The sequence below is a fragment of the Eucyclogobius newberryi genome, unplaced genomic scaffold, assembly GCF_026437365.1.
Source record: "Eucyclogobius newberryi isolate DKJ021-1_F unplaced genomic scaffold, fEucNew1.0.hap1 SCAF_18, whole genome shotgun sequence".
NCBI classification, from domain to species: domain Eukaryota; kingdom Metazoa; phylum Chordata; class Actinopteri; order Gobiiformes; family Gobiidae; genus Eucyclogobius; species Eucyclogobius newberryi.
In genome coordinates this window covers 33,546,054-33,690,232 of record NW_027315812.1, presented here as the reverse complement: position 1 = coordinate 33,690,232, position 144,179 = coordinate 33,546,054, and the positions used below count along the sequence as shown (strand labels likewise).

The window sequence follows — 144,179 nt, the reverse complement described above, 5'->3', positions numbered from 1 at the left end:
GTTCTCCCACCCTCTCACACGTTCTCCCACCCTCTCACACGTTCTCCCACCCTCTCACACGTTCTCCCACGCTCTCCCACCCTCTCACACGTTCTCCCACGCTCTCCCACCCTCTCACACGTTCTCCCACCCTCTCCCACGTTCTCCCACCCTCTCCCACGTTCTCCCAACCTCTCACACGTTCTCCCACCCTCTCACACGTTCTCCAACCCTCTCCCACGTTCTCCCACGCTCTCCCACCCTCTCACACGTTCTCCCACCCTCTCACACGTTCTCCCACGCTCTCCCACGTTCTCCCACCCTCTCACACGTTCTCCCACCCTCTCACACGTTCTCCCACCCTCTCACACGTTCTCCCACCCTCTCACACGTTCTCCCACGCTCTCCCACCCTCTCACACGTTCTCCCACTCTCTCACACGTTCTCCCACCCTCTCACTCGTTCTTCCACCCTCTCACACGTTCTCCCACCCTCTCACACGTTCTCCCACGCTCTCCCACCCTCTCACACGTTCTCCCACCCTCTCACACGTTCTCCCACCCTCTCACACGTTCTCCCACGCTCTCACACGTTCTCCCACGCTCTTACACGTTCTCCCACCCTCTCACACGTTCTCCCACCCTCTCCCACGTTCTCCCACCCTCTCACACGTTCTCCCACCCTCTCCCACGTTCTCCCACCCTCTCACACGTTCTCCCACGCTCTCCCGCCCTCTCACACGTTCTCCCGCCCTCTCACACGTTCTCCCACGCTCTCCCACGTTCTCCCACCCTCTCACACGTTCTCCCACCCTCTCACACGTTCTCCCACGCTCTCCCACCCTCTCACACGTTCTCCCAACCTCTCACACGTTCTCCCACGCTCTCCCACGTTCTCCCACCCTCTCACACGTTCTCCCACCCTCTCACACGTTCTCCCACGCTCTCCCACGTTCTCCCACCCTCTCACACGTTCTCCCACCCTCTCACACGTTCTCCCACCCTCTCACACGTTCTCCCACCCTCTCCCACGTTCTCCCACACTCTCACACGTTCTCCCACGCTCTCCCATCCTCTCACACGTTCTCCCACCCTCTCACACGTTCTCCCACCCTCTCACACGTTCTCCCACCCTCTCACACGTTTTCCCACGCTCTCCCACCACGTTCTCCCACCCTCTCACACATTCTCCCACCCTCTCCCACGTTCTCCCACCCTCTCACACGTTCTCCCACCCTCTCACACGTTCTCCCACGCTCTCCCACGTTCTCCCACCCTCTCACACGTTCTCCCACCCTCTCACACGTTCTCCCACGCTCTCCCACGTTCTCCCACCCTCTCACACGTTCTCCCACCCTCTCACACGTTCTCCCACCCTCTCACACGTTCTCCCACCCTCTCCCACGTTCTCCCACCCTCTCACACGTTCTCCCACGCTCTCCCATCCTCTCACACGTTCTCCCATCCTCTCACACGTTCTCCCACCCTCTCACACGTTCTCCCACCCTCTCACACGTTTTCCCACGCTCTCCCACCACGTTCTCCCACCCTCTCACACATTCTCCCACCCTCTCACACGTTCTCCCACCCTCTCACACGTTCTCCCACCCTCTCACACGTTCTCCCAGCCTCTCCCACGTTCTCCCAGCCTCTCCCACGTTCTCCCACCCTCTCACACGTTCTCCCACGCTCTCCCACCCTCTCACACGTTCTCCCACCCTCTCACACGTTCTCCTACGCTCTCCCACGTTCTTCCACCCTCTCACACGTTCTCCCACCCTCTCACACGTTCTCCCACGCTCTCCCACCCTCTCACACGTTCTCCCACCCTCTCACACGTTCTCCCACGCTCTCCCACGTTCTCCCACCCTCTCACACGTTCTCCCACCCTCTCACACATTCTCCCACGCTCTCCCACGTTCTCCCACCCTCTCACACGTTCTCACACCCTCTCACACGTTCTCCCACCCTCTCACACGTTCTCCCACGCTCTCCCACGTTCTCCCACCCTCTCACACGCTCTCCCACCCTCTCACACGTTCTCCCACCCTCTCACACGTTCTCCCACCCTCTCACACGTTCTCCCACCCTCTCACACGTTCTCCCACCCTCTCACACGTTCTCCCACGCTCTCCCACCCTCTCACACGTTCTCCCACGCTCTCCCACCCTCTCACACGTTCTCCCACCCTCTCACACGTTCTCCCACCCTCTCACACGTTCTCCCACCCTCTCACACGTTCTCACACGTTCTCCCACCCTCTCACACGTTCTCCCACGCTCTCCCACGTTCTCCCACCCTCTCACACGTTCTCCCACCCTCTCCCACGTTCTCCCACGTTCTCACACGTTCTCCCACCCTCTCACACGTTCTCCCACCCTCTCACACCCTCTCACACGTTCTCCCACCCTCTCACACGTTCTCCCACCCTCTCACACGTTCTCCCACGCTCTCCCACCCTCTCACACGTTCTCCCACGCTCTCCCACCCTCTCACACGTTCTCCCACCCTCTCACACGTTCTCCCACGCTCTCCCACCCTCTCACACGTTCTCCCACGCTCTCCCACCCTCTCACACGTTCTCCCACCCTCTCACACGTTCTCCCACGCTCTCCCACCCTCTCACACGTTCTCCCACCCTCTCACACGTTCTCCCACCCTCTCACACGTTCTCCCACCCTCTCACACGTTCTCCCACCCTCTCACACGTTCTCCCACCCTCTCACACGTTCTCCCACGCTCTCCCACCCTCTCACACGTTCTCCCACCCTCTCACACGTTCTCCCATGCTCTCCCACGTTCTCCCACCCTCACACGTTCTCCCACCCTCTCCCACGTTCTCCCACCCTCTCACACGTTCTCCCACGCTCTCCCACCCTCTCACACGTTCTCCCAAGCTCTCCCACCCTCTCACACGTTCTCCCACGCTCTCCCACCCTCTCACACGTTCTCCCACCCTCTCACACGTTCTCCCACGTTCTCCCACCCTCTCACACGTTCTCCCACCCTCTCCCACGTTCTCCCACCCTCTCCCACGTTCTCCCACCCTCTCACACGTTCTCCCACCCTCTCCCACGTTCTCCCACGCTCTCCCACCCTCTCACACGTTCTCCCACGCTCTCCCACCCTCTCACACGTTCTCCCACCCACTCACACGTTCTCCCACCCTCTCACACGTTCTCCCACGCTCTCCCACGTTCTCCCACCCTCTCTCACGTTCTCCCACCCTCTCACACGTTCTCCCACCCTCTCACACGTTCTCCCACCCTCTCACACGTTCTCCCACCCTCTCACACGTTCTCCCACGCTCTCCCACCCTCTCACACGTTCTCCCACCCTCTCACACGTTCTCCCACCCTCTCACACGTTCTTCCACCCTCTCACACGTTCTCCCACCCTCTCACACGTTCTCCCACGCTCTCCCACCCTCTCACACGTTCTCCCACCCTCTCACACGTTCTCCCACCCTCTCACACGTTCTCCCACGCTCTCCCACGCTCTCCCACCCTCTCACACGTTCTCCCACCCTCTCCCACGTTCTCCCACCCTCTCACACGTTCTCCCACCCTCTCCCACGTTCTCCCACCCTCTCACACGTTCTCCCACGCTCTCCCACCCTCTCAAACGTTCTCCCACCCTCTCACACGTTCTCCCACCCTCTCACACGTTCTCCCACCCTCTCACACGCTCTCCCACCCTCTCACACGTTCTCCCATGCTCTCCCACCCTCTCACACGTTCTCCCACCCTCTCACATGTTCTCCCACCCTCTCCCACGTTCTCCCACCCTCTCACACGTTCTCACACGTTCTCCCACCCTCTCACACGTTCTCCCACGCTCTCCCACCCTCTCACACGTTCTCCGACCCTCTCACACGTTCTCCCACCCTCACACGTTCTCCCACGCTCTCCCACGTTCTCCCACCCTCTCACACGTTCTCACACGTTCTCCCACCCTCTCCCACATTCTCCCACGTTCTCCCACGCTCTCCCACCCTCTCACACGCTCTCCCACCCTCTCACACGTTCTCCCACGCGCTCCCACGTTCTCCCACCCTCTCACACGTTCTCCCACCCTCTCACACGTTCTCCCACCCTCTCACACGTTCTCCCACCCTCTCACACGTTCTCCCACCCTCTCACACGTTCTCCCACGCTCTCCCACGTTCTCCCACCCTCTCACACGTTCTCCCACGCTCTCCCATCCTCTCACACGTTCTCCCACCCTCTCACACGTTCTCCCACGCTCTCCCACCCTCTCACACGTTCTCCCACGCTCTCCCACCCTCTCACACGTTCTCCCACCCTCACACGTTCTCCCACGCTCTCCCACCCTCTCACACGTTCTCCCACGCTCTCCCACCCTCTCACACGTTCTCCCACCCTCTCACACGTTCTCCCACCCTCTCACACGTTCTCCCACCCTCTCACACGTTCTCCCACGCTCTCCCACCCTCTCACACGTTCTCCCACGCTCTCCCACCCTCTCAAACGTTCTCCTACCCTCTCCCACGTTCTCCCACCCTGTCCCACGTTCTCCCACCCTCTCACACGCTCTCCCACCCTCTCCCACGTTCTCCCACCCTCTCACACGTTCTCCCACCCTCTCCCACATTCTCCCACCCTCTCACACGTTCTCCCACCCTCTCACACGTTCTCCCACCCTCTCACACGTTCTCCCACCCTCTCACACGTTCTCACACGTTCTCCCACCCTCTCACACGTTCTTCCACCCTCTCACACGTTCTCCCACGCTCTCCCACCCTCTCACACGTTCTCCCACCCTCTCACACGTTCTCCCACGCTCTCCCACCCTCTCCCACCCTCTCACACGTTCTCCCAAGCTCTCCCACCCTCTCACACGTTCTCCCACGCTCTCCCACACTCTCACACGTTCTCCCACCCTCTCACACGTTCTCACACGTTCTCCCACGCTCTCCCACCCTCTCACACGTTCTCCCACCCTCTCAAACGTTCTCCCACCCTCTCCCACCCTCTCACACGTTCTCCCACCCTCTCCCACGTTCTCCCACCATCTCACACGTTCTCCCACCCTCTCCCACGTTCTCCCACGCTCTCCCACCCTCTCACACGTTCTCCAACGCTCTCCCACCCTCTCACACGTTCTCCCACCCTCTCACACGTTCTCCCACGCTCTCCCACGTTCTCCCACCCTCTCACACGTTCTCCCACCCTCTCACACGTTCTCCAACCCTCTCACACGTTCTCCCACCCTCTCACACGTTCTCCCACCCTCTCACACGTTCTCCCACGCTCTCCCACCCTCTCACACGTTCTCCCACCCTCTCACACGTTCTCCCACCCTCTCACACGTTCTTCCACCCTCTCACACGTTCTCCCACACTCTCACACGTTCTCCCACGCTCTCCCACACTCTCACACGTTCTCCCACCCTCTCACACGTTCTCCCACCCTCTCACACGTTCTCCCACGCTCTCCCACCCTCTCACACGTTCTCCCACCCTCTCACACGTTCTCCCACCCTCTCCCACGTTCTCCCACCCTCTCACACGTTCTCACACGTTCTCCCACGCTCTCCCACCCTCTCACACGTTCTCCCACCCTCTCACACGTTCTCCCACCCTCTCACACGTTCTCCCACCCTCTCCCACCCTCTCCCACGTTTTCCCACCCTCTCCCACGTTCTCCCACCCTCTCACACGTTCTCCCACCCTCTCCCACGCTCTCCCACCCTCTCACACGTTCTCCCACGCTCTCCCACCCTCTCACACGTTCTCCCACCCTCTCACACGCTCTCCCACGTTCTCCCACCCTCTCACACGTTCTCCCACCCTCTCACACGTTCTCCCACCCTCTCACACGTTCTCCCACGCTCTCCCACCCTCTCACACATTCTCCCACGCTCTCCCACCCTCTCACACGTTCTCCCACCCTCTCACACATTCTCCCACGCTCTCCCACCCTCTCACACGTTCTCCCACCCTCTCACACGTTCTCCCACCCTCTCACACGTTCTCCCACGCTCTCCCACCCTCTCACACGTTCTCCCACGCTCTCCCACCCTCTCACACGTTCTCCCACCCTCTCCCACGTTCTCCCACCCTCTCACACGTTCTCCCACGCTCTCCCACGCTCTCCCACCCTCTCACACGTTCTCCCACGCTCTCCCACCCTCTCACACGTTCTCCCACCCTCTCCCACGTTCTCCCACCCTGTCCCACGTTCTCCCACCCTCTCACACGTTCTCCCACCCTCTCCCACGTTCTCCCACGCTCTCCCACCCTCTCACACGTTCTCCCACCCTCTCACACGTTCTCCCACGCTCTCCCACCCTCTCACACGTTCTCCCAAGCTCTCCCACGTTCTCCCACCCTCTCACACGTTCTCACACGTTCTCCCACGCTCTCCCACCCTCTCACACGTTCTCCCACCCTCTCCCACCCTCTCACACGTTCTCCCACCCTCTCCCACCCTCTCCCACGTTTTCCCACCCTCTCCCACGTTCTCCCACCCTCTCACACGTTCTCCCACCCTCTCCCACGCTCTCCCACCCTCTCACACGTTCTCCCACGCTCTCCCACCCTCTCACACGTTCTCCCACCCTCTCACACGCTCTCCCACGTTCTCCCACCCTCTCACACGTTCTCCCACCCTCTCACACGTTCTCCCACCCTCTCACACGTTCTCCCACCCTCTCACACGTTCTCCCACCCTCTCACACGTTCTCCCACCCTCTCCCACCCTCTCACACGTTCTCCCACCCTCTCCCACGTTCTCCCACCCTCTCCCACGTTCTCCCACCCTCTCCCACGTTCTCCCACCCTCTCCCACGTTCTCCCACGCTCTCCCACCCTCTCACACGTTCTCCCACGCTCTCCCACCCTCTCACACGTTCTCCCACCCTCTCACACGTACTCCCACGCTCTCACACGTTCTCCCACCCTCTCACACGTTCTCCCACCCTCTCACACGTTCTCCCACCCTCTCACACATTCTCCCACGCTCTCCCACCCTCTCACACGTTCTCCCACCCTCTCACACATTCTCCCACGCTCTCCCACCCTCTCACACGTTCTCCCACCCCCTCACACGTTCTCCCACCCTCTCACACGTTCTCCCACGCTCTCCCACCCTCTCACACGTTCTCCCACGCTCTCCCACCCTCTCACACGTTCTCCCACCCTCTCCCACGTTCTCCCACCCTCTCACACGTTCTCCCACGCTCTCCCACCCTCTCACACATTCTCCCACGCTCTCCCACCCTCTCACACGTTCTCCCACCCTCTCACACATTCTCCCAGGCTCTCCCACCCTCTCACACGTTCTCCCACCCTCTCACACGTTCTCCCACCCTCTCACACGTTCTCCCACGCTCTCCCACCCTCTCACACGTTCTCCCACGCTCTCCCACCCTCTCACACGTTCTCCCACCCTCTCCCACGTTCTCCCACCCTCTCACACGTTCTCCCACGCTCTCCCACGCTCTCCCACCCTCTCACACGTTCTCCCACGCTCTCCCACCCTCTCACACGTTCTCCCACCCTCTCACACGTTCTCCCACCCTCTCCCACGTTCTCCCACCCTGTCCCACGTTCTCCCACCCTCTCACACGTTCTCCCACCCTCTCCCACGTTCTCCCACGCTCTCCCACCCTCTCACACGTTCTCCCACCCTCTCACACGTTCTCCCACGCTCTCCCACGTTCTCCCACCCTCTCACACGTTCTCCCACCCTCTCACACGTTCTCCCACCCTCTCACACGTTCTCCCACCCTCTCACACGTTCTCCCACCCTCTCCCACGTTCTCCCACGCTCTCCCACCCTCTCATACGTTCTCCCACGCTCTCCCACCCTCTCACACCTTCTCCCACCCTCTCACACGTACTCCCACGCTCTCACACGTTCTCCCACCCTCTCACACGTTCTCCCACGTTCTCCCACCCTCTCACACATTCTCCCACGCTCTCCCACCCTCTCACACGTTCTCCCACCCTCTCACACATTCTCCCACGCTCTCCCACCCTCTCACACGTTCTCCCACCCCCTCACACGTTCTCCCACCCTCTCACACGTTCTCCCACGCTCTCCCACCCTCTCACACGTTCTCCCACGCTCTCCCACCCTCTCACACGTTCTCCCACCCTCTCCCACGTTCTCCCACCCTCTCACACGTTCTCCCACGCTCTCCCACCCTCTCACACATTCTCCCACGCTCTCCCACCCTCTCACACGTTCTCCCACCCTCTCACACATTCTCCCACGCTCTCCCACCCTCTCACACGTTCTCCCACCCTCTCACACGTTCTCCCACCCTCTCACACGTTCTCCCACGCTCTCCCACCCTCTCACACGTTCTCCCACGCTCTCCCACCCTCTCACACGTTCTCCCACCCTCTCCCACGTTCTCCCACCCTCTCACACGTTCTCCCACCCTCTCAAACGTTCTCCCACCCTCTCCCACCCTCTCACACGTTCTCCCACCCTCTCCCACGTTCTCCCACCATCTCACACGTTCTCCCACCCTCTCCCACGTTCTCCCACGCTCTCCCACCCTCTCACACGTTCTCCCACGCTCTCCCACCCTCTCACACGTTCTCCCACCCTCTCACACGTTCTCCCACGCTCTCCCACGTTCTCCCACCCTCTCACACGTTCTCCCACCCTCTCACACGTTCTCCAACCCTCTCACACGTTCTCCCACCCTCTCACACGTTCTCCCACCCTCTCACACGTTCTCCCACGCTCTCCCACCCTCTCACACGTTCTCCCACCCTCTCACACGTTCTCCCACCCTCTCACACGTTCTTCCACCCTCTCACACGTTCTCCCACACTCTCACACGTTCTCCCACGCTCTCCCACACTCTCACACGTTCTCCCACCCTCTCACACGTTCTCCCACCCTCTCACACGTTCTCCCACGCTCTCCCACCCTCTCACACGTTCTCCCACCCTCTCACACGTTCTCCCACCCTCTCCCACGTTCTCCCACCCTCTCACACGTTCTCACACGTTCTCCCACGCTCTCCCACCCTCTCACACGTTCTCCCACCCTCTCACACGTTCTCCCACCCTCTCACACGTTCTCCCACCCTCTCCCACCCTCTCCCACGTTTTCCCACCCTCTCCCACGTTCTCCCACCCTCTCACACGTTCTCCCACCCTCTCCCACGCTCTCCCACCCTCTCACACGTTCTCCCACGCTCTCCCACCCTCTCACACGTTCTCCCACCCTCTCACACGCTCTCCCACGTTCTCCCACCCTCTCACACGTTCTCCCACCCTCTCACACGTTCTCCCACCCTCTCACACGTTCTCCCACGCTCTCCCACCCTCTCACACATTCTCCCACGCTCTCCCACCCTCTCACACGTTCTCCCACCCTCTCACACATTCTCCCACGCTCTCCCACCCTCTCACACGTTCTCCCACCCTCTCACACGTTCTCCCACCCTCTCACACGTTCTCCCACGCTCTCCCACCCTCTCACACGTTCTCCCACGCTCTCCCACCCTCTCACACGTTCTCCCACCCTCTCCCACGTTCTCCCACCCTCTCACACGTTCTCCCACGCTCTCCCACGCTCTCCCACCCTCTCACACGTTCTCCCACCCTCTCCCACGTTCTCCCACCCTGTCCCACGTTCTCCCACCCTCTCACACGTTCTCCCACCCTCTCCCACGTTCTCCCACGCTCTCCCACCCTCTCACACGTTCTCCCACCCTCTCACACGTTCTCCCACGCTCTCCCACCCTCTCACACGTTCTCCCAAGCTCTCCCACGTTCTCCCACCCTCTCACACGTTCTCACACGTTCTCCCACGCTCTCCCACCCTCTCACACGTTCTCCCACCCTCTCCCACCCTCTCACACGTTCTCCCACCCTCTCCCACCCTCTCCCACGTTTTCCCACCCTCTCCCACGTTCTCCCACCCTCTCACACGTTCTCCCACCCTCTCCCACGCTCTCCCACCCTCTCACACGTTCTCCCACGCTCTCCCACCCTCTCACACGTTCTCCCACCCTCTCACACGCTCTCCCACGTTCTCCCACCCTCTCACACGTTCTCCCACCCTCTCACACGTTCTCCCACCCTCTCACACGTTCTCCCACCCTCTCACACGTTCTCCCACCCTCTCACACGTTCTCCCACCCTCTCCCACCCTCTCACACGTTCTCCCACCCTCTCCCACGTTCTCCCACCCTCTCCCACGTTCTCCCACCCTCTCCCACGTTCTCCCACGCTCTCCCACCCTCTCACACGTTCTCCCACGCTCTCCCACCCTCTCACACGTTCTCCCACCCTCTCACACGTACTCCCACGCTCTCACACGTTCTCCCACCCTCTCACACGTTCTCCCACCCTCTCACACGTTCTCCCACCCTCTCACACATTCTCCCACGCTCTCCCACCCTCTCACACGTTCTCCCACCCTCTCACACATTCTCCCACGCTCTCCCACCCTCTCACACGTTCTCCCACCCCCTCACACGTTCTCCCACCCTCTCACACGTTCTCCCACGCTCTCCCACCCTCTCACACGTTCTCCCACCCTCTCCCACGTTCTCCCACCCTCTCACACGTTCTCCCACGCTCTCCCACCCTCTCACACATTCTCCCACGCTCTCCCACCCTCTCACACGTTCTCCCACCCTCTCACACATTCTCCCAGGCTCTCCCACCCTCTCACACGTTCTCCCACCCTCTCACACGTTCTCCCACCCTCTCACACGTTCTCCCACGCTCTCCCACCCTCTCACACGTTCTCCCACGCTCTCCCACCCTCTCACACGTTCTCCCACCCTCTCCCACGTTCTCCCACCCTCTCACACGTTCTCCCACGCTCTCCCACGCTCTCCCACCCTCTCACACGTTCTCCCACGCTCTCCCACCCTCTCACACGTTCTCCCACCCTCTCACACGTTCTCCCACCCTCTCCCACGTTCTCCCACCCTGTCCCACGTTCTCCCACCCTCTCACACGTTCTCCCACCCTCTCCCACGTTCTCCCACGCTCTCCCACCCTCTCACACGTTCTCCCACCCTCTCACACGTTCTCCCACGCTCTCCCACGTTCTCCCACCCTCTCACACGTTCTCCCACCCTCTCACACGTTCTCCCACCCTCTCCCACGTTCTCCCACGCTCTCCCACCCTCTCATACGTTCTCCCACGCTCTCCCACCCTCTCACACCTTCTCCCACCCTCTCACACGTACTCCCACGCTCTCACACGTTCTCCCACCCTCTCACACGTTCTCCCACCCTCTCACACGTTCTCCCACCCTCTCACACATTCTCCCACGCTCTCCCACCCTCTCACACGTTCTCCCACCCTCTCACACATTCTCCCACGCTCTCCCACCCTCTCACACGTTCTCCCACCCCCTCACACGTTCTCCCACCCTCTCACACGTTCTCCCACGCTCTCCCACCCTCTCACACGTTCTCCCACGCTCTCCCACCCTCTCACACGTTCTCCCACCCTCTCCCACGTTCTCCCACCCTCTCACACGTTCTCCCACGCTCTCCCACCCTCTCACACATTCTCCCACGCTCTCCCACCCTCTCACACGTTCTCCCACCCTCTCACACATTCTCCCACGCTCTCCCACCCTCTCACACGTTCTCCCACCCTCTCACACGTTCTCCCACCCTCTCACACGTTCTCCCACGCTCTCCCACCCTCTCACACGTTCTCCCACGCTCTCCCACCCTCTCACACGTTCTCCCACCCTCTCCCACGTTCTCCCACCCTCTCACACGTTCTCCCACGCTCTCCCACGCTCTCCCACCCTCTCACACGTTCTCCCACGCTCTCCCACCCTCTCACACGTTCTCCCACCCTCTCACACGTTCTCCCACCCTCTCCCACGTTCTCCCACCCTGTCCCACGTTCTCCCACCCTCTCACACGTTCTCCCACCCTCTCCCACGTTCTCCCACGCTCTCCCACCCTCTCACACGTTCTCCCACCCTCTCACACGTTCTCCCACGCTCTCCCACCCTCTCACACGTTCTCCCACCCTCTCACACGTTCTCCCACCCTCTCACACGTTCTCCCACCCTCTCACACGTTCTCCCACGCTCTCCCACCCTCTCACACGTTCTCCCACCCTCTCACACGTTCTCCCACCCTCTCACACGTTCTTCCACCCTCTCACACGTTCTCCCACCCTCTCACACGTTCTCCCACCCTCTCACACGTTCTCCCACCCTCTCACACGTTCTCCCACGCTCTCCCACCCTCTCACACGTTCTCCCACGCTCTCCCACCCTCTCACACGTTCTCCCACCCTCTCACACGTTCTCCCAAGCTCTCCCACGTTCTCCCACCCTCTCACACGTTCTCACACGTTCTCCCACGCTCTCCCACCCTCTCACACGTTCTCCCACCCTCTCCCACCCTCTCACACGTTCTCCCACCCTCTCCCACCCTCTCCCACGTTCTCCTACCCTCTCACACGTTCTCCCACCCTCTCACACGTTCTCCCACCCTCTCACACGTTCTCCCACCCTCTCACACGTTCTCCCACGCTCTCCCACCCTCTCACACGTTCTCCCACCCTCTCACACGTTCTCCCACCCTCTCACACGTTCTTCCACCCTCTCACACGTTCTCCCACCCTCTCACACGTTCTCCCACCCTCTCACACGTTCTCCCACCCTCTCACACGTTCTCCCACCCTCTCACACGTTCTCCCACGCTCTCCCACCCTCTCACACGTTCTCCCACGCTCTCCCACCCTCTCACACGTTCTCCCACCCTCTCACACGTTCTCCCAAGCTCTCCCACGTTCTCCCACCCTCTCACACGTTCTCACACGTTCTCCCACGCTCTCCCACCCTCTCACACGTTCTCCCACCCTCTCCCACCCTCTCACACGTTCTCCCACCCTCTCCCACCCTCTCCCACGTTCTCCTACCCTCTCCCACGCTCTCCCACCCTCTCACACGTTCTCCCACGCTCTCCCACCCTCTCACACGTTCTCCCACCCTCTCACACGTTCTCCCACCCTCTCACACGCTCTCCCACGTTCTCCCACCCTCTCACACGTTCTCCCACCCTCTCACACGTTCTCCCACCCTCTCACACGTTCTCCCACCCTCTCCCACCCTCTCACACGTTCTCCCACCCTCTCCCACGTTCTCCCACCCTCTCCCACGTTCTCCCACCCTCTCACACGTTCTCCCACCCTCTCCCACGTTCTCCCACGCTCTCCCACCCTCTCACACGTTCTCCCACGCTCTCCCACCCTCTCACACGTTCTCCCACCCTCTCACACGTTCTCCCACGCTCTCACACGTTCTCCCACCCTCTCACACGTTCTCCCACCCTCTCACACGTTCTCCCACCCTCTCACACGTTCTCACACCCTCTCACACGTTCTCCCACCCTCTCACACATTCTCCCACGCTCTCCCACCCTCTCACACGTTCTCCCACCCTCTCACACATTCTCCCACGCTCTCCCACCCTCTCACACATTCTCCCACGCTCTCCCACCCTCTCACACGTTCTCCCACCCTCTCACACGTTCTCCCACCCTCTCACACGTTCTCCCACGCTCTCCCACCCTCTCACACGTTCTCCCACCCTCTCACACGTTCTCCCACGCTCTCCCACCCTCTCACACGTTCTCCCAAGCTCTCCCACGTTCTCCCACCCTCTCACACGTTCTCACACGTTCTCCCACGCTCTCCCACCCTCTCCCACCCTCTCCCACGTTTTCCCACCCTCTCACACGTTCTCCCACCCTCTCCCACCCTCTCCCACGTTTTCCCACCCTCTCCCACGTTCTCCCACCCTCTCACACGTTCTCCCACCCTCTCCCACGCTCTCCCACCCTCTCACACGTTCTCCCACGCTCTCCCACCCTCTCACACGTTCTCCCACCCTCTCACACGCTCTCCCACGTTCTCCCACCCTCTCCCACGTTCTCCCACCCTCTCACACGTTCTCCCACCCTCTCACACGTTCTCCCACCCTCTCACACGTTCTCCCACCCTCTCACACGTTCTCCCACCCTCTCCCACCCTCTCACACGTTCTCCCACCCTCTCCCACGTTCTCCCACCCTCTCCCACGTTCTCCCACCCTCTCCCACGTTCTCCCACCCTCTCCCACGTTCTCCCACGCTCTCCCACCCTCTCACACGTTCTCCCACGCTCTCCCACCCTCTCACACGTTCTCCCACCCTCTCACACGTTCTCCCACGCTCTCACACGTTCTCCCACCCTCTCACACGTTCTCCCACCCTCTCACACGTTCTCCCACCCTCTCACACGTTCTCCCACCCTCTCACACATTCTCCCACGCTCTCCCACCCTCTCACACGTTCTCCCACCCTCTCACACATTCTCCCACGCTCTCCCACCCTCTCACACGTTCTCCCACCCTCTCACACGTTCTCCCACCCTCTCACACGTTCTCCCACGCTCTCCCACCCTCTCACACGTTCTCCCACGCTCTCCCACCCTCTCACACGTTCTCCCACCCTCTCCCACGTTCTCCCACCCTCTCACACGTTCTCCCACGCTCTCCCACCCTCTCACACGTTCTCCCACGCTCTCCCACCCTCTCACACGTTCTCCCACCCTCTCCCACGTTCTCCCACCCTCTCACACGTTCTCCCACGCTCTCCCACCCTCTCACACGTTCTCCCACCCTCTCATACGTTCTCCAACGCTCTCCCACGTTCTCCCACCCTCTCACATGTTCTCCCACCCTCTCCCACGTTCTCCCACCCTCTCACACGTTCTCCCACGCTCTCCCACCCTCTCACACATTCTCCCACCCTCTCACACGTTCTCCCACCCTCTCACACGTTCTCCCACGCTCTCCCACCCTCTCACACGTTCTCCCACCCTCTCACACGTTCTCCCACCCTCACACGTTCTCCCACGCTCTCCCATGCTCTCCCACCCTCTCACACGTTCTCCCACCCTCTCACACGTTCTCCCACGCGCTCCCACGTTCTCCCACCCTCTCACACGTTTTCCCACCCTCTCACACGTTCTCCCACCCTCTCACACGTTCTCCCACGCTCTCCCACGTTCTCCCACCCTCTCACACGTTTTCCCACGCTCTCCCATCCTCTCACACGTTCTCCCACCCTCTCACACAATCTCCCACGCTCTCCCACCCTCTCACACGTTCTCCCACGCTCTCCCACCCTCTCACACGTTCTCCCAACCTCTCACACGTTCTCCCACCCTCTCACACGTTCTCCCACGCTCTCCCACCCTCTCACACGTTCTCCCACGCTCTCCCACCCTCTCACACGTTCTCCCACCCTCTCACACGTTCTCCCACCCTCTCCCACGTTCTCCCACCCTGTCCCACGTTCTCCCACCCTCTCACACGTTCTCCCACCCTCTCACACGTTCTCCCACCCTCTCCCACGTTCTCCCACGCTCTCCCACCCTCTCACACGTTCTCCCACCCTCTCACACGTTCTCCCACGCTCTCCCACGTTCTCCCACCCTCTCACACGTTCTCCCACCCTCTCACACGTTCTCCCACCCTCTCACACGTTCTCCCACACTCTCACACGTTCTCCCACCCTCTCACACATTCTCCCACCCTCTCCCACCCTCTCACACGTTCTCCCACCCTCTCCCACGTTCTCCCACCCTCTCCCACGTTCTCCCACCCTCTCACACGTTCTCCCACCCTCTCCCACGTTCTCCCACGCTCTCCCACCCTCTCACACGTTCTCCCACGCTCTCCCACCCTCTCACACGTTCTCCCACCCTCTCACACGTTCTCCCACGCTCTCACACGTTCTCCCACCCTCTCACACGTTCTCCCACCCTCTCACACGTTCTCCCACCCTCTCACACGTTCTCCCACCCTCTCACACGTTCTCCCACCCTCTCACACATTCTCCCACGCTCTCCCACCCTCTCACACGTTCTCCCACCCTCTCACACATTCTCCCACGCTCTCCCACCCTCTCACACATTCTCCCACGCTCTCCCACCCTCTCACACGTTCTCCCACCCTCTCACACGTTCTCCCACCCTCTCACACGTTCTCCCACGCTCTCCCACCCTCTCACACGTTCTCCCACCCTCTCACACGTTCTCCCACGCTCTCCCACCCTCTCACACGTTCTCCCAAGCTCTCCCACGTTCTCCCACCCTCTCACACGTTCTCACACGTTCTCCCACGCTCTCCCACCCTCTCACACGTTCTCCCACCCTCTCCCACCCTCTCACACGTTCTCCCACCCTCTCCCACCCTCTCCCACGTTTTCCCACCCTCTCCCACGTTCTCCCACCCTCTCACACGTTCTCCCACCCTCTCCCACGCTCTCCCACCCTCTCACACGTTCTCCCACGCTCTCCCACCCTCTCACACGTTCTCCCACCCTCTCACACGCTCTCCCACGTTCTCCCACCCTCTCACACGTTCTCCCACCCTCTCACACGTTCTCCCACCCTCTCACACGTTCTCCCACCCTCTCACACGTTCTCCCACCCTCTCACACGTTCTCCCACCCTCTCCCACCCTCTCACACGTTCTCCCACCCTCTCCCACGTTCTCCCACCCTCTCCCACGTTCTCCCACCCTCTCCCACGTTCTCCCACCCTCTCCCACGTTCTCCCACGCTCTCCCACCCTCTCACACGTTCTCCCACGCTCTCCCACCCTCTCACACGTTCTCCCACCCTCTCACACGTTCTCCCACGCTCTCACACGTTCTCCCACCCTCTCACACGTTCTCCCACCCTCTCACACGTTCTCCCACCCTCTCACACGTTCTCCCACCCTCTCACACATTCTCCCACGCTCTCCCACGTTCTCCCACCCTCTCACACATTCTCCCACGCTCTCCCACCCTCTCACACGTTCTCCCACCCTCTCACACGTTCTCCCACCCTCTCACACGTTCTCCCACGCTCTCCCACCCTCTCACACGTTCTCCCACGCTCTCCCACCCTCTCACACGTTCTCCCACCCTCTCCCACGTTCTCCCACCCTCTCACACGTTCTCCCACGCTCTCCCACCCTCTCACACGTTCTCCCACGCTCTCCCACCCTCTCACACGTTCTCCCACCCTCTCCCACGTTCTCCCACCCTCTCACACGTTCTCCCACGCTCTCCCACCCTCTCACACGTTCTCCCACCCTCTCATACGTTCTCCAACGCTCTCCCACGTTCTCCCACCCTCTCACATGTTCTCCCACCCTCTCCCACGTTCTCCCACCCTCTCACACGTTCTCCCACGCTCTCCCACCCTCTCACACGTTCTCCCACGCTCTCCCACCCTCTCACACGTTCTCCCACCCTCTCACACGTTCTCCCACCCTCTCCCACGTTCTCCCACCCTGTCCCACGTTCTCCCACCCTCTCACACGTTCTCCCACCCTCTCACACGTTCTCCCACCCTCTCCCACGTTCTCCCACGCTCTCCCACCCTCTCACACGTTCTCCCACTCTCTCACACGTTCTCCCACGCTCTCCCACGTTCTCCCACCCTCTCACACGTTCTCCCACCCTCTCACACGTTCTCCCACCCTCTCACACGTTCTCCCACCCTCTCACACGTTCTCCCACGCTCTCCCACCCTCTCACACGTTCTCCCACCCTCTCACACGTTCTCCCACCCTCTCACACGTTCTTCCACCCTCTCACACGTTCTCCCACCCTCTCACACGTTCTCCCACCCTCTCACACGTTCTCCCACCCTCTCACACGTTCTCCCACCCTCTCACACGTTCTCCCACGCTCTCCCACCCTCTCACACGTTCTCCCAAGCTCTCCCACGTTCTCCCACCCTCTCACACGTTCTCACACGTTCTCCCACGCTCTCCCACCCTCTCACACGTTCTCCCACCCTCTCCCACCCTCTCACACGTTCTCCCACCCTCTCCCACCCTCTCCCACGTTCTCCTACCCTCTCCCACGTTCTCCCACCCTCTCACACGTTCTCCCACCCTCTCCCACGCTCTCCCACCCTCTCACACGTTCTCCCACGCTCTCCCACCCTCTCACACGTTCTCCCACGCTCTCCCACCCTCTCACACGTTCTCCCACCCTCTCACACGTTCTCCCACCCTCTCACACGCTCTCCCACGTTCTCCCACCCTCTCACACGTTCTCCCACCCTCTCACACGCTCTCCCACCCTCTCACACGTTCTCCCACCCTCTCACACGCTCTCCCACGTTCTCCCACCCTCTCACACGTTCTCCCACCCTCTCACACGTTCTCCCACCCTCTCACACGTTCTCCCACCCTCTCACACGTTCTCCCACCCTCTCACACGTTCTCCCACCCTCTCCCACCCTCTCACACGTTCTCCCACCCTCTCCCACGTTCTCCCACCCTCTCCCACGTTCTCCCACCCTCTCCCACGTTCTCCCACCCTCTCCCACGTTCTCCCACGCTCTCCCACCCTCTCACACGTTCTCCCACGCTCTCCCACCCTCTCACACGTTCTCCCACCCTCTCACACGTTCTCCCACGCTCTCACACGTTCTCCCACCCTCTCACACGTTCTCCCACCCTCTCACACGTTCTCCCACCCTCTCACACGTTCTCCCACCCTCTCACACATTCTCCCACGCTCTCCCACCCTCTCACACGTTCTCCCACCCTCTCACACATTCTCCCACGCTCTCCCACCCTCTCACACGTTCTCCCACCCTCTCACACGTTCTCCCACCCTCTCACACGTTCTCCCACGCTCTCCCACCCTCTCACACGTTCTCCCACGCTCTCCCACCCTCTCACACGTTCTCCCACCCTCTCCCACGTTCTCCCACCCTCTCACACGTTCTCCCACGCTCTCCCACCCTCTCACACGTTCTCCCACGCTCTCCCACCCTCTCACACGTTCTCCCACCCTCTCCCACGTTCTCCCACCCTCTCACACGTTCTCCCACGCTCTCCCACCCTCTCACACGTTCTCCCACCCTCTCATACGTTCTCCAACGCTCTCCCACGTTCTCCCACCCTCTCACATGTTCTCCCACCCTTTCCCACGTTCTCCCACCCTCTCACACGTTCTCCCACGCTCTCCCACCCTCTCACACGTTCTCCCACCCTCTCACACGTTCTCCCACCCTCTCACACGTTCTCCCACGCTCTCCCACCCTCTCACACGTTCTCCCACCCTCTCACACGTTCTCCCACCCTCACACGTTCTCCCACGCTCTCCCATGCTCTCCCACCCTCTCACACGTTCTCCCACCCTCTCACACGTTCTCCCACGCGCTCCCACGTTCTCCCACCCTCTCACACGTTTTCCCACCCTCTCACACGTTCTCCCACCCTCTCACACGTTCTCCCACCCTCTCACACGTTCTCCCACGCTCTCCCACGTTCTCCCACCCTCTCACACGTTTTCCCACGCTCTCCCATCCTCTCACACGTTCTCCCACCCTCTCACACAATCTCCCACGCTCTCCCACCCTCTCACACGTTCTCCCACGCTCTCCCACCCTCTCACACGTTCTCCCACCCTCTCACACGTTCTCCCAACCTCTCACACGTTCTCCCACCCTCTCACACGTTCTCCCACGCTCTCCCACCCTCTCACACGTTCTCCCACGCTCTCCCACCCTCTCACACGTTCTCCCACCCTCTCACACGTTCTCCCACCCTCTCCCACGTTCTCCCACCCTGTCCCACGTTCTCCCACCCTCTCACACGTTCTACCACCCTCTCACACGTTCTCCCACCCTCTCCCACGTTCTCCCACGCTCTCCCACCCTCTCACACGTTCTCCCACCCTCTCACACGTTCTCCCACGCTCTCCCACGTTCTCCCACCCTCTCACACGTTCTCCCACCCTCTCACACGTTCTCCCACCCTCTCACACGTTCTCCCACGCTCTCCCACCCTCTCACACGTTCTCCCACCCTCTCACACGTTCTCCCACCCTCTCAAACGTTCTTCCACCCTCTCACACGTTCTCCCACCCTCTCACACGTTCTCCCACCCTCTCACACGTTCTCCCACCCTCTCACACGTTCTCCCACCCTCTCACACGTTCTCCCACGCTCTCCCACCCTCTCACACGTTCTCCCACGCTCTCCCACCCTCTCACACGTTCTCCCACCCTCTCACACGTTCTCCCAAGCTCTCCCACGTTCTCCCACCCTCTCACACGTTCTCACACGTTCTCCCACGCTCTCCCACCCTCTCACACGTTCTCCCACCCTCTCCCACCCTCTCACACGTTCTCCCACCCTCTCCCACCCTCTCCCACGTTCTCCTACCCTCTCCCACGTTCTCCCACCCTCTCACACGTTCTCCCACCCTCTCCCACGCTCTCCCACCCTCTCACACGTTCTCCCACGCTCTCCCACCCTCTCACACGTTCTCCCACCCTCTCACACGTTCTCCCACCCTCTCACACGCTCTCCCACGTTCTCCCACCCTCTCACACGTTCTCCCACCCTCTCACACGTTCTCCCACCCTCTCACACGTTCTCCCACCCTCTCACACGTTCTCCCACCCTCTCACACGTTCTCCCACCCTCTCACACGTTCTCCCACCCTCTCCCACCCTCTCACACGTTCTCCCACCCTCTCACACGTTCTCCCACCCTCTCCCACGTTCTCCCACCCTCTCCCACGTTCTCCCACGCTCTCCCACCCTCTCACACGTTCTCCCACGCTCTCCCACCCTCTCACACGTTCTCCCACCCTCTCACACGTTCTCCCACGCTCTCACACGTTCTCCCACCCTCTCACACGTTCTCCCACCCTCTCACACGTTCTCCCACCCTCTCACACGTTCTCCCACCCTCTCACACATTCTCCCACGCTCTCCCACCCTCTCACACGTTCTCCCACCCTCTCACACATTCTCCCACGCTCTCCCACCCTCTCACACATTCTCCCACGCTCTCCCACCCTCTCACACGTTCTCCCACCCTCTCACACGTTCTCCCACCCTCTCACACGTTCTCCCACGCTCTCCCACCCTCTCACACGTTCTCCCACCCTCTCACACGTTCTCCCACGCTCTCCCACCCTCTCACACGTTCTCCCAAGCTCTCCCACGTTCTCCCACCCTCTCACACGTTCTCACACGTTCTCCCACGCTCTCCCACCCTCTCACACGTTCTCCCACCCTCTCCCACCCTCTCACACGTTCTCCCACCCTCTCCCACCCTCTCCCACGTTTTCCCACCCTCTCCCACGTTCTCCCACCCTCTCACACGTTCTCCCAACCTCTCCCACGCTCTCCCACCCTCTCACACGTTCTCCCACGCTCTCCCACCCTCTCACACGTTCTCCCACCCTCTCACACGCTCTCCCACGTTCTCCCACCCTCTCACACGTTCTCCCACCCTCTCACACGTTCTCCCACCCTCTCACACGTTCTCCCACCCTCTCACACGTTCTCCCACCCTCTCCCACCCTCTCACACGTTCTCCCACCCTCTCCCACGTTCTCCCACGCTCTCCCACCCTCTCCCACCCTCTCACACGTTCTCCCACGCTCTCCCACCCTCTCACACGTTCTCCCACCCTCTCACACGTTCTCCCACGCTCTCACACGTTCTCCCACCCTCTCACACGTTCTCCCACCCTCTCACACGTTCTCCCACCCTCTCACACGTTCTCCCACCCTCTCACACGTTCTCCCACCCTCTCACACATTCTCCCACGCTCTCCCACCCTCTCACACGTTCTCCCACCCTCTCACACATTCTCCCACGCTCTCCCACCCTCTCACACGTTCTCCCACCCTCTCACACGTTCTCCCACCCTCTCACACGTTCTCCCACGCTCTCCCACCCTCTCACACGTTCTCCCACCCTCTCCCACGTTCTCCCACCCTCTCACACGTTCTCCCACGCTCTCCCACCCTCTCACACGTTCTCCCACGCTCTCCCACCCTCTCACACGTTCTCCCACCCTCTCCCACGTTCTCCCACCCTCTCACACGTTCTCCCACGCTCTCCCACCCTCTCACACGTTCTCCCACCCTCTCATACGTTCTCCAACGCTCTCCCACGTTCTCCCACCCTCTCACATGTTCTCCCACCCTCTCCCACGTTCTCCCACCCTCTCACACGTTCTCCCACGCTCTCCCAACCTCTCACACGTTCTCCCACCCTCTCACACGTTCTCCCACCCTCTCACACGTTCTCCCACGCTCTCCCACCCTCTCACACGTTCTCCCACCCTCACACGTTCTCCCACCCTCACACGTTCTCCCACGCTCTCCCATGCTCTCCCACCCTCTCACACGTTCTCCCACCCTCTCACACGTTCTCCCACGCGCTCCCACGTTCTCCCACCCTCTCACACGTTTTCCCACCCTCTCACACGTTCTCCCACCCTCTCACACGTTCTCCCACCCTCTCACACGTTCTCCCACGCTCTCCCACGTTCTCCCACCCTCTCACACGTTTTCCCACGCTCTCCCATCCTCTCACACGTTCTCCCACCCTCTCACACGCTCTCCCACGCTCTCCCACCCTCTCACACGTTCTCCCACGCTCTCCCACCCTCTCACACGTTCTCCCACCCTCTCACACGTTCTCCCAACCTCTCACACGTTCTCCCACCCTCTCACACGTTCTCCCACGCTCTCCCACCCTCTCACACGTTCTCCCACCCTCTCCCACGTTCTCCCACCCTCTCACACGTTCTCCCACGCTCTCCCACCCTCTCACACGTTCTCCCACGCTCTCCCACCCTCTCACACGTTCTCCCACCCTCTCACACGTTCTCCCACGCTCTCCCACCCTCTCACACGTTCTCCCACCCTCTCATACGTTCTCCAACGCTCTCCCACGTTCTCCCACCCTCTCACATGTTCTCCCACCCTCTCCCACGTTCTCCCACCCTCTCACACGTTCTCCCACGCTCTCCCAACCTCTCACACGTTCTCCCACCCTCTCACACGTTCTCCCACCCTCTCACACGTTCTCCCACGCTCTCCCACCCTCTCACACGTTCTCCCACCCTCTCACACGTTCTCCCACCCTCACACGTTCTCCCACGCTCTCCCATGCTCTCCCACCCTCTCACACGTTCTCCCACCCTCTCACACGTTCTCCCACGCGCTCCCACCTTCTCCCACCCTCTCACACGTTTTCCCACCCTCTCACACGTTCTCCCACCCTCTCACACGTTCTCCCACCCTCTCACACGTTCTCCCACGCTCTCCCACGTTCTCCCACCCTCTCACACGTTTTCCCACGCTCTCCCATCCTCTCACACGTTCTCCCACCCTCTCACACGTTCTCCCACGCTCTCCCACCCTCTCACACGTTCTCCCACGCTCTCCCACCCTCTCACACGTTCTCCCACCCTCTCACACGTTCTCCCAACCTCTCACACGTTCTCCCACCCTCTCACACGTTCTCCCACGCTCTCCCACCCTCTCACACGTTCTCCCACGCTCTCCCACCCTCTCACACGTTCTCCCACCCTCTCACACGTTCTCCCACCCTCTCCCACGATCTCCCACCCTCTCACACGTTCTCCCACCCTCTCCCACGTTCTCCCACGCTCTCCCACCCTCTCACACGTTCTCCCACCCTCTCACACGTTCTCCCACGCTCTCCCACGTTCTCCCACCCTCTCACACGTTCTCCCACCCTCTCACACGTTCTCCCACCCTCTCACACGTTCTCCCACCCTCTCACACGTTCTCCCACGCTCTCCCACCCTCTCACACGTTCTCCCACCCTCTCACACGTTCTCCCACCCTCTCACACGTTCTTCCACCCTCTCACACGTTCTCCCACCCTCTCACACGTTCTCCCACCCTCTCACACGTTCTCCCACCCTCTCACACGTTCTCCCACCCTCTCACACGTTCTCCCACGCTCTCCCACCCTCTCACACGTTCTCCCACCCTCTCACACGTTCTCCCAAGCTCTCCCACGTTCTCCCACCCTCTCACACGTTCTCACACGTTCTCCCACGCTCTCCCACCCTCTCACACGTTCTCCCACCCTCTCCCACCCTCTCACACGTTCTCCCACCCTTTCCCACCCTCTCCCACGTTCTCCTACCCTCTCCCACGTTCTCCCACCCTCTCACACGTTCTCCCACCCTCTCCCACGTTCTCCCACGCTCTCCAACCCTCTCACACGTTCTCCCACGCTCTCCCACCCTCTCACACGTTCTCCCACCCTCTCACACGTTCTCCCACCCTCTCACACGCTCTCCCACGTTCTCCCACCCTCTCACACGTTCTCCCACCCTCTCACACGTTCTCCCACCCTCTCACACGTTCTCCCACCCTCTCACACGTTCTCCCACGCTCTCCCACCCTCTCACACGTTCTCCCACCCTCTCACACGTTCTCCCACCCTCTCACACGTTCTTCCACCCTCTCACACGTTCTCCCACCCTCTCACACGTTCTCCCACGCTCTCCCACCCTCTCACACGTTCTCCCACCCTCTCACACGTTCTCCCACCCTCTCCCACCCTCTCCCACGCTCTCCCACCCTCTCACACGTTCTCCCACGCTCTCCCACCCTCTCACACGTTCTCCCACCCTCTCCCACGTTCTCCCACCCTCTCACACGTTCTCCCACCCTCTCCCACGTTCTCCCACCCTCTCACACGTTCTCCCACGCTCTCCCACCCTCTCACACGTTCTCCCACCCTCTCACACGTTCTCCCACCCTCTCACACGTTCTCCCACCCTCTCACACGCTCTCCCACCCTCTCACACGTTCTCCGACGCTCTCCCACCCTCTCACACGTTCTCCCACCCTCTCACACGTTCTCCAACGCTCTCCCACGTTCTCCCACCCTCTCACACGTTCTCCCACCCTCTCCCACGTTCTCCCACCCTCTCACACGTTCTCCCACGCTCTCCCACCCTCTCACACGTTCTCCCACCCTCTCACACGTTCTCCCACGCTCTCCCACGTTCTCCCACCCTCTCACACGTTCTCCCACCCTCTCACACGTTCTCCCACCCTCTCACACGTTCTCCCACCCTCTCCTACCCTCTCCCACGTTCTCCCACCCTCTCACACGTTCTCCCACCCTCTCCCACGTTCTCCCACGCTCTCCCACCCTCTCACACGTTCTCCCACGCTCTCCCACCCTCTCACACGTTCTCCCACCCTCTCACACGTTCTCCCACCCTCTCACACGCTCTCCCACGTTCTCCCACCCTCTCACACGTTCTCCCACCCTCTCACACGTTCTCCCACCCTCTCACACGTTCTCCCACCCTCTCACACGTTCTCCCACGCTCTCCCACCCTCTCACACGTTCTCCCACCCTCTCACACGTTCTCCCACCCTCTCACACGTTCTTCCACCCTCTCACACGTTCTCCCACCCTCTCACACGTTCTCCCACGCTCTCCCACCCTCTCACACGTTCTCCCACCCTCTCACACGTTCTCCCACCCTCTCACACGTTCTCCCACGCTCTCCCACCCTCTCACACGTTCTCCCACGCTCTCCCACCCTCTCACACGTTCTCCCACCCTCTCCCACGTTCTCCCACCCTCTCACACGTTCTCCCACCCTCTCCCACGTTCTCCCACCCTCTCACACGTTCTCCCACGCTCTCCCACCCTCTCACACGTTCTCCCACCCTCTCACACGTTCTCCCACCCTCTCACACGTTCTCCCACCCTCTCACACGTTCTCCCACCCTCTCACACATTCTCCCACCCTCTCACACGTTCTCCAACGCTCTCCCACGTTCTCCCACCCTCTCACACGTTCTCCCACCCTCTCCCACGTTCTCCCACCCTCTCACACGTTCTCCCACGCTCTCCCACCCTCTCACACGTTCTCCCACCCTCTCACACGTTCTCCCACGCTCTCCCACGTTCTCCCACCCTCTCACACGTTCTCCCACCCTCTCACACGTTCTCCCACCCTCTCACACGTTCTCCCACCCTCTCACACGTTCTCCCACGCTCTCCCACGTTCTCCCACCCTCACACGTTCTCCCACCCTCTCCCACGTTCTCCCACCCTCTCACACGTTCTCCCACGCTCTCCCATCCTCTCCCACCCTCTCACACGTTCTCCCAAGCTCTCCCACCCTCTCACACGTTCTCCCACGCTCTCCCACCCTCTCACACGTTCTCCCACCCTCTCACACGTTCTCACACGTTCTCCCACCCTCTCACACGTTCTCCCACCCTCTCCCACCCTCTCACACGTTCTCCCACCCACTCCCACGTTCTCCCACCCTCTCCCACGTTCTCCCACCCTCTCACACGTTCTCCCACGCTCTCCCACCCTCTCACACGTTCTCCCACCCTCTCACACGTTCTCCCACGCTCTCACACGTTCTCCCACCCTCTCACACATTCTCCCACCCTCTCACACGTTCTCCCACCCTCTCACACGTTCTCCCACCCTCTCACACGTTCTCCCACCCTCTCACACAATCTCCCACGCTCTCCCACCCTCTCACACGTTCTCCCACCCTCTCACACGTTCTTCCACCCTCTCACACGTTCTCCCACCCTCTCACACGTTCTCCCACGCTCTCCAACCCTCTCACACGTTCTCCCACCCTCTCCCACGTTCTCCCACCCTCTCACACGTTCTCCCACCCTCTCCCACGTTCTCCCACCCTCTCACACGTTCTCCCACGCTCTCCCACCCTCTCACACGTTCTCCCACCCTCTCACACGTTCTCCCACCCTCTCACACGTTCTCCCACCCTCTCACACGTTCTCCCACCCTCTCACACGTTCTCCCACGCTCTCCCACCCTCTCACACGTTCTCCCACCCTCTCACACGTTCTCCCACGCTCTCCCACATTCTCCCAACCTCTCACACGTTCTCCCACCCTCTCCCACGTTCTCCCACGTTCTCACACCCTCTCACACGTTCTCCCACCCTCTCACACGTTCTCCCACCCTCTCACACGTTCTCCCACGCTCTCCCACCCTCTCCCACCCTCTCACACGTTCTCCCACGTTCTCCCACCCTCTCACACGTTCTCCCACGCTCTCCCACCCTCTCACACGTTCTCCCACCCTCTCACACGTTCTCCCACCCTCTCACACGTTCTCCCACGCTCTCCCACCCTCTCACACGTTCTCCCACGCTCTCCCACCCTCTCACACGTTCTCCCACCTTCTCACACATTCTCCCACGCTCTCCCACCCTCTCACACGTTCTCCCACCCTCTCACACGTTCTCCCACCCTCTCACACGTTCTCCCACCCTCTCACACGTTCTCCCACCCTCTCACACGTTCTCCCACGCTCTCCCACCCTCTCACACGTTCTCCCACCCTCTCACACGTTCTCCCACGCTCTCCCACCCTCTCAAACGTTCTCCCACGCTCTCCCACCCTCTCACACGTTCTCCCACCCTCTCCCACGTTCTCCCACCCTCTCACACGTTCTCCCACGCTCTCCCACCCTCTCACACGTTCTCCCACGCTCTCCCACGTTCTCCCACCCTCTCACACGTTCTCCCACCCTCTCACACGTTCTCCCACCCTCTCACACGTTCTCCCACCCTCTCACACGTTCTCCCACGCTCTCCCACGTTCTCCCACCCTCTCCCACGTTCTCCCACCTTCTCACACATTCTCCCACGCTCTCCCACCCTCTCACACGTTCTCCCACGCTCTCCCACCCTCTCACACGTTCTCCCACCTTCTCACACATTCTCCCACGCTCTCCCACCCTCTCACACGTTCTCCCACCCTCTCACACGTTCTCCCACCCTCTCACACGTTCTCCCACGCTCTCACACGTTCTCCCACCCTCTCCCACGTTCTCCCACCCTCTCACACGTTCTCCCACGCTCTCCCACATTCTCCCAACCTCTCACACGTTCTCCCACCCTCTCCCACGTTCTCCCACGTTCTCACACCCTCTCACACGTTCTCCCACCCTCTCACACGTTCTCCCACCCTCTCACACGTTCTCCCACGCTCTCCCACCCTCTCCCACCCTCTCACACGTTCTCCCACGTTCTCCCACCCTCTCACACGTTCTCCCACGCTCTCCCACCCTCTCACACGTTCTCCCACCCTCTCACACGTTCTCCCACCCTCTCACACGTTCTCCCACGCTCTCCCACCCTCTCACACGTTCTCCCACGCTCTCCCACCCTCTCACAAGTTCTCCCACCTTCTCACACATTCTCCCACGCTCTCCCACCCTCTCACACGTTCTCCCACCCTCTCACACGTTCTCCCACCCTCTCACACGTTCTCCCACCCTCTCACACGTTCTCCCACCCTCTCACACGTTCTCCCACGCTCTCCCACCCTCTCAAACGTTCTCCCACGCTCTCCCACGTTCTCCCACCCTCTCACACGTTCTCCCACCCTCTCACACGTTCTCCCACCCTCTCACACGTTCTCCCACCCTCTCACACGTTCTCCCACGCTCTCCCACGTTCTCCCACCCTCTCCCACGTTCTCCCACCTTCTCACACATTCTCCCACGCTCTCCCACCCTCTCACACGTTCTCCCACGCTCTCCCACCCTCTCACACGTTCTCCCACCTTCTCACACATTCTCCCACGCTCTCCCACCCTCTCACACGTTCTCCCACCCTCTCACACGTTCTCCCACGCTCTCACACGTTCTCCCACCCTCTCCCACGTTCTCCCACCCTCTCACACGTTCTCCCACGCTCTCCCACCCTCTCACACGTTCTCCCACGCTCTCCCACCCTCTCACACGTTCTCCCACCCTCTCACACCCTCTCACACGCTCTCCCACGCTCTCACACGTTCTCCCACCCTCTCCCACGTTCTCCCACCCTCTCACACGCCCTCCCACCCTCTCACACGTTCTCCCACCCTCTCACACGTTCTCCCACGCTCTCCCACCCTCTCACACGTTCTCCCACGCTCTCCCACCCTCTCACACGTTCTCCCACCCTCTCCCACGTTCTCCCACCCTCTCACACGTTCTCCCACCCTCTCCCACGTTCTCCCACCCTCTCACACGTTCTCCCACGCTCTCCCACCCTCTCACACGTTCTCCCACCCTCTCACACGTTCTCCCACCCTCTCACACGTTCTCCCACCCTCTCACACGTTCTCCCACCCTCTCACACGTTCTCCAACGCTCTCCCACGTTCTCCCACCCTCTCACACGTTCTCCCACCCTCTCCCACGTTCTCCCACCCTCTCACACGTTCTCCCACGCTCTCCCACCCTCTCACACGTTCTCCCACCCTCTCACACGTTCTCCCACGCTCTCCCACGTTCTCCCACCCTCACACGTTCTCCCACCCTCTCCCACGTTCTCCCACCCTCTCACACGTTCTCCCACGCTCTCCCATCCTCTCCCACCCTCTCACACGTTCTCCCAAGCTCTCCCACCCTCTCACACGTTCTCCCACGCTCTCCCACCCTCTCACACGTTCTCCCACCCTCTCACACGTTCTCACACGTTCTCCCACCCTCTCACACGTTCTCCCACCCTCTCCCACCCTCTCACACGTTCTCCCACCCTCTCCCACGTTCTCCCACCCTCTCCCACGTTCTCCCACCCTCTCACACGTTCTCCCACGCTCTCCCACCCTCTCACACGTTCTCCCACCCTCTCACACGTTCTCCCACGCTCTCACACGTTCTCCCACCCTCTCACACATTCTCCCACCCTCTCACACGTTCTCCCACCCTCTCACACGTTCTCCCACCCTCTCACACGTTCTCCCACCCTCTCACACAATCTCCCACGCTCTCCCACCCTCTCACACGTTCTCCCACCCTCTCACACGTTCTTCCACCCTCTCACACGTTCTCCCACCCTCTCACACGTTCTCCCACGCTCTCCAACCCTCTCACACGTTCTCCCACCCTCTCCCACGTTCTCCCACCCTCTCACACGTTCTCCCACCCTCTCCCACGTTCTCCCACCCTCTCACACGTTCTCCCACGCTCTCCCACCCTCTCACACGTTCTCCCACCCTCTCACACGTTCTCCCACCCTCTCACACGTTCTCCCACCCTCTCACACGTTCTCCCACCCTCTCACACGTTCTCCCACGCTCTCCCACCCTCTCACACGTTCTCCCACCCTCTCACACGTTCTCCCACGCTCTCCCACATTCTCCCAACCTCTCACACGTTCTCCCACCCTCTCCCACGTTCTCCCACGTTCTCACACCCTCTCACACGTTCTCCCACCCTCTCACACGTTCTCCCACCCTCTCACACGTTCTCCCACGCTCTCCCACCCTCTCCCACCCTCTCACACGTTCTCCCACGTTCTCCCACCCTCTCACACGTTCTCCCACGCTCTCCCACCCTCTCACACGTTCTCCCACCCTCTCACACGTTCTCCCACCCTCTCACACGTTCTCCCACGCTCTCCCACCCTCTCACACGTTCTCCCACGCTCTCCCACCCTCTCACACGTTCTCCCACCTTCTCACACATTCTCCCACGCTCTCCCACCCTCTCACACGTTCTCCCACCCTCTCACACGTTCTCCCACCCTCTCACACGTTCTCCCACCCTCTCACACGTTCTCCCACGCTCTCCCACCCTCTCACACGTTCTCCCACCCTCTCACACGTTCTCCCACGCTCTCCCACCCTCTCAAACGTTCTCCCACGCTCTCCCACCCTCTCACACGTTCTCCCACCCTCTCCCACGTTCTCCCACCCTCTCACACGTTCTCCCACGCTCTCCCACCCTCTCACACGTTCTCCCACGCTCTCCCACGTTCTCCCACCCTCTCACACGTTCTCCCACCCTCTCACACGTTCTCCCACCCTCTCACACGTTCTCCCACCCTCTCACACGTTCTCCCACGCTCTCCCACGTTCTCCCACCCTCTCCCACGTTCTCCCACCTTCTCACACATTCTCCCACGCTCTCCCACCCTCTCACACGTTCTCCCACGCTCTCCCACCCTCTCACACGTTCTCCCACCTTCTCACACATTCTCCCACGCTCTCCCACCCTCTCACACGTTCTCCCACCCTCTCACACGTTCTCCCACCCTCTCACACGTTCTCCCACGCTCTCACACGTTCTCCCACCCTCTCCCACGTTCTCCCACCCTCTCACACGTTCTCCCACGCTCTCCCACATTCTCCCAACCTCTCACACGTTCTCCCACCCTCTCCCACGTTCTCCCACGTTCTCACACCCTCTCACACGTTCTCCCACCCTCTCACACGTTCTCCCACGCTCTCCCACCCTCTCCCACCCTCTCACACGTTCTCCCACGTTCTCCCACCCTCTCACACGTTCTCCCACGCTCTCCCACCCTCTCACACGTTCTCCCACCCTCTCACACGTTCTCCCACCCTCTCACACGTTCTCCCACGCTCTCCCACCCTCTCACACGTTCTCCCACGCTCTCCCACCCTCTCACACGTTCTCCCACCTTCTCACACATTCTCCCACGCTCTCCCACCCTCTCACACGTTCTCCCACCCTCTCACACGTTCTCCCACCCTCTCACACGTTCTCCCACCCTCTCACACGTTCTCCCACCCTCTCACACGTTCTCCCACGCTCTCCCACCCTCTCACACGTTCTCCCACCCTCTCACACGTTCTCCCACGCTCTCCCACCCTCTCAAACGTTCTCCCACGCTCTCCCACCCTCTCACACGTTCTCCCACCCTCTCCCACGTTCTCCCACCCTCTCACACGTTCTCCCACGCTCTCCCACCCTCTCAAACGTTCTCCCACGCTCTCCCACGTTCTCCCACCCTCTCACACGTTCTCCCACCCTCTCACACGTTCTCCCACGCTCTCACACGTTCTCCCACCCTCTCCCACGTTCTCCCACCCTCTCACACGCCCTCCCACCCTCTCACACGTTCTCCCACCCGTGACGCTCTGTGCACATCCCCACGCAGGACCACGCCTGGGACAGGACCACACCTGGGACAGGACCACACCTGGGACAGGACCACACCTGGGACAGGACCACGCCTGGGACAGGACCACGCCTGGGACAGGACCACACCTGGGACAGGACCACGCCTGGGACAGGACCTCGCCTGGGACAGGACCACGCCTGGGACAGGAACACGCCTGGGACCGGGCCAGCCTGCAGTGGGCTCTGAAGACCTTCCTGGTTCCCCGTCCAGAGCGTGCAGCTGATGACGTCACCATGGCTCCACAGGCCTGAAGCCTGACCGCTCAGCTCCCCCTGGTGGCAGGAGGTCGTATAACCCCCCTTCATCCCGCCTCTATGACCACTACAGCTGAAGTGACCTCAGAGTTCCACAAGCTCTTTGCCTCAGCACATCAGAGCGGATTCACCTCTATTGGACTTTATTATAAGTCGACTCTTTCGCACTTCCCTTCTCTCTGTATTTTACTAATTTATTTTCAAAATGCTTTCAAATCTCTTCAACTGCTAATGACGCTCTTCTCCAGGAGACGGCGTCTCCAGCTCCAGCTCCAGCTCCAGCTCCAGCTCCAGCTCCAGCTCCAGCTCCAGCTCCTGGACGGCCCCCGGGCCCCTGATGGCCAGACCAGGCCTTGCTCCAGCCTTTAGCAATTAGCTTCAACTGCTCATGACAAAACGCCTTCTTTTCCAAAAAAACTGCAAACTCTTTTGCTGATATCGCTTTACAGCTGCTCAGAGTGAGCGACAGAGTGAACAACAGAGTGAACAACAGAGTGAACGACAGAGTGAACGACAGAGTGAACAACAGAGTGAACAACAGAGTGAACAACAGAGTGAGCGACAGAGTGAACAACAGAGTGAGCGACAGAGTGAACAACAGAGTGAACAACAGAGTGAACAACAGAGTGAACAACAGAGTGAACGACAGAGTGAACGACAGAGTGAACGACAGAGTGAACAACAGAGTGAACGACAGAGTGAACAACAGAGTGAGCGACAGAGTGAACAACAGAGTGAACAACAGAGTGAACAACAGAGTGAGCGAAAGAGTGAACAACAGAGTGAACAACAGAGTGAACGACAGAGTGAACAACAGAGTGAACGACAGAGTGAACGACAGAGTGAACAACAGAGTGAGCGACAGAGTGAACAACAGAGTGAACAACAGAGTGAACAACAGAGTGAGCGAAAGAGTGAGCGACAGAGTGAACAACAGAGTGAGCGACAGAGTGAACAACAGAGTGAACAACAGAGTGAACAACAGAGTGAACAACAGAGTGAACGACAGAGTGAACGACAGAGTGAACGACAGAGTGAACAACAGAGTGAGCGACAGAGTGAACGACAGAGTGAACAACAGAGTGAGCGACAGAGTGAACAACAGAGTGAACAACAGAGTGAACAACAGAGTGAGCGAAAGAGTGAACAACAGAGTGAACAACAGAGTGAACAACAGAGTGAACAACAGAGTGAACAACAGAGTGAGCGACAGAGTGAACAACAGAGTGAACAACAGAGTGAACAACAGAGTGAACAACAGAGTGAGCGACAGAGTGAACAACAGAGTGAACAACAGAGTGAACAACAGAGTGAACGACAGAGTGAACGACAGAGTGAACAACAGAGTGAACAACAGAGTGAGCGACAGAGTGAACAACAGAGTGAACAACAGAGTGAACAACAGAGTGAACAACAGAGTGAACAACAGAGTGAGCGAAAGAGTGAACAACAGAGTGAACAACAGAGTGAACAACAGAGTGAACAACAGAGTGAACAACAGAGTGAACAACAGAGTGAGCGACAGAGTGAACAACAGAGTGAACAACAGAGTGAACAACAAAGTGAACAACAGAGTGAGCGACAGAGTGAACAACAGAGTGAACAACAGAGTGAACAACAGAGTGAACGACAGAGTGAACGACAGAGTGAACGACAGAGTGAACAACAGAGTGAACAACAGAGTGAGCGACAGAGTGAACGACAGAGTGAACAACAGAGTGAGCGACAGAGTGAACAACATAGTGAACAACAGAGTGAGCGAAAGAGTGAACAACAGAGTGAACAACAGAGTGAACAACAGAGTGAGCGACAGAGTGAACAACAGAGTGAACAACAGAGTGAACAACAGAGTGAACAACAGAGTGAACAACAGAGTGAACAACAGAGTGAGCGACAGAGTGAACAACAGAGTGAGCGACAGAGTGAGCGACAGAGTGAACAACAGAGTGAACAGAGTGAACAACAGAGTGAACAACAGAGTGAGCGACAGAGTGAGCGACAGAGTGAGCGACAGAGTGAGCGACAGAGTGAGCGACAGAGTGAGCGACAGAGTGAACAACAGAGTGAGCGACAGAGTGAACAGAGTGAACAACAGAGTGAACAACAGAGTGAACAACAGAGTGAGCGACAGAGTGAGCGACAGAGTGAGCGACAGAGTGAACGACAGAGTGAGCGACAGAGTGAACAACAGAGTGAGCGACAGAGTGAACGACAGAGTGAGCGACAGAGTGAACAACAGAGTGAACGACAGAGTGAACGACAGAATGAACGACAGAGTGAGCGACAGAGTGAGCGACAGAGTGAGCGACAGAGTGAACGACAGAGTGAACGACAGAGTGAACGACAGAGTGAACGACAGAGTGAACGACAGAGTGAACGACAGAGTGAACGACAGAGTGAGCGACAGAGTGAACGACAGAGTGAACGACAGAGTGAGCGACAGAGTGAACGACAGAGTGAGCGACAGAGTGAACGACAGAGTGAACGACAGAGTGAGCGACAGAGTGAACGACAGAGTGAACGACAGAGTGAGCGACAGAGTGAACGACAGAGTGAACGACAGAGTGAACGACAGAGTGAACGACAGAGTGAACGACAGAGTGAACGACAGAGTGAGCGACAGAGTGAGCGACAGAGTGAACGACAGAGTGAGCGACAGAGTGAACGACAGAGTGAGCGACAGAGTGAACGACAGAGTGAACGACAGAGTGAGCGGCAGAGTGAGCGACAGAGTGAGCGACAGAGTGAACGACAGAGTGAACGACAGAGTGAACGACAGAGTGAGCGACAGAGTGAGCGACAGAGTGAACGACAGAGTGAACGACAGAGTGAACGACAGAGTGAGCGACAGAGTGAACGACAGAGTGAGCGACAGAGTGAACGACAGAATGAACAACAGAGTGAGCGACAGAGTGAGCGACAGAGTGAGCGACAGAGTGAGCGACAGAGTGAGCGACAGAGTGAACGACAGAGTGAACGACAGAGTGAACGACAGAGTGAACGACAGAGTGAGCGACAGAGTGAACGACAGAGTGAGCGACAGAGTGAACGACAAAGTGAACGACAGAGTGAACGACAGAGTGAACGACAGAGTGAACGACAGAGTGAGCGACAGAGTGAGCGACAGAGTGAGCGACAGAGTGAGCGACAGAGTGAGCGACAGAGTGAGCGACAGAGTGAACAGAGTGAACAACAGAGTGAACAACAGAGTGAGCGACAGAGTGAGCGACAGAGTGAGCGACAGAGTGAGCGACAGAGTGAACAACAGAGTGAGCGACAGAGTGAACAGAGTGAACAACAGAGTGAACAACAGAGTGAACAACAGAGTGAGCGACAGAGTGAGCGACAGAGTGAACAACAGAGTGAGCGACAGAGTGAACAACAGAGTGAGCGACAGAGTGAACAACAGAGTGAACAACAGAGTGAACAACAGAGTGAACAACAGAGTGAGCGACAGAGTGAACAACAGAGTGAACAACAGAGTGAACAACAGAGTGAACAACAGAGTGAACGACAGAGTGAACGACAGAGTGAACGACAGAGTGAACGACAGAGTGAACGACAGAGTGAACGACAGAGTGAGCGACAGAGTGAACAACAGAGTGAACAACAGAGTGAACAACAGAGTGAACAACAGAGTGAACAACAGAGTGAGCGAAAGAGTGAACAACAGAGTGAACAACAGAGTGAACAACAGAGTGAACAACAGAGTGAACAACAGAGTGAGCGACAGAGTGAACAACAGAGTGAACAACAGAGTGAACAACAGAGTGAACAACAGAGTGAGCGACAGAGTGAACAACAGAGTGAACAACAGAGTGAACAACAGAGTGAACAACAGAGTGAACGACAGAGTGAACGACAGAGTGAACGACAGAGTGAACGACAGAGTGAACAACAGAGTGAACAACAGAGTGAGCGACAGAGTGAGCGACAGAGTGAGCGACAGAGTGAACAACAGAGTGAGCGACAGAGTGAACAGAGTGAACAACAGAGTGAACAACAGAGTGAACAACAGAGTGAGCGACAGAGTGAACAACAGAGTGAAAAACAGAGTGAACGACAGAATGAACGACAGAGTGAGCGACAGAGTGAGCGACAGAGTGAGCGACAGAGTGAGCGACAGAGTGAACGACAGAGTGAACGACAGAGTGAACGACAGAGTGAACGACAGAGTGAGCGACAGAGTGAACGACAGAGTGAACGACAGAGTGAACGACAGAGTGAGCGACAGAGTGAGCGACAGAGTGAACGACAGAGTGAACGACAGAGTGAGCGACAGAGTGAACGACAGAGTGAACGACAGAGTGAACGACAGAGTGAACGACAGAGTGAACGACAGAGTGAACGACAGAGTGAACGACAGAGTGAGCGACAGAGTGAGCGACAGAGTGAACGACAGAGTGAGCGACAGAGTGAACGACAGAGTGAGCGACAGAGTGAACGACAGAGTGAGCGACAGAGTGAGCGACAGAGTGAACGACAGAGTGAGCGACAGAGTGAACGACAGAGTGAACGACAGAGTGAACGACAGAGTGAGCGACAGAGTGAGCGACAGAGTGAACGACAGAGTGAACGACAGAGTGAACGACAGAGTGAGCGACAGAGTGAACGACAGAGTGAGCGACAGAGTGAACGACAGAGTGAACGACAGAGTGAGCGACAGAGTGAGCGACAGAGTGAGCGACAGAGTGAGCGACAGAGTGAGCGACAGAGTGAGCGACAGAGTGAGCGACAGAGTGAACGACAGAGTGAACGACAGAGTGAACGACAGAGTGAGCGACAGAGTGAACGACAGAGTGAACGACAGAGTGAGCGACAGAGTGAACGACAAAGTGAACGACAGAGTGAACGACAGAGTGAACGACAGAGTGAACAACAGAGTGAGCGACAGAGTGAGCGACAGAGTGAGCGACAGAGTGAGCGACAGAGTGAACAGAGTGAACAACAGAGTGAACAACAGAGTGAGCGACAGAGTGAGCGACAGAGTGAGCGACAGAGTGAGCGACAGAGTGAGCGACAGAGTGAACAACAGAGTGAGCGACAGAGTGAACAGAGTGAACAACAGAGTGAACAACAGAGTGAACGACAGAGTGAGCGACAGAGTGAGCGACAGAGTGAACAACATAGTGAACAACAGAGTGAGCGAAAGAGTGAACAACAGAGTGAACAACAGAGTGAACAACAGAGTGAACAACAGAGTGAGCGACAGAGTGAACAACAGAGTGAACAACAGAGTGAACAACAGAGTGAACAACAGAGTGAACAACAGAGTGAACAACAGAGTGAGCGACAGAGTGAACAACAGAGTGAGCGACAGAGTGAGCGACAGAGTGAACAACAGAGTGAACAGAGTGAACAACAGAGTGAACAACAGAGTGAGCGACAGAGTGAGCGACAGAGTGAGCGACAGAGTGAGCGACAGAGTGAGCGACAGAGTGAGCGACAGAGTGAACAACAGAGTGAGCGACAGAGTGAACAGAGTGAACAACAGAGTGAACAACAGAGTGAACAACAGAGTGAGCGACAGAGTGAGCGACAGAGTGAGCGACAGAGTGAACGACAGAGTGAGCGACAGAGTGAACAACAGAGTGAGCGACAGAGTGAACGACAGAGTGAGCGACAGAGTGAACAACAGAGTGAACGACAGAGTGAACGACAGAATGAACGACAGAGTGAGCGACAGAGTGAGCGACAGAGTGAGCGACAGAGTGAACGACAGAGTGAACGACAGAGTGAACGACAGAGTGAACGACAGAGTGAACGACAGAGTGAACGACAGAGTGAGCGACAGAGTGAACGACAGAGTGAACGACAGAGTGAGCGACAGAGTGAACGACAGAGTGAGCGACAGAGTGAACGACAGAGTGAACGACAGAGTGAGCGACAGAGTGAACGACAGAGTGAACGACAGAGTGAGCGACAGAGTGAACGACAGAGTGAACGACAGAGTGAACGACAGAGTGAACGACAGAGTGAACGACAGAGTGAACGACAGAGTGAGCGACAGAGTGAGCGACAGAGTGAACGACAGAGTGAGCGACAGAGTGAACGACAGAGTGAGCGACAGAGTGAACGACAGAGTGAACGACAGAGTGAGCGGCAGAGTGAGCGACAGAGTGAGCGACAGAGTGAACGACAGAGTGAACGACAGAGTGAACGACAGAGTGAGCGACAGAGTGAGCGACAGAGTGAACGACAGAGTGAACGACAGAGTGAACGACAGAGTGAGCGACAGAGTGAACGACAGAGTGAGCGACAGAGTGAACGACAGAATGAACAACAGAGTGAGCGACAGAGTGAGCGACAGAGTGAGCGACAGAGTGAGCGACAGAGTGAGCGACAGAGTGAACGACAGAGTGAACGACAGAGTGAACGACAGAGTGAACGACAGAGTGAGCGACAGAGTGAACGACAGAGTGAGCGACAGAGTGAACGACAAAGTGAACGACAGAGTGAACGACAGAGTGAACGACAGAGTGAACAACAGAGTGAGCGACAGAGTGAGCGACAGAGTGAGCGACAGAGTGAGCGACAGAGTGAACAGAGTGAACAACAGAGTGAACAACAGAGTGAGCGACAGAGTGAGCGACAGAGTGAGCGACAGAGTGAGCGACAGAGTGAACAACAGAGTGAGCGACAGAGTGAACAGAGTGAACAACAGAGTGAACAACAGAGTGAACAACAGAGTGAGCGACAGAGTGAGCGACAGAGTGAACAACAGAGTGAGCGACAGAGTGAACAACAGAGTGAGCGACAGAGTGAACAACAGAGTGAACAACAGAGTGAACAACAGAGTGAACAACAGAGTGAGCGACAGAGTGAACAACAGAGTGAACAACAGAGTGAACAACAGAGTGAACAACAGAGTGAACGACAGAGTGAACGACAGAGTGAACGACAGAGTGAACGACAGAGTGAACGACAGAGTGAACGACAGAGTGAGCGACAGAGTGAACAACAGAGTGAACAACAGAGTGAACAACAGAGTGAACAACAGAGTGAGCGAAAGAGTGAACAACAGAGTGAACAACAGAGTGAACAACAGAGTGAACAACAGAGTGAACGACAGAGTGAGCGACAGAGTGAACAACAGAGTGAACAACAGAGTGAACAACAGAGTGAACAACAGAGTGAGCGACAGAGTGAACAACAGAGTGAACAACAGAGTGAACAACAGAGTGAACAACAGAGTGAACGACAGAGTGAACGACAGAGTGAACGACAGAGTGAACAACAGAGTGAACAACAGAGTGAGCGACAGAGTGAGCGACAGAGTGAGCGACAGAGTGAACAACAGAGTGAGCGACAGAGTGAACAGAGTGAACAACAGAGTGAACAACAGAGTGAACAACAGAGTGAGCGACAGAGTGAACAACAGAGTGAAAAACAGAGTGAACGACAGAATGAACGACAGAGTGAGCGACAGAGTGAGCGACAGAGTGAGCGACAGAGTGAGCGACAGAGTGAACGACAGAGTGAACGACAGAGTGAACGACAGAGTGAACGACAGAGTGAGCGACAGAGTGAACGACAGAGTGAACGACAGAGTGAACGACAGAGTGAGCGACAGAGTGAACGACAGAGTGAGCGACAGAGTGAACGACAGAGTGAACGACAGAGTGAGCGACAGAGTGAACGACAGAGTGAACGACAGAGTGAACGACAGAGTGAACGACAGAGTGAACGACAGAGTGAACGACAGAGTGAACGACAGAGTGAACGACAGAGTGAACGACAGAGTGAGCGACAGAGTGAGCGACAGAGTGAACGACAGAGTGAGCGACAGAGTGAACGACAGAGTGAGCGACAGAGTGAACGACAGAGTGAGCGACAGAGTGAGCGACAGAGTGAACGACAGAGTGAGCGACAGAGTGAACGACAGAGTGAACGACAGAGTGAACGACAGAGTGAACGACAGAGTGAGCGACAGAGTGAGCGACAGAGTGAACGACAGAGTGAACGACAGAGTGAACGACAGAGTGAGCGACAGAGTGAACGACAGAGTGAGCGACAGAGTGAACGACAGAGTGAACGACAGAGTGAGCGACAGAGTGAGCGACAGAGTGAGCGACAGAGTGAGCGACAGAGTGAGCGACAGAGTGAGCGACAGAGTGAACGACAGAGTGAACGACAGAGTGAACGACAGAGTGAACGACAGAGTGAGCGACAGAGTGAACGACAGAGTGAACGACAGAGTGAGCGACAGAGTGAACGACAAAGTGAACGACAGAGTGAACGACAGAGTGAACGACAGAGTGAACAACAGAGTGAGCGACAGAGTGAGCGACAGAGTGAGCGACAGAGTGAGCGACAGAGTGAACAGAGTGAACAACAGAGTGAACAACAGAGTGAGCGACAGAGTGAGCGACAGAGTGAGCGACAGAGTGAGCGACAGAGTGAGCGACAGAGTGAACAACAGAGTGAGCGACAGAGTGAACAGAGTGAACAACAGAGTGAACAACAGAGTGAACGACAGAGTGAGCGACAGAGTGAGCGACAGAGTGAACAACATAGTGAACAACAGAGTGAGCGAAAGAGTGAACAACAGAGTGAACAACAGAGTGAACAACAGAGTGAACAACAGAGTGAACAACAGAGTGAGCGACAGAGTGAACAACAGAGTGAACAACAGAGTGAACAACAGAGTGAACAACAGAGTGAACAACAGAGTGAACAACAGAGTGAGCGACAGAGTGAACAACAGAGTGAGCGACAGAGTGAGCGACAGAGTGAACAACAGAGTGAACAGAGTGAACAACAGAGTGAACAACAGAGTGAGCGACAGAGTGAGCGACAGAGTGAGCGACAGAGTGAGCGACAGAGTGAGCGACAGAGTGAGCGACAGAGTGAACAACAGAGTGAGCGACAGAGTGAACAGAGTGAACAACAGAGTGAACAACAGAGTGAACAACAGAGTGAGCGACAGAGTGAGCGACAGAGTGAGCGACAGAGTGAACGACAGAGTGAGCGACAGAGTGAACAACAGAGTGAGCGACAGAGTGAACGACAGAGTGAGCGACAGAGTGAACGACAGAGTGAACGACAGAGTGAACGACAGAATGAACGACAGAGTGAGCGACAGAGTGAGCGACAGAGTGAGCGACAGAGTGAACGACAGAGTGAACGACAGAGTGAACGACAGAGTGAACGACAGAGTGAACGACAGAGTGAACGACAGAGTGAACGACAGAGTGAGCGACAGAGTGAACGACAGAGTGAACGACAGAGTGAGCGACAGAGTGAACGACAGAGTGAGCGACAGAGTGAACGACAGAGTGAACGACAGAGTGAGCGACAGAGTGAACGACAGAGTGAACGACAGAGTGAACGACAGAGTGAACGACAGAGTGAACGACAGAGTGAACGACAGAGTGAGCGACAGAGTGAGCGACAGAGTGAACGACAGAGTGAACGACAGAGTGAGCGACAGAGTGAACGACAGAGTGAGCGACAGAGTGAACGACAGAGTGAACGACAGAGTGAGCGGCAGAGTGAGCGACAGAGTGAGCGACAGAGTGAACGACAGAGTGAACGACAGAGTGAACGACAGAGTGAGCGACAGAGTGAGCGACAGAGTGAACGACAGAGTGAACGACAGAGTGAACGACAGAGTGAGCGACAGAGTGAACGACAGAGTGAGCGACAGAGTGAACGACAGAATGAACAACAGAGTGAGCGACAGAGTGAGCGACAGAGTGAGCGACAGAGTGAGCGACAGAGTGAGCGACAGAGTGAACGACAGAGTGAACGACAGAGTGAACGACAGAGTGAACGACAGAGTGAGCGACAGAGTGAACGACAGAGTGAGCGACAGAGTGAACGACAAAGTGAACGACAGAGTGAACGACAGAGTGAACAACAGAGTGAGCGACAGAGTGAGCGACAGAGTGAGCGACAGAGTGAGCGACAGAGTGAACAGAGTGAACAACAGAGTGAACAACAGAGTGAGCGACAGAGTGAGCGACAGAGTGAGCGACAGAGTGAGCGACAGAGTGAACAACAGAGTGAGCGACAGAGTGAACAGAGTGAACAACAGAGTGAACAACAGAGTGAACAACAGAGTGAGCGACAGAGTGAGCGACAGAGTGAACAACAGAGTGAGCGACAGAGTGAACAACAGAGTGAGCGACAGAGTGAACAACAGAGTGAACAACAGAGTGAACAACAGAGTGAACAACAGAGTGAGCGACAGAGTGAACAACAGAGTGAACAACAGAGTGAACAACAGAGTGAACAACAGAGTGAACGACAGAGTGAACGACAGAGTGAACGACAGAGTGAACGACAGAGTGAACGACAGAGTGAGCGACAGAGTGAACAACAGAGTGAACAACAGAGTGAACAACAGAGTGAACAACAGAGTGAACAACAGAGTGAGCGAAAGAGTGAACAACAGAGTGAACAACAGAGTGAACAACAGAGTGAACAACAGAGTGAACGACAGAGTGAGCGACAGAGTGAACAACAGAGTGAAAAACAGAGTGAACGACAGAATGAACGACAGAGTGAGCGACAGAGTGAGCGACAGAGTGAGCGACAGAGTGAGCGACAGAGTGAACGACAGAGTGAACGACAGAGTGAACGACAGAGTGAACGACAGAGTGAGCGACAGAGTGAACGACAGAGTGAACGACAGAGTGAACGACAGAGTGAGCGACAGAGTGAACGACAGAGTGAGCGACAGAGTGAACGACAGAGTGAACGACAGAGTGAGCGACAGAGTGAACGACAGAGTGAACGACAGAGTGAACGACAGAGTGAACGACAGAGTGAACGACAGAGTGAACGACAGAGTGAACGACAGAGTGAACGACAGAGTGAACGACAGAGTGAGCGACAGAGTGAGCGACAGAGTGAACGACAGAGTGAGCGACAGAGTGAACGACAGAGTGAGCGACAGAGTGAACGACAGAGTGAGCGACAGAGTGAGCGACAGAGTGAACGACAGAGTGAGCGACAGAGTGAACGACAGAGTGAACGACAGAGTGAACGACAGAGTGAGCGACAGAGTGAGCGACAGAGTGAACGACAGAGTGAACGACAGAGTGAACGACAGAGTGAGCGACAGAGTGAACGACAGAGTGAGCGACAGAGTGAACGACAGAGTGAACGACAGAGTGAGCGACAGAGTGAGCGACAGAGTGAGCGACAGAGTGAGCGACAGAGTGAGCGACAGAGTGAGCGACAGAGTGAACGACAGAGTGAACGACAGAGTGAACGACAGAGTGAACGACAGAGTGAGCGACAGAGTGAACGACAGAGTGAACGACAGAGTGAGCGACAGAGTGAACGACAAAGTGAACGACAGAGTGAACGACAGAGTGAACGACAGAGTGAACAACAGAGTGAGCGACAGAGTGAGCGACAGAGTGAGCGACAGAGTGAGCGACAGAGTGAACAGAGTGAACAACAGAGTGAACAACAGAGTGAGCGACAGAGTGAGCGACAGAGTGAGCGACAGAGTGAGCGACAGAGTGAGCGACAGAGTGAACAACAGAGTGAGCGACAGAGTGAACAGAGTGAACAACAGAGTGAACAACAGAGTGAACGACAGAGTGAGCGACAGAGTGAGCGACAGAGTGAACAACAGAGTGAGCGACAGAGTGAACAACAGAGTGAGCGACAGAGTGAACAACAGAGTGAACAACAGAGTGAACAACAGAGTGAACGACAGAGTGAGCGACAGAGTGAACAACAGAGTGAAAGACAGAGTGAACGACAGAATGAACGACAGAGTGAGCGACAGAGTGAGCGACAGAGTGAGCGACAGAGTGAGCGACAGAGTGAACGACAGAGTGAACGACAGAGTGAACGACAGAGTGAACGACAGAGTGAGCGACAGAGTGAACGACAGAGTGAACGACAGAGTGAACGACAGAGTGAGCGACAGAGTGAACGACAGAGTGAGCGACAGAGTGAGCGACAGAGTGAGCGACAGAGTGAGCGACAGAGTGAACGACAGAGTGAACGACAGAGTGAGCGACAGAGTGAACGACAGAGTGAACGACAGAGTGAACGACAGAGTGAGCGACAGAGTGAACGACAGAGTGAGCGACAGAGTGAACGACAGAGTGAACGACAGAGTGAGCGACAGAGTGAGCGACAGAGTGAACGACAGAGTGAGCGACAGAGTGAACGACAGAGTGAACGACAGAGTGAACGACAGAGTGAACGACAGAGTGAACGACAGAGTGAGCGACAGAGTGAGCGACAGAGTGAACGACAGAGTGAGCGACAGAGTGAACGACAGAGTGAGCGACAGAGTGAACGACAGAGTGAACGACAGAGTGAGCGACAGAGTGAACGACAGAGTGAGCGACAGAGTGAACGACAGAGTGAACGACAGAGTGAACGACAGAGTGAACGACAGAGTGAGCGACAGAGTGAGCGACAGAGTGAACGACAGAGTGAGCGACAGAGTGAGCGACAGAGTGAACGACAGAGTGAACGACAGAGTGAACGACAGAGTGAGCGACAGAGTGAACGACAGAGTGAGCGACAGAGTGAACGACAGAGTGAGCGACAGAGTGAGCGACAGAGTGAGCGACAGAGTGAGCGACAGAGTGAACGACAGAGTGAACGACAGAGTGAGCGACAGAGTGAACGACAGAGTGAACGACAGAGTGAACGACAGAGTGAACGACAGAGTGAGCGACAGAGTGAACGACAGAGTGAACGACAGAGTGAGCGACAGAGTGAACGACAGAGTGAACGACAGAGTGAACGACAGAGTGAACAACAGAGTGAGCGACAGAGTGAGCGACAGAGTGAGCGACAGAGTGAGCGACAGAGTGAACAGAGTGAACAACAGAGTGAACAACAGAGTGAGCGACAGAGTGAGCGACAGAGTGAGCGACAGAGTGAGCGACAGAGTGAACAACAGAGTGAGCGACAGAGTGAACAGAGTGAACAACAGAGTGAACAACAGAGTGAACAACAGAGTGAGCGACAGAGTGAGCGACAGAGTGAACAACAGAGTGAGCGACAGAGTGAACAACAGAGTGAGCGACAGAGTGAACAACAGAGTGAACAACAGAGTGAACAACAGAGTGAACAACAGAGTGAACAACAGAGTGAACGACAGAGTGAGCGACAGAGTGAACAACAGAGTGAACAACAGAGTGAACAACAGAGTGAACAACAGAGTGAACGACAGAGTGAACGACAGAGTGAACGACAGAGTGAACGACAGAGTGAACAACAGAGTGAACAACAGAGTGAGCGACAGAGTGAACAACAGAGTGAACAACAGAGTGAACAACAGAGTGAACAACAGAGTGAACAACAGAGTGAGCGAAAGAGTGAACAACAGAGTGAACAACAGAGTGAACAACAGAGTGAACAACAGAGTGAACGACAGAGTGAGCGACAGAGTGAACAACAGAGTGAACAACAGAGTGAACAACAGAGTGAACAACAGAGTGAGCGACAGAGTGAACAACAGAGTGAACAACAGAGTGAACGACAGAGTGAACGACAGAGTGAACGACAGAGTGAACGACAGAGTGAACGACAGAGTGAACAACAGAGTGAACAACAGAGTGAGCGACAGAGTGAACAACAGAGTGAACAACAGAGTGAACAACAGAGTGAACAACAGAGTGAACAACAGAGTGAGCGAAAGAGTGAACAACAGAGTGAACAACAGAGTGAACAACAGAGTGAACAACAGAGTGAACAACAGAGTGAACAACAGAGTGAGCGACAGAGTGAACAACAGAGTGAACAACAGAGTGAACAACAGAGTGAACAACAGAGTGAACAACAGAGTGAGCGACAGAGTGAACAACAGAGTGAACAACAGAGTGAACAACAGAGTGAACAACAGAGTGAACGACAGAGTGAGCGACAGAGTGAACAACAGAGTGAACAACAGAGTGAACAACAGAGTGAACAACAGAGTGAACGACAGAGTGAACGACAGAGTGAACGACAGAGTGAACAACAGAGTGAACAACAGAGTGAGCGACAGAGTGAACAACAGAGTGAACAACAGAGTGAACAACAGAGTGAACAACAGAGTGAACAACAGAGTGAGCGAAAGAGTGAACAAGAGAGTGAACAACAGATTGAACAACAGAGTGAACAACAGAGTGAACAACAGAGTGAGCGACAGAGTGAACAACAGAGTGAACAACAGAGTGAACAACAGAGTGAACAACAGAGTGAACAACAGAGTGAGCGACAGAGTGAACAACAGAGTGAACAACAGAGTGAACAACAGAGTGAACAACAGAGTGAGCGACAGAGTGAACAACAGAGTGAACAACAGAGTGAACAACAGAGTGAACAACAGAGTGAGCGACAGAGTGAACAACAGAGTGAACAACAGAGTGAACAACAGAGTGAGCGACAGAGTGAACAACAGAGTGAACAACAGAGTGAACAACAGAGTGAACAACAGAGTGAACAACAGAGTGAGCGACAGAGTGAACAACAGAGTGAACAACAGAGTGAACAACAGAGTGAACGACAGAGTGAACGACAGAGTGAACGACAGAGTGAACGACAGAGTGAACAACAGAGTGAACAACAGAGTGAGCGACAGAGTGAACAACAGAGTGAACAACAGAGTGAACAACAGAGTGAGCGACAGAGTGAACAACAGAGTGAACAACAGAGTGAACAACAGAGTGAACAACAGAGTGAACGACAGAGTGAACGACAGAGTGAACGACAGAGTGAACAACAGAGTGAACAACAGAGTGAACAACAGAGTGAACAACAGAGTGAACAACAGAGTGAACAACAGAGTGAGCGAAAGAGTGAACAACAGAGTGAGCGAAAGAGTGAACAACAGAGTGAACAACAGAGTGAACAACAGAGTGAACAACAGAGTGAACAACAGAGTGAACAACAGAGTGAGCGAAAGAGTGAACAACAGAGTGAGCGAAAGAGTGAACAACAGAGTGAACAACAGAGTGAACAACAGAGTGAACAACAGAGTGAACAACAGAGTGAGCGACAGAGTGAACGACAGAGTGAACAACAGAGTGAACAACAGAGTGAACAACAGAGTGAACGACAGAGTGAGCGACAGAGTGAACAACAGAGTGAACAACAGAGTGAACAACAGAGTGAACAACAGAGTGAACGACAGAGTGAACAACAGAGTGAACAACAGAGTGAACAACAGAGTGAACAACAGAGTGAGCGACAGAGTGAACAACAGAGTGAACAACAGAGTGAACAACAGAGTGAACAACAGAGTGAGCAAAAGAGTGAACAACAGAGTGAACAACAGAGTGAACAACAGAGTGAACAACAGAGTGAGCGACAGAGTGAACAACAGAGTGAACAACAGAGTGAACAACAGAGTGAACAACAGAGTGAACAACAGAGTGAGCGACAGAGTGAACAACAGAGTGAGCGACAGAGTGAGCGACAGAGTGAACAACAGAGTGAACAACAGAGTGAACAACAGAGTGAGCGACAGAGTGAGCGACAGAGTGAACAACAGAGTGAGCGACAGAGTGAACGACAGAGTGAGCGACAGAGTGAACAACAGAGTGAACAACAGAGTGAACAACAGAGTGAACAACAGAGTGAACAACAGAGTGAGCGAAAGAGTGAACAACAGAGTGAACAACAGAGTGAACAACAGAGTGAACAACAGAGTGAACAACAGAGTGAGCGACAGAGTGAACAACAGAGTGAACAACAGAGTGAACAACAGAGTGAGCGACAGAGTGAACAACAGAGTGAGCGACAGAGTGAGCGACAGAGTGAGCGACAGAGTGAACAACAGAGTGAACGACAGAGTGAACGACAGAGTGAACGACAGAGTGAACGACAGAGTGAGCGACAGAGTGAGCGACAGAGTGAACGACAGAGTGAGCGACAGAGTGAACGACAGAGTGAGCGACAGAGTGAACGACAGAGTGAACGACAGAGTGAGCGACAGAGTGAACGACAGAGTGAGCGACAGAGTGAACGACAGAGTGAGCGACAGAGTGAACGACAGAGTGAACGACAGAGTGAACGACAGAGTGAACGACAGAGTGAACGACAGAGTGAGCGACAGAGTGAACGACAGAGTGAACGACAGAGTGAGCGACAGAGTGAACGACAGAGTGAACGACAGAGTGAGCGACAGAGTGAGCGACAGAGTGAGCGACAGAGTGAGCGACAGAGTGAACGACAGAGTGAGCGACAGAGTGAACGACAGAGTGAACGACAGAGTGAACGACAGAGTGAACGACAGAGTGAACGACAGAGTGAGCGACAGAGTGAGCGACAGAGTGAACGACAGAGTGAGCGACAGAGTGAACGACAGAGTGAGCGACAGAGTGAACGACAGAGTGAACGACAGAGTGAGCGACAGAGTGAACGACAGAGTGAGCGACAGAGTGAACGACAGAGTGAGCGACAGAGTGAACGACAGAGTGAACGACAGAGTGAACGACAGAGTGAACGACAGAGTGAGCGACAGAGTGAGCGACAGAGTGAACGACAGAGTGAACGACAGAGTGAGCGACAGAGTGAGCGACAGAGTGAACGACAGAGTGAGCGACAGAGTGAACGACAGAGTGAACGACAGAGTGAGCGACAGAGTGAGCGACAGAGTGAGCGACAGAGTGAGCGACAGAGTGAACGACAGAGTGAACGACAGAGTGAACGACAGAGTGAGCGACAGAGTGAACGACAGAGTGAACGACAGAGTGAACGACAGAGTGAACGACAGAGTGAACGACAGAGTGAGCGACAGAGTGAACGACAGAGTGAACGACAGAGTGAACGACAGAGTGAACGACAGAGTGAACGACAGAGTGAGCGACAGAGTGAGCGACAGAGTGAGCGACAGAGTGAGCGACAGAGTGAACAGAGTGAACAACAGAGTGAACAACAGAGTGAGCGACAGAGTGAGCGACAGAGTGAGCGACAGAGTGAGCGACAGAGTGAGCGACAGAGTGAACAACAGAGTGAGCGACAGAGTGAACAGAGTGAACAACAGAGTGAACAACAGAGTGAACAACAGAGTGAGCGACAGAGTGAGCGACAGAGTGAACAACAGAGTGAGCGACAGAGTGAACAACAGAGTGAGCGACAGAGTGAACAACAGAGTGAACAACAGAGTGAACAACAGAGTGAACAACAGAGTGAACAACAGAGTGAACAACAGAGTGAGCGACAGAGTGAACAACAGAGTGAACAACAGAGTGAACAACAGAGTGAACAACAGAGTGAACGACAGAGTGAACGACAGAGTGAACGACAGAGTGAACGACAGAGTGAACAGAGTGAACAACAGAGTGAACAACAGAGTGAGCGACAGAGTGAGCGACAGAGTGAGCGACAGAGTGAACAACAGAGTGAACAACAGAGTGAACAACAGAGTGAACAACAGAGTGAGCGACAGAGTGAACAACAGAGTGAACAACAGAGTGAACAACAGAGTGAGCGACAGAGTGAACAACAGAGTGAACAACAGAGTGAACAACAGAGTGAACAACAGAGTGAGCGACAGAGTGAACAACAGAGTGAACAACAGAGTGAACAACAGAGTGAACGACAGAGTGAACGACAGAGTGAACGACAGAGTGAACGACAGAGTGAACAACAGAGTGAACAACAGAGTGAGCGACAGAGTGAACAACAGAGTGAACAACAGAGTGAACAACAGAGTGAGCGACAGAGTGAACAACAGAGTGAACAACAGAGTGAACAACAGAGTGAACAACAGAGTGAACGACAGAGTGAACGACAGAGTGAACGACAGAGTGAACAACAGAGTGAACAACAGATTGAACAACAGAGTGAACGACAGAGTGAGCAAAAGAGTGAACAACAGAGTGAACAACAGAGTGAACAACAGAGTGAACAACAGAGTGAGCGACAGAGTGAACAACAGAGTGAACAACAGAGTGAACAACAGAGTGAACAACAGAGTGAACAACAGAGTGAGCGACAGAGTGAATAACAGAGTGAGCGACAGAGTGAGCGACAGAGTGAACAACAGAGTGAACAACAGAGTGAACAACAGAGTGAGCGACAGAGTGAGCGACAGAGTGAACAACAGAGTGAGCGACAGAGTGAACGACAGAGTGAGCGACAGAGTGAACAACAGAGTGAACAACAGAGTGAACAACAGAGTGAGCGACAGAGTGAACAAGAGTGAACAACAGAGTGAACAACAGAGTGAACAACAGAGTGAACAACAGAGTGAGCGACAGAGTGAACAACAGAGTGAACAACAGAGTGAGCGACAGAGTGAACGACAGAGTGAGCGACAGAGTGAACGACAGAGTGAGCGACAGAGTGAACGACAGAGTGAACGACAGAGTGAACGACAGAGTGAACGACAGAGTGAGCGACAGAGTGAACGACAGAGTGAGCGACAGAGTGAGCGACAGAGTGAACAACAGAGTGAACAACAGAGTGAGCGACAGAGTGAGCGACAGAGTGAACAACAGAGTGAACAACAGAGTGAACGACAGAGTGAACGACAGAGTGAGCGACAGTGAACGACAGAGTGAGCGACAGAGTGAGCGACAGAGTGAGCGACAGAGTGAACGACAGAGTGAGCGACAGAGTGAGCGACAGAGTGAACAACAGAGTGAACAACAGAGTGAGCGACAGAGTGAACAGAGTGAACAACAGAGTGAACAACAGAGTGAGCGACAGAGTGAGCGACAGAGTGAGCGACAGAGTGAGCGACAGAGTGAACAACAGAGTGAGCGACAGAGTGAACAACAGAGTGAGCGACAGAGTGAACAACAGAGTGAGCGACAGAGTGAACAACAGAGTGAACAACAGAGTGAACGACAGAATGAACGACAGAGTGAGCGACAGAGTGAGCGACAGAGTGAGCGACAGAGTGAGCGACAGAGTGAACGACAGAGTGAACGACAGAGTGAACGACAGAGTGAGCGACAGAGTGAACGACAGAGTGAACGACAGAGTGAACGACAGAGTGAACGACAGAGTGAACGACAGAGTGAGCGACAGAGTGAACGACAGAGTGAACGACAGAGTGAGCGACAGAGTGAACGACAGAGTGAACGACAGAGTGAACGACAGAGTGAGCGACAGAGTGAACGACAGAGTGAGCGACAGAGTGAGCGACAGAGTGAACGACAGAGTGAACGACAGAGTGAACGACAGAGTGAGCGACAGAGTGAACGACAGAGTGAACGACAGAGTGAACGACAGAGTGAACGACAGAGTGAACGACAGAGTGAACGACAGAGTGAGCGACAGAGTGAACGACAGAGTGAACGACAGAGTGAGCGACAGAGTGAACGACAGAGTGAGCGACAGAGTGAACGACAGAGTGAGCGACAGAGTGAACGACAGAGTGAGCGACAGAGTGAACGACAGAGTGAACGACAGAGTGAACGACAGAGTGAACGACAGAGTGAGCGACAGAGTGAACGACAGAGTGAGCGACAGAGTGAGCGACAGAGTGAACAACAGAGTGAACAACAGAGTGAGCGACAGAGTGAGCGACAGAGTGAACAACAGAGTGAACAACAGAGTGAACGACAGAGTGAACGACAGAGTGAGCGACAGTGAACGACAGAGTGAGCGACAGAGTGAGCGACAGAGTGAGCGACAGAGTGAACGACAGAGTGAGCGACAGAGTGAGCGACAGAGTGAACAACAGAGTGAACAACAGAGTGAGCGACAGAGTGAACAGAGTGAACAACAGAGTGAACAACAGAGTGAGCGACAGAGTGAGCGACAGAGTGAGCGACAGAGTGAACAACAGAGTGAGCGACAGAGTGAACAACAGAGTGAGCGACAGAGTGAACAACAGAGTGAGCGACAGAGTGAACGACAGAGTGAACAACAGAGTGAACGACAGAATGAACGACAGAGTGAGCGACAGAGTGAGCGACAGAGTGAGCGACAGAGTGAGCGACAGAGTGAACGACAGAGTGAACGACAGAGTGAACGACAGAGTGAGCGACAGAGTGAACGACAGAGTGAACGACAGAGTGAACGACAGAGTGAACGACAGAGTGAACGACAGAGTGAGCGACAGAGTGAACGACAGAGTGAACGACAGAGTGAGCGACAGAGTGAACGACAGAGTGAACGACAGAGTGAGCGACAGAGTGAACGACAGAGTGAGCGACAGAGTGAACGACAGAGTGAGCGACAGAGTGAACGACAGAGTGAGCGACAGAGTGAACGACAGAGTGAACGACAGAGTGAACGACAGAGTGAACGACAGAGTGAACGACAGAGTGAACGACAGAGTGAACGACAGAGTGAGCGACAGAGTGAACGACAGAGTGAGCGACAGAGTGAACGACAGAGTGAACGACAGAGTGAACGACAGAGTGAACGACAGAGTGAACGACAGAGTGAACGACAGAGTGAGCGACAGAGTGAGCGACAGAGTGAACGACAGAGTGAACGACAGAGTGAACGACAGAGTGAGCGACAGAGTGAACGACAGAGTGAGCGACAGAGTGAACGACAGAGTGAACGACAGAGTGAGCGACAGAGTGAGCGACAGAGTGAGCGACAGAGTGAGCGACAGAGTGAACGACAGAGTGAACGACAGAGTGAACGACAGAGTGAACGACAGAGTGAACGACAGAGTGAACGACAGAGTGAACGACAGAGTGAGCGACAGAGTGAACGACAGAGTGAACGACAGAGTGAGCGACAGAGTGAACGACAGAGTGAACGACAGAGTGAACGACAGAGTGAACGACAGAGTGAACAACAGAGTGAGCGACAGAGTGAGCGACAGAGTGAGCGACAGAGTGAGCGACAGAGTGAACAGAGTGAACAACAGAGTGAACAACAGAGTGAGCGACAGAGTGAGCGACAGAGTGAGCGACAGAGTGAGCGACAGAGTGAACAACAGAGTGAGCGACAGAGTGAACAGAGTGAACAACAGAGTGAACAACAGAGTGAACAACAGAGTGAGCGACAGAGTGAGCGACAGAGTGAACGACAGAGTGAACGACAGAGTGAACGACAGAGTGAACAACAGAGTGAGCGACAGAGTGAGCGACAGAGTGAGCGACAGAGTGAGCGACAGAGTGAACAGAGTGAACAACAGAGTGAACAACAGAGTGAGCGACAGAGTGAGCGACAGAGTGAGCGACAGAGTGAGCGACAGAGTGAACAACAGAGTGAGCGACAGAGTGAACAACAGAGTGAACAACAGAGTGAACAACAGAGTGAGCGACAGAGTGAGCGACAGAGTGAACAACAGAGTGAGCGACAGAGTGAACAACAGAGTGAGCGACAGAGTGAACAACAGAGTGAACAACAGAGTGAACAACAGAGTGAACAACAGAGTGAACAACAGAGTGAGCGACAGAGTGAACAACAGAGTGAACAACAGAGTGAACAACAGAGTGAACGACAGAGTGAACGACAGAGTGAACGACAGAGTGAACGACAGAGTGAACAGAGTGAACAACAGAGTGAACAACAGAGTGAGCGACAGAGTGAGCGACAGAGTGAGCGACAGAGTGAACAACAGAGTGAACAACAGAGTGAACAACAGAGTGAACAACAGAGTGAACAACAGAGTGAGCGACAGAGTGAACAACAGAGTGAACAACAGAGTGAACAACAGAGTGAGCGACAGAGTGAACAACAGAGTGAACAACAGAGTGAACAACAGAGTGAACAACAGAGTGAACAACAGAGTGAGCGACAGAGTGAACAACAGAGTGAACAACAGAGTGAACAACAGAGTGAACGACAGAGTGAACGACAGAGTGAACGACAGAGTGAACAACAGAGTGAACAACAGAGTGAGCGACAGAGTGAACAACAGAGTGAACAACAGAGTGAACAACAGAGTGAGCGACAGAGTGAACAACAGAGTGAACAACAGAGTGAACAACAGAGTGAACAACAGAGTGAACGACAGAGTGAACGACAGAGTGAACGACAGAGTGAACGACAGAGTGAACAACAGAGTGAACAACAGATTGAACAACAGAGTGAACAACAGAGTGAGCAAAAGAGTGAACAACAGAGTGAACAACAGAGTGAACAACAGAGTGAACAACAGAGTGAGCGACAGAGTGAACAACAGAGTGAACAACAGAGTGAACAACAGAGTGAACAACAGAGTGAACAACAGAGTGAGCGACAGAGTGAACGACAGAGTGAGCGACAGAGTGAGCGACAGAGTGAGCGACAGAGTGAGCGACAGAGTGAGCGACAGAGTGAACAACAGAGTGAACAACAGAGTGAGCGACAGAGTGAACAGAGTGAACAACAGAGTGAACAACAGAGTGAGCGACAGAGTGAGCGACAGAGTGAGCGACAGAGTGAACGACAGAGTGAACAACAGAGTGAGCGACAGAGTGAGCGACAGAGTGAGCGACAGAGTGAGCGACAGAGTGAACAGAGTGAACAACAGAGTGAACAACAGAGTGAGCGACAGAGTGAGCGACAGAGTGAGCGACAGAGTGAGCGACAGAGTGAACAACAGAGTGAGCGACAGAGTGAACAGAGTGAACAACAGAGTGAACAACAGAGTGAACAACAGAGTGAGCGACAGAGTGAGCGACAGAGTGAACAACAGAGTGAGCGACAGAGTGAACAACAGAGTGAGCGACAGAGTGAGCGACAGAGTGAACAACAGAGTGAACAACAGAGTGAGCGACAGAGTGAACAACAGAGTGAGCGACAGAGTGAACAACAGAGTGAGCGACAGAGTGAACAACAGAGTGAGCGACAGAGTGAACAACAGAGTGAGCGACAGAGTGAGCGACAGAGTGAACAACAGAGTGAACAACAGAGTGAACAACAGAGTGAGCGACAGAGTGAGCGACAGAGTGAACAACAGAGTGAACAACAGAGTGAACAACAGAGTGAACAACAGAGTGAGCGACAGAATTGCACTGAAAGTAAAGCCAGTGAAAAAGGCTTTAGCCAATCAGAGCACTGCTTTTGTCCCTCACTTCCAGGTTGAGACCGCGATGCAGCGCCGCACAGAGACAGCGATGCAGCGCCGCACAGAGGCCGCGATGCAGCGCCGCACAGAGACCTACAGAGGCCGCGATGCAGCGCCGCACAGAGACCGCGATGCAGCGCCGCACACAGACCGCGATGCAGCGCCGCACAGAGACCTACAGAGGCCGCGATGCAGCGCCGCACACAGACCGCGATGCAGCGCCGCACAGAGACCGCGATGCAGCGCCGCACAGAGACCGCGATGCAGCGCCGCACACAGACCGCGATGCAGCGCCGCACAGAGACCTACAGAGGCCGCGATGCAGCGCCGCACACAGACCGCGATGCAGCGCCGCACAGAGACCGCGATGCAGCGCCGCACAGAGACCGCGATGCAGCGCCGCACAGAGACCGCGATGCAGCGCCGCACGCAGGCCGCGATGCAGCGCCGCACAGAGACCTACAGAGGCCGCTATGCAGCGCCGCACACAGACCGCGATGCAGCGCTGCACAGAGACCTACAGAGACCGCGATGCAGCGCCGCACAGAGACCGCGATGCAGCGCCGCACAGAGACCGCGATGCAGCGCCGCACACAGACCGCGATGCAGCGCCGCACAGAGACCTACAGAGGCCGCGATGCAGCGCCGCACACAGACCGCGATGCAGCGCCGCACAGAGACCGCGATGCAGCGCCGCACAGAGACCGCGATGCAGCGCCGCACACAGACCGCGATGCAGCGCCGCACAGAGACCTACAGAGGCCGCGATGCAGCGCCGCACACAGACCGCGATGCAGCGCCGCACAGAGACCGCGATGCAGCGCCGCACAGAGACCGCGATGCAGCGCCGCACAGAGACCGCGATGCAGCGGCGCACGCAGGCCGCGATGCAGCGCCGCACAGAGACCTACAGAGGCCGCGATGCAGCGCCGCACACAGACCGCGATGCAGCGCTGCACAGAGACCTACAGAGACCGCGATGCAGCGCCGCACAGAGACCGCGATGCAGCGCCGCACAGAGACCGCGATGCAGCGCCGCACACAGACCGCGATGCAGCGCCGCACAGAGACCTACAGAGGCCGCGATGCAGCGCCGCACAGAGACCGCGATGCAGCGCTGCACACAGACCGCGATGCAGCGCCGCACAGAGACCTACAGAGGCCGCGATGCAGCGCCGCACAGAGACCGCGATGCAGCGCTGCACACAGACCGCGATGCAGCGCCGCACAGAGACCTACAGAGGCCGCGATGCAGCGCCGCACAGAGACCGCGATGCAGCGCCGCACAGAGACCGCGATGCAGCGCCGCACGCAGGCCGCGATGCAGCGCCGCACAGAGACCTACAGAGGCCGCGATGCAGCGCCGCACACAGACCGCGATGCAGCGCTGCACAGAGACCTACAGAGACCGCGATGCAGCGCCGCACAGAGACCGCGATGCAGCGCCGCACAGAGACCGCGATGCAGCGCTGCACAGAGACCTACAGAGGCCGCGATGCAGCGCCGCACAGAGACCGCGATGCAGCGCCGCACAGAGACCTACAGAGACCGTGATGCAGCGCCACACAGAGACCGTGATGCAGCGCTCTCCCCGTCCCGGTCAGGACGTCTCACCTGGAAAACACCGCACTGGGTGATATTTTATGCAGGATTACATGATGTGTGTGTTTTTATGACACGTCCAGCGGTCGTTCTGTGTTTCCTCTGCGGCTGCAGCAGAAGGGCAGCTGATGTGGTCAGCTGATGTGGTCAGCTGATGTGGTCAGCTGATCTGGACTGTAAAGTGCTCCTCCCGGGGACATAAATGTGAGCTGCCTGTTGTAATGTCACTGAGTCCTAGTTAACCATCAGCCCAGTGCAGCACCAAGATCCAACCCGGGCTCAGACTCAGGCACTGACCCTTGACCTTTGACCCTCACACTTCAGGGCTTTAGACTCTTACAGTCTTTAAATGTGAAGCAGAAAGTGCACGAGATGTTTCATGTTTGTTACTGCACGTGTCAGAGACTGAGCAGCTGACAAATATAGGACTGGATTTATTCAGGTTTGATTTAGTTCTTTATGATAAAACGTTCCATATCCTGTGTTTCCTGTCCACACTACACTCACCGTGCTGCCCCCTGCAGGTGGTGTAAGCAGCAGCACATATGCAGCCTGTGCTCGGACCATGACACTACACTCACCGTGCTGCCCCCTGCAGGTGGTGTAAGCAGCAGCACATATGCAGCCTGTGCTCGGACCATGACACTACACTCACCGTGCTGCCCCCTGCAGGTGGTGTAAGCAGCAGCACATATGCAGCCTGTGCTCGGACCATGACACTACACTCACCGTGCTGCCCCCTGCAGGTGGTGTAAGCAGCAGCACATATGCAGCCTGTGCTCGGACCATGACACTACACTCACCGTGCTGCCCCCTGCAGGTGGTGTAAGCAGCAGCACATATGCAGCCTGTGCTCGGACCATGACACTACACTCACCGTGCTGCCCCCTGCAGGTGGTGTAAGCAGCAGCACATATGCAGCCTGTGCTCGGACCATGACACTACACTCACCGTGCTGCCCCCTGCAGGTGGTGTAAGCAGCAGCACATATGCAGCCTGTGCTCGGACCATGACACTACACTCACCGTGCTGCCCCCTGCAGGTGGTGTAAGCAGCAGCACATATGCAGCCTGTGCTCGGACCATGACACTACACTCACCGTGCTGCCCCCTGCAGGTGGTGTAAGCAGCAGCACATATGCAGCCTGTGCTCGGACCATGACACTACACTCACCGTGCTGCCCCCTGCAGGTGGTGTAAGCAGCAGCACATATGCAGCCTGTGCTCGGACCATGACACTACACTCACCGTGCTGCCCCCTGCAGGTGGTGTAAGCAGCAGCACATATGCAGCCTGTGCTCGGACCATGACACTACACTCACCGTGCTGCCCCCTGCAGGTGGTGTAAGCAGCAGCACATATGCAGCCTGTGCTCGGACCATGACACTACACTCACCGTGCTGCCCCCTGCAGGTGGTGTAAGCAGCAGCACATATGCAGCCTGTGCTCGGACCATGACACTACACTCACCGTGCTGCCCCCTGCAGGTGGTGTAAGCAGCAGCACATATGCAGCCTGTGCTCGGACCATGACACTACACTCACCGTGCTGCCCCCTGCAGGTGGTGTAAGCAGCAGCACATATGCAGCCTGTGCTCGGACCATGACACTACACTCACCGTGCTGCCCCCTGCAGGTGGTGTAAGCAGCAGCACATATGCAGCCTGTGCTCGGACCATGACACTACACTCACCGTGCTGCCCCCTGCAGGTGGTGTAAGCAGCAGCACATATGCAGCCTGTGCTCGGACCATGACACTACACTCACCGTGCTGCCCCCTGCAGGTGGTGTAAGCAGCAGCACATATGCAGCCTGTGCTCGGACCATGACACTACACTCACCGTGCTGCCCCCTGCAGGTGGTGTAAGCAGCAGCACATATGCAGCCTGTGCTCGGACCATGACACTACACTCACCGTGCTGCCCCCTGCAGGTGGTGTAAGCAGCAGCACATATGCAGCCTGTGCTCGGACCATGACACTACACTCACCGTGCTGCCCCCTGCAGGTGGTGTAAGCAGCAGCACATATGCAGCCTGTGCTCGGACCATGACACTACACTCACCGTGCTGCCCCCTGCAGGTGGTGTAAGCAGCAGCACATATGCAGCCTGTGCTCGGACCATGACACTACACTCACCGTGCTGCCCCCTGCAGGTGGTGTAAGCAGCAGCACATATGCAGCCTGTGCTCGGACCATGACACTACACTCACCGTGCTGCCCCCTGCAGGTGGTGTAAGCAGCAGCACATATGCAGCCTGTGCTCGGACCATGACACTACACTCACCGTGCTGCCCCCTGCAGGTGGTGTAAGCAGCAGCACATATGCAGCCTGTGCTCGGACCATGACACTACACTCACCGTGCTGCCCCCTGCAGGTGGTGTAAGCAGCAGCACATATGCAGCCTGTGCTCGGACCATGACACTACACTCACCGTGCTGCCCCCTGCAGGTGGTGTAAGCAGCAGCACATATGCAGCCTGTGCTCGGACCATGACACTACACTCACCGTGCTGCCCCCTGCAGGTGGTGTAAGCAGCAGCACATATGCAGCCTGTGCTCGGACCATGACACTACACTCACCGTGCTGCCCCCTGCAGGTGGTGTAAGCAGCAGCACATATGCAGCCTGTGCTCGGACCATGACACTACACTCACCGTGCTGCCCCCTGCAGGTGGTGTAAGCAGCAGCACATATGCAGCCTGTGCTCGGACCATGACACTACACTCACCGTGCTGCCCCCTGCAGGTGGTGTAAGCAGCAGCACATATGCAGCCTGTGCTCGGACCATGACACTACACTCACCGTGCTGCCCCCTGCAGGTGGTGTAAGCAGCAGCACATATGCAGCCTGTGCTCGGACCATGACACTACACTCACCGTGCTGCCCCCTGCAGGTGGTGTAAGCAGCAGCACATATGCAGCCTGTGCTCGGACCATGACCACTCACGGCTCTGCAGCCGCTAAACTGTTATTTACAAAAGAGTTTGGTACAAATTGCACTGAACAGTTTTATTGGTGAGTTAATATTTTTCCAAACTGTGTAAAAACACACACATAACTTTTAAGAGCATTTTGAAGGCCAGAGGCAGAGGTCAAATAAGGTCAAAGTCAAGAATATATAATAAAGTCAAATAAATGAAAACACCACCAAGAATGTGGGCGGAGTCATTACAGAGCTGTGACCCCGAAACCAGGTCAAACATGAGCTGCATGAAAGAGGAGGGGTCAGTGGAGGGTCAGTGGTTCTGACAGGAGGATGTCCAGCAGCTTGGACACAACCAGCACGTTCAGACTGTTCCCCAGGACCTTGTACCTCTGCTTCACGGGGACGTCCTCTGGGAACACTGCAACACACACACAGAGGATGTTCTCAGTGGCAGCACCAGGGGGCAGTATGAAGCTCTCAGACAGACACTTGATGTGCAGCTCTTACCGAAGCTCTGGGGGAAGCCCATGATGTTGGCCACTTCTCTGGGAGTGAAGTATCTCAGGCCCAGAGTGTGTAAGAGCTGCAGCTGCTGCTCCTCACTCAGCTGCGGAAGGGCCCGGAACACCTCCTCCATCTGCAGAAAACAAACAAACAAACAAACAAACAAACAAACACACACACACACACACACACAGGTCAGAAGACGTTTGACTGAGTATGACGGTGTGAGCCTGTAGTTCACCTCTGCCTCTGGAGAAGACTGCAGGACCGATCCAGTCCCTTCTACGTAACGTCCATACCTGGAGACACAGTTGATTTAGAAAGGTCTTTTTTTTAAACTCTGGTGTGATTTGGGTGTTATAAAAGGTGCTATTTAAAATCCAATTATTCATTCATGAATAGAGCTTTTCTAGTTTTCATTTCTTTTTGCCTTGTACTGTGACAACCAGAACCTTTTAAAAGTGACATATGGATCAAAATGGCCTCGTGTGCTCATGAATCCTGAACGCTCTGGATTCCTTGACGTTTTCTCTGGAGCCGTGCTGAAATAATCAATATCTAAAGATGATGCAATTGTTTGTGTCTCAATGCTAATGCTAATGCTAATGGAAACATTAAAAACCTTAAATAGGAAATCAAATAATTCCTAAAAATACAATTAATACTATACTGATACTCGAGCCACCTCAGTTGGAGGAGCAGCGGTTCTACTCAGAGCTCCTCACTCCATCTCCAAGTGAGCGCCCAGAAAAACTCATTTCAACTTCGACTCAGTTGTAGTCATCTGGACTCGTTTTGACTCTTTTCCAAGAGTCATTCTCAATCTACGAATTGAGTCTTGGAACTCAGGTTTTACATCCTACTCTGTGTAAGTCTTACAGAGTAGGATATAAAACCTGAGTTCCCAAACTTGATCCGCAGATTGAGAATGTCTCTTGGAAAAGAGTGAAAACTTTGTTTTTCTAAAAACAGTCCAGTTGACTTTTTCTACAATGGAGCACTCCTGGACGAATGAGGGACACACGACTTAATCCCTCTGTAGTTGAAACAAACCCCCGCTTCTTCAACAGAGGGACCACCAGTCCAGAGGGACCACCAGTCCAGAGGGACCACCAGTCCAGAGGGACCACCTGTCCAGAGGGACCACCTGTCCAGAGGGACCACCAGTCCAGAGGGACCACCTGTCCAGAGGGACCACCAGTCCAGAGGGACCACCTGTCCAGAGGGACCACCAGTCCAGAGGGACCACCTGTCCAGAGGGACCACCAGTCCAGAGGGACCACCTGTCCAGAGGGACCACCAGTCCAGAGGGACCACCAGTCCAGAGGGACCACCTGTCCAGAGGGACCACCAGTCCAGAGGGACCACCAGTCCAGAGGGACCACCTGTCCAGAGGGACCACCAGTCCAGAGGGACCACCAGTCCAGAGGGACCACCAGTCCAGAGGCACTGTCCCTGACCACCACTCTATGTTACAGAGACGTGTCAGCCAAGACAGTCCTACAACATCCAGAGACTTTAGGTCCTCAGGGCGGATCTCATCCACCCCCGGAGCCACTGAGGAGTAACAACCTCAGTGACTTGAGCTTGGGTGATGGACGAGTCAGTCTCTGAGTCCTCGGTCTCTGCTTCCTCTTCAGAAGACGTGACGGTGGGACTAAGGAGGTCCTCAAAGTATTCCTTCCATCGTCCGACGACTTCCCCAGTTGAGGTCAGCAGGTCATCCAGCCCCTGTCGGGGAGATGGGTTCCAGAGCCCAAAGTGTGCGTGGAGGTGAGGCCTTGTCTGTACCGCTCAAACTCCCGCACCAGCTCAGGCTTATTTCCCCCAGCGAGGTGACATTCCAATGTCGCCAGAGAAAGTTGCTTAGATCCCTCTAAACCAACTACAAATAGTAGATTATTTGAGGGCTATGACCCAGTTCGGCAATATTACTGCAATGAGACAGTGAACGGCCCACATGTAGTTCAGACAGCTCTGACTGAGGGATGTCATCAGGGCTAGAGGCCTGCACAAAAGTGGCTTTAAATAGACCAGGTCTACTTTATGAGCACGGACTTGGACGAGGGCCTGTTGAGTTTGCCTAAATGGGCCTATAGTTACATTTGTAACCAAATGACATGGTTACAGGACAGGTACGGGACAGGTACGGGACAGGTGCAGGTGTGCACAGAGCCCATTGTCTGTCTCTCAGGAGGGGTTATGTGGATTTGGCGTTTTAGGAATGTAACCAAATGAAACATCTCAAACACCTCACTATCGACCAACAGGTTGGTCACTCACTTATTCTTTTGGCCCATACTAACCCTTTGGTAAAGCAGATGGACCTCCTGCAGCTGGGCCGGACTATATCCAGGATGTTGGCGTACCGCAGCAGCGTTTTGGGAGGGAGCAGGTACTGGTCCAGATCTAAGTCGGGGTCTGGGTCCAGGTAGTCCCGGATCTGCCTGATGGACGGGTCAGTGTTCTGCTCCTGCTTCCTCTGCACTTGTGCCGGCGTCTCCAGTTTGTACAGGACCGCGCCCTGCTCCTGTCCAGCCTGCGTGGAGAGACAGGCACGGGACACAAGGAAGGGAACTGTTACTTCAAATGAACTCCATTCAAACAACAATCCAAACAAATTCATTAAAAAGATTGAAGATGTTCAGTGCGGCTGTATTTAAACATCCAGAGACTTAAAGGTACTCCATCCCTGGAGCCCCGCCACTGAGGAGCCCCGCCACTGAGGAGCCCCGCCACTGAGGAGCCCCACCACTGAGGAGCCCCGCCACTGAGGAGCCCTGCCAGAGGAGCCCCGCCACTGAGGAGCCCCGCCACTGAGGAGCCCCGCCACTGAGGAGCCCCGCCACTGAGGAGCCCCGCCACTGAGGAGCCCCGCCACTGAGGAGCCCCGCCACTGAGGAGCCCCGCCAGAGGAGCCCCGCCACTGAGGAGCCCCGCCACTGAGGAGCCCCGCCACTGAGGAGCCCTGCCAGAGGAGCCCCGCCACTGAGGAGCCCCACCACTGAGGAGCCCCGCCACTGAGGAGCCCCGCCACTGAGGAGCCCCGCCACTGAGGAGCCCCGCCACTGAGGAGCCCCGCCACTGAGGAGCCCCGCCACTGAGGAGCCCCGCCACTGAGGAGCCCTGCCAGAGGAGCCCCGCCACTGAGGAGCCCCCCCACTGAGGAGCCCCGCCACTGAGGAGCCCTGCCAGAGGAGCCCCGCCACTGAGGAGCCCCGCCACTGAGGAGCCCCGCCACTGAGGAGCCCCGCCACTGAGGAGCCCCGCCACTGAGGAGCCCTGCCAGAGGAGCCCCGCCACTGAGGAGCCCCGCCACTGAGGAGCCCCGCCACTGAGGAGAACTGCCAGAGGAGCCCCGCCACTGAGGAGCCCCGCCACTGAGGAGCCCCGCCACTGAGGAGCCCCGCCACTGAGGAGTCCGCCGAAAACCTCAGTGACCTCAACTTGAGTGATGCCTGAGAGTCAACCTCCAAGTCCTCAGTCTCTGCTTCCTCTTCGCAAGAAGTGACAGCAGAATTGAGGAGGTTCTCAAATAATTCCTTCCATCATCCTTCCGCGGCCGGAGGTCAGATGACACAACAACAAAGTTGATCATTGACCTCCGGCCTGTGTCCTGGTGCCATGTGCACTGATGGACCTTGTGCTTGAACATGGTGTTCGTTATGGACAATCCGTGGCTAGCACAGAAGTCCAATAACTGAACACCGCTCGGGTTCAGATCGGGGAAGCCGTTCTTCCCGATCACCCCTCTCCAGGTGTCACTGTCATTGCCCACGTGGGCGTTGAAGTCCCCCAGTAGAACAACACTGTCCCCAGTCGGTGCAATGTCCACTCCAAGAAGGCCGGGTACTCTGCACTGCTGTTCGGCCCGTCGGCCGCCACAACAGTGAGAGACCTGTCCCCCACCCGAAGGCGAAGGGACGCGACCCTCTTCACCCCATTCACTAGGGTGCACTCCAACACATGGCGGCTGGGCTGTGCATGGAGGTGAGGCACCCCTCAAACTCCCACACCAGCTCAGGATCTTTCCTCCCCTGTGAGGTGACGTTCCATTTCCAGGTCGTCAAGGTCCTTACCATCGACTGCCGCCCAGATATCTCTAAACCGACCCCTTACTGCATCCTCCTGCAGGTGGTGGGTACACGGGAGGACAGTACCACATTGCTCCTTTGGCCTGTGCCCGGCCGGGCCCTGTGGGGAATGACCCAGTCACCAGACGCTTGCAGTCAAGTGCCCACCCCAGGCCTGGCTCCAGGGTGGGACGACGTAACGTAAGGGACTTCTGAACCACTCTTGGTCTGACCCGTCACCTAGGACCTGATTGCCTTGAGACCCTACCAGGGGCATGAAGCCCCCAACATCATAGCTCCTGGGCTCATTCAGGCGTTTAAACCCCTCCACCACGTGAAGGTGGCGGATGATACAACTCATTTTGTTTATTTTAATGTGTAGTACTTTTTTATGGTAAAGTGAGGTCACTTCTCACTCACCTCTGGCGTGTGAGGACTCAGAACGTCCAGAACAGCGTGGCCAGAAAAAACGTCTAAAATCTGAAATGATCAATATTAAACTTAATGCACAACATGAATCGAATAAACAGCCGTGTCGGACCTTTGAATGGAAGTCTGCGCTGAAGCCTTGGTCTGAGCGCTTGGCCATGAGGAAATAACGAAGTCGAGAGTTTGGGACGCCAACCTGGACCCAAATGTAAAAGGACAGAGTTGATGTATGTTGTATGTACTGAGCATAAAGTATTCTTTTCTTTAAAGTTACAAAAGCATTTGTGTAATAATAAACATTTAACCAAGTTAAAATCTAAAAAGATAACACTAATAAAGTAAAACAATGGCGCAGTGGAACCAGCGACTGCACAGCCCCAGAGCATTTACAGGTACGAACTGTGGCCCTTAAGAGACTTTACAGAGAAAACAGGGATTATTTACAATACAAATAAAAAGGCATAAGATCATTTGTCTTCAGTGTGTTCCATCTTTTCTTTGCCTCTGGATGATACAACCCTTTGACCACAGTCTCCTCTGGTTAATGCCCTGGGGCCTCATTTATAAAGCCCGGGACGCACAAAACCAAGACTTCACTCAAGGTGTGGGGTGTATAAAAAAACAACAACTTCCACACAAACTCTGGAGCTTGTGTAGAAGCTACGCAAAGTTTGTGAAGAGGTGAAACAGCGCCACACATGGCCGGAGGGTGAAATGGACCATCAACAAACAAGTTAATACAGTAAAACCAACAGTAAAATGTGTTTTATGATCTTTGTGAAGGTCTGTCACATGGGGACAGACCCTTCAAGTGTGCAGACCCTTCAGGTGTGCAGACCCTTCAGGTGTGCAGACCCTTCAGGTGTGCAGACCCTTCAGGTGTACAGACCCTTCAGGTGTGCAGACCCTTCAGGTGTACAGACCCTTCAGGTGTACAGACCCTTCAGGTGTAAGGACCCTTCAGGTGTAAGGACCCTTCAGGTGGACATCACACACTCACCACCATCATTGCTCAGATGCCCTCCCGTCTCTGAGCCACACGGGGCAGTGTAGGCTACAGTCTGATCACACGGGGCAGTGTAGGCTACAGTCTGATCACACGGGGCAGTGTAGGCTACAGTCTGATCACACGGGGCAGTGTAGGCTACAGTCTGATCACACAGGGAAGTGTAGGCTACAGTCTGATCACGCGGGGCAGTGTAGGCTACAGTCTGATCACACGGGGAAGTGTAGGCTACAGTCTGATCACACGGGGAAGTGTAGGCTACAGTCTGATCACAAGGGGTAGTGTAGGCTACAGTCTGATCACACGGGGAAGTGTAGGCTACAGTCTGATCACACGGGGAAGTGTAGGCTACAGTCTGATCACAAGGGGTAGTGTAGGCTACAGTCTGATCACACGGGGCAGTGTAGGCTACAGTCTGATCACACGGGGCAGTGTAGGCTACAGTCTGATCACGCGGGGCAGTGTAGGCTACAGTCTGATCACACGGGGAAGTGTAGGCTACAGTCTGATCACGCGGGGAAGTGTAGACTACAGTCTGATCACAAGGTGCAGTGTAGGCTACAGTCTGATCACACGGGGCAGTGTAGGCTACAGTCTGATCACGAGGGGGAGGGTAGGCTACAGTCTGATCACACGGCATAGTGTAGGCTACAGTCTGATCACGAGGGGCAGTGTAGGCTACAGTCTGATCACACGGGGTAGTGTAGGCTACAGTCTGATCACACGGGGCAGTGTAGGCTACAGTCTGATCACGCAGGGCAGTGTAGGCTACAGTCTGATCACACGGGGCAGTGTAGGCTACAGTCTGATCACGCAGGGCAGTGTAGGCTACAGTCTGATCACACGGGGATGTGTAGGCTACAGTCTGATCACATGGGGCAGTGTAGGCTACAGTCTGATCACAAGGGGCAGTGTAGGCTACAGTCTGATCACGCGGGGCAGTGTAGGCTACAGTCTGATCACGCGGGGCAGTGTAGGCTACAGTCTGATCACACGGGGAAGTGTAGGCTACAGTCTGATCACAAGGGGTAGTGTAGGCTACAGTCTGATCACAAGGGGTAGTGTAGGCTACAGTCTGATCAAACAGGGAAGTGTAGGCTACAGTCTGATCACAAGGGGTAGTGTAGGCTACAGTCTGATCACACGGGGAAGTGTAGGCTACAGTCTGATCACAAGGGGCAGTGTAGGCTACAGTCTGATCACACGGGGTAGTGTAGGCTACAGTCTGATCACGCGGGGCAGTGTAGGCTACAGTCTGATCACACGGGGTAGTGTAGGCTACAGTCTGATCACGAGGGGCAGTGTAGGCTACAGTCTGATCACACGGGGTAGTGTAGACTACAGTCTGATCACACGGGGCAGTGTAGGCTACAGTCTGATCACACGGGGCAGTGTAGGCTACAGTCTGATCACACGGGGCAGTGTAGGCTACAGTCTGATCACACGGGGCAGTGTAGGCTACAGTCTGATCACGAGGGGCAGTGTAGGCTACAGTCTGATCACGAGGGGCAGTGTAGGCTACAGTCTGATCACGAGGGGCAGTGTAGGCTACAGTCTGATCATATTGGGCACAATCAGGCTCGTATTATGACAGATACTGATTGAGGGGAGACATCTTGTTTCCATTGACCATCACATTGCGTGTGGGTCCAGAGTTTTGTGTATTATTTTTAATACGCCGCTACAGGCCACGCCCTCAGATGAGCAGCGCCTTGTGAAGGTTTGTGTTTGAAGACTAGTGTCTCCACCTCCATCTCAGAGAGTTTCCTCCTTTTCTGGTCCTTATATTTGCATAGTCATATATGGTATATCAGGGCGGGCTCAGGGCGGAGACTCAGACATGAGGATGTGCAGGTGCTGGGCAGGTTTCATACATAGTTTTATTGTTTGCGGACATAAAATGATTGTTTCCAGGACACACTCTTATATAAATGAGACCCCAAGAGCTTATGCCAGTGTTATAAAGAAACAAAACAATAAAAGCCATTTAGAACACTGAAAATGAAACAGGAACATCTGATAAGTCTCAAAATCCAATCTGCTGCACTTTGAATGTTACGATAAGGATACAGACTTTCTATAATAATAAAATACTTTCCCATTGACACAAACGTTCTTGTCAAACCCACAACACGTTTGGATCCCATGACAGCAGGTGAATAAAGCTCTTACACTCGTGGGTGACACCATCATCTCTTTAAAACAATATCCACATTCGGTCAGGGTTTTCACCAGTTGATTCCTATTGGAAATACAAATAATTGATGGTGAATAAGTAATAGTTTTTCTATTTCAGATGCACAGAAATATGTAGTTTGTCCTGGAGTCTGACCTGGCACAGGACTCCTCAAATCCTTTGACATTCTCCAGAAGGATGTAGCGAGGAACAGGGGTCAGCCTAGCCACATTTATGCAATTATTCAAAACAAACACTAGCGATATGACAAGAACAAACTAAAAGAGAACACAATTACAGCCGGCATGAGACAAATACAGGTTCTTAGGGTTCTTACTTTGGCAGAAGCCCCAGGACGTACAGAAAACTCTTGGTCCGTTGGTCGACCACATCACGTTTCAAGCCCAACCTGCAGAGAAGAGTGTGAGCATCACACAGGAGGAGCACCTTCTGATGGAGCAGGTGGAGCAGGTGGAGCAGCACCTGGTGAAGGGCTGGCAGGGCGGGCTCATCACAATCATGTCAATGGAAAGTTTGTTGAAGTCTTCAAGTGGTATTCCCTGAGGAGACAAGAGGATACTTTTGAATGTTTCCCCATCAGGCTAATTTACCCACGACAGTCGATACATATCATCTGAATATTTGACTAGTAACACTCGTCACAACCAGCAGCTTTATTTTACTATATTTTACTATGGACGGGATCAGGACAGGGTTAGGACAGGGTCAGGACAGGGTTAGGACAGGGTTAGGACAGGGTTAGGACAGGGTCAGGACAGGGTTAGGACAGGGTTAGGACAGGGTCAGGACAGGGTTAGGACAGGGTTAGGACAGGGTCAGGACAGGGTTAGGACAGGGTTAGGACAGGGTCAGGACAGGGTCAGGACAGGGTCAGGACGGGGTCAGGACAGGGTTAGGACAGAGTCAGGACAGGGTCAGGACAGGGTTAGGACAGGGTTAGGACAGGGTTAGGACAGGGTCAGGACAGGGTTAGGACGGGGTTAGGACAGGGTTAGGACAGGGTTAGGACAGGGTTAGGACAGGGTTAGGACAGGGTCAGGACAGGGTCAGGACAGGGTTAGGACAGGGTTAGGACAGGGTCAGGACAGGGTCAGGACGGGGTCAGGACAGGGTTAGGACAGAGTCAGGACAGGGTCAGGACAGGGTTAGGACAGGGTTAGGACAGGGTTAGGACAGGGTCAGGACAGGGTTAGGACGGGGTTAGGACGGGGTCAGGACGGGGTCAGGACAGGGTTAGGACAGGGTCATGACAGGGTTAGGACGGGGTCAGGACAGGGTCAGGACAGGGTCAGGACAGGGTCAGGACGGGATCAGGACAGGGTCAGGACAGGGTCAGGACAGGGTTAGGACAGGGTCAGAACAGGGTCAGGACAGGGTTAGGACAGGGTCAGGACAGGGTCAGGACAGGGTCATGACAGGGTTAGGACAGGGTCAGGACAGGGTCATGACAGGGTTAGGACAGGGTCAGGACAGGGTCAGGACAGGGTTAGGACAGGGTCAGGACTGGGTCAGGACAGGGTTAGGACAGGGTCAGGACGGGGTCAGGACAGGGTTAGGACAGGGTTAGGACAGGGTCAGGACGGGGTCAGGACAGGGTCAGGACAGGATCAGGACAGGGTTAGGACAGGGTCAGGACAGGGTCAGGACAGGGTTAGGACAGGGTTAGGACAGGGTCAGGACAGGGTTAGGACAGGGTTAGGACAGGGTCAGGACGGGGTCAGGACAGGGTTAGGACAGGGTCAGGACAGGGTCATGACAGGGTTAGGACAGGGTCAGGACGGGGTCAGGACAGGGTCAGGACAGGGTCAGGACAGGGTCAGGACAGGGTTAGGACAGGGTCAGGACTGGGTCAGGACAGGGTTAGGACAGGGTCAGGACGGGGTCAGGACAGGGTTAGGACAGGGTTAGGACAGGGTCAGGACGGGGTCAGGACAGGGTTAGGACAGGGTCAGGACGGGGTCAGGACAGGGTTAGGACTGGGTCAGGACAGGGTTAGGACAGGGTCAGGACAGGGTCAGGACGGGGTCAGGACAGGGTTAGGACAGGGTTAGGACAGGGTCAGGACAGGGTTAGGACAGGGTCAGGACAGGGTCAGGACGGGGTCAGGACAGGGTTAGGACAGGGTGAAAAGGAGGAGGGAAAAAATGCGCCGATTCCGACGCACGCATACATCTTTGTTTTTAACCCTTAGCTAATGCTAACAGTGACGTAGGATACTTTGATTGACATATTATTCTAGCCAATAAGAATAGCTTTAGAATGGTGGGCGGGTTTATTCACACAGAATAGTCTCTGCTCTCATGCGTAACGGCTGTAAAGAGCCTAGATTTTTGCGCAGGAGGCACCTAGATTTTACGCATAACGTTTACTGATTTTATTAGCCTTTTGGACGTGCATTTTGTTAGATATATGTATTATTATACCAATACAAAAATAAAATAAAAATATAATGTTTCACCTTGATATGGGAAATCTCATGTTTACACATTTTCACATACATTGTTTTTAGCAGTTATAATGGGTATTAGTGGCCCTCAAAACATCAAAACGCATGTTTTATGATCATAGAGCAGGGTTCAGATTAAGGATTTTTACTTGTGCAGCAGCAGCTGCTAAACAATCCATTCATTTTTTCAAATTTGTATAGCAATTTGATAATTGCATAGCAAAACACGAAAGTGACTAACAATCAATATTTTCTATTGATGTAACAAGATTATTTATTTCAAATGTATTTGTAAACATTCTATTTAAAAAAAAAAAACTCCTAACAAATGAACTTTTAAACATTTTTTTTTTAAAAATCCAGAAAACTTGCAAATAAAATTAGTTGTTGAACAAATTAATTAACACCAAGTTAGATTAACTTATTTACAACTTTCTTCCATATCATCATCAATCAGATGACTATTTGCAGGAGTCTCATTTACATATTAATTGTCTTTACACTCACAAAAAATATGTCTTAAGCTTCTGATGGAAAAATAAAGGTTGCTGTGGCGACCATCATGGTGTATTTTATGAGTTATTCAAATTGTACCGCTCTATTTCACCTTCCATTCCAGCTATAAAACGTTTCCATTTTTCATTTTGCTATTTGTTGACGGTCCCTAAGTACTTCGTCTCGGCTCTGCACATTCGGAGCCGTGTGATTGGCTGAGCCCAAAATACGCATCTGATTGTTAAAAACCAGGTTGTGTCACTGCAGTGTAAATATGAATATTTTGGCTGTGAATGATCTGCAAAGACTTTTGTGTTTAGGAGTTATTGACCTGAGAGTCTGAATCTGTGACACTAACTTTACAGCACGTGGCTCCTCCCACTTTCAGACGTCCTACATGTGTCATGTCCACACAGCGTCCTACATGTGTCATGTCCACACAGCGTCCTACATGTGTCATGTCCACACAGTGTCCTACATGTGTCATGTCCACACAGCGTCCTACATGTGTCATGTCCACACAGCGTCCTACATGTGTCATGTCCACACAGTGTCCTACATGTCATGTCCACACAGTGTCCTACATGTGTCATGTCCACACAGCGTCCTACATGTGTCATGTCCACACAGCGTCCTACATGTGTCATGTCCACACAGTGTCCTACAGCGTCCTACATGTGTCATGTCCACACAGTGTCCTACATGTGTCATGTCCACACAGCGTCCTACATGTGTCATGTCCACACAGCGTCCTACATGTGTCATGTCGACACAGTGTCCTACAGCGTCCTACATGTGTTATGTCCACACAGCGTCCTACATGTGTCATGTCCACACAGCGTCCTACATGTGTCATGTCAACACAGCGTCCTACATGTGTCATGTCCACACAGTGTCCTACATGTGTCATGTCCACACAGTGTCCTACAGCATCCTACATGTGTCATGTCCACAGAGTGTCCTACATGTGTCATGTCCACACAGTGTCCTACATGTGTCATGTCCACGCAGCGTCCTACATGTGTCATGTCCACAGTGTCCTACATGTGTCATGTCCACAGTGTCCTACATGTGTCATGTCCACACAGCGTCCTACATGTGTCATGTCCACACAGCGTCCTACATGTGTCATGTCCACACAGTGTCCTACAGCGTCCTACATGTGTCATGTCCACACAGCGTCCTACATGTGTCATGTCAACACAGCGTCCTACATGTGTCATGTCCACACAGTGTCCTACATGTGTCATGTCCACACAGTGTCCTACAGCGTCCTACATGTGTCATGTCCACACAGTGTCTTACATGTGTCATGTCCACACAGTGTCCTACATGTGTCATGTCCACGCAGCGTCCTACATGTGTCATGTCCACAGTGTCCTACATGTGTCATGTCCACACAGCGTCCTACATGTGTCATGTCCACACAGCGTCCTACATGTGTCATGTCCACACAGTGTCCTACATGTCATGTCCACACAGTGTCCTACATGTGTCATGTCCACACAGTGTCCTACAGCGTCCTACATGTGTCATGTCCAAACAGTGTCCTACATGTGTCATGTCCACACAGCGTCCTACATGTGTCATGTCCACACAGCGTCCTACATGTGTCATGTCAACACAGCGTCCTACATGTGTCATGTCCACGCAGCGTCCTACATGTGTCATGTCCACACAGCGTCCTACATGTGTCATGTCCACGCAGCGTCCTACATGTGTCATGTCCACACAGCGTCCTACATGTGTCATGTCCACACAGCGTCCTACATGTGTCATGCTGTTGTGGACGATCGATTGACGAGTGATCAGTACTTTTAGGTGCTTTTGTTTTACAATTGACACACATTTTTGTATCGCAAAAGCTGCGACACAAACACACTTTTTCTGATGAACGCATCGCATTTGAGAGAAATTGCGTCGCATTTTGCGATACCGCTTATTCTGAACACTGTAGAGGAAATACAATTGTAATAAAACAGTTTGGCACAGTTGGCACATATTTGGATCACTTGTTCCGAATATACTTTTTGATACAAAAAGGTCAAAGCACCAAAATGCCTGTTCCTAGAGATCTGAAACTTTACACAGTTGTTGTCATGACAACATCATGTACAGTGAACAGCATAAACACACAATGAAGTATGTCATGCTCAGGACCATTATACATTGACAATATTCAGGCGAGACTAAAAAAGGATGTTTTGTTTATGTTTGGGCCTCTGTAGTGTAAGTTCTGAAGCCCTGACAGTGTGACATGTGCACATCTGCAGAAACTAGAAGGCCTAAACTTTCTAATGATGTATCACACTTGCATGTGGAACATAAGATCCTCTTTTAATAAGCAATGCCATTTGGGTCCAACCATTGTGCACAGGGCCAAATAGGTGGGTGGAAACAGGTTAAGAAGTGTTCATGAGTCCAAAAGCAGAGGGAAAGAAACTGTTCTTATGGAGCAGGTTCCGGTCCGGATGGACCGTAGCCTCCTGCCTGAGGGGAGTGGCCTCCTGCCTGAGGGGAGTGGCCTCCTGCCTGAGGGGAGTGGCCTCCTGCCTGAGGGGAGTGGCCTCCTGCCTGAGGGGAGTGGCCTCTCGTCCCAGAGTCCTGGAGACGTACAGGTCCTGCAGAGATGGAAGTCTGCAGCCGATCACCTTCAGCAGAGGGCGCTGTAGTCTGTTTGTCCCTGGCTGTGGCTCCAGCGTACCACACTGTGATGGAGGAGGTGATGGAGGAGGTGATGGAGGAGGAGATGGAGGAGGTGATGGAGGAGGTGATGGAGGAGGTGATGGAGGAGGAGATGGAGGAGGAGATGGAGGAGGAGATGGAGGAGGTGATGGAGGAGGTGATGGAGGTGGTGATGGAGGTGATGGAGGAGGTGATGGAGGTGGTGATGGAGGTGATGATGGAGGAGGTGATGGAGGTGATGGAGGAGGTGATGGAGATGATGGAGGTGATGATGGAGGAGGTGATGGAGGAGGTGATGGAGGAGGAGATGGAGGAGGAGATGGAGGAGGTGATGGAGGAGGTGATGGAGGAGGTGATGGAGGAGGTGATGGAGGAGGTGATGGAGGAGGTGAGGATGGACTCAATGATGGCCGTGTAGAACTGCACCATCATCTCCACTGGCAGCTTGTCTTTCCTCAGCTGCTGCAGGAAGTACATCCTCTGCTGGTTCTTCTTGAGGAGCTGATGGTGGCTCCTCCCACTTGAGGTCCTGGTGATGGTGGTGCAGAGGAGGTGGAGGAGTCCACGGTGGAGATGGAGGAGTCTGTGATGGTGAGGGGGGGTGAAGTCCACGATCATCTCCACTGTCTTCTGGTGTTGAACTCCAGGTTGTTCCTGCTGCACCAGCCGCTCCACCTCCTGTAACAGACTCATCCCCGTCCAACATGAGCCCCATGAGGGTGGTGTCGTCATGGTGATGAGGGTGGTGTCGTCATGGTGATGAGGGCGGTGTCGTCATGGTGATGAGGGCGGTGTCGTCATGGTGATGAGGGCGGTGTCGTCATGGTGATGAGGGCGGTGTCGTCATGGTGATGAGGGTGGTGTCGTCATGGTGATGAAGGTGGTGTCATCATGGTGATGAGGGCGGTGTCGTCATGGTGATGAGGGCGGTGTCGTCATGGTGATGAGGGCGGTGTCGTCATGGTGATGAGGGCGGTGTCGTCATGGTGATGAGGGTGGTGTCGTCATGGTGATGAGGGTGGTGTCGTCATGGTGATGAAGGTGGTGTCGTCATGGTGATGAGGGCGGTGTCGTCATGGTGATGAGGGCGGTGTCGTCATGGTGATGAGGGTGGTGTCGTCTGCAAACTTAATTAAGTTTTACGGAGTTGTGGCTGGAGGTGCAGCAGTGCTCCCCCTGCAGGTGGAGTCAGTGTTCCCCCTGCAGGTGGAGTCAGTGCTCCCCCTGCAGGTGGAGTCAGTGCTCCTCCACCTGCAGGTGGAGTCAGTGCTCCCCCTGCAGGTGGAGTCAGGCACATTGAGCTGGGAGAGCTTGTCCTGGAGCAGAGCAGGAGGTGGTGTTGATGCAGAGCTGACGTAGGTTCCCGGGGAGTCCAGGTGCTGCAGGTGAAGTGGAGAGCCAGGGGGTCCAGCAGGGGGGGTCCAGCAGGGGGGGTCCAGCAGGGGGGGTCCAGCAGGGGGGAGGTGAGGGACTTGAGGTGGGGGAGGACTTGATGACTACAGAGGTCTGGATGGACAGGGTCAGGTCTGTGTGTGAGGTGTTCTCACCTCGATGGACTTGCTCCACAGAGCGGTGGAGGAGAAGTTGTGGTGGTAGATGTGGTTGGCGGTGGTGTTGATGTCCACAGCAGTCACCACCTGAGCAGGGACGCCACAGCCTGAACACAGCAAGAGCACTCCAGGTGAGAACACACACAGGTTCCATATCATGCTATGTACACTTTTCAAACATTAAAGAAGAAGAAGAAAAGCTCTTAATCTGCTTCACATAAGGGAACGAAAAGACCCCAAAGACAAGCTGAAGTTAGTGTTACTTTTACAAACATCAATGCAGATTTTTTGGGAGGTACAAATATGTGGGACAAAAGTGGGACACTTTCATTCCCAAATACTAACTAACTAAATACTACAAACAGACCCCACAGCCCCCACAGCCCCCACAGACCCCACAGCCCCCACAGACCCCACAGACCCCACAGCCCCCACAGCCCCCACAGACCCCACAGACCCCACAGCCCCCACAGCCCCCACAGACCCCACAGCCCCCCACAGCCCCCACAGCCCCCCACAGCCCCCACAGCCCCCACAGCCCCCCACAGACCCCACAGCCCCCACAGACCCCACAGCCCCCCCACAGCCCCCACAGACCCCACAGCCCCCACAGCCCCCCACAGACCCCACAGACCCCACAGCCCCCCACAGACCCCACAGACCCCACAGCCCCCCACAGACCCCACAGCCCCCCACAGACCCCACAGACCCCCACAGACCCCACAGACCCCACAGACCCCACAGCCCCCACAGACCCCACAGCCCCCCACAGACCCCACAGCCCCCACAGCCCCCTACACAGCCCCCCACAGCCCCCCACACAGCCCCCCACAGACCCCACAGCCCCCGCAGACCCCCACACAGCCCCCCACAGCCCCCCACAGACCCCACAGCCCCCCCACAGACCCCCACACAGACCCCACAGACCCCACAGCCCCCCACACAGACCCCACAGCCCCCCCACAGACCCCCACACAGACCCCCACAGCCCCCCACAGACCCCACACAGCCCCCCACAGACCCCACAGCCCCCCCACAGCCCCCCACAGACCCCACACAGACCCCCCACAGCCCCCCACACAGACCCACACAGACCCCACCACAGACCCCACAGCCCCCCACAGACCCCAGAGCCCCCCACACAGACCCCCACAGCCCCCCACAGACCCCACAGCCCCCCACACAGACCCCCACAGCCCCCCACAGACCCCACACAGACCCCACAGCCCCCCCACAGACCCCCACACAGACCCCCACAGCCCCCCCACAGCACCCCACACAGACCCAACAGCCCCCCACACAGACCCCCACAGACCCCACAGCCCCCCACAGACCCCACACAGACCCCACAGCCCCCCCACAGACCCCCACACAGACCCCCACAGCCCCCCCACACAGACCCCCACACCCCCCACACAGCCCCCACACAGCCCCCCACAGCCCCCTACAGACCCCCACAGACCCCCCACAGACCCCCACACAGCCCCCCACAGACCCCTACAGACCCCCACACAGCCCCCACAGCCCCCCACACAGACCCCCACACAGCCCCCACAGCCCCCCACACAGACCTCACAGACCCCACAGCCCCCCACAGCCCCCCACAGACCCCCACACAGCCCCCACACAGACCCCCCACACAGACCCCCCACACAGCCCCCCACAGACCCCTACAGACCCCTACAGACCCCCCACAGCCCCCTACAGACCCCACACAGCCCCCCACAGACCCCCCACAGCCCCCACAGACCCCTACAGACCCCACACAGACCCCCACAGACCCCCACACAGCCCCCCACAGACCCCTACAGACCCCCCACAGCCCCCACAGCCCCCTACAGACCCCCACACAGCCCCCACAGCCCCCCACACAGACCCCCACACAGCCCCCACAGCCCCCCACACAGACCTCACAGACCCCACAGCCCCCACACAGACCCCCACAGCCCCCACACAGACCCCACAGACCCCTACAGACCCCCACAGCCCCCACACAGACCCCCACACAGCCCCCACAGCCCCCCACACAGACCTCACAGACCCCACAGCCCCCCACAGCCCCCACACAGACCCCCACAGCCCCCACACAGACCCCACAGACCCCTACAGACCCCCACAGCCCCCACACAGACCCCACAGACCCCTACAGACCCCACACAGACCCCCACAGACCCCCACACAGCCCCCCACAGACCCCACACAGCCCCCCACACAGCCCCCCACACAGACCTCACAGACCCCACAGCCCCCACACAGCCCCCACACAGCCCCCACACAGCCCCCACACAGCCCCCCACAACCCCCCTACAGACCCCTACAGACCCACACAGACCCCAGAGCGGGGACGACTTACTTTTGAGAGCAAAGTGCATTCCCCCGATCCCGCTGTAGAGCTCCAGGACCCGCAGAGGCTCCATCACACGGCCGCGGGACAGACGGGACACGGGATCACTGCGGGGACATCACACACCGGGTCCGGTGCTGTGTCCGGTTCTGTGCCCGGTGCCGGGTCCGGTTCTGTGTCCGGTGCTGTGTCCGGTGCTGTGCCCGGTGCCGGGTCCGGTTCTGTGTCCGGTGCTGTGCCCGGTGCTGTGTCCGGTGCTGTGCCCGGTGCCGGGTCCGGTTCTGTGTCCGGTGCTGGAGTCGCGGACTTGCTGTCCTCACGTGTGGCTCTTGCTCGTGTCTGTGTCTGGCCCACACAGACTCATGTCTCTGCTCTGCTGCCCCCTGGTGGCCGTGTTTCCCACACCAAACATCTGATCATTGTAGGAAAAGATTCTGGACATCTGGACTCTGTTTCCTGGACGAATGAGGGACGACACCACGTGATAATCACAGCGACACTAGGACTGATGTGACTGAAGTCAAATGGACACAGACAGAGACAGAGGATGAGACAGAGGGAGTGATACTGTTATGAACTAATGCAGTTTTGAGTGAGTAGTTTCTTTTATGTTTGTAGTTCCTTCTTCTGCCTGTGGGGGCAGGCTTGTGCTCACTGTTCCCTGCAGTGGGGCCCCTGGTATATAGCACACTAGAGGGGACATTCTCCTGGTCAGATCATCCAGCCTCAGGGGCCATGTTCAGACTGTGGACCCTTTATCTGTCCCACAGTCAGAATCCCAGTGTTGCACAGGTCAAGAGCAGCAGGAGAAAAGAAACAATCAAAATAAGAATAATTCTGAAATATTAGATTTCAATCCAGCACAAGTAGGGTCAAAGGTTATGTCTGTGCACGTCAGCCCTTTGCTAAGGCAAGTTGTGCTTTATTTTACTTTACTAACCGTATTATTAGTATTTTATTAATGTCATAAGAATTCTTCTTGTTCTTTATGTTTGTATCTCTTAGTGTTGAGATTTGAATGCATCTTTTCCTGTCATGTAAAGCACGAAATTGTTGTGCGTTTTACTTCATACATAGTCACGTCCTAGGCCCTAAAAAGGGCGTGGTCACGGTGTGGACATGCGTGCCCTGAGGTGATCCTTGTGTCACTCATAATCACGCTCAGGGGCGATTCTAGGGAGTGTGGGGGCCCTAGGCAGAAATTCTTAGGGGGCCCTACCAACCAGTGTTCATCACCCTTATGTTAGGCAAAAAAATCTGACGCCGACGCTAAATGTATGAAATAAAACCTTTTTTTAAATTCAAAATATTAGAACATGAACACATATTTTGAACATATAAATAATAGAATAATAATTATAAAAAATAAAATAAATAAAAAACAGAAATAATCCATATATCAAGCGCACGGCCGGCTTCGCGGGGGCCCCCTAGTGGCCTGGGGCCCCAGGCAATTGCCTGGTATGCCTAATGGAATGCAGCGCCCCTGATCACGCTGCTCGCTTGGTTAGTGGCTCCATGTGTGAGGCAGAAAGCACCTACTGGTTCTATCAAACAGAAACATCACTTTTTGTTGTAACAATTTACTTCAACTTATTGACTAATCTAAGACTTAAAAGCTCCAACTCACCTAAAAACTGGTGTAATCTTGTTATTTTGGGCGGTTAGTGCATGTTTCCTTTGATACATTACAAATAAAAAGTGTTTATGATTATAATGATTCTATTTTTGAGCTGATAACGTCTGATCATGTGATTAGGCCGTGGGTGTGAATCAGACACAATCCCAGAGTTAACAAAATAAAACTAGAATGCAGAAATATCATACATACATACACACTCAAATTGGGTTTTAGATTGTCAGAGCTTGAATTGATACTTTATGTACACCCACAACGCTTTAAGGAAAATAAGGAATGTGGGTTTTTGGCATACATACAATTGAAGGATTGTGAGTAGGTTATTTAGCCAGGAAACTTGAATACATATTCATAATCAAACGGAGTCACAAAGGCTCCTGGCTCCTCTTACAGTTCCAAGATGGCCGCTGCAGCGTTGCTTAATTTTCTCTGGTTGTTTGGCTCCTTTTACAGTTCCAAGATGGCCGCTGCACTGTTGCTCTGTGTTCTCTGCGTGACGCTGCGACGTGCGTGATGTGTCCTTTTATGGACATGTGTCTCCAGTGTAAACTTCCGCTTGGGTGGGACACCGGGACAGCAGCGTCTTGTACTTGAGTCTTTGTAAACTTCCCTAAATTAGGCAGCCGGAAGTGTCACTTTGAAGCGCGCGTGTCGGTTTTAGCCCTTTAACTGCAGCTCGTGTCGGTTTTGCAGAAAAATGTCCAAGTCTCTGAAGAAGATCGTGGAGGAAAGTCGGGACAAGAACATCCCGGAGGTGGACATGTGTGACCGGGGCATCTCCAACATGCTGGACGTCCCGGGACTGTGTAAGACAAGAGCAGCGCGTGTGTTTGAGGACAGAAGAGTAGCCCTGCTGCTGGCAGGAGTGCGCATGCGCCGCACAAACAGGCTTATTATTATTCAACATAAATAATACATGTGTAATATTCTCCACAAAGTTTCTGTAGGATCATTAAACAAAAAGAGCTGATGGTTATAATTAGGAATATACTAGTTATTGGATGTATAATTACAGAAAAGCGTGTAAACTGTCCTATTACATATAAATACACTATTTACTCCCATTTGTCTTGTCAGTGTCGGGTCATTGAGTTTGGCAGTGTTTGCTCATGCACTTGTGTCATTGTGGGAAAATGTGACAAAAGTCTATAATTATCGATAAACGGCTTAATCTGGACACAGTTTATGGAATGTTGCATAATATGCTACATTCCATTAAGCCGTTGAATGTTCACCACAGGAACAGAAATATTATTTCTGTTCCTGTGGTGAACATTCAATGAACCAATCACACTTTGCTCTTTCTTGTTCTAGTCACTTTGTCCAATATCACTCAGCTGGTCCTGAGCCACAACAAACTCACCGGTAAGTCCTGTTTTTACATCAAACTAAAGCATCACTGTGTGAGACTTAACCCCTGAAACTAAAGCTCCACTGTGTAAGACGTAACCCCTGAAACTAAAGCTCCACTGTGTAAGACTTAACCCCTGAAACTAATGCTCCACTGTGTGAGACTTAACCCCTGAAACTAAAGCTCCACTGTGTGAGACTTAACCCCTGAAACTAAAGCATCACTGTGTGAGACTTAACCCCTGAAACTAAAGCTCCACTGTGTAAGACTTAACCCCTGAAACTAAAGCTCCACTGTGTAAGACTTAACCCCTGAAACTAAAGCTCCACTGTGTAATACTTAACCCCTGCAACTAAAGCCCCATTGTGTAAGACTTAACCCCTGAAACTAAAGCATCACTGTGTAAGACTTAACCCCTGAAACTAAAGCTCCACTGTGTGAGACTTAACCCCTGAAACTAAAGCTCCACTGTGTGAGACTTAACCCCTGAAACTAAAGCTCCACTGTGTAAGACGTAACCCCTGAAACTAAAGCATCACTGTGTAAGACTTAACCCCTGAAACTAAAGCTCCACTGTGTACGACGTAACCCCTGAAACTAAAGCTCCACTGTGTAAGACTTAACCCCTGAAACTAAAGCTCCACTGTGTGAGACTTAACCCCTGAAACTAAAGCTCCACTGTGTGAGACTTAACCCCTGAAACTAAAGCATCACTGTGTGAGACTTAACCCCTGAAACTAAAGCTCCACTGTGTAAGACTTAACCCCTGAAACTAAAGCTCCACTGTGTGAGACTTAACCCCTGAAACTAAAGCTCCACTGTGTGAGACTTAACCCCTGGAACTAAAACCCCACTGTGTAAGACTTAACCCCTGAAACTAAAGCTCCACTGTGTAAGACTTAACCCCTGAAACTAAAGCTCCACTGTGTAAGACTTAACCCCTGAAACTAAAGCTCCACTGTGTAATACTTAACCCCTGCAACTAAAGCCCCATTGTGTAAGACTTAACCCCTGAAACTAAAGCATCACTGTGTAAGACTTAACCCCTGAAACTAAAGCTCCACTGTGTGAGACTTAACCCCTGAAACTAAAGCTCCACTGTGTGAGACTTAACCCCTGAAACTAAAGCTCCACTGTGTAAGACTTAACCCCTGAAACTAAAGCTCCACTGTGTGATACTTAACCCCTGAAACTAAAGCTCCACAGTGTGAGACTTAACCCCTGAAACTAAAGCTCCACTGTGTGAGACTTAACCCCTGAAACTAAAGCTCCACTGTGTAAGACTTAACCCCTGAAACTAAAGCTCCACTGTGTGAGACTTAACCCCTGAAACTAAAGCTCCACTGTGTGAGACTTAACCCCTGAAACTAAAGCATCACTGTGTAAGACTTAACCCCTGAAACTAAAGCATCACTGTGTGAGACTTAACCCCTGAAACTAAAGCATCACTGTGTGAGACTTAACCCCTGAAACTAAAGCTCCACTGTGTGAGACTTAACCCCTGAAACTAAAGCTCCACTGTGTGAGATTTAACCCCTGAAACTAAAGCTCCACTGTGTGAGACTTAACCCCTGAAACTAAAGCTCCACTGTGTGAGACTTAACCCCTGAAACTAAAGCTCCACTGTGTAAGACTTAACCCCTGAAACTAAAGCTCCACTGTGTAAGACTTAACCCCTGAAACTAAAGCTCCACTGTGTGAGACTTAACCCCTGAAACTAAAGCTCCACTGGGTGAGACTTAACCCCTGAAACTAAAGCTCCACTGTGTGAGACTTAACCCCTGAAACTAAAGCTCCACTGTGTGAGACTTAACCCCTGAAACTAAAGCTCCACTGTGTAAGACTTAACCCCTGAAACTAAAGCATCACTGTGTGAGACTTAACCCCTGAAACTAAAGCTCCACTGTGTAAGACTTAACCCCTGAAACTAAAGCATCACTGTGTGAGACTTAACCCCTGAAACTAAAGCTCCACTGTGTGAGACTTAACCCCTGAAACTAAAGCTCCACTGTGTAAGACTTAACCCCTGAAACTAAAGCTCCACTGTGTGAGACTTAACCCCTGAAACTAAAGCTCCACTGTGTGAGACTTAACCCCTGAAACTAAAGCTCCACTGTGTGAGACTTAACCCCTGAAACTAAAGCTCCACTGTGTAAGACTTAACCCCTGAAACTAAAGCTCCACTGTGTGAGACTTAACCCCCGAAACTAAAGCTCCACTGTGTAAGACTTAACCCCCGAAACTAAAGCTCCACTGTGTAAGACTTAACCCCTGAAACTAAAGCTCCACTGTGTGAGACTTAACCCCTGAAACTAAAGCTCCACTGTGTGAGACTTAACCCCTGAAACTAAAGCTCCACTGTGTGAGACTTAACCCCTGAAACTAAAGCTCCACTGTGTAAGACTTAACCCCTGAAACTAAAGCATCACTGTGTGAGACTTAACCCCTGAAACTAAAGCTCCACTGTGTGAGACTTAACCCCTGAAACTAAAGCTCCACTGTGTAAGACTTAACCCCTGAAACTAAAGCTCCACTGTGTAAGACTTAACCCCTGAAACTAAAGCTCCACTGTGTAAGACTTAACCCCTGAAACTAAAGCTCCACTGTGTAAGACTTAACCCCTGAAACTAAAGCTCCACTGTGTAAGACTTAACCCCTGAAACTAAAGCTCCACTGTGTAAGACTTAACCCCTGAAACTAAAGCTCCACTGTGTAAGACTTAACCCCTGAAACTAAAGCATCACTGTGTGAGACTTAACCCCTGAAACTAAAGCTCCACTGTGTAAGACTTAACCCCTGAAACTAAAGCTCCACTGTGTAAGACTTAACCCCTGAAACTAAAGCTCCACTGTGTAAGACTTAACCTCTGAAACTAAAGCTCCACTGTGTAAGACGTAACCCCTGAAACTAAAGCTCCACTGTGTGAGACTTAACCCCTGAAACTAAAGCTCCACTGTGTGAGACTTAACCCCTGGAACTAAAACCCCACTGTGTAAGACTTAACCCCTGAAACTAAAGCTCCACTGTGTGAGACTTGACCCCTGAAACTAAAGCTCCACTGTGTAAGACTTAACCCCTGAAACTAAAGCTCCACTGTGTAAGACTTAACCCCTGAAACTAAAGCTCCACTGTGTAAGACTTAACCCCTGAAACTAAAGCTCCACTGTGTAAGACTTAACCCCTGAAACTAAAGCATCACTGTGTGAGACTTAACCCCTGAAACTAAAGCTCCACTGTGTAAGACTTAACCCCTGAAACTAAAGCTCCACTGTGTAAGACTTAACCTCTGAAACTAAAGCTCCACTGTGTAAGATGTAACCCCTGAAACTAAAGCTCCACTGTGTAAGACTTAACCTCTGAAACTAAAGCTCCACTGTGTAAGACTTAACCCCTGAAACTAAAGCTCCACTGTGTAAGACTTAACCCCTGAAACTAAAGCTCCACTGTGTAAGACTTAACCCCTGAAACTAAAGCTCCACTGTGTAAGACTTAACCTCTGAAACTAAAGCTCCACTGTGTAAGACTTAACCCCTGAAACTAAAGCTCCACTGTGTAAGACTTAACCCCTGAAACTAAAGCTCCACTGTGTAAGACTTAACCCCTGAAACTAAAGCTCCACTGTGTAATACTTAACCCCTGAAACTAAAGCTCCACTGTGTAAGACTTAACCCCTGAAACTAAAGCTCCACTGTGTAAGACTTAACCCCTGAAACTAAAGCATCACTGTGTGAGACTTAACCCCTGAAACTAAAGCTCCACTGTGTAAGACTTAACCCCTGAAACTAAAGCTCCACTGTGTAAGACTTAACCCCTGAAACTAAAGCTCCACTGTGTAATACTTAACCCCTGAAACTAAAGCTCCACTGTGTAAGACTTAACCCCTGAAACTAAAGCTCCACTGTGTAAGACTTAACCCCTGAAACTAAAGCATCACTGTGTAAGACTTAACCCCTGAAACTAAAGCTCCACTGTGTAAGACTTAACCCCTGAAACTAAAGCTCCACTGTGTAAGACTTATATTGTGTCGTGTTGGTTATTGAGCGTCCTTCCCTCCTCCGCCTGCAGAGGGCAGCATAGGCCAGTGCTCGGGTTTATTCAGGACTTTGTCTCATGTTTTAAATTGGACTGAAAGGACATGGTCTTATCTGAGGTCCACTGTAGGGTTAGAGGGACGTCTCTCTGGTCCTGCACAAGACTGTTGGACTGACTGTCCTCCTCTCTGTCCTCCCCTCTGTCCTCTCTGTCCTACCCTCTGTCCTCCCTCCTGTCCTCCCCTCTGTCCTCCCCTCTGTCCTCCCCTCTGTCCTCCCCTCTGTCCTCCCTCCTGTCCTCCCCTCTGTCCTCCCCTCTGTCCTCCCTCTGTCCTCCCTCCTGTCCTCCCCTCTGTCCTCCCCTCTGTCCTCCCCTCTGTCCCCCCTCTGTCCTCCCCTCTGTCCTCCCTCTGTCCTCCCTCCTGTCCTCCCCTCTGTCCCCCCTCTGTCCTCCCTCCTGTCCTCCCCTCTGTCCTCCCCTCTGTCCTCCCCTCTGTCCTCCCCTCTGTCCCCCCTCTGTCCTCCCTCCTGTCCTCCCCTCTGTCCTCCCCTCTGTCCTCCCCTCTGTCCTCCCCTCTGTCCTCCCTCTGTCCTCCCCTCTGTCCTCCCTCTGTCCTCCCCTCTGTCCTCCCCTCTGTCCTCCCTCTGTCCTCCCCTCTGTCCTCCCCTCTGTCCTCCCTCTGTCCTCCCCTCTGTCCTCCCTCTGTCCTCCCCTCTGTCCCCCCTCTGTCCCACAGCGGTTCCTGCAAACATCTCTGAGCTGAAGAACCTGGAGGTGCTCAACATGTTCAACAACCAGATTGAGGAGCTGCCCACTCAGATCAGCAGCCTGCAGAAGCTCAAGCACCTCAACCTGGGGTACGTCCTCACCACAGCAGGGTCTTCACTCACCACAGCAGGGTCTTCACTCACCACAGCAGGGTCTTGTCTCACCACAGCAGGGTCTTCACTCACCACAGCAGGATCTTGTCTCACCACAGCGGGGTCTTCACTCACCACAGCAGGGTCTTGTCTCACCACAGCAGGGTCTTCACTCACCACAGCAGGGTCTTCACTCACCACAGCAGGGTCTTCACTCACCACAGCAGGGTCTTGTCTCACCACAGCAGGGTCTTCACTCACCACAGCAGGATCTTGTCTCACCACAGCGGGGTCTTCACTCACCACAGCAGGGTCTTCACTCACCACAGCAGGGTCTTCACTCACCACAGCAGGGTCTTGTCTCACCACAGCAGGGTCTTGTCTCACCACAGCGGGGTCTTCACTCACCACAGCAGGGTCTTGTCTCACCACAGCAGGGTCTTCACTCACCACAGCAGGATCTTGTCTCACCACAGCGGGGTCTTGTCTCACCACAGCGGGGTCTTCACTCACCACAGCAGGGTCTTGTCTCACCACAGCAGGGTCTTGTCTCACCACAGCGGGGTCTTCACTCACCACAGCAGGGTCTTGTCTCACCACAGCAGGGTCTTCACTCACCACAGCAGGGTCTTGTCTCACCACAGCAGGGTCTTCACTCACCACAGCAGGATCTTGTCTCACCACAGCAGGGTCTTCACTCACCACAGCAGGGTCTTCACTCACCACAGCAGGGTCTTCACTCACCACAGCAGGGTCTTCACTCACCACAGCGGGGTCTTCACTCACCACAGCAGGGTCTTCACTCACCACAGCAGGGTCTTCACTCACCACAGCAGGGTCTTCACTCACCACAGCAGGGTCTTGTCTCACCACAGCAGGGTCTTCACTCACCACAGCAGGGTCTTCACTCACCACAGCAGGGTCTTCACTCACCACAGCGGGGTCTTCACTCACCACAGCAGGGTCTTCACTCACCACAGCAGGGTCTTGTCTCACCACAGCAGGGTCTTCACTCACCACAGCAGGGTCTTCACTCACCACAGCAGGGTCTTCACTCACCACAGCGGGGTCTTCACTCACCACAGCAGGGTCTCCACTCACCACAGCGGGGTCTTCACTCACCACAGCAGGGTCTTCACTCACCACAGCAGGGTCTTGTCTCACCACAGCAGGGTCTTCACTCACCACAGCAGGGTCTTCACTCACCACAGCAGGGTCTTGTCTCACCACAGCAGGGTCTTCACTCACCACAGCAGGGTCTTCACTCACCACAGCAGGGTCTTCACTCACCACAGCGGGGTCTTCACTCACCACAGCAGGGTCTTCACTCACCACAGCAGGGTCTTGTCTCACCACAGCAGGGTCTTGTCTCACCACAGCAGGGTCTTCACTCACCACAGCAGGGTCTTCACTCACCACAGCGGGGTCTTCACTCACCACAGCAGGGTCTTCACTCACCACAGCGGGGTCTTCACTCACCACAGCAGGGTCTTCACTCACCACAGCAGGGTCTTCACTCACCACAGCAGGGTCTTCACTCACCACAGCAGGGTCTTGTCTCACCACAGCAGGGTCTTCACTCACCACAGCAGGGTCTTCACTCACCACAGCAGGGTCTTCACTCACCACAGCAGGGTCTTCACTCACCACAGCAGGATCTTGTCTCACCACAGCGGGGTCTTCACTCACCACAGCAGGATCTTGTCTGACCACAGCGGGGTCTTCACTCACCACAGCAGGGTCTTCACTCACCACAGCAGGGTCTTCACTCACCACAGCAGGGTCTTGTCTCACCACAGCAGGGTTTTCACTCACCACAGCAGGGTCTTCACTCACCACAGCAGGGTCTTCACTCACCACAGCAGGATCTTGTCTCACCACAGCAGGGTCTTCACTCACCACAGCAGGGTCTTGTCTCACCACAGCAGGGTCTTCACTCACCACAGCAGGATCTTGTCTCACCACAGCGGGGTCTTCACTCACCACAGCAGGGTCTTGTCTCACCACAGCAGGGTCTTCACTCACCACAGCAGGGTCTTCACTCACCACAGCAGGGTCTTCACTCATCACAGCAGGGTCTTGTCTCACCACAGCAGGGTCTTCACTCACCACAGCAGGGTCTTCACTCACCACAGCAGGGTCTTCACTCACCACAGCAGGGTCTTGTCTCACCACAGCGGGGTCTTCACTCACCACAGCAGGGTCTTCACTCACCACAGCAGGGTCTTGTCTCACCACAGCAGGGTCTTGTCTCACCACAGCGGGGTCTTCACTCACCACAGCAGGGTCTTGTCTCACCACAGCGGGGTCTTCACTCACCACAGCAGGGTCTTGTCTCACCACAGCGGGGTCTTCACTCACCACAGCAGGGTCTTGTCTCACCACAGCGGGGTCTTCACTCACCACAGCAGGGTCTTGTCTCACCACAGCAGGGTCTTCACTCACCACAGCAGGATCTTGTCTCACCACAGCACTCACCACAGCGGGGTCTTGTCTCACCACAGCAGGGTCTTCACTCACCACAGCACTCACCACAGCAGGGTCTTCACTCACCATCCTTGTTGTGAGGGTGCTTGTCTCCACAGACATAACTCGTAACCTTTCGGCCTCTGTTAGTCTCCATGGAGATGCTCTTGCTTTGCCTTGAACGTTACAAAAAATAGCATAAAAGAGGTTGTGTCGATACAAGAGAAGTGTGGGCAGCGAGCAGGGCTGCCTGGAGCCTGTGGGGAGGTGGAGGAGGTGGAGGGCTGTGTGGGGAGGTGGTGGAGGAGGTGGAGGGCTTTGTGGGGAGGAGGTGGAGGAGGTGGAGGGCTGTGTGGGGAGGAGGTGGAGGTGGAGAAGGTGGAGGGCTGTGTGGGGAGGTGGTGGAGGAGGTGGAGGGCTGTGTGGGGAGGTGGTGGAGAAGGTGGAGGGCTGTGTGGGGAGGTGGTGGAGAAGGTGGAGGGCTGTGTGGGGAGGTGGTGGAGGAGGTGGAGGGCTGTGTGGGGAGGTGGTGGAGGAGGTGGAGGGCTGTGTGGGGAGGAGGTGGAGGGCTGTGTGGGGAGGAGGTGGAGGAGGTGGAGGGCTGTGTGGGGAGGTGGTGGAGGAGGTGGAGGGCTGTGTGGGGAGGAGGTGGAGGAGGTGGAGGGCTGTGTGGGGAGGTGGTGGAGGAGGTGGAGGGCTGTGTGGGGAGGAGGTGGAGGAGGTGGAGGGCTGTGTGGGGAGGAGGTGGAGGAGGTGGAGGGCTGTGTGGGGAGGTGGTGGAGGAGGTGGAGGGCTGTGTGGGGAGGAGGTGGAGGAGGTGGAGGGCTGTGTGGGGAGGAGGTGGAGGGCTGTGTGGGGAGGTGGTGGAGGAGGTGGAGGGCTGTGTGGGGAGGAGGTGGAGGGCTGTGTGGGGAGGTGGTGGAGGTGGAGGTGGAGAAGGTGGAGGGCTGTGTGGGGAGGTGGTGGAGGAGGTGGAGGGCTGTGTGGGGAGGTGGTGGAGGAGGTGGAGGGCTGTGTGGGGAGGAGGTGGAGGAGGAGGTGGAGGAGGTGGAGGGCTGTGTGGGGAGGTGGTGGAGGAGGTGGAGGGCTGTGTGGGGAGGTGGTGGAGGTGGAGGAGGTGGAGGGCTGTGTGGGGAGGTGGTGGAGGGCTGTGTGGGGAGGTGGTGGAGGTGGAGGTGGAGAAGGTGGAGGGCTGTGTGGGGAGGTGGTGGAGGAGGTGGAGGGCTGTGTGGGGAGGTGGTGGAGGAGGTGGAGGGCTGTGTGGGGAGGAGGTGGAGGAGGAGGTGGAGGAGGTGGAGGGCTGTGTGGGGAGGTGGTGGAGGAGGTGGAGGGCTGTGTGGGGAGGTGGTGGAGGGCTGTGTGGGGAGGTGGTGGAGGAGGTGGAGGGCTGTGTGGGGAGGAGGTGGAGGGCTGTGTGGGGAGGAGGTGGAGGAGGTGGAGGGCTGTGTGGGGAGGAGGTGGAGGGCTGTGTGGGGAGGAGGTGGAGGAGGTGGAGGGCTGTGTGGGGAGGTGGTGGAGGAGGTGGAGGGCTGTGTGGGGAGGAGGTGGAGGAGGTGGAGGGCTGTGTGGGGAGGAGGTGGAGGAGGTGGAGGGCTGTGTGGGGAGGTGGTGGAGGAGGTGGAGGGCTGTGTGGGGAGGAGGTGGAGGAGGTGGAGGGCTGTGTGGGGAGGAGGTGGAGGGCTGTGTGGGGAGGTGGTGGAGGAGGTGGAGGGCTGTGTGGGGAGGTGGTGGAGGAGGTGGAGGGCTGTGTGGGGAGGAGGTGGAGGAGGAGGTGGAGGAGGTGGAGGGCTGTGTGGGGAGGTGGTGGAGGTGGAGGAGGTGGAGGGCTGTGTGGGGAGGTGGTGGAGGTGGAGGAGGTGGAGGGCTGTGTGGGGAGGTGGTGGAGGTGGAGGAGGTGGAGGGCTGTGTGGGGAGGTGGTGGAGGTGGAGGAGGTGGAGGGCTGTGTGGGGAGGTGGTGGAGGTGGAGGAGGTGGAGGGCTGTGTGGGGAGGTGGTGGAGGAGGTGGAGGGCTGTGTGGGGAGGTGGTGGAGGAGGTGGAGGGCTGTGTGGGGAGGTGGTGGAGGTGGAGGAGGTGGAGGGCTGTGTGGGGAGGTGGTGGAGGTGGAGGAGGTGGAGGGCTGTGTGGGGAGGTGGTGGAGGTGGAGGAGGTGGAGGGCTGTGTGGGGAGGTGGTGGAGGTGGAGGAGGTGGAGGGCTGTGTGGGGAGGTGGTGGAGGTGGAGGAGGTGGAGGGCTGTGTGGGGAGGTGGTGGAGGTGGAGGAGGTGGAGGGCTGTGTGGGGAGGTGGTGGAGGTGGAGGAGGTGGAGGGCTGGTCACATGCTTGTAAAGTTAGGAGACGTGCTCCTCGGCTCCTGTGGCCCGAGGAGCACGTTTCCACCAGAGCAGCGTTTGTGTCTGTGTCATAGTGATTATGGCATTACAGGTCTATCCCACTCCAGGGAGCCTGAGCGGGGCCTGAGCGGGGCCTGAGCGGGGCCTGAGCGGGGCCTGAGCGGGGCCTGAGCGGGGCCTGAGCGGGGCCTGAGCGGGGCAGCGGGGCCTGAGCGGGGGCCTGAGCTAGCTTGGATATAGCCTCGCTTGCCTGGTTCTCAACGGCATTTTCCCTCTTATTTTACAGCATCTTCATGTGTGGAAAAAACATTGGGTTTCTCTGGGTAAAACTCGCAATAAAAATGGATTATTTCCACAGGTCCAAGCGCATCCAGAGCCAGACAGACGCGTCCGCACTAAGCCCAACACCAATATTTGAACTTGTATTATTCAAAGCTGTTCTATAGCTACTTGGAGATTAAATAGCAGTTTTATGACACTAGAGTTGACAAAGTTGGGGAAAATACATATTTGCGTTTTTCATGACAAAGTAGAACATGTTTGTACAGATTAAACTACATCATTAGCCATTGTTGTGCAGAATGAGCAGAGAAAAGACTGGAACAGCCCTTGCAATTTACTACTTTTGTTCATTCAAATTGCAATCTCGATTTGATTGCAATTAATCTTGCAAGTGCTTTTTTCAGTCTCTGCTTTAGTATCAGTTCATTTGGGGCATTGGCAGATCCTTAAAGCCAAAGTATGAAAACTGGAAGCTGGTACTCTTGGATTTGTATGTAACATTTGAAGATGTTTTGCAGTAGGACTGAGTACAAATGAAAGAGTGATGAGTGTGTGCATGTTACAGGATGAATCGTATGAGCGCGCTGCCCAGAGGCTTTGGGTCCTTACCTGCCTTAGAAGTGCTGGACCTCACCTACAACAACCTGAACCACAGCTCTCTGCCCGGGAACTTCTTCTACCTCAGTGAGTTACACACACTTCATCGGATGTGGCTTGTCCCTGGAAAATGCCTGTGGACAAAAAACTTCAATAAGTCCCCTTCAAACAAGCAGAGTAGTTGTAGTTTCCATGGCTCTGGGCTCATTGTAATATGAGCTCATAGACTGCACTTAGATGATGTTAGATCAGGTCTATTTCCTTAAAACACATTTGAACGTTCAGTCAAACATTGGTCTAAACTCTGTCATGTTCTACCTCTGGGGTATGATAATGGAGGAGGAGGAATCTTCTTTTATGCCTTTTGATAGTTCTTACCTAAATATGTACAGTATATCTTTTCTCTCTATAACTGATAAATACACAAAAATACAGGGGATTTGACCTTCTCTTTTAAGCGACCCCCGACCCCCCTTTCGGGAGTACCTTCTTATCACACACTACATCTTCTTAACCCTCGTGAAGACTGTTCGACTGTATTTATGACATAAGATTATAATGATGGTTTCACAGCCACCTTAAGGGCTCTGTACCTGAGTGACAATGACTTTGAGGTGCTTCCGGCTGACATCGGGAAACTCTCCAAGCTGCAAATAGTAAGTCTCATGTTTTACGTCTGATGGACATAATGGTGGTTGTATGTTCACACGTGTGGATTCATTTGTCTTTTCAGCTGAGTCTGAGGGACAATGACCTGATCTCACTGCCTAAGGAGATTGGAGACTTGGTGCAGCTAAAAGAGCTCCACATCCAGGGCAACAGGCTGACCGTGCTGCCCCCTGAGCTAGGTCAGTCTTTCACTAATAGTGAAATGCTAAATGTACTTTACTCCTTGTCAGACCCCACAGCAATTATTATTTTAAGCAAACTTACAATTGGCTTTTTGTGGACCCTTGAACTATGTGAGGACAAGACCAGGTCACAGAGAGCCTGGAGCAGATCCTGCTGCACCACCGCCATTAGACCTCAGTGACTTTCACATTCGTATTAGGCCTGATTGCCATTTAATCGAGCTCAAGGTCTGAAGGTCCCTGTTGTTGAGCTGCCATTCCCGATAGGTTCTATGCACCACACCTTGGAGCCAGGCCTGGGATGGGTGCTCGATGGTGAGCATCTGATGCCCAGCTGAGCCCAAAGGACCATGTAGGGCTGGCCTCCTGAGGGCCCATCACCTGCAGGAGGCTCTGTAAGGGGCCCGCGCAGAGAGATCTGGGCAGTCGAAGGCTGTAGCCTTCCATGACCTGATCTCCAGACACTGGCTCTGGGACATGGATTGTGACCTCGCTGGGGGGGAGGAGACTGAGCATGTGCAGGAGGTTGAGCGTTACTGGCTAGAAATATTCGGCCCCACCTCCACACAGTTGGAACCCAACTCTGGATGCTCCACTTCTTTGGCGTTGCCCACGGTGGGTTGGTGGGAACTTCAGGCAATGCCAGTGGGGGGGTTCTTCAGTTATTGGACTTCTGTGCTAGTCACTGTCCCTGTTCAAATCAACTAATATTAAAATAAATACATTAAAAAACACCATGTTCGAGCACAAGGTCTATCAGTGCACATGGTCCCAGGCCGGAGGGTGATAATCAACCTTGTGGTCGCTTCACCTGACCTGGCCATGTGACTTGGACACACGGGAGAAGAGAGAAGCTTTCTACCGATCACCACCAGGCGGTGAGTTGGAGCCCTCCGGTGGCCCCCTGGGAGGAAGCTCTGGGGAAGACCCAGGACAGACGGGAGGGACTATGTCTCTCGGCTGTTCTGCGAATGCCTCAGGATCCCCCCAGAGGAGCTGAAGGAAGTGTCTGGGGTGAAGGGAGTCCCTGCTTGGACTGCTGCCTGTGGATGAGTGGATGAAGAGGGATAGTGGGGCAGTGTTGACTGTAGAGGGCTTTGTGTTGCAGGAAACCTGGACCTGACTGGGCCTAAGCAGGTGTTCAAAGCAGAGAACAATCCCTGGGTCACGCCCATCGCAGACCAGTTCCAGCTCGGCGTGTCTCATGTCTTTGAATACGTCCGCTCCGAGACATACAAGTAGTAAGTACAACGCATCAGCTCAACCATCACTGAACTGAGCTTTTTCAGAACTCGACAGGCTTTTCATCAGCTCTGCAGTTCCCTACATTTATGTATGGGTCATTTTACTTCAAAATGAACCATGTTTTAACAACTGCCTACCATCATCAGCACGATGGGCCTGGCTAGCTTTAGTTCAATTCTCCATGGCATTTTCCTCTGCTGTAAGTAGATGGAGTGCTAACACCAATCATGATGCAGGAACACCTTACTACCCAGAAATTTATGTGGTTTTCAATACAAGCATTTTTAAAGTTGTAATACAGGAGAAGCCAGAACAAAGGTACAAGAGCATGTTTAAAGGCCAAAACTATAGGGTTATGGCTGTCTTTAAGTTAGCAAATGAAAACATATAGAGCAAAAATGTGTAGCAACACACAGCAGAACTGAACACGAATGGACACATTTGATTGTTTTCCTTTCTACAGTTTCAGGGACACATTGAAATTCTGACACTACTTCTAGAATGTCTCTGCTCCAGATGCCACCGCGCTGGTTGAGTGTGACCGCGCTGCTGTTTTTAAAGGCGTTGTGTCAGAGGACAGAGATCCAAACAAAATCCAAAGTGGTGAAATCCTGGATATAAATGTTCCAAAGAGCCGCTCTGGGGCACTCTGTGGAACTAATCCCACACGACTGCGGCGGGAGCACATCCAGGCTTTGCATACGAGCAGCCAGCCTCTGTCAGCTCCACACGCTGCTGCGCCTGTGTGTGCATCACAGACAATGTGCTCAATTCTACCTTCCACTTTGAGATGGCAAAATATGAGCACACATCCCACAGATAGGGGTGAGAAAAATTAATATGACTTTTATTTGTTGTTATAATCAGATTATATTCCTTGCAATCCGTCAGAAATGTGCAAAACGTGCCTGTAAATGCCGGGGTTGATGTTAACCTGTTTCCATCCACCTATTTTCGCCCTGTGCACAATGGTTGGACCCAAATGGCATTGCTTATTAAAAGAGGATCTTATGTTCCACATGCAAGTGTGATACATCATTAGAAAGTTTAGGCCTTCTAGTTTCTGCAGATGTGCACATGTCACACTATCAGGGCTTCAGAACTTACACTACAGAGGCCCAAACATAAACAAAACATCCTTTTTTTAGTCTCGCCTGAATATTGTCAATTTGTAATGGTCCTGAGCATGACATACTTCATTGTGTGCATATGCTGTTCACTGTACATGATGTTTATCTTGTTGACAACAACTGTGTAAAGTTTCAGATCTCTAGAACAGGCATTTTGGTGCTTTGACCTTTTTGTATCAAAAAGTATATTCGGAACAAGTGATCCAAATATGTGCCAACTGTGCCAAACTGTTTTATTACAATTTTAGCTCCTATGATCATAAAACATACATTTTGTAGGCCACTAATACCAATTATAACTGCTAAAAACAATATATGTGAAAATGTGTAAATGAGTTTACCCATGAATTTCCCATATAGAGGTTAAAAAAAATTATAATATTTTTATTTTATTTTTGTATTGGTATAATAATACATATATCTAACAAAATGCACGTCCAAAAGGCAAATAAATTCAGAAAACGTTATGCGCAAAATCCTGCCGAGAAATCTGTCTCTTTACAGCCTTCCCGGAGCCTTACGCACGAGAATACAGAAGATTCTGTGTCAATAAGGCCTTTGTCCCGCCCCTCTTTCTAAAGCTATTCTTATTGGCTAGAATAATATGTAATTCAAAGTCTGCTATGTCGCTAGCATGCGGCGCTTTTTAGATGTAAACAGAGGAAACATGTGCGTCGCAAGCGGCGCATTTTTTTTTTTGCGGAGGCTGTAGCAAACAAACCCGTGGACAGAAAACATCGTGGATGGTCTCATTCTGTAGGAAACAGTCTGAAGAAAAGAAGGATATCCAACATTATCTTATAGGTCAAACAGGTCATTTGTTATGGACGGAGAAATGCGCCGGACAAGCGCATTCTCGTCCGGCGAGAAACAAAGAAAAGTTTGTTTACTTGACAATATCTCGAAATGGGAAAACTTCAGGAAAAATACAAGTGGATATTGTTTTTCAATGATTCCTTACGGACAGAGCAAACAGCAAACAGGACATGCGTTTGTAAAAGTTGAGACTTTCTCACAAACTATTGGTAATTGCTTCTTGGGGCATATAATTCAATGTAAATCAATGACATATTCGTTTTGTTGAGAAAATAAGCTTTAAAATGATGTATGGCTTGCTGGTATTGACCACGGAAATAAAAGTGATGATGTAAGAGAATATTTGAGATACACTGTGGACACTCTGTAGACACACTGTGGACACACTGTGGACACACTGTGGACACACTGTGGACACACTGTAGACACACTGTGGACACACTGTGGACACACTGTGGACACACTGTGGACACACTGTAGACACACTGTAGACACACTGTAGACACACTGTAGACACACTGTGGACACACTGTGGACACACTGTAGACACACTGTGGACACACTGTGGACACACTGTGGACACACTGTAGACACACTGTGGACACACTGTGGACACACTGTGGACACACTGTAGACACACTGTGGACACACTGTAGACACACTGTGGACACACTGTGGACTCCTGTACAGTCTGTGTTATGAGTCCAGTTTGTGGTTCAGATGAACACCAGGTCCTTGTATGAGTCACTCTCTCAATGTCCCGTCCCTGGATGTTCTCTGGTGAGGGGGGCGTGGCCTGTCCCGTCCCTGGATGTTCACTGGTGAGGGGGGCGTGGCCTCTGTAGAAGTCCACCACCATCTCCTTGGTCTTTCCCGCGTTGATGAGGAGGTGGTTCCACTGACACCAGTCCACAAAGTCCTGCTCCAGTCCTCTGTCCTCCGCGTCATCGTCATTTCAATCTGATACATAGTCACAGAGAATTTAGCGGTCTGACGTACCGTGCACTCATCCAGGCCTTTCAAGCCAACGACGAAGCCCGTAAAACACGCTGTCCTCTGGTGCCACGGAGCCTAATGCTCCTTGTTGTCAAGCAGAATTAACATGCAGACTTGCATGTTACACTTACTCCAAATCATCAATGAAGCTGTGACCAGAAAATAATATATTTTCAATTATGGGAAACTGAGCCACGGGCCAGACCAAATTGCTTCAGGGTCCGGACTTGGCCAGCAGGCCGCCTATTGAACACCCTGCTGTAGACACCGCAGGCCAGGAATCACCAACATTTTTGGGGCTGAGGTCTTCTTCCAACAACAGGACGATGAGCACGATTTATGTCCCTCATGCTTGCGCGTGGAGGATTTGAGGCAAGGCCTCACTACAGATGCTTGTCCCAATTGTGTCGCTGTGCCTCCCTCGACCCGGAGAGCCCGTTTGGAGGCGTTTGAGCCCGTTGATTGGGATGTTGAGTCGAGGTCAGATCGGTTACCCTCGGTTACCCTAACCTCTGCCTTTAGGCGCCCGGTCTCCTCTGTTCCGCCTTCCCCAGAGCGGAACAACAGGAAGCTGTCTGCCCATATGAGTTGGCCCAGATGAAGGCGCTCCTGCAACAGGCTCGCCCGTCTCTGGCCGAGCGTTGCGGTGATCTGGGTTTTCATGCACGGGATGTGGGGCCCATGCACAAGGAGGATGCCATATCGGTGGCTGCATCCAATTTACATTTTCAGTATGACGCCCTCAATCTGGAGTCCCGGGCCTCAGACACAGGCTCCCATGCCTCCAAGGGCTGTCTGGACAGGGATGATGACGTGCCCCCCTCTGTCGTTCGTTCCGCACTTAGCCACTTGTGGTTGGATGTGCTGCAGGAGACAGAGGCTACTACTAGTGCCTTTTTCAAGCACCAACGGCCGGTCCCCTCCATCGTTGTACCGCCCTCTAGGGAGTGCGTCAATGAGCTGCACGCTTGCTGGACTGTTACAAAGGCGTTATCGCGCTTGACCTCAGTTGGGAGGGCCTCGGCGTCCATGCAAGATGCCCCCCAGTTTGGCCTGGGCCATATGCCGCCTGTTGAGCCGGCTATTGCCTCGCCGATTGTCTCCCCGGAGGAGGGCCTTAGAGCGAACCCTAGGTGCCCGAATCCGCAATGTTGTATCACCGATGAATTCTTGTGCCGGGCATATGATGCGGGGGTTCGATGGGTATGATTGAGTAAACAAACATGCGTGACATTATTTGGAGAGTTCATAACTTCTACTGATAAACATACCTAAGGATGTTCAGGGACTAAAGGTGAGCAGGTCTATCAAGCTACTATCGTTTTATCAACGCGTTAACATTTATGTGAAGCCAGTCTTTCGTCTTTTGAGGGGTGGAGGGGGTCCAGAGAGAGACGAAAAAAATTACGTCTTTTCAGCTTCAACCCATTTTGAGAAGATCCCTAAGAGGATGTTAAAGTGCGTTCCAGTTGTCACAGGAGAGCTCTTTGGTGCGGCAGCGCTTGAGGCGTTAGAACGCACTGCAGAAGCTAGCCAGACTAGGAGCCTGCTGGTCGGTGCCTCAGTGGGAAGTGAGAGGAACATTTCACTTTTCTTGAAGGGGGCGTGGCGGGTTCACCCTCCTCGACGCGTTGTGGCCCCGTCTTGGGATTTATCCCTGGTGTTGGACGCCCCTCCGTTTGAACCGTTGGATCAGGTAGATCTTAAATGGATTTTGTTTAAGACCACCTTTCTCCTGGCTATGGCTTCAGGTAAGCGGGTCGGAGATCTACAGGCCTCGTCTGTTGCTGAGTCCTGCTGCAGGTCGAATGCTGAGCACTTTGGGGTAACTCTTTGGCTAGATGCCTCCTTTCCTTCTAAGGTGTTTCCTTTGAATAGCACTCAGCCTCTCCAACTTGCACAGTTTGACACTGGGGCCCCTGGTAACACACTCTGCCCGGTCCGGGCCTTGAAGGTTTACATACGAGCCACGACACCTGTTCTGAACAGGTGTCGTTATTTTATTTATTTTTATTCCATTGATTTTAGTGTGTTTGTTTGATTTAATTTTATATTTGATTTTATATCTTATTTTATTACTTTTATCCTATTTATGCCTATGTAGTCTTTTACCTTGCTGTGAAGCACTTTGGAACCCTCTGGTTGTGTAAATCGTGCTATATAAATAAAATGGATTGGATTGAAGTCAGATTGCCTCTTTGTGTGCTATGATGGCCCTAAAAAAGGTCAGATGCTTGCAAAAGCAGCGCCTCGCCCGATGGGTGGTCAAGGCCATTGAGCAGGCTTATGTTTCTCAGAAGCGCCAGCCTCCAGATGGTGTGAAATGCCACTCGACCAGAAGCCTGTCCACTTCCTGGGCGGCCATGAGACCCTGGATGCCATAGCGCAGCGTCCTCCTGGACTTCACCAACTACATTTGCCCGATTCTATAGAATCAATGTGGCGGTCCCCGATCCACTAGAGGGGATCCTGAGACTGCACCCTCCCTCGTCGTAAGGTAGGCGTGTTTTGTCCTAATGGATCCCTCAGGACGTTGTTGATATTTGTCATCCAGTGCTTAAGGCTCCGCCTCTGGCGGTCAGAAGGGATGAAGTAGAACGAAAGTTACGAATGTAACTACGATTCTATGAATCCTGGATGACTGCCAGAGCGATCAGTCCCTCGGAATCTGCGTTGCTTGCGAGAAGAAAAGGGACTGAGCTCTCGGTGTCACGTGACTATATAGCTTCATGTGGGTCACAGAGAGGTCACAGAGAGGTCACAGGTGACTTTGTTGTCATTAGTTTCTCGACCTGCGCATGCGCAAAAGATGATCATTCAGTGCTTTAGGCACCGCCTCTGGTGAACATCCAGGATTCATAGAACCATAGTTACATCCGTAACTTTCGTATTGCCTCATTTCTTTGACTTCTCTCAAAGCCTCTACGCTGCGCTTGAACCTCTCTTTATGTCATGCTTTAGCTTTGGATCATGTCAGACGCTTTATGACCAGGAAATATCAGATTTTGGCTCTTGACAAAGCGAGTGAACAGGAAACAGCTGATGCTAACTTTTTTTGGCTACTGATGGAATTGCAGCTCTTGTGTCCCTAAAACAAGTGGATCTGAGGCCCATCAGAGAAGCCTTAGAGCTTTAATTAGATGCTTTTAGTTGCCGTGGCCTCTGCTGCTCTGAAGGAAAACAGTCTAGAGCTGCAACAGTCTAGAGTTGGCAGCTGTGAGAGCCAAGAGGAGGAAGGCCATTCAGATCAATGCCCTTTGGCCTCCTTCAGCATTTAACACACACACACACACACACACACACACACACATAGACGGACACTTGCGCACACACACACACACACACACACACACACTTCTGTGAGGGGATATGTAACAATTTAACATCAGACAACTCTAGTCATTAATTAAACCTTGTGGAATACAAAGTCTATGAAACATCTAAATCCATTCAGCTGCTGCTTCTCTGGCTCTAATTGGCCTTTACCCTGACTCCGCCCGCTCACTTACCCAAACACCCAAACACCACTGGCCCTCTGCCTCTGTGTGAACAATACACTTTATGGCAAGTTTCAAACCTCGTCTCTGAAACGTAACCAGAACTAAACACGATGTTTGAAGAGTTGCCTCCAGGTCGAGCTGCGGGGCCCATTTGAATGCAGTTCCTGAGCTGAAGGCCCCCTGGGACAGAGACACTGCGGTTAGAGCAGTCTGTTGGATCCTCATTTGGAGGAAAATGGGAATCTATAGAGAAAAGTCCAATAGTTTCTTCTACAACGCTGCGCTGCTTTTTTTGTGCTCTTCAGACACACGAGTGGACAAGAATGTGGACCGTACGATTTCATTGTTCTGTTCATTATATACAGGAACTTTGATAGGCTTTTAACTACGGCTACATATTGCAAAATGTTTGGCATTGCAGTAGTGGCTGATGTGATCATCCATTTTGCAACAAATGAGTTATATCACAATAACTTCAGTCCGACAGAACTTAAGTTTTGTGGTTCTTATACACCAAGTATCACCAGACCCTAAACCAGACTATGTTAGGCCTGAATTAAGGCTAAATATGGCTAATATTAGACTAAATCAAGTTTAAAAGAGAATACATCCTTTAGGCAAGGCACGTTTATTTGTAGAGCACAATTCATACACAAGGAAATTCATAGTGCTTCACACAAAAGGAAAGTCGGCAGTCTTCTCTGTTCTCTCATGCTTTGGGACTGAAGGGTGTGGCCTGGTCCCTGCTGTCAGTGCTTTAGGGAACGTTACACTATATTAATCATTCGCCCTTTCTGTGAAGTTAAACAGCACAGAGTTTATAGTCCTGAGTTTGAGGGGAGACTGTCCCCTCAAACTCACTAAATATAGAAGGAGCGTTTATGTGTCCACAGAGCTGTCCACAGAGCTGTCCACAGAGCTGTCCACAGAGGTGTCCACAGAGCTGTCCACAGAGCTGTCTGTGTCTTCAGGTTGTCCCGCTGCCCGTTTAAATCCTCTTCCATGTGGTGGGACGCTGCAGGAGGCCAGAGACGTGATGAGGCTTCTGACACGTCTGGCTCTGCAGCAGCAACACACTAACACCACACACTCCACCCACAGGTCACATGGTGGAGGGGGCTAAAGCTGAACTGTGAAGTGTTCTACAAACTCCACTTTAAACGCTTTTAAACATTGTATAATTGTATTCCCTCCACATTTACCCACTCAGAGTTGAATTCAGTGATCTCTGCATGTGTGAGCACCAGGCCCAGATACAGGTCAGATCTGTGAACAAGCGAGTTGTTTTTGTCTTTTTCGAGGCACAAAAACCTTTAATTGAATAAATGCAAAATAGATCATTTGTCAAAATGTCATGCTGTGGCACATTCCAGACAAAGCAATGACATCTCCATGGAAACAAACGGGTAACACACACCAGTCAAGAATTTTGACAAATTAGTTTGTAGTAGTTCTACTAGTACAAGTACTGTCGTGTTATTCATGTCCTCCTACTTGTGAAAGAGGGTGACGTTCAAAGTAGATATTTATTAAAGAGTGCTTGGTGCATACATTTATTTTGTATATTTTAGTTATTTGGGGCACCAGTGTCAAAGAAAAGTTCTCAAATCAAATATTAACGTGATATATATTTATCAATAAAACCTGAGAACGTAACCATGACATTGACTTAAATAAATGAACACTTCACCAACTGGCACCCACAGGAGCCTGGTACACACCAGCAACCAGCCATTTCCTCGTTTATGGGGAAATGCCCCTGACACCAGAGCGACACCCAAACAACTGTATGATCTAGGGCTGAAACGATTAATCGAATAAATCGAGTAATTCAGCTTTAGTTTGACACGGATCTTGTTCTGGACCTGCAGCAGCTGAAGCTCGACAGAGGAGAGAGCGATGTGTGAGAGACTGAAGCAGAGTTCAGTTATGTGAAAGAGCACAGAGGACCACGAGTATGAAACAGAAAGTCTGCCATGACGGGCCGAAGGCACAGAGGCTAAAGTGAACGGCACACGGAGCTAATGCTGCAACATGACGGAAGAGTTACAGCTCCAAACACCAGCATCACAAAGTTTTGAAAGTTTTCAAAGTCATGAACAGCATATAGTGCAAAACCAATGACTCTGGAAACATTTATTCCAGATCAATCCACCAATCACTCCATGAATAAGAGATTCACGGAGTCACAAGCACAAACGGCTGATGAACTGTACCTTTATAGATTTTATATCACAAATGACCACAGCTCATTTCTGTTGAATTATTTTAGAAGCAACATAAAACATGAGGCCAGAGGTCCTGACACGTTTCAGACATTGTCCAGTGCAGCTCACAGACAGGGGGCGCTAGAGAGCAGAAGTGAAAGCACAGAGAGGCTCCACTGACAAACACTGACACGTAAGAAACACTGGCTGAAGTCATCAGCAGCATGTGCACAGAACAGACAAATGTGCCACGCCCACATGATCTCTCTGGGTGGAGTCTGCATGTCCTTCCCGTGTCACTGTCCAGACACATGCATGTGTCAACTTACTGTTTTGACTCTGTGTTAACCCTGCGACGAGCTGACCCCTGTCCGGTCTGTACCTGCCTAAGGCCCAAAGTCACTGGGACAGGCTCCAGTCACCCGCCACCACGAATGGGAACGAGCAGTAGAAAATGAACTATCTCAAATAACAATTGCAACATTATCCATTTTTAGCTACTGCCCTCTACAAATGATGTGTTCTTTACATGCTTAACAGAGTGTTGTCTAGAACAAAGGGCCCCCGGCTGACCACATTCAGTGAGACAGTCAGGGGCCCATGCTGGCACATGCTCAGTGCTCATGTCCAAATGTGTGGAGGATTGTTCACACGTTATCTCATGCTCTTCAGTGTCATGTTGGACAGCTCTCTCTCTCTCAGGGGCTCCAGCTTGTACAGACTGCACCCATGGGACCCCAGCACCCTGCCCCCTCCTCACCCACCCTGGGACCAGTCTGCTTTATCCGTCTGACACTCCACAAAGAGAAAGAGTCCAGTGAGCAGCTTAAATGTAACCGTGACACAGACAGTGTTCTAGCCTTATTTGAACGTTTAAAACAAACTAAATTATAAACTCAATATTCAAATTTAGCGTATCGTTAACAACATACAACATTACGATATTGCCTACATTTCAATCTATTGCACACCTATTTGTACGATCATTTTGACCCCTGTACAGATCATCCATCCATCACTACTGAGCGTCAGAGAAAGTCCTAAAATGACTGCACAGAACTGGACTGAAAACTGACCCAGGACCAGTAGTAAATGGCCCTTGAGAGAGATGTGTGTGTTCTGACATTAGTTTAGTTTCGTCTTTTTTCTTGAAAGCACAATGTACAGAGACATTAAGATGTTCTGCACCAGGTTGTAGCTCAGAAGTTAATTTCCATCTGCAGACATTTGATTGGTCGACACCAGCATGTGCTCTCTGTGCTCTGCAGAACAGTTGAACCAGTGTTTCTGTCTTGTTTAGAATGATCTGAAAGGGAATGTAGAAGTTCATCCAGTACATCCAGAACGCTGCTGCTCGGGTCCTGACTAGAACCAGGAAGTACCATCACATTAGTCCTGTTCTCAGGTCTCTGCACTGCCCCCTGTGGCTCAGAGAATAGACTTTAAAGCAGCTCTGCTTGTGTACAAGTCTCTCCATGGCCTAGCACCAAAGTATATCTTGGATATGTTAGTGCCATATGAACCATCTCGGACTCTGAGGACCTCAGGGACCGGCCTCCTGCTGGTGCCCAGAGTCAGGACAAAACATGGGGAATCTGCGTTTCAGTTTTATGCAGCTAAAATCTGGAACAGTCTTCCTGAAGATGTGAGACAGGCTTCAACTCTGACAATGTTCAAATCTAAGCTAAAAACAGCTTTGTTTAGCTGCGCATATGACTGAAAGGATTTTTTCTTTGCACTCTTCTCTTTTGTTTGTGATTTTATTAGTTTAGAAAATCAGTTGGATTGATAATTTTTAATTTAGTTAATTTTATTGTATTTCTGTTTCTGTAATTTCTTTGTGATTTGAATGCATTTTTCCTGCTGTGAAGCACTTTGAATTGCCTTGTGTATGAAATGTGCTCTACAAATAAACTTGCCTTGCCTTGCCTAGAAGTTGCCAAAGGGAGTTCAAAAGTGACTGTGGATTGTCTTTGTGGACCACAACTCTATGACGAGCCAGGGAAAAACGAAGAGCGCCGTATGTGCCATGAAGTGCATCCCTTATGTGATCTTACCTTCATGAGGTGTGTAAAGGCGACAGCGTGCAGCACTGCCTCATGTGATCTTACCTTCATGAGGTGTGACATGCTCACAAACTCGCCATAACAAAATGATCTTCAGGTGATTTTCCAGTGCCGAGATCACAATTCCGATTTGATCTTGATTTGTGTTGAAGAAGGTAACTACAGCCACCTGCAAAATGCACTGATCAGAAAACCTCTCTAAAGTGACATTTCTACACTTTTGTACTTGAACCTCAACTTGACATTAGATCAAACCTGCAGGAATAAGTCCAAAGCCAACTGTGAGTGAACTATAGAAATGTGAATTGTACTATCATGTGTGCGAGAGTGTGTGAGAGTGTGCGAGAGTGTTCAAGTGTGCAAGTAGTGTGTGATGAGAGTGTTAGAGTGTGCGAGTGTTAGAGTGCGAGTGTTTGAGTGTGCAAATGTTAGAGTATGCGAGTGTGCAAGTAGTGTGTGACGAGAGTGCGTGTGTTCGAGTGTGCGTGTGTTCGAGTGTGCGAGTGTTAGAGTGTGCGAGTGTTAGAGTGTGCGAGTGTTAGAGTGTGCGAGTGTTTGAGTGTGCGAGTGTTTGAGTGTGCGAGTGTTTGAGTGTGCGAGTGTGCGAGTGTTTGAGTGTGCGAGTGTTTGAGTGTGCGAGTGTTAGAGTGTGCGAGTGTTAGAGTGTGCGAGTGTTAGAGTGTGCGAGTGTTAGAGTGTGCGAGTGTTAGAGTGTGCGAGTGTTAGAGTGTGCGAGTGTTAGAGTGTGCGAGTGTTAGAGTGTGCGAGTGTTAGAGTGTGCGAGTGTTAGAGTATGCGAGTGTGCAAGTAGTGTGTGACGAGAGTGCTTGTGTTCGAGTGTGCAAGTAGTGTGTGACGAGAGTGTGCGAGTGTTAGAGTGTGCGAGTGTTAGAGTGTGCGAGTGTTTGAGTGTACGAGTGTTTGAGTGTGCGAGTGTTAGAGTGCGCGAGTGTTAGAGTGCGCGAGTGTTAGAGTGTGCGAGTGTTAGAGTGTGCGAGTGTTAGAGTGTGCGAGTGTTCAAGTAGTGTTCGAGTGTACGAGTGTGCAAATAGTGTGTGACGAGAGTGTTTGAGTGTGCGAGTGTTAGAGTGTGCGAGTGTTCAAGTAGTGTTCGAGTGTACGAGTGTGCAAATAGTGTGTGACGAGAGTGTGAGTGTTCAAGTGTGCAAGTAGTGTGAGACGAGAGTGTGCGAGTGTTCAAGTGTGCAAGTAGTGTGAGACGAGAGTGTGCGAGTGTTAGAGTGTGCGAGTCTTAGAGTGTTCGAGTGTTAGTGTGTTAGAGTGCGTGTGTTAGTATGCGAGTGTGCAAGTAGTGTGTGACGAGAGTGCTTGTGTTCAAGTGTGCAAGTAGTGTGTGATGAGAGTGTTTGAGTGTGCGAGTGTTAGAGTGCGAGTGTTAGAGTGTGCGAGTCTTAGAGTGTTAGAGTGTGCGAGTCTTAGAGTGTGCGAGTGTGCGAGTGTTAGAGTGTGCGAATGTTAGAGTGTGCGAGTCTTAGATTGTGCGAGTGTTAGAGTGTGCGAGTGTTTGAGTGCGAGTGTTTGAGTGTGCAAATAGTGTGTGACGAGAGTGCGAGTGTTCGAGTGTGCAAGTAGTGTGAGACGAGAATGTGCGAGTGTTAGAGTGTGCGAGTGTTAGAGTGCGAGTGTTTGAGTGTTAGAGTGCGAGTGTTTGAGTGTGCGAGTGTTTGAGTGTTTGAGTGTGCGAGTGTTTGAGTGTGCGAGTGTTTGAGTGTTTGAGTGTGCGAGTGTTAGAGTGTGCGAGTGTTAGAGTGTGCGAGTGTTCAAGTAGTGTTCGAGTGTACGAGTGTGCAAATAGTGTGTGACGAGAGTGCGTGTGTTCGAGTGTGCAAGTAGTGTGTGACGAGAGTGTGCGAGTGTTAGAGTGTGCGAGTGTTAGAGTGTGCGAGTGTTAGAGTGTGCGAGTGTTGGAGTGCGCAAGTGTTCGAGTGTACGAGTGTGCAAATAGTGTGTGACGAGAGTGCAAGTGTTCGAGTGTGCAAGTAGTGTGAGACGAGAGTGCGTGTTTTCGAGTGTGCAAGTAGTGTGTGATGAGAGTGCGAGTGTTAGAGTGCCAGTGTTAGTGTGCGAGTCTTAGAGTGTTAGAGTGTGCGAGTCTTAGAGTGTGCGAGTGTTAGAGTGTGCGAGTGTTCAAGTAGTGTTCGAGTGTACGAGTGTGCAAATAGTGTGTGACGAGAGTGCGAGTGTTCAAGTGTGCAAGTAGTGTGAGACGAGAGTGTGCGAGTGTTAGAGTGTGCGAGTGTGCAAGTAGTGTGTGACGAGAGTGCTTGTGTTCAAGTGTGCAAGTAGTGTGAGACGAGAGTGTGCGAGTGTTAGAGTGTGCGAGTGTGCAAGTAGTGTGTGACGAGAGTGCTTGTGTTCAAGTGTGCAAGTATTGTGTGATGAGAGTGTTCGAGTGTTAGTGTGTTAGAGTGCGAGTGTTAGAGTATGCGAGTGTGCAAGTAGTGTGTGACGAGAGTGCTTGTGTTCAAGTGTGCAAGTAGTGTGTGATGAGAGTGTTTGAGTGTGCGAGTGTTAGAGTGCGAGTGTTAGAGTGTGCGAGTCTTAGAGTGTTAGAGTGTGCGAGTCTTAGAGTGTGCGAGTGTGCGAGTGTTAGAGTGTGCGAATGTTAGAGTGTGCGAGTCTTAGATTGTGCGAGTGTTAGAGTGTGCGAGTGTTTGAGTGCGAGTGTTTGAGTGTGCGAGTGTTTGAGTGCGAGTGTTTGAGTGTGCGAGGGTTAGAGTGTACGAGTGTGCAAATAGTGTGTGACGAGAGTGCGAGTGTTCGAGTGTGCAAGTGTTAGAGTGCGAGTGTTAGAGTGTGCAAGTAGTGTGTGATGAGAGTGTTCGAGTGTGCGAGTCTTAGAGTGTTCGAGTGTGCAAATAGTGTGTGACGAGAGTGTTTGAGTGTGCAAATAGTGTGTGACGAGAGTGTGCGAGTGTTAGAGTGTTCAAGTGTGCAAATAGTGTGTGACGAGAGTGTTTGAGTGTGCGAGTGTTAGAGTGTGCGAGTGTTCAAGTAGTGTTCGAGTGTACGAGTGTGCAAATAGTGTGTGACGAGAGTGCGAGTGTTCGAGTGTGCAAGTAGTGTGAGACGAGAGTGTGCGAGTGTTAGTGTGTGCGAGTGTTAGAGTGTACGAGTGTTAGAGTGTGAGAGTGTTAGAGTGTGTAAGTGTTAGAGTTTGCGAGTGTGCAAGTAGTGTGTGACGAGAGTGCGTGTGTTCGAGTGTGGAAGTAGTGTGTGACGAGAGTGTGCGAGTGTTAGAGTGTGCGAGTGTTTGAGTGTGCGAGTCTTAGAGTGTGCGAGTGTTAGAGTGTGCGAATGTTAGACTGTGCGAGTGTTAGAGTGTGCGAGTGTTAGAGTGTGCGAGTGTTCGAGTGTGCAAGTGTTAGAGTGCGAGTGTTAGAGTGTGCAAGTAGTGTGTGATGAGAGTGTTCGAGTGTGCGAGTGTTTGAGTGTGCGAATGTTAGAGTGTGCGAGTCTTAGATTGTGCGAGTGTTAGAGTGTGCGAGTGTTTGAGTGTGAGTGTTTGAGTGTGCGAGTGTTTGAGTGTGAGTGTTTGAGTGTGCGAGGGTTAGAGTGTACGAGTGTGCAAATAGTGTGTGACGAGAGTGCGAGTGTTCGAGTGTGCAAGTAGTGTGAGACGACAATGTGCGAGTGTTAGAGTGTGCGAGTGTTAGTGTGCGAGTGTTAGAGTGTGCGAGTGTTCGAGTGTGCGAATGTTCGAGTGTGCGAGTGTTCGAGTGTGCGAGTGTTCGAGTGTGCGAGTGTTAGAGTGCGAGTGTTAGAGTGTGCAAGTAGTGTGTGACTAGAGTGTTTGAGTGTGCGAGTGTTAGAGTGTGCGAGTGTTCAAGTAGTGTTCGAGTGTACGAGTGTGCAAATAGTGTGTGACGAGAGTGCGAGTGTTCGAGTGTGCAAGTAGTGTGAGACGAGAGTGTGCGAGTGTTAGTGTGTGAGAGTGTTAGAGTGTGTAAGTGTTAGAGTTTGCGAGTGTGAAAGTAGTGTGTGACGAGAGTGCGTGTGTTCGAGTGTGCAAGTAGTGTGTGATGAGAGTGTTAGAGTGTGCGAGTGTTAGAGTGCGAGTGTTTGAGTGTTCGAGTGTTCGAGTGTCAGAGTGCGAGTGTTTGAGTGTGCGAGTGTTTGAGTGTTTGAGTGCGAGTGTTTGAGTGTGCGAGTGTTAGTGTGCGAGTGTTCAAGTAATGTTCGAGTGTACGAGTGTGCAAATAGTGTGTGACGAGAGTGCGAGTGTTCAAGTGTGCAAGTAGTGTGAGACGAGAGTGTGCGAGTGTTAGAGTGTGCGAGTGTTAGAGTGTGCGAGTCTTAGAGTGTTCGAGTGTTAGTGTGTTAGAGTGCGAGTGTTAGAGAGTGCGTGTGTTAGTATGCGAGTGTGCAAGTAGTGTGTGACGAGAGTGCTTGTGCTCAAGTGTGCAAGTAGTGTGTGATGAGAGTGTTTGAGTGTGCGAGTGTTAGAGTGCGAGTGTTAGTGTGCGAGTCTTAGAGTGTTAGAGTGTGCGAGTCTTAGAGTGTGCGAGTGTGCGAGTGTTAGAGTGTGTGAGTGTTATTGTGTGAGTGTTATTGTGTGAGTGTTAGAGTGTGCGAATGTTAGAGTGTGCGAGTCTTAGATTGTGCGAGTGTTAGAGTGTGCGAGTGTTTGAGTGCGAGTGTTTGAGTGTGCGAGTGTTTGAGTGCGAGTGTTTGAGTGTGCGAGTGTTAGAGTGTACGAGTGTGCAAATAGTGTGTGACGAGAGTGCGAGTGTTCGAGTGTGCGAGTCTTAGAGTGTGCGAGTCTTAGAGTGTGCGAGTGTTAGAGTGTGCGAGTGTTAGAGTGTGCGAGTGTTAGAGTGTGCGAGTGTTAGAGTGTGCGTGTGTTAGAGTGTGCGAGTGTTCGAGTGTGCGAGTGTTAGAGTGCGAGTGTTAGAGTGTGCAAGTAGTGTGTGATGAGAGTGTTCGAGTGTGCAAATAGTGTGTGACGAGAGTGTTCAAGTGTGCAAATAGTGTGTGACGAGAGTGTTTGAGTGTGCGAGTGTTCAAGTAGTGTTCGAGTGTACGAGTGTGCAAATAGTGTGAGACGAGAGTGTGCGAGTGTTAGTTTGTGCGAGTGTTAGAGTGTGCGAGTGTTAGAGTGTGCGAGTGTGCGAGTGTTAGAGTGCGAGTGTTAGAGTGCGAGTGTTAGAGTGCGAGTGTTTGAGTGTGCGAGTATTAGAGTGCGAGTGTTTGAGTGTGCGAGTGTTAGAGTGCGAGTGTTTGAGTGTGCGAGTGTTTGAGTGTGCGAGTGTTTGAGTGTGCGAGTGTTAGAGTGTGCGAGTGTTAGAGTGTGCGAGTGTTAGAGTGTGCGAGTGTTAGAGTGTGCGAGTGTTAGAGTGTGCGAGTGTTAGAGTGTGCGAGTGTTAGAGTGTGCGAGTGTTAGAGTGTGCGAGTGTTAGAGTGTGCGAGTGTTAGAGTAGGCGAGTGTTAGAGTGTGCGAGTTTTAGAGTGCGAGTGTGCGAGTGTTCGAGTGTGCGAGTGTTAGAGTGCGCGAGTGTTGGAGTGCGCAAGTGTTCATGTAGTGTTCGAGTGTACGAGTGTGCAAATAGTGTGTGACAAGAGTGCAAGTGTTCGAGTGTGCAAGTAGTGTGAGACGAGAGTGTGCGAGTTTTAGAGTGTGCGAGTCTTAGAGTGCGAGTGTTAGAGAGTGCGAGTGTTAGAGTATGCGAGTGTGCAAGTAGTGTGTGACGAGAGTGCGTGTTTTCGAGTGTGCAAGTAGTGTGTGATGAGAGTTTTCGAGTGTGCGAGTGTTAGAGTGCCAGTGTTAGTGTGCGAGTCTTAGTGTTAGAGTGTTTGAGTGTTTGAGTGTGCGAGTGTTCGAGTGTGCGAGTGTTCGAGTGTGCGAGTGTTCGAGTGTGCGAGTGTTCGAGTGTTTGAGTGTTCGAGTGTTTGAGTGTGCGAGTGTTTGAGTGTGCGAGTGTTCAAGTAGTGTTCGAGTGTACGAGTGTGCAAATAGTGTGTGACGAGAGTGCGTGTGTTCGAGTGTGCAAGTAGTGTGTGACGAGAGTGTGCGAGTGTTAGAGTGTGCGAGTGTTAGAGTGTGCGAGTTTTAGAGTGTGCGAGTGTTAGAGTGTGCGAGTGTTAGAGTGTGCGAGTGTTAGAGTGTGCGAGTGTTAGAGTGTGCGAGTGTTAGAGTGTGCGAGTTTGAGTGTGCGAGTGTTCGAGTGTTAGAGTGTGCGAGTGTTAGAGTGCGAGTGTTAGAGTGTGCGATTGTTAGAGTGTGCGAGTGTTGGAGTGCGCGAGTGTTAGAGTGTGCGAGTGTTCAAGTAGTGTTTGAGTGTACGAGTGTGCAAATAGTGTGTGACGAGAGTGTTTGAGTGTGCGAGTGTTAGAGTGCGCGAGTGTTGGAGTGCGCGAGTTTTAGAGTGTGCGAGTGTTAGAGTGCGAGTGTTAGAGTGTGCGATTGTTAGAGTGTGCGAGTGTTGGAGTGCGCGAGTGTTAGAGTGTGCGAGTGTTCAAGTAATGTTCGAGTGTACGAGTGTGCAAATAGTGTGTGACGAGAGTGCGAGTGTTCAAGTGTGCAAGTAGTGTGAGACGAGAGTGTGCGAGTGTTAGAGTGTGCGAGTGTTAGAGAGTGCGAGTGTTAGTATGCGAGTGTGCAAGTAGTGTGTGACGAGAGTGCTTGTGCTCAAGTGTGCAAGTAGTGTGTGATGAGAGTATTTGAGTGTGCGAGTGTTAGAGTGCAAGTGTTAGTGTGCGAGTCTTAGAGTGTTAGAGTGTGCGAGTCTTAGAGTGTGCGAGTGTTAGAGTGTGTGAGTGTTATTGTGTGAGTGTTATTGTGTGAGTGTTAGAGTGTGCGAATGTTAGAGTGTGCGAGTCTTAGATTGTGCGAGTGTTAGAGTGTGCGAGTGTTTGAGTGCGAGTGTTTGAGTGCGAGTGTTTGAGTGTGCGAGTGTTTGAGTGTGCGAGTGTTAGAGTGTGCGAGTGTTAGAGTGTGCGAGTGTTAGAGTGTGCGAGTGTTAGAGTGTGCGAGTGTTAGAGTGTGCGAGTGTTAGAGTGTGCGAGTGTTAGAGTGTGCGAGTGTTAGAGTGTGCGAGTGTTAGAGTGTGCGAGTTTTAGAGTGCGAGTGTGCGAGTGTTCGAGTGTGCGAGTGTTAGAGTGCGCGAGTGTTGGAGTGCGCAAGTGTTCATGTAGTGTTCGAGTGTACGAGTGTGCAAATAGTGTGTGACAAGAGTGCAAGTGTTCAAGTGTGCAAGTAGTGTGAGACGAGAGTGTGCGAGTTTTAGAGTGTGCGAGTCTTAGAGTGCGAGTGTTAGAGAGTGCGAGTGTTAGAGTATGCGAGTGTGCAAGTAGTGTGTGACGAGAGTGCGTGTTTTCGAGTGTGCAAGTAGTGTGTGATGAGAGTTTTCGAGTGTGCGAGTGTTAGAGTGCCAGTGTTAGTGTGCGAGTCTTAGTGTTAGAGTGTTTGAGTGTTTGAGTGTGCGAGTGTTCGAGTGTGCGAGTGTTCGAGTGTGCGAGTGTTCGAGTGTGCGAGTGTTCGAGTGTTTGAGTGTTCGAGTGTTTGAGTGTGCGAGTGTTTGAGTGTGCGAGTGTTCAAGTAGTGTTCGAGTGTACGAGTGTGCAAATAGTGTGTGACGAGAGTGCGTGTGTTCGAGTGTGCAAGTAGTGTGTGACGAGAGTGTGCGAGTGTTAGAGTGTGCGAGTGTTAGAGTGTGCGAGTTTTAGAGTGTGCGAGTGTTAGAGTGTGCGAGTGTTAGAGTGTGCGAGTGTTAGAGTGTGCGAGTGTTAGAGTGTGCGAGTGTTAGAGTGTGCGAGTTTGAGTGTGCGAGTGTTCGAGTGTTAGAGTGTGCGAGTGTTAGAGTGCGAGTGTTAGAGTGTGCGATTGTTAGAGTGTGCGAGTGTTGGAGTGCGCGAGTGTTAGAGTGTGCGAGTGTTCAAGTAGTGTTTGAGTGTACGAGTGTGCAAATAGTGTGTGACGAGAGTGTTTGAGTGTGCGAGTGTTAGAGTGCGCGAGTGTTGGAGTGCGCGAGTTTTAGAGTGTGCGAGTGTTAGAGTGCGAGTGTTAGAGTGTGCGATTGTTAGAGTGTGCGAGTGTTGGAGTGCGCGAGTGTTAGAGTGTGCGAGTGTTCAAGTAATGTTCGAGTGTACGAGTGTGCAAATAGTGTGTGACGAGAGTGCGAGTGTTCAAGTGTGCAAGTAGTGTGAGACGAGAGTGTGCGAGTGTTAGAGTGTGCGAGTGTTAGAGAGTGCGAGTGTTAGTATGCGAGTGTGCAAGTAGTGTGTGACGAGAGTGCTTGTGCTCAAGTGTGCAAGTAGTGTGTGATGAGAGTATTTGAGTGTGCGAGTGTTAGAGTGCAAGTGTTAGTGTGCGAGTCTTAGAGTGTTAGAGTGTGCGAGTGTTAGAGTGTGTGAGTGTTATTGTGTGAGTGTTATTGTGTGAGTGTTAGAGTGTGCGAATGTTAGAGTGTGCGAGTCTTAGATTGTGCGAGTGTTAGAGTGTGCGAGTGTTTGAGTGCGAGTGTTTGAGTGCGAGTGTTTGAGTGTGCGAGTGTTTGAGTGCGAGTGTTTGAGTGTGCGAGTGTTAGAGTGTACGAGTGTGCAAATAGTGTGTGACGAGAGTGCGAGTGTTCGAGTGTGCAAGTAGTGTGAGACGAGAATGTGCGAGTGTTAGAGTGTGCGAGTGTTAGAGTGTGCGAGTGTTAGAGTGTGCGAGTGTTTGAGTGTGCGAGTGTTTGAGTGTGCGAGTGTTTGAGTGTGCGAGTGTTTGAGTGTGCGAGTGTTTGAGTGTGCGAGTGTTAGAGTGTGCAAGTAGTGTGTGATGAGAGTGTTAGAGTGTGCGAGTGTTAGAGTGTGCGAGTGTTAGAGTGTGCGAGTGTTAGAGTGTGCGAGTTTTAGAGTGCGAGTGTGCGAGTGTTCGAGTGTTAGAGTGCGAGTGTTAGAGTGTGCAAGTAGTGTGTGATGAGAGTGTTAGAGTGTGCGAGTGTTAGAGTGTGCGACTGTTAGAGTGTGCGAGTGTTAGAGTGTGCGAGTTTTAGAGTGCGAGTGTGCGAGTGTTCGAGTGTTAGAGTGCGCGAGTGTTGGAGTGCGCAAGTGTTCATGTAGTGTTCGAGTGTACGAGTGTGCAAATAGTGTGTGACAAGAGTGCAAGTGTTCGAGTGTGCAAGTAGTGTGAGACGAGAGTGTGCGAGTTTTAGAGTGTGCGAGTCTTAGAGTGCGAGTGTTAGAGAGTGCGAGTGTTAGAGTATGCGAGTGTGCAAGTAGTGTGTGACGAGAGTGCGTGTTTTCGAGTGTGCAAGTAGTGTGTGATGAGAGTTTTCGAGTGTGCGAGTGTTAGAGTGCCAGTGTTAGTGTGCGAGTCTTAGAGTGTTAGAGTGTTTGAGTGTTTGAGTGTGCGAGTGTTAGAGTGTGCAAGTGTTAGAGTGTGCAAGTGTTAGAGTGTGCGAGTGTTAGAGTGCGAGTGTTCGAGTGTTCGAGTGTTCGAGTGTTCGAGTGTGCGAGTGTTCGAGTGTGCAAGTGTTTGAGTGTGCAAGTGTTAGAGTGTGCAAGTTTTAGAGTTTTCAAGTAGTGTTCGAGTGTACGAATGTGCAAATAGTGTGTGACGAGAGTGTTTGAGTGTGCGAGTGTTAAAGTGTGCGAGTGTTAGAGTGCGAGTGTTTGAGTGCGAGTGTTTGAGTGCGAGTGTTTTTGATTGTTCGAGTGTTTGAGTGTGCGAGTGTTAGAGTGTGCGAGTGTTAGAGTGTGCGAGTGTTAGAGTGTGCGAGTGTTAGAGTGTGCGAGTGTTAGAGTGTGCGAGTGTTAGAGTGTGCGAGTGTTAGAGTGTGCGAGTGTTAGAGTGTGCGAGTGTTAGAGTGTGCGAGTGTTAGAGTGTGCGAGTGTTAGAGTGCGCGAGTGTTGGAGTGCGCGAGTGTTAGAGTGTGCGAGTGTTCAAGTAGTGTTCGAGTGTACGAGTGTGCAAATAGTGTGTGACGAGAGTGTTTGAGTGTGCAAGTGTTAGAGTGTGCGAGTGTTCAAGTAGTGTGTGACGAGAGTGCTTGTGTTCGAGTGTGCAAGTAGTGTGTGATGAGAGTGTTTGAGTGTGCGAGTGTTAGAGTGCGAGTGTTAGTGTGTGCGAGTCTTAGAGTGTTAGAGTGTGCGAGTCTTAGATTGTGCGAGTGTTAGAGTGTGCGAGTGTTAGAGTGTGCGAGTGTTAAAGTGTGCGAGTGTTAGAGTGTGCGAGTGTTAGAGTGTACGAGTGTGCAAATAGTGTGTGACGAGAGTGCGAGTGTTCGAGTGTGCGAGTCTTAGAGTGTGCGAGTGTGCGAGTGTTTGAGTGTGCGAGTGTTTGAGTGTGCGAGTGTTAGAGTGTGCGAGTGTTAGAGTGTGCGAGTGTTAGAGTGTGCGAGTGTTAGAGTGTGTGAGTCTAAGAGTGTGCGAGTGTGCAAGTAGTGTGTGACGAGAGTGCGTGTGTTCAAGTGTGCAAGTAGTGTGTGACGAGAGTGTGCGAGTGTTAGAGTGTGCGAGTGTTAAAGTGTGCGAGTGTTAGAGTGTTAGAGTGTGCGAGTGTTAGAGTGCGAGTGTTTGAGTGTGCGAGTGTTCGAGTGCGAGTGTTTGAGTGTGCGAGTGTTAGAGTGTGCGAGTGTTAGAGTGTGCGAGTGTTAGAGTGTGCGAGTGTTAGAGTGCGCGAGTGTTAGAGTGTTCGAGTGTGCGAGTGTGCGAGTGTTAGAGTGTGCGAGTGTTAGAGTGTGCGAGTGTTAGAGTGTGCGAGTGTTAGAGTGTGCGAGTGTTGGAGTGCGCGAGTGTTAGAGTGTGCGAGTGTTCAAGTAGTGTTCGAGTGTTCAAGTGTGCAAGTAGTGTGAGACGAGAGTGTGCGAGTGTTAGAGTGTGCGAGTGCGAGTGTTAGAGAGTGCGAGTGTTAGAGTATGCGAGTGTGCAAGTAGTGTGTGACGAGAGTGCTTGTGTTCGAGTGTGCAAGTAGTGTGTGATGAGAGTGTTTGAGTGTTAGAGTGCGAGTGTTAGAGTGCGAGTGTTAGAGTGTGCGAGTCTTAGAGTGTGCGAGTCTTAGAGTGTGCGAGTCTTAGAGTGTGCGAGTGTTATAGTGTGCGAGTGTTAGAGTGTGTGAGTGTTAGAGTGCGAATGTTAGAGTGTGCGAGTCTTAGATTGTGCGAGTGTTAGAGTGTGCGAGTGTTTGAGTGCGAGTGTTTGAGTGCGAGTGTTTGAGTGCGAGTGTTTGAGTGTGCGAGTGTTTGAGTGTGCGAGTGTTAGAGTGTGCGAGTCTTAGAGTGTTCGAGTGTTAGTGTGTGCGAGTGTTAGAGTGTGCGAGTGTTAGAGTGTGCAAGTGTGCAAGTAGTGTGTGACGAGAGTTAGAGAGTGCGAGTGTTCAAGTAGTGTTCGAGTGTACGAGTGTGCAAATAGTGTGTGACGAGAGTGCGAGTGTTCGAGTGTGCAAGTAGTGTGAGACGAGAGTGTGCGAGTGTTAGAGTGTGCGAGTCTTAGAGTGCGAGTGTTAGAGAGTGCGAGTGTGCAAGTAGTGTGTGATGAGAGTGTTTGAGTGTGCGAGTGTTAGAGTGCGAGTGTGCGAGTGTTAGAGTGTGCGAGTCTTAGATTGTGCGAGTGTTAAAGTGTGCAAGTGTTAAAGTGTGCGAGTGTTAGAGTGTACGAGTGTGCAAATAGTGTGTGACGAGAGTGTGAGTGTTCGAGTGTGCAAGTAGTGTGAGACGAGAGTGTGCGAGTGTTAGAATGTGCGAGTGTGCAAGTAGTGTGTGACGAGAGTGCGTGTGTTCGAGTGTGCAAGTAGTGTGTGATGAGAGTGTTTGAGTGTGCGAGTGTTTGAGTGTGCGAGTGTTAGTGTGTTAGAGTGCGAGTGTTAGAGAGTGCGAGTGTTTGAGTGTGCGAATGTTAGAGTGTGCGAGTGTTAGAGTTTGCGAGTGTTAGAGTTTGCGAGTGTTAGAGTGTGCGAGTGTTGGAGTGCGCAAGTGTTAGAGTGTGCAAGTAGTGTGTGATGTCCAGGCGTGTTCCATAGTAGAAAAAGCTTCAGTTGTTTCATCTGGACTCAGTTTGAAAAAATAGACGTTTCGACTCTCATCCAAGAGTCATTGTCAATAAAAGAATTTAGGTCGAGAACTCCGATATTAATACTGTTCTGTGGTAAGACCCGCCCATTGGGAGGAGCCTTCCTGAAGTAGAAAGAGTTGTCATGGTGACACGTTTCACACAGAGCAGAGAAGATTTGGAGAAGGAGCCTTATGCAGATGCTCAGTGAAAGGATCCAGGAAAACAACGTCAGAATTGATAGATTGAAAGACAGAACAGGAACTTTACAGGAGAAATTAACCAGCATACTCCCTGAAGAAGCTTTCAAAAGAGTGCTGGATTTTACACAGACAGCACAAGAAGCACAGCACAAGAAGAGCAAAGAACGCCAAATCAAGAAGTTCAACATTCTTTTGAACAAAAAGAATGCAGGTGAGGTCGAGCTAGACATTAGGACTGAGACAGACAAATTAGCGACCAGCAAAAACAATTGGATTAAGAACCTATCAGATCGTGTTCTGACACAGGCAGAAAAGGAGGTGCTCTCTAAAGGTCTCAACTTTTCTGTCACCTCTAAACACATCCCTACAGAGGACTACATCACAGCCACTGAAACGGCAATTAGAAACAACAAAATGACTGAATCGGAGGCTGCAGACCTGAGGTTACGAGTCACAGTGTTAGTGTGTGCGAGTGTGCGAGTGTTAGTGTGTGCGAGTGTTAGAGTGTGCGGGTGTTAGAGTGTGCGGGTGTTAGAGTGTGCGAGTGTTAGAGTGTGCGAGTGTTAGTGTGTGCGAGTGTTAAAGTGTGCGAGTGTTAGAGTGTGCGGGTGTTAGAGTGTGCGAGTGTTAGTGTGTGCGAGTGTTAGTGTGTGCGAGTGTTAGTGTGTGCGAGTGTTAGTGTGTGCGAGTGTTCGAGTGTGCGAGTTTTCGAGTAGTGTGCGAATAGTGTCACCACGGCTGCATTTCCATGAGCACAGACACTGGGTGAGCGAGGAGGGAGGGCTGCAGCAGGAGCACAGGCCTTTCCAGTCGGGTGAGCTCTTTGTGAGAGCACCCTTGGGAGACACATGTCCTGCTGATGTACAACAGGAACTGTTTTAAGATACTCGCACACACAGTGTTTACCTTCACTAATGTCACTGCAGCTCGGTGGTGGCAGAGTGGATAGCACACATGCCGCAGCAGCATGTTTTTGACATTTTGTTGCATGTCCTTCCCCAGTCTCTTCCCTCTACCACTCTGCACTGTCAAAGAGTCCTTACAAAGAGTCCTTACAAAAAAAAGTAGAAAGTATCCATACTTTATACTGCACTGCATTTTTTGAAAGTCCAAAGTACTTTCTGTCTCGTCTTAGGGGTTCGTTTTTAGTTCAGAGACTTGGGTTTGAGCAAACAAAAATAAAAAGTCTAGAAACATAGAGAAATTAATAATGCACAAAATAGGTGATATTGTATATTTGATGAGATAAGTAGAAGTTCCACCACTGGCTTTAGATGTGCCATTGTTACTGAAGATTTAAGACTTAATCCACAGAGAGAGTTCAGTGAGGATGCATACTTACAGAGAGAGTTCAGTGAGGATTCATACTTACAGAGAGAGTTCAGTGAGGATGCATACTTACAGAGAGAGTTCAGTGAGGATGCATACTTACAGAGAGAGTTCAGTGAGGATGCATACTTACAGAGAGAGTTCAGTGAGGATTCATACTTACAGAGAGAGTTCAGTGAGGATTCATACTTACAGAGAGAGTTCAGTGAGGATGCATACTTACAGAGAGAGTTCAGTGAGGATGCATACTTACAGAGAGAGTTCAGTGAGGATTCATACTTACAGAGAGAGTTCAGCGAGGATGCATACTTACAGAGATAGTTCAGTGAGGATTTATACTTACAGAGAGAGTTCAGTGAGGATTCATACTTACAGAGAGAGTTCAGTGAGGATTCATACTTACAGAGAGAGTTCAGTGAGGATGCATACTTACAGAGAGAGTTCAGTGAGGATGCATACTTACAGAGAGAGTTCAGTGAGGATTCATACTTACAGAGAGAGTTCAGTGAGGATGCATACTTACAGAGAGAGTTCAGTGAGGATGCATACTTACAGAGAAAGTTCAGTGTGGATGCATACTTACAGAGAGAGTTCAGCGAGGATGCATACTTACAGAGAGAGTTCAGCGAGGATGAATACTTACAGAGAGAGTTCAGTGAGGATGCATACTTACAGAGAGTTCAGTGAGGATGCATACTTACAGAGAGAGTTCAGTGAGGATGCATACTTACAGAGCGAGTTCAGCGAGGATGCATACTTACAGAGAGAGTTCAGCGAGGATGCATACTTACAGAGAGAGTTCAGCGAGGATGCATACTAACAGAGAGTTCAGTGAGGATGCATACTTAAAGAGAGAGTTCAGTGAGGATGCATACTTACAGAGAGAGTTCAGCGAGGATGCATACTAACAAAGAGAGTTCAGTGAGGATGCATACTTACAGAGAGAGTTCAGCGAGGATGCATACTTACAGAGAGAGTTCAGTGAGGATGCATACTTACAGAGAGAGTTCAGTCAGGATGCATACTTACAGAGAGAGTTCAGTGAGGATACATACTTACAGAGAGAGTTCAGTGAGGATGCATACTTACACAGAGAGTTCAGTGAGGATGCATACTTACAGAGAGAGTTCAGTGAGGATGCATACTTACAGAGAGAGTTCAGCGAGGATGCATACTAACAGAGAGAGTTCAGTGAGGATGCATACTTACAGAGAGAGTTCAGTGAGGATGCATACTTACAGTGAGAGTTCAGTCAGGATGCATACTTACAGAGAGAGTTCAGTGAGGATGCATACTTACACAGAGAGTTCAGTGAGGATGCATACTTACACAGAGAGTTCAGTGAGGATGCATACTTACAGAGAGAGTTCAGCGAGGATGCATACTTACAGAGAGAGTTCAGTGAGGATGCATACTTACAGTGAGAGTTCAGTCAGGATGCATACTTACAGAGAGTTCAGTGAGGATGCATACTTACAGAGAGAGTTCAGTGAGGATGCATACTTACACAGAGAGTTCAGTGAGGATGCATACTTACAGAGAAAGTTCAGTGTGGATGCATACTTACAGAGAGAGTTCAGCGAGGATGCATACTTACAGAGAGAGTTCAGCGAGGATGAATACTTACAGAGACAGTTCAGCGAGGATGCATACTTACAGAGAGAGTTCAGCGAGGATGCATACTTACAGAGAGAGTTCAGTGAGGATGAATACTTACAGAGAGAGTTCAGTGAGGATGCATACTTACAGAGAGAGTTCAGCGAGGATGCATACTTACAGAGAGAGTTCAGTGAGGATGCATACTTACACAGAGTTCAGTGAGGATGCATACTTACAGAGAAAGTTCAGTGTGGATGCATACTTCCAGAGAGAGTTCAGCGAGGATGCATACTTACAGAGAGAGTTCAGTGAGGATGCATACTTACAGAGAGAGTTCAGTGAGGATGCATACTTACAGAGAGAGTTCAGTGAGGATGCATACTTACAGAGAGAGTTCAGTGAGGATGCATACTTACAGAGAGAGTTCAGTGAGGATGCATACTTACAGAGAGAGTTCAGTGAGGATGCATACTTACAGAGAGAGTTCAGTGAGGATGCATACTTACAGAGAGAGTTCAGTGAGGATGCATACTTACAGAGAAAGTTCAGTGTGGATGCATACTTACAGAGAGAGTTCAGCGAGGATGCATACTTACAGAGAGAGTTCAGCGAGGATGCATACTTACAGAGAGAGTTCAGTGAGGATGCATACTTACAGAGAGAGTTCAGTGAGGATGCATACTTACAGAGAGAGTTCAGTCAGGATGCATACTTATAGAGAGAGTTCAGTCAGGATGCATACTTACAGAGAGAGTTCAGTGAGGATGCATACTTACACAGAGTTCAGTGAGGATGCATACTTACAGAGAAAGTTCAGTGTGGATGCATACTTCCAGAGAGAGTTCAGCGAGGATGCATACTTACAGAGAGAGTTCAGTGAGGATGCATACTTACAGAGAGAGTTCAGTGAGGATGCATACTTACACAGAGTTCAGTGAGGATGCATACTTACAGAGAAAGTTCAGTGTGGATGCATACTTACAGAGAGAGTTCAGCGAGGATGCATACTTACAGAGAGAGTTCAGCGAGGATGCATACTTACAGAGAGAGTTCAGTGAGGATGCATACTTACAGAGAGAGTTCAGTGAGGATGCATACTTACAGAGAGAGTTCAGTCAGGATGCATACTTATAGAGAGAGTTCAGTCAGGATGCATACTTACAGAGAGAGTTCAGTGAGGATGCATACTTACACAGAGTTCAGTGAGGATGCATACTTACAGAGAAAGTTCAGTGTGGATGCATACTTCCAGAGAGAGTTCAGCGAGGATGCATACTTACAGAGAGAGTTCAGTGAGGATGCATACTTACAGAGAGAGTTCAGTGAGGATGCATACTTACACAGAGTTCAGTGAGGATGCATACTTACAGAGAAAGTTCAGTGTGGATGCATACTTCCAGAGAGAGTCCAGTGAGGATGCATACTTACAGACAGAGTTCAGTGAGGATGCATACTTACAGAGAGAGTTCAGTGAGGATGCATACTTACAGAGAGAGTTCAGTGAGGATGCATACTTACAGACAGAGTTCAGTGAGGATGCATACTTACAGAGAGAGTTCAGTGAGGATGCATACTTACAGAGAGAGTTCAGTGAGGATGCATACTTACAGACAGAGTTCAGTGAGGATGCATACTTACAGAGAGAGTTCAGTGAGGATGCATACTTACTGTCAGAAAAGGAAAGTAATAACTGGATTGAAGCTGATGACTGCAGCTTTATAGAAAATAGTTGAAAATCTCTTATGAGTGAAATCAGATCTGAAATGGATCTAAAACGAGCATGTGTTTTTAATGAAAGTGATACTTGTGAGGAGACGGAGAGGCTGAGGAGGCTGAGGAGGCTGAGGAGGCTGCTGTAGGATGTCTGACAGAGGAGCTTAAACCAGACAATGAAGGGGGCAGAGGAAGTGCATTTGTACAACTATACATACCTTTTTGAATTGTCAAGGTACTGAGGTAGCAGGCTGTGATTGGCTGACAACAGTTATGCAAATTATGTTTTCTAAATGATGACGTCGTCCAAACAATAATGTGCATTAGAGCAGCAACGAGTCCACTCTAAAGATCATCTTATGTTGAGAATGCTGATCGTTGTCTGGACCAGCGGTCGGCCCCCCGCGGCTCCGGAGCCACATGCGGCTCTTTAGCGCCCTCCTAGTGGCTCCTTGGAGAACATTTTTTGTAGAGGGATTTAATTGTATTATTCTGCCTATCTCATATTTTAAAAATAGTTCTTTCTGCCTGTTGTTTTCTAAGCTTTAATGTTAATCATATTGAGAATTTTGAAAAACTTGTATAATATCTTTGTTTAGTCATAATGTCAATCATCTTGGTGCAATATTCTCTGTCCACATAACAGCTGTAAATATGAGTGTCACTATTGTTATTATTGTATAGTTTAAGAGATTTTTTATTGTTTACTTCTGTACCTACTTATGTTGCAACACTGCAATTTCCCCATTGTGGGACAAATAAAGGCTTATCTTATCTTATTTCCTGTGAGGTCAGGTCATTAATCTTGTTAATTACCTGTAGCATTTGAAGATCCTTGTTTTTGGCATGTTAAGGTTCCAACAGCTTTAGTTAGTTCTGTGAATCATTTTGTTTTTTTCTGCCTTTGTTTCTTTTTAGCCGAGGTGACAGCAATGACCCTGCCCCTCAAAACTGCCTTAGCTGCAACCCAGAGACAGACACTTGACTGTTATCGTTTTCCTCCCCAGACGTCTCAATGTTCTTGTCGGAAATCGGATCGAATCAAATGGAATCTGAGAAAATCGGAAAAAAACGAATCGAATCGATTCTTGAAATTTGAATCGAAACCCAGTTCTAGTCAGGACTAAACATGGACCGGCCTCCTGCTGGTGCCTGTTCTTGTCCCTGGGCACTAGGGGCTGGTGCTGGAGCCATCTTAAATATACCATTGCCTCTTTTTCATGAACTCGTCATAAAGACAGATTATTCCCACGGATACGACCTCAGGCATCGTCCTTGACGTCTGGATTCAAGTTTACAGCGTGTTCTGTCAGAATCCAGCAGCAGAAAGCCTCTGTCCAGGTCGATATATCGGTGCGTCCCTCGAATAAACTCTTTCTGTTTTAATGTTCATAAATCTTCTATCTCTAGAAGCCTTTGGTTACATATTTACACCTTCATTCGGTTCAAACTGTATTTGAAAAGGCTCAATGTTCAATAGAAGTGAGGAGTAAAGTGACTGCTCAGACTGTAACCATGACAACATCAACTCTTATGGCTCTTTGTGTCCACAGCCTGTACGGACGCCACATGCAAGCCAACCCTGAACCGCCCAAGAAGAACAACGACAAGAGCAAGAAGATCAGCCGCAAACCGCTGGCCGCTAAGAACAAATGAGAGTGTGATGCCCGTGCATGTGCCTGTCCAAAAACACTTTTATACTTTATACAAATTTTATGTTTGAGATGATTTCCACCGCTTTTTCTTTCATCACGTTTCTGTTTCAGAAGTTTGCCTTAAAACAATGGAAGCTGGTTTCCTTTAAACTTTAGCCTGTTAGTGTGCGTGTTAGTGTGCGTGTTTGTGTGCGTGTTTGTGTGCGTGTTTGTGTGCGTGTTTGTGTATATATGTGCGTGTTTGTGTGCGTGTTTGTGTGCGTGTTTGTGTGCGTGTTTGTGTATATATGTGCGCGTTTGTGTACGTGTTTTTGTCCGTTTGTGTGTGTTTGTGCGCGTTTGTGTGCGTGTTTGAGTGTGTGTTTGTGTGTACGTGTTCGCGTGGACTATAGAGTGAATTGTTACCATGACGGTGCTGAGCTTCTCTCCTTCTGTCCATTCACGCTGACGCAGCCTGATGTGCAGCAGCCTGATGTGCAGCAGCCTAATGTGCAGCCGCCTAATGTGCAGCCGCCTAATGTGCAGCTGCACTGCAGCCGCCTAATGTGCAGCCGCCTAATGTGCAGCCGCCTAATGTGCAGCCGCCTAATGTGCAGCCGCCTAATGTGCAGCAGCCTAATGTGCAGTGCAGCCGCCTAATGTGCAGCCGCCTAATGTGCAGCTGCACTGCAGCCGCCTAATGTGCAGCCGCCTAATGTGCAGCCGCCTAATGTGCAGCCGCCTAATGTGCAGCAGCCTAATGTGCAGTGCAGCCGCCTAATGTGCAGCCGCCTAATGTGCAGCTGCACTGCAGCCGCCTAATGTGCAGCCGCCTAATGTGCAGCCACCTAATGTGCAGCCGCCTAATGTGCAGCAGCCTAATGTGCAGTGCAGCCGCCTAATGTGCAGCCGCCTAATGTGCAGCCGCCTAATGTGCAGCCGCCTAATGTGCAGTGCAGCCGCCTAATGTGCAGCCGCCTAATGTGCAGCCGCCTTCAGAGAAAAGAGAAGCAAAAGTGTTCAATACCAACAGGATTTACTCCTGTTCAGAGCCAGACATTTCACATTTCAATTCAGTTTAGTAAAATATTGAGATAAGGTGCATTTCTGAGACTGAAGTTTGTGATGGATGATGTTGTTTTTATGGTGTTTTTTAACCTTGAACATGTTATTCATAGATTTGCTTCTTTATTGAACTCTTTGAACCCAAAGAAAGTCACACAAGGACAGTTAACCGTGTCGAATGTAAATGTTAAGGATATGGTCATATATGTCACTATAGTGCATTCGCTGGTGATAACTCTTCTCAGGTAGTTATATTCGTAATAAGAGTATAATTATCCTGGTTTTATCTCCTGACTAAATATCATGCCCCATCATAAGGTCTGTTCTGTCTCGTGTCCCAAACGGTTGCCGTGGGTTTCTTGATGCAGTTTTGGAGCTGGACTTTTGAAAGACTGAGATTGAGTTGTATTTTAAGTGTCAAAGTGCACCAGGCATCACACCTTTGTGTTGTATTAACCTTTATATGACAGTGTTATTTCTGTGGGGAAGCATTTCAAGTCAAAATGTTTTAAATATGTTTTTGTGGATGTGTTTTTTTTTATTATCTGCCTTGTTCTTTGCAGTTTACAAGCTTTAAAAGAGTTAAACATTAAAGAAATATTGAACGAGGGTGCAGAGCCCCCTGTGGTTGTTTTGTGTCATAGTTTTACATCTGTGAAGTTGCAGTTTGTGACAATTTGACAATTAATACTTGAAAATTAGAGATTCTACTACAGAATCCCTCTGTGATGTCATCAAGAAGCAGCAGTCAATCAAAAATGCAGAGAATATTTGCATGCAATTGCACCTTTAATGACAGTTTCAATCAATCAACCTTTATTTATTGATCCCTTTACAACACTTAAACTGACCAAAGTGCTTCACTATAAAATCAAGGCGATACAAAACATAAAAGTAAGTAAAAACAAACTGTATCAAATCAAAGTGTCATTACAGTTAAAGTCGCTCTGAATAGAGTCTGGCTCCGGGGGACGTCCAGTAGAAACTGATTTGTCGACCTTACAGACCTTAGAGTCCTGCTCGTGTTTCGGACAGACAGAAGCTCGGCCAGACAAGGAGATGCCAGGCCATTTAAAGCTTTAAAAACAAAAAGTAAAATTTTTAAATCAATTCTAAAAGAAACATGAAGCCAGTGAAGAGTAAAAAGAACCGGGTGATGTGCTGACGTCTGGTGTTGGTTAAAAAACGCGCCACAGCATTTTGTACAAGTTGAAGGCGGCTGTGGGCGGCTGTGGGCGGCTGTGGGCGGCTGAGAGCGACTGAGGGCGGCTGTGGGCGGCTGAGGGCGACTGAGGGCGGCTGTGGGCGGCTGAGAGCGACTGAGGGCGGCTGTGGGCGGCTGAGGGCGGCTGAGAGCGACTGAGGGCGGCTGTGGGCGGCTGAGAGCGACTGAGGGCGGCTGTGGGCGGCTGTGGGCGGCTGAGAGCGACTGAGGGCGGCTGTGGGCGGCTGAGAGCGACTGAGGGCGGCTGTGGGCGGCTGAGAGCGACTGAGGGCGGCTGAGAGCGACTGAGGGCGGCTGTGGGCGGCTGTGGGCGGCTGAGAGCGACTGAGGGCGGCTGTGGGCGGCTGAGAGCGACTGAGGGCGGCTGTGGGCGGCTGTGGGCGGCTGAGGGCGGCTGAGAGCAACTGAGGGCGGCTGTGGGCGGCTGAGGGCGGCTGAGAGCGACTGAGGGCGGCTGTGGGCGGCTGAGGGCGGCTGAGAGCGACTGAGGGCGGCTGTGGGCGGCTGAGGGCGGCTGAGAGCGACTGAGGGCGGCTGTGGGCGGCTGAGGGCGGCTGAGAGCGACTGAGGGCGGCTGTGGGCGGCTGAGGGCGGCTGAGAGCGACTGAGGGCGGCTGTGGGCGGCTGAGGGCGGCTGAGAGCGACTGAGGGCGGCTGAGAGCGACTGGGAGACACGACATAAAGTGCATTGCAATAATCTATTCTTGAGCTGATAAAAGCATGAATCGTCCTTTCAAGGTCGGTGTGATTTAAAAAACGTAATTGATGCAAACTTGCTCTAACCACACAATTCAAGTCAATTTGTTTGTCAAATTTAAAATTGTCAAAAATAACCCCAAGATGCTATACGGTCGGTTTTAACATAAATGATAAGTTATCAAATTTAGACAGCACAGAATCACCAAATAAAATGTACTCTGGCTTCTCATCGTTCAAATAAAGGAAATGTTATTTAATTTTGACCACATCTTTATGTCTGCAATACAATCAGTCAGAGATCCAAGAGCATCAGCATAAACAATCATTCACCAAAATAAAGGTGTTGTCAGGTGTCATTATTTGTCAAATCATAACTATTGTATGATTGAAATGGACTTTGACTCTTGTTGCTTAGTAAGTGTGGAATTAGCACTACCTTTGTCGAGTAAAAGACGAATTAAAGAAAACGGACTCCATGCTTTCCAGCTAAGTACCGATAAGCTAACCGCGCCAGACAGGAGAAAATAAAACTCAAGCTAAAGACCGTAGCCATGTCGCTAGCAACTACGCCGACTCTATCAGCATTTGACGCAGAAACAGACCCGAGTTCGGTTGGACCATGTTGGACAAAATGGGTACAGAGATTTGAAAACTACACAGCAGGAGATGGAAGGCTAAAAGCGCTAATGCTACATTTGGCTGGTATGATATCTAAGACACGCTTGCAGTAACTGCAGACAAGTACGCAGATGTGAAAGAAAAACTGGAAACGTACTTTGCACCAAAGAAAAACGTCCTTTATGAAGTCTACACCTTCAGAAAAGCAGTTCAACTCTCCGGTGAAAACTTGGACACAAACTGTACACGGCTTCGCATGTTGGCTAAGCACTGTGACTTCACCCATGTTGATTTGGAAATAAAAGGACAGTTTATTCAGAGTTGCGCGTCAGCGAGGCTGCGTAGACGGGCACTCAGGGAGCCCGACATGAGTCTTGAGGATGTGCTCAGCTATGGGAGGTCTATGGAACTATCAGAACAACAAACATCGGAGCAACTGCATCTGTTAATGCCGTGCAGGGACGTCCAGCCAAAAACTACAACGTTCCACATGCAAATGGAAACAAGTCAAACAGTCAGTGCCGTAACTGTGGTGGGAAATATCCACACGACAGGGATTTCCCCGCACGAGGAAAAGACTGTAAAGCCTGCGACAAGCTGAACCACTTCGCCAAGCAATGTAGGTCCAAACAAAAGCAACAAAAGAACTATGAAACTATGAAACCCAAAATACAAAGCCAGGGGTACAAACCACACAAGAACGTGTTTCATGTCTCTAGTTCAATGCAGAGTGACAGGAAACTCTAGTAGTGAAGATGAATATGTCTTTGTGACTACCAGTGCTGCCGAGAAGCACACTCCAACACAAGGCAGATAAAGGGTGGTGGTGTGGACATTTCTGTGATACTAGATTCAGGTGCCACAGTAAATGTCATTAGCGAGCCTGTTTTTAACATGATAGTACCACAGCCCCAGTTAGTTCCTGCAGACACAAATGTATTTTCTTATGGCTGTACCACTCCACTGCCACTAGCTGGTGTGTTCACCTGTGAGGCAGCGGCAAACAATAGAAAGACTACCTGCAAGTTCTATGTGAAAACAGGAAAAGGGTTTTCCCTGCTAGGCTATGACACAGCAGGGGAATAGGCAAGCTAAAAGATTTCCAAGTGAAACTACACATAGACTCTACTGTGCAGCCACCTGTCAACCACACAGGCGCGTGCCATTCCACATCAGAGACAAAGTTGAGAGGGAACTACAAAAACTACATGACAGTGAGATTATTGAGTCTGTAACAGGTCCAACACCGTGGGTCTCACCAATTGTGACCCAAACCCAAAAACCTAGGAGAGGTCAGAATCTGCGTTGACATGAGACAAGCTAACACCGCCATACAGCGCGAGCGGCATGTCACACCTACTATGGATGACGTCATTCACAATCTTCTCAAAACTCAACCTGAGGGCTGGATATCACCAGTTGGAGCGCCGCCCTGACAGCAGGTACATCACAACCTTCAACACTCACAAAGGTCTGAGGAGATACAAACGTCTAAACTCTGGAATCTCCTCTGCAGCAGAAGCTTTTCAAAACGCAATCAGCCAGGCACTGCAAGGCATCGATGGTGTAGAGAACCTCAGTGATGACGTAATAGTGCAATGAAAAACACCGGCCGATCACGACAAAAGTCTTGCTGCAGTGTTTCACAGACTAAAAGAAAAAGGTCTCACCCTGAACAGAGACAAATTCGAGTTCAACAAATCCAGGTTAGAGTGTTTTGGATTCATCTTCCAGGCTGGTGGAATCTCTGCCGACCCCAAGAAAGTTGCTTCCATCAAAGAGGTTAGTGCACCAGAAAATCCTTCAGAGGTGAGAAGTTAACTTGGCATGGCCACTTACTGCTCTTGTTTCATAAAAGACTTTGACTCCATCTCAGCCCCACTTCGCGAACTAACCAAGAAAGGCACATAGTGGCATTGGAACTCTGAGCATGCTGAAGCTCTACAAGCACTGAAAGACCGTTTAACTGGTGACATCGTCATGGCATATTTTGATCCACTCAAGCACACAGAGCTGGTCGTTGATGCTAGTCCTGTTGGTCTGGGAGCTATTCTTTACCAACTCAGAAAAGAGGGGGAAAGACTCACAATAACACATGCTACAGTGATGTAGAAAGACATTACTCGCAGACTGAGAGAGAAGCACTTGCAATAGGGTGGAGTTGTGAACATTTTCATTTGTACCTGTTTGGGCATTCTTTTACCCTCGTTACAGATCACAAGGTCTTGGAGATGATCTGGAACAACCCTCGCTCCAAGCCACAAGCACGGATCGAACGATGGGGTTTGAGACTACAGCCCCACGATCTCCATGTAGTCTACAGGAAAACCCAGCTGACTACATGTCAAGACATCCTGTCTCCACACAGACCGTGGAACACACTAGAGCATCCAAAGTAGCTGAGGACTATGTCAACTGTATAGCACATAATAACACACCAAAAGCGATGACCTTGGCCAAAATCAAAGAGGCAACCATCCAAGACCCAGTCCTACAACAGGTCAGTGACTGCATAAGAAACAATTCATGGCATACAATCCTCAAATACTCTGAGCACACTGCGGCCCTGCTAAAGTACAAACAAATCAGTACTGAACTGACCGTATCACACAATAATGACATACTACTAAGGGGTACTAGGATCCTCATCCCCTCAGCCCTAGAAGACATTGTGTTAAAACTAGCTCATGAGGGACATCAAGGGATTGTCAAAACAAAGGCACTACTCAAAGGTCAAAAGTGTGGTTCCCAAACATGGACCAACAAGCTGAACTTTTGTTTAAGAACTGTTTAACATGTCAAGCCAACACTCCAGTGACAAAGATGGAACCTCTAAAAATGTTCGACTTACCAGAGTCTCCATGGCACACAGTCAGTGCAGACTTTTATGGCCCACTCCCGACTGGAGAGTACCTTTGGGTTATTATGGATGAGTACACACGCTATCCTGTGGTTAAGGCTGTCAGGTACTTCAAACATGGTTATGACAAATTTAGTTGCACGGTGGCCTGGGTCCACACATGACTCATTCATCCTGACGCACTGCAGTGTAGGGGACAGACTGCAGGGGGCGCTGCGCGTGATGGCTGGCTCCTGGGTAAGTACACAAACACCATTGTACTCGGCGCCCCTGTAGCTGGGCGCACTGGTGCTGAGGACAGCCAGGCCTTCCGCCTCGGTGCCAGGACACACCACGCCCGGAACCTCCTCGTCACCCACCGCTTTCAACTCTAGAGTGACTGAGGACACAACACTGTCTTTTCACAAGTCTCCTGTTAAAATATTTAATTTATACATTTAATAAACAGATCAAACTGTACTTTACCAGTCTCCTCTGTGGTCTCTGCAAAATCTGTGTCTCCTTCCTTCTCTGGCACTGCCGGTCCCAAGGATGGAGGCGATTTTGGTGTCCAGCGGTGTGGGCTCGGGTGTGCCCTTGCCCCCACCTGTAGCAGACACGCTGTGACGGTGCCATGCCACTCTCCTTTTGGCCTCCAACTTCAGATCCGACCACTTCTTTTTCAATTCTGCCACAGATCCCTCTGTGGCACTGGTGGCTGCTCATGAGTCCGAAGGTTCACAAGTCCCAAGATGTGAGTCCGCGCAACGGGCTCTCCTCGCCTCCCTTTGCCCTACACACTGGCTTTTTAGACTTTTCTAGTGTTGATGCACTTTTTATGATTAAACTCGAGTATTTTCCATAACTGACTTGTTTCTGTGCACAGCCTGAGCTCCTTATTGTATTATTAATGAATTAATGAACTTCGGGATTAAACTGTTGTCCAGTAGGAGTTCTTCGAAAGCTGAATTTCCTTCTGTGAGCAGCTGGTGCACTAAACGTGACGAGCCCCAGTGCGTGTCTTCGTGCTTCGTGCGCATTTTACAGACTGACTACATCCCGATGCCGTCTGCGCCTTCACTTTAGCCTATGAGGAACTTTCGGACTAGCGAACCTTCGAACTAGTGAACCTTCGGACTCATGGGGGGCAACCGTGGCACTCACGCTATTTACAGCGGTGACGACGTGCTGCCACTCACTCGTTTTTCTTTTATTGGTGATGCCACTACTGTGACCATCAAATAAAATATTTTTTCTGGCCTCCACCTCACCCACAAGCACATCTATTTCGGTCTCCATGAAATGTCTCTTCCTTGTCTTCTCTGCCATGATCAGCATGCTTATTTATATGCAAAAACATTCATGAGGTACTTTGTCCATTCATGGAAAAAATGTAGGTGTGTAGAGGCGGGGTTTGAGGTGAATCCACCTGCCCAACTTTTACAGGTGGACTGTGATTCATAAAGGGAAAAGTGCGTGCAGGTGTGCGTGCACACGGTTTTATAAATCAGATTATTTTTTGGGGCACGGCATTTCCAGCTTTTGGATCAAGTCAACTTTTAGTATGAATCTTAAGCATAAATGAGGCTCCTGGACTTTAAATGGCCTCGTCCACCTACAGCGTTCACATACCCTTACCTTAGCTCCTTGTTGACCACGGATTAGACAATTCTCTGCTCAAACTTACATTCGGCTGATTCTTTCCAGAGTTTCATCAAATCAAATGTTCCTTCACACACAAGTGAAGCGTGCTCCACATATTAAAGTCATGAGAAGTATGTCCTCTCCTCACCAGTAACATGTTTAGTGTCACATCACTGATCTACACTTAAAGTTAGTTAACCTTGAGCCCAGATGACAGTTTTACTCACTAATGACGCTGCATTCCATTTGTCCCTGGAGACTTGTAACGTCATAAGGCGCTGGTACAGCTGGCAGCCCGGTGTAAACGCTCTCTCTTCTTTCTCACACTTATTGTGCTTTATCTCCTATATTTTGTAAATATAGTTAGTATATTTTTTCTATTTTACTGTACGATAGGGACACGCGCTGGAATAGTTTTTTAATTCAACTGTTTTTGACTTTTTTCGGCTGGATTTGAGCGTTTTTCGTTGCGTTCGTTGTGTTGTTGTGACATGAGCTAGCTCCGAGTGAGCCCACCAGCCCTCCCCGCGCCCTCCGGCCGCGCTAAAGTACGGCGTGTCGTCGGTACACGTTTATATACACGTTTATATACACGTTTATATGAAAGAGGAACTTCACCAACGATCGGGACACGCACTGGAATCGCTTTAAATTAACTTGTTTTGACTTTATTCGGCTGGATTGAGTGTTTTCGTCGTGTCGTTGCGATGTGTCTTGGCTCTGAGTCCCCCGGCTCCGGCCCCCGGCTCCGGCCCCGCCCCCGGCTCCGGCCCCGCCCCCCGGCTCCGGCCCCGCCCCCCGGCTCCGGCCCCGCCCCCGGCTCCGGCCCCGCCCCCCGGCCGGCGCCGTACCGCGTTTCCACAAAGGAGGAACTCATGAAACTGCGGAGAACAGTCGTCTTACCCGGAGATCGTAACGTTATCCCGGCGCAATACTGACCTAACCTAATACTGATGTGCAATCCTGTCGTATGTGCAATTACTGTTGGAATTCATGTGCAATCTATGTGCTGTCGTGACACATATTCATGTGCAATTACTGTCGGGATCACATGCAATGGTATTTATTTATTCATTTGTCTATGGGAGTTTTTATTTATTTATAGGAGATCTTCTACTGAAAGTGTTTTTCAGACTTCCTATAAGTGATCTGTTCTTCTGGATCTACCTCTGTATCTACCTGCGTTGCAACAATGAAATTTCCCCATGTGGGACAATAAAGGAATATCTTATCTTATCTTATCTTAAATTACAAGAAACCTAGAAACCTGACGGCGTAGACCCCGAAAACCTGACCCCGAGCAGGTGTACGGTGCCGGTGCCAGAGTCAGGACGAGACATGGACCGGTCCTGGTCCAATTGCTCACTGTAAGTTTTTTGTGTTTTTATTGTTTTATTATGTGTTTTTGTGAAGCACTTTGTGACTTCTGTCCATGAAAGGTGCTATATATGTGTTTACTTACTACTTATTCAGTAAGACAGGTTTTGACAGATTTGTGAACAATATTTGAGAGCTCTTTGAGTTCAAAACACAACCAGTTTGTTCGGTGTCGTTTTACGGACTATACTGCTGCTGCTGCTGCTACTGCTGCTGGTGCTGGTGCTGCTGCTGGTGCTGGTGCTGCTGCTGCTGCTGCTGCTGGTGCTGCTGCTGGTGCTGGTGCTGCTGCTGGTGCTGGTGCTGCTGCTGCTGCTGCTGCTGCTGCTGCTGTTGCTGCTGCTGCTGCTGCTGGTGCTGCTGCTGCTGCTGCTGCTGTTGCTGCTGCTGCTGCTGCTGCTGCTGCTGCTGCTGCTGCTGTTGCTGCTGCTGCTGCTGCTGCTGCTGCAACTGTTGCTGATGCTGCTGCTGCTGCTGATGCTGCTGCTGCTGCTGCTGCTGCTGCTGCTGCTGCTGCTGCTGCTGCTGCTGTTGCTGCTGCTGCTGGTTTGATCACTGCCTGTTGTGGCCATCAGAGGGTGTGAGGCATCCTTTCCAAACACTGCAAAGAGTAAATGAAAGATACGTAAGATTCACAAGAACATAACATCTATGGTCTCTAATGAAACACCAAAGTTATTCACATTATTAAAACATGTTAGCAGGGTTAGCACCGTTAGCCTGTGGTGGTGTCAGTGCTGTAGTTAAGTGGCACAGCGAGGTCCCTAGCTCTTAGACAATCAGAGCGGGCCTCACACGCTGCCTATAAATCACCACGCCGCGATCAATGTAGCGCGCTAGCCTGGGACCCATTGTGTCCTTGGAAGTCGAGAGATGAATTGAGATGAAACGAAGAGAAAAAAGACAACATGGAGGAAGTAGGACACAAGAAACTAAAGAGGCGGAAACATTGATCACAACATAGATTTAAGTGGATAAGCTATGGATGAGCAATTCTGTGTTTGAATATAGGCCTTATGCTTATGCCCCTCTCCACGCTCTTCTGCACCTCTCCTTGCTCTTCTTCTGCCCGTCTCCACGCTCTTCTGCCCCTCTCCACGCTCTTCTTCTGCCCCTCTCCACGCTCTTTTGCACCTCTCCTTGCTCTTCTTCTTCCCCTCTCCACGCTCTTGTTCCCCTCTCCACGCTCTTCTGCCCCTCTCCACGCTCTTTTGCACCTCTCCTTGCTCTTCTTCTGCTCCTCTCCACGCTCTTCTTCCCCTCTCCACGCTCTTGTTCCCCTCTCCACGCTCTTGTTCCCCTCTCCACGCTCTTCTGCCCCTCTCCATGCTTTTCTGCACCTCTCCATGCTTTTCTGCACCTCTCCTTGCCCTTCTTCTGCCCCTCTCCATGCTCTTCTTCTGCCCCTCTCCACACTCTTCTGCCCCTCTCCACGCTCTTCTTCTGCCCCTCTCCACGCTCTTCTTCTGCCCCTCTCCACACTCTTCTGCCCCTCTCCACGCTCTTCTTCTGCCCCTCTCCACACTCTTCTGCCCCTCTCCACGCTCTTCTTCTGCCCCTCTCCACACTCTTCTGCCCCTCTCCACGCTCTTCTTCTGCCCCTCTCCACACTCTTCTGCCCCTCTCTGAGTCCTCTAACTGACCGCTCATGGCGGTATAATAATTCTGTTTGAAGAATATGTTGCTTGTGTATTATTGCCTCTTTCCTGCAGAAGAAGAGCAGAGGAAGAAGAGCAGAGGAAGAGCACTCAGAGGCTCTGTATCGTGGTTCGTAGGTTTATACACAAACCAATAAAAGTCTGTGGTAAAAGGGTTTCATTCCAATGGCACTAAAAACAAATGTAATTTACTGATTTAAACGCTTAAATATTAGTCTGATTCCTCCTCACGCTGTGGCGCCAATGTAATGTATCTCTAGGACTAGCTACTACACCACTTGTGTTTGTTTTATTTTTCGAACAATTAGTTATAATAACTCCTTATTTGTAAATACCTATAAAAGACCCGTTTCTCCAAGTCAAAGGATTCTTTCAACACATCAAAGCTTTTCATGTGATTCTCTTTTCAAATCTGGTAAAAGACCTTTATACCTCTGGAGTCTGTGCTGTGGGTGTGACATTTTAATCATAAACCGACCAGTTTAAGACTTTAACATCTGTGTTTAGTTTGTATGTCTTGATCAGCTCCTTCCATGTTGTAAGAACAGATTTGCCAGTTTGTCATCTGCCAGTAAGGCCTGTACAGGAGCCCCTGGCACAACATTACTCTCAATATTCTGGGTCACACCAGCAACACTCTGTTTTGAGCTGAAATAAAGTCATTTTTCAGACAGTGCAAACCCCGCCTCGTTTTTCTCTAGATAAATGTAAAGTTTTGAATGTGATAAAAGGTTTACTATGTCATGCAAATCTTGAGATTGTTTTATTCCACTCATCAAACAGCCGGTTGGGGATGGAAATCGGAAGAGTCTGGAACAGATTGAGAAATCTGGGCAAACATTCATTTTTGTAGTTTCAATCCTTTGAATTTCTTTCCAAAATTGTTGATAGATCTTTATGGGAGACCACACCCAAATATCTAAAGGGAGGGGTCGAGAGCTAGATCACAGTACAATACGCGCCTGAAGCGGCAATTCTCAACAACCTCTGTGTGGAGTGGGCTCCGGCTGAGGAGGTGATCGGCTGCAGACTTCCATCTCTGCAGGACCTGTACGTCTCCAGGACTCTGGGACGAGAGACCACTCCCCTCAGGCAGGAGGCCACTCCCCTCAGGCAGGAGGCCACTCCCCTCAGGCAGGAGGCCACTCCCCTCAGGCAGGAGGCCACTCCCCTCAGGCAGGAGGCCACTCCCCTCAGGCAGGAGGCCACTCCCCTCAGACAGGAGGCCACTCCCCTCAGGCAGGAGGCCACTCCCCTCAGACAGGAGGCCACTCCCATCAGGCAGGAGGCCACTCCCATCAGGCAGGAGGCCACTCCCATCAGGCAGGAGGCCACTCCCCTCAGGCAGGAGGCCACTCCCATCAGGCAGGAGGCCACTCCCATCAGGCAGGAGGCCACTCCCATCAGGCAGGAGGCCACTCCCATCAGGCAGGAGGCCACTCCCCTCAGGCAGGAGACCACTCCCCTCAGGCAGGAGGCCACTCCCCTCAGGCAGGAGGCCACTCCCCTCAGACAGGAGGCCACTCCCCTCAGACAGGAGGCCACTCCCCTCAGACAGGAGGCCACTCCCCTCAGGCAGGAGGCCACTCCCCTCAGACAGGAGGCCACTCCCCTCAGGCAGGAGGCCACTCCCATCAGGCAGGAGGCCACTCCCATCAGGCAGGAGGCCACTCCCCTCTGGCAGGAGGCCACTCCCCTCAGGCAGGAGGCCACTCCCCTCAGACAGGAGGCCACTCCCCTCTGGCAGGAGGCTACAGTCCATCCGGACCAGAACCTCCCTCCATAAGAACAGTTTCTTTCCCTCTGATGTTGGATCATGAACACTTCTTAAACACTGTCACTTTCTGCTCTACATCTGTAAATTCAACTGTGAATTTTGTGTACATATTAAGTTTATTTTATTTTTTATCCTACAGCAGATTTAAATTGTTTCTCTTTTGGACTTATATAGGTTATTTTATCATTGTTCATTGTTTTATGTTGCACCGAATCACCAAAGTAAGTTCCCATGTTTGTGAAATCTGTTCATTGACAATGGCCGTTTGCCATTTGAATGGTTAGGTCTTTCTAAAGGTCAGATCAGGACAGGGATGCAAGAATGAGATGATTTCAGGTTTTTTTGCACATTTCATTTGTATCCAGACATTGGAAGCATTTTTTGAAGAAAAAAAAACATCACTTTGAGGATGGAAATGTCTGGTTTGGTCAAATACAATAGAACCTCATCTGCAGCAGCAATTGTTCCGTCCCATCAATTGTAACACAGTGAATATTTTTGATTGTCTAACAAACTGGGCCAATGGTTCCAGGTACAACACAAACAGGAGGGGGGACCAGGCACAGCCCTGCCTCACCCTTCTTTCCAGAGTCCGTGGATCTGTCAGGTTCATTCAAAATCATTTATTTTAATTCTTGATGTTGGACCATCATAAAGAGCCGTAATAGATTTATAATTAAATAAATATGGCCAGTTTACAGTGTCAAAATCTTTCTCAGCGTCAAAACTAATTATTGTGATCTATTATGGACCCGTCTGTGCCCGCTTTTTCCCGGTCCACAGAACTTTTTAAAGACTTACATCTATGCACAAACTGACATCAAGGTAATGCTGTGATTCCCTCACCTGAAGCTTGTTTGATATGTGAAATGATTCAAATTAGTAAACTGTTAAATAAATTACATTTTCTCACAGAACTTATAAATAAGTTATAATATATAATTATTACAACCCCGCTCACGCCACAAAGAGTGGATACGATAGTCCACATTCAGAATAGAAATAGGTCCATATGAGGCACCATTGTATTAAGGATATGATGGCCTCTTTCACACTAGGAGGTCTGAGTATTTTTAAGGGCCCAGTTAAAAGTTGACAAAAGCAGTGAGGTAAGTGTGTGTTTTAGAGCTTTATCCCACTCTGAGGTGAGCTCGACATCCTCTTTATCTCCTGAAATGTTAGATTATGCTCCAGTGACCGACGCATTTCACAAGCCAGAAGGACCAAACAAACCCAGCACAGACAGACAGACCTCACCTTTGACCCAGACTGGCCCCGGAGCCGTTTGGACTTTGTAAAGTTAATGCACCGAAGCCACTTTCTCCACCTGCTCTGCCACAGCTACACGGGGAAACAACCCGTCCACTGCACATGTGCGCTGGACGCCTCGGACACGCGTCTGACTTTGGATCTGTCCAACTCTTTACTGTCTATGACGAGTCTTTACTGAGCTTATGTTCACACGGTGGTTATTTATTGGGTTTATTGTGTGGGATATTAGACCTTTGTATTGCACGTTACATTAAAACAATGCTCTGTTTGATGCTGACAATGACAATGAAATATTGAACTCCAGGACTAAACCAAAGTTCAAAATGAAGCATGTTGTCCTTGGGTCTTTTAGGGGGATCAAATGTGGATATTCGATTTTGAAGTGATATTCAATTCTGTAATGTGACTTGGCCGTAGGCAGTTGTCCAGTTGTCCGGCTCGCTGTGCTAAAGCGATGACTTGTACAGACCTTCACAAGGCCGTACGGATACTGTGGCTTTTATATTGTTGTATCAGTGTGACAGAAGTCGTTCATCACGCACACTTTCATCGAGCTTTGTGTCGATCTGATGATGGGCCGTTACCTTGGGGCCCCTCATGTTGGTCTCCACTCTGGCCCTGTGGATGTGGATATTGAATAATGTTCCAAAGTTTTCAATTTTTGTGCTGCACACCAGGTCGAAACTATTGAATGGATAAACTTGAGGCTGAGGAGGCTGCTGGTTCTGCTGCTGTGGTGGAACTGTGTCAAACAATGTTTGAGATGATGAAAGGAGAGAGAGAGTATTTATATGAATGACAGTGATGGAAATGTGAAAGGAGGGAGGGACCACAGCAGGGCTGACATTTTGGCAAGTGGCTTCTCTCTGGCTTCTGGCAAGTCTTTGTTACAGTACATTATAAAACAGGAATAGTTCTCTTGCTGGTTGAATTGTGCAAGAGTAAAATTTGAATGTTAATTTAAAACTTTACCAGATCATTTTGAATCTTCTGGCTTCTCGTTTGCTTCTCATTTGCTTCTTACTTGGATTTACACTGGATTTTTTCCAGCTTTTATTAGAATTTTTCTGGCTTTTCAGACTTTTACTCAGTTTTGTCTGGCTTTTCCTTTGTTTTAGTTTTTTCTGGCTTTTCTCAGGCTTTCTCCAGCTTCTCTGCAGCTGTTCACTGGCTTCTCTTGTACAGACATGCACCATTACAGGCCTGCACAGAGCCGCTGCTACAGGACCATCAGGGCCGTGATACAAAACCCATCATTTTTGCATTATGTAGCTTGTCTGGCGAGGGTCCGCCCTCCGCTTTTTGTCTCTATGGCTGGATCACGCCACACTAGATCTCACAGTATGAATGCTGTTTACAAAAAAAAGTAATTTAATCATCAAAACGTTTGTTAAGTCAATGACTGGACATTAACATCTCCATCGAGACAAGCACGTGGTGTACCCTCCTCCAGGAAAATGACATGGTGTATCTTTAAGGGTTGATCACAACTCGCTCTCAGGAACCAGGAGTCACAGCAGCAGTTCCCTCAGGGGCTTTTCAAAACTGTTGATTTTCCAACCAACAGTTCAAAAACCTGTAACAGTAACATACGGTTTTATTCAGCATTCAGAGGAAACCAATGGAACAGAGCTATAACTGAAAGCAGTGAGCTCACACTGCACTGCCCTTTACGTCCAAGTCAGTGACTCAGGGTGTCGTAATATTCACTTTCACTTGTGACTGCTTCTGATTGGCTCTTCTGCTGGTTTGTCTTTTCTACCTGAGAGGGAATTCTGATCGTTTCAATGGAGAATTAGAGAAAGGTTTTGCTGCTAAAATATAAGTATAATAGTGATTTGTGTAACATGTTCTATGTTCCTGTGCACACAAGTCACACAAGGTTCCTGAAATCAGCCTTGTCTGAGACGTAAGAAGAATACGACTTCAATGATCTATACACATGACGTACATAACACACACTTAAAGGAGCCTTTAATGTGGCTTCTGCATTTGACCCATCCTTCAGAGCCCGGGGCCACGTGTCAGGAGCAGTGGCCCACAGCGCTCAGGAACCAGATCCATGCAGAGAGAAACATGTTAACTCTATGTAGTGATGCTTCAAGACCCTTCTGATCCGTCACCCTGAGCCCGACGTCCCACGCCAGGAGCCCGACCGCCATGGCCACGAGGAGGCGCAAGAGGAGCACAGCAGCAGGAGCAGGTGCAGGAGCAGGTGCAGAAGCAGCAGGAGCAGGTGCAGGAGCAGCAGCAGGTGTAGCAGGAGTAGGTGCAGGAGCAGGTGCAGCAGCAGGTGCAGGTGTAGCAGGAGCAGGTGCAGCAGCAGGTGCAGGAGCAGCAGGTGCAGGTGCAGAAGCAGCAGGAGCAGCAGCAGGTGTAGCAGGAGCAGGTGCAGGAGCAGGTGCAGCAGCAGGTGCAGGAGCAGCAGGTGCAGGAGCAGGTGCAGCAGCAGCAGGAGCAGGTGCAGAAGCAGCAGGAGCAGGTGCAGGAGCAGGTGCAGGAGCAGCAGGTGTAGCAGGAGCAGGTGCAGGAGCAGCAGCAGGTGCAGCAGCAGCAGGTGTAGCAGGAGCAGGTGCAGAAGCAGCAGGAGTAGGTGCAGGAGCAGGTGCAGAAGCAGCAGGAGCAGGTGCAGGAGCAAAAGCAGCAGGAGCAGCAGCAGGTGCAGCAGCAGCAGGTGTAGCAGGAGCAGGTGCAGAAGCAGCAGGTGCAGGAGCAGGTGCAGAAGCAGCAGGAGCAGGTGCAGAAGCAGCAGGAGCAGGTGCAGGAGCAGCAGCAGGTGCAGCAGCAGGTGCAGCAGCAGCAGGTGGAGCAGGAGCAGCAGGTGCAGCTGCAGGTGCAGGTGCAGCAGCAGGTGCAGCAGCAGCAGGTGGAGCAGGAGCAGCAGGTGCAGCAGCAGCAGCAGGTGCAGCAGCAGCAGCAGCAGCAGCAGGTGCAGAAGCAGCAGGAGCAGGTGCAGGAGCAAAAGCAGCAGGAGCAGGAGCAGCAGCAGGTGCAGGTGCAGCAGCAGCAGGTGTAGCAGGAGCAGGTGCAGAAGCAGCAGGAGCAGGAGCAGGTGCAGAAGCAGCAGGTGCAGGAGCAGGTGCAGCAGGAGCAGGTGCAGGAGCAGCAGCAGGTGCAGCAGCAGGTGCAGCAGCAGCAGGTGGAGCAGGAGCAGCAGGTGCAGCAGCAGGTGCAGGTGCAGCAGCAGGTGCAGCAGCAGTAGCAGCAGCAGCAGCTGCAGCAGGTGCAGGAGCAGGTGCAGCAGCAGGTGCAGCTGCAGCAGCAGCAGGTGGAGCAGTAGCAGCAGCAGCAGCAGCAGCTGCAGCAGCAGCAGGTGCAGGAGCAGGTGCAGCAGCAGGTGCAGCTGCAGCAGCAGCAGGTGGAGCAGTAGCAGCTGCAGCAGCTGCAGCAGCAGCAGCAGCAGGTGGAGCAGTAGCAGCTGCAGCAGCAGCAGCTGCAGCAGCAGCAGGTGCAGCAGCAGGTGCAGGTGCAGCAGCAGGTGCAGCAGCAGTAGCAGCAGCAGCAGCTGCAGCAGGTGCAGGAGCAGGTGCAGCAGCAGGTGCAGCTGCAGCAGCAGCAGGTGGAGCAGTAGCAGCAGCAGCAGCAGCAGCTGCAGCAGCAGCAGGTGCAGCAGCAGGAGCAGGTGCACGATTAGGAGGGCGGAGAGGTGGGAGAGGGAGGGAGTGCTATAGAGTCAGGTCGTGTCGGTCGTTTTTACGAGCTTCATTTGTTTGGATTTGGGTCGTTTGAGTAAGATTCAAAAGGCGACGCAGCAAGGATTAAAGCAAATATTATGTTCAGCTCTTGTAAAATATAAATACCAATGTTCCTGCGATAACCAAATGATCTAGAAGCTTCAACAATATGAAAACAATGCAGTCGTCAGAATGTGACTTCATAATGACAGGACATATAGTAAAGGTAATATGTGCATTTAAAGCACTTTATTAATAGAGAGATCTGTGTTTCTGGAGACAATACAGTTCTGAATCAGAATAAATGTTTAACATTAGTTTTTCAGGTTAACTTCTCCCTTATGGCATCAGCATAAAGCATAGTAAACCTAAGACAGACCCTAATTAAAATATTGCTGTTAAACACATGACACAGGTCAGTGAAAGCAGTTGTATGTCCATAATGCACTAATATTGTGTTACATTTCACTGGAGCATGTGACGAGGTGCCACTCCTGAACTGCACCACAAACTTATGTCATTTATCAAAAGACATGAGTAACAAGTGAGAACAGAAAAGACCTTTCACACAAACGTTCTCCTGCTCAGTCTGTTTCACACTCTATCAAAGTCACGTCCTTCTGTCTTTGACAATGGCAGGAACACGTCTTCTGATCCAGATCTCATTTAGATCAAAACATTGGGACAGCTCTAGAGGACATTTATTTAGAAGACATCAGAAGTTAAGCCACAACTTTACAGAGACGTTTCTGCTGCGCCTCGTCCACCCAGAATGCAACGTGTGTGCTTGATGTGGACATGTGGGACACCACCACAGATCTTCTATGAGCTGGAGGTCCATCACACCTTCAGGGACTCTGGACAATGATGTGGCTGTGACATGTCCTCCAAAAGCAGGAACTTGAGGCATTTTTCGACGGCGTTCCACGCGAAGACCATCCATCCATCCATCTTCTGCCGCTTTATCCGGGGCAGGGTCGCGGGGGCAGCAGTCTGAGCAGGGACTCCCAGACTTCCTTCTCCCCAGACACTTCCTCTAACTCCTCCGGGGGGATCCCGAGGCGTTCCCAGGCCAGCCGAGAGACATAGTCTCTCCAGCGTGTCCTGGGTCTTCCCCGGGGCCTCTTCCCGGTGGGACATGCCTGAAACACCTCCCGAGGGAGGCGCCCAGGAGGCTCCGGAACAGATGCCCGAGCCACCTCAGCTGGCTCCTCTCGACGTGGAGGAGCAGCGGCTCTACTCAGAGCTCCCCCGAGCTCCTCACCTCATCTCTAAGGGAGCGCCGAGCCACACGGCGGAGGAAACTCATTTCGACCGCTTGTATCCGCGATCTTGTTCTTTCGGTCACTACCCAAAGCTCATGACCATAGGTGAGGTCAGAACGTAGACCGACCGGTAAATCGAGAGCTTTGCCTTTCGGCTCAGCTCCTTCTTTACCACAACGGTCCGATGCAGCGACTGCATCACTGCAGCCGCTGCACCGATCCGCCTGTCAATCTCACGCTCCATCCTTCACTCACTCGTGAACAACACCCCGAGATACTTGAACTCCTCCACTTGGGGCAAGGACACCCCACCCACCTGGAGAGGGCAAGCCACCTTTTTCCGGTTGAGAACCATGGCCTCGGATTTGGAGATACTGATTCTCATCCCAGCCGCTTCACACTTCAGAGTATTTATATGAATGACAGTGATGGAAATGTGAAAGGAGGGAGGGACCACAGCAGGGCTGACATTTTGGCAAGTGGCTTCTCTCTGGCTTCTGGCAAGTCTTTGTTACAGTACATTATAAAACAGGAATAGTTCTCTTGCTGGTTGAATTGTGCAAGAGTAAAATTTGAATGTTAATTTAAAACTTTACCAGATCATTTTGAATCTTCTGGCTTCTCGTTTGCTTCTCATTTGCTTCTTACTTGGATTTACACTGGATTTTTTCCAGCTTTTATTAGAATTTTTCTGGCTTTTCAGACTTTTACTCAGTTTTGTCTGGCTTTTCCTTTGTTTTAGTTTTTTCTGGCTTTTCTCAGGCTTTCTCCAGCTTCTCTGCAGCTGTTCACTGGCTTCTCTTGTACAGACATGCACCATTACAGGCCTGCACAGAGCCGCTGCTACAGGACCATCAGGGCCGTGATACAAAACCCATCATTTTTGCATTATGTAGCTTGTCTGGCGAGGGTCCGCCCTCCGCTTTTTGTCTCTATGGCTGGATCACGCCACACTAGATCTCACAGTATGAATGCTGTTTACAAAAAAAAGTAATTTAATCATCAAAACGTTTGTTAAGTCAATGACTGGACATTAACATCTCCATCGAGACAAGCACGTGGTGTACCCTCCTCCAGGAAAATGACATGGTGTATCTTTAAGGGTTGATCACAACTCGCTCTCAGGAACCAGGAGTCACAGCAGCAGTTCCCTCAGGGGCTTTTCAAAACTGTTGATTTTCCAACCAACAGTTCAAAAACCTGTAACAGTAACATACGGTTTTATTCAGCATTCAGAGGAAACCAATGGAACAGAGCTATAACTGAAAGCAGTGAGCTCACACTGCACTGCCCTTTACGTCCAAGTCAGTGACTCAGGGTGTCGTAATATTCACTTTCACTTGTGACTGCTTCTGATTGGCTCTTCTGCTGGTTTGTCTTTTCTACCTGAGAGGGAATTCTGATCGTTTCAATGGAGAATTAGAGAAAGGTTTTGCTGCTAAAATATAAGTATAATAGTGATTTGTGTAACATGTTCTATGTTCCTGTGCACACAAGTCACACAAGGTTCCTGAAATCAGCCTTGTCTGAGACGTAAGAAGAATACGACTTCAATGATCTATACACATGACGTACATAACACACACTTAAAGGAGCCTTTAATGTGGCTTCTGCATTTGACCCATCCTTCAGAGCCCGGGGCCACGTGTCAGGAGCAGTGGCCCACAGCGCTCAGGAACCAGATCCATGCAGAGAGAAACATGTTAACTCTATGTAGTGATGCTTCAAGACCCTTCTGATCCGTCACCCTGAGCCCGACGTCCCACGCCAGGAGCCCGACCGCCATGGCCACGAGGAGGCGCAAGAGGAGCACAGCAGCAGGAGCAGGTGCAGGAGCAGGTGCAGAAGCAGCAGGAGCAGGTGCAGGAGCAGCAGCAGGTGTAGCAGGAGTAGGTGCAGGAGCAGGTGCAGCAGCAGGTGCAGGTGTAGCAGGAGCAGGTGCAGCAGCAGCAGGTGCAGGAGCAGGTGCAGAAGCAGCAGGAGCAGGTGCAGAAGCAGCAGGAGCAGGTGCAGGAGCAGCAGCAGGTGCAGCAGCAGGTGCAGCAGCAGCAGGTGGAGCAGGAGCAGCAGGTGCAGCTGCAGGTGCAGGTGCAGCAGCAGGTGCAGCAGCAGCAGGTGGAGCAGGAGCAGCAGGTGCAGCAGCAGCAGCAGGTGCAGCAGCAGCAGCAGCAGCAGCAGGTGCAGAAGCAGCAGGAGCAGGTGCAGGAGCAAAAGCAGCAGGAGCAGGAGCAGCAGCAGGTGCAGGTGCAGCAGCAGCAGGTGTAGCAGGAGCAGGTGCAGAAGCAGCAGGTGCAGGAGCAGGTGCAGAAGCAGCAGGTGCAGGAGCAGGTGCAGCAGGAGCAGGTGCAGGAGCAGCAGCAGGTGCAGCAGCAGGTGCAGCAGCAGCAGGTGGAGCAGGAGCAGCAGGTGCAGCAGCAGGTGCAGGTGCAGCAGCAGGTGCAGCAGCAGTAGCAGCAGCAGCAGCTGCAGCAGGTGCAGGAGCAGGTGCAGCAGCAGGTGCAGCTGCAGCAGCAGCAGGTGGAGCAGTAGCAGCTGCAGCAGCAGCAGCTGCAGCAGCAGCAGGTGCAGCAGCAGGAGCAGGTGCACGATTAGGAGGGCGGAGAGGTGGGAGAGGGAGGGAGTGCTATAGAGTCAGGTCGTGTCGGTCGTTTTTACGAGCTTCATTTGTTTGGATTTGGGTCGTTTGAGTAAGATTCAAAAGGCGACGCAGCAAGGATTAAAGCAAATATTATGTTCAGCTCTTGTAAAATATAAATACCAATGTTCCTGCGATAACCAAATGATCTAGAAGCTTCAACAATATGAAAACAATGCAGTCGTCAGAATGTGACTTCATAATGACAGGACATATAGTAAAGGTAATATGTGCATTTAAAGCACTTTATTAATAGAGAGATCTGTGTTTCTGGAGACAATACAGTTCTGAATCAGAATAAATGTTTAACATTAGTTTTTCAGGTTAACTTCTCCCTTATGGCATCAGCATAAAGCATAGTAAACCTAAGACAGACCCTAATTAAAATATTGCTGTTAAACACATGACACAGGTCAGTGAAAGCAGTTGTATGTCCATAATGCACTAATATT

At 52.5% G+C, this 144,179-nt stretch overlaps 2 protein-coding genes across 2 annotated transcripts; one reads left to right on the top strand and one right to left on the bottom strand.

Moving 5' to 3' along the window:
* Positions 1-59,483: 59,483 nt before the first annotated feature.
* Positions 59,484-77,466, bottom strand: trdmt1 (tRNA aspartic acid methyltransferase 1). The gene is made up of 12 exons (XM_072450367.1): positions 77,154-77,466; positions 74,798-74,907; positions 68,087-68,163; positions 67,941-68,012; positions 67,760-67,825; positions 67,600-67,669; positions 64,534-64,617; positions 64,413-64,472; positions 62,226-62,458; positions 60,161-60,218; positions 59,923-60,052; positions 59,484-59,833 (listed from the first exon to the last, which is right to left on the bottom strand). Exons 1-12 carry the CDS (start codon positions 77,215-77,217, stop codon positions 59,715-59,717), a joined length of 1,143 nt encoding a protein of 380 aa, XP_072306468.1. The 5' UTR covers positions 77,218-77,466; the 3' UTR covers positions 59,484-59,714.
* Positions 77,467-79,435: 1,969 nt separating this feature from the next.
* rsu1 (Ras suppressor protein 1) lies at positions 79,436-123,561 on the top strand. Its single transcript, XM_072451233.1, has 8 exons — positions 79,436-79,589; positions 80,098-80,148; positions 84,903-85,023; positions 90,671-90,789; positions 91,276-91,358; positions 91,436-91,550; positions 92,662-92,794; positions 121,899-123,561. The coding sequence occupies exons 1-8, from the start codon at positions 79,481-79,483 to the stop codon at positions 121,999-122,001; spliced, it is 834 nt and encodes a 277-aa protein (XP_072307334.1). The 5' UTR covers positions 79,436-79,480; the 3' UTR covers positions 122,002-123,561.
* Positions 123,562-144,179: the final 20,618 nt, after the last annotated feature.

What these genes read in the sequence shown, in the direction of transcription:
- trdmt1 (XM_072450367.1), bottom strand. Translation starts at nt 77,217, where the DNA reads ATGGAGCCTCTGCGGGTCCTGGAGCTCTACAGCGGGATCGGGGGAATG. An exon ending in AGTCTTCTCCAGAGGCAGAG is followed by an intron (nt 60,053 to 60,160) that starts GTGAACTACAGG and finishes TGTTTTCTGCAG; the next exon opens with ATGGAGGAGGTGTTCCGGGC. An exon ending in GGGCTTCCCCCAGAGCTTCG is followed by an intron (nt 59,834 to 59,922) that starts GTAAGAGCTGCA and finishes TGTGTGTTGCAG; the next exon opens with TGTTCCCAGAGGACGTCCCC.
- rsu1 (XM_072451233.1), top strand. Translation starts at nt 79,481, where the DNA reads ATGTCCAAGTCTCTGAAGAAGATCGTGGAGGAAAGTCGGGACAAGAAC. An exon ending in GAGCCACAACAAACTCACCG is followed by an intron (nt 80,149 to 84,902) that starts GTAAGTCCTGTT and finishes TCTGTCCCACAG; the next exon opens with CGGTTCCTGCAAACATCTCT. An exon ending in CGCTCCGAGACATACAAGTA is followed by an intron (nt 92,795 to 121,898) that starts GTAAGTACAACG and finishes TTGTGTCCACAG; the next exon opens with CCTGTACGGACGCCACATGC.